General features: G+C 38.2%; 9 protein-coding genes across 11 annotated transcripts; 3 read left to right on the top strand and 6 right to left on the bottom strand.

Annotated features, from left to right (window-relative positions):
• Positions 1-4910: 4910 nt before the first annotated feature.
• On the top strand, positions 4911-6162 carry LOC149019270 (uncharacterized). The gene has a single exon (XM_089151010.1). The coding sequence runs from the start codon at positions 4957-4959 to the stop codon at positions 5935-5937; it is 981 nt and encodes a 326-aa protein (XP_089007136.1). The 5' UTR covers positions 4911-4956; the 3' UTR covers positions 5938-6162.
• A 3419-nt stretch (positions 6163-9581) lies between these two features.
• LOC149019269 (Zinc finger C-x8-C-x5-C-x3-H type family protein) lies at positions 9582-18835 on the bottom strand. 2 transcript variants are annotated; one of them, XM_089153302.1, is made up of 7 exons: positions 18405-18835; positions 18079-18227; positions 17651-17716; positions 17333-17452; positions 16937-17221; positions 16537-16854; positions 9582-9993 (listed from the first exon to the last, which is right to left on the bottom strand). In XM_089153302.1, exons 1-7 carry the CDS (start codon positions 18496-18498, stop codon positions 9595-9597), a joined length of 1431 nt encoding a protein of 476 aa, XP_089009428.1. In that variant the 5' UTR covers positions 18499-18835; the 3' UTR covers positions 9582-9594. The 2 variants fall into 2 exon arrangements, with proteins under 2 accessions (XP_089009428.1, XP_089009429.1); XM_089153303.1 differs by having other exon boundaries at positions 17651-17710.
• Positions 18836-24964: 6129 nt separating this feature from the next.
• LOC149019268 (coatomer subunit delta-1-like) lies at positions 24965-41534 on the bottom strand. Its single transcript, XM_089153299.1, has 12 exons — positions 41313-41534; positions 39457-39549; positions 38697-38736; positions 36144-36367; positions 34741-34983; positions 34439-34601; positions 33994-34298; positions 26641-26839; positions 26345-26498; positions 26125-26187; positions 25939-26035; positions 24965-25365 (listed from the first exon to the last, which is right to left on the bottom strand). The coding sequence occupies exons 2-12, from the start codon at positions 39457-39459 to the stop codon at positions 25276-25278; spliced, it is 1581 nt and encodes a 526-aa protein (XP_089009425.1). The 5' UTR covers positions 39460-39549; positions 41313-41534; the 3' UTR covers positions 24965-25275.
• A 2178-nt stretch (positions 41535-43712) lies between these two features.
• On the bottom strand, positions 43713-59867 carry LOC149019267 (coatomer subunit delta-1-like). Of its 2 annotated transcripts, none has more exons than XM_089153301.1 (12): positions 59712-59867; positions 56123-56229; positions 55601-55640; positions 54379-54602; positions 51184-51426; positions 50878-51037; positions 50393-50697; positions 46636-46834; positions 46408-46561; positions 44814-44876; positions 44624-44720; positions 43713-44148 (listed from the first exon to the last, which is right to left on the bottom strand). In XM_089153301.1, the coding sequence occupies exons 2-12, from the start codon at positions 56123-56125 to the stop codon at positions 44059-44061; spliced, it is 1578 nt and encodes a 525-aa protein (XP_089009427.1). In that variant the 5' UTR covers positions 56126-56229; positions 59712-59867; the 3' UTR covers positions 43713-44058. The 2 variants fall into 2 exon arrangements, with proteins under 2 accessions (XP_089009427.1, XP_089009426.1); XM_089153300.1 differs by having other exon boundaries at positions 43714-44148; positions 56123-56214.
• Positions 59868-62949: 3082 nt separating this feature from the next.
• Positions 62950-71885, top strand: APG3 (Peptide chain release factor 1). The gene is made up of 15 exons (XM_089153298.1): positions 62950-63169; positions 63299-63355; positions 64647-64727; positions 64868-64925; positions 65088-65191; positions 66163-66214; positions 67107-67156; positions 67934-67999; positions 68085-68249; positions 68428-68500; positions 68890-69022; positions 69717-69774; positions 69929-69976; positions 71031-71114; positions 71500-71885. The coding sequence occupies exons 1-15, from the start codon at positions 63020-63022 to the stop codon at positions 71566-71568; spliced, it is 1248 nt and encodes a 415-aa protein (XP_089009424.1). The 5' UTR covers positions 62950-63019; the 3' UTR covers positions 71569-71885.
• A 1988-nt stretch (positions 71886-73873) lies between these two features.
• Positions 73874-77962, bottom strand: LOC149019265 (E3 ubiquitin-protein ligase). Its single transcript, XM_089153297.1, has 6 exons — positions 77404-77962; positions 76671-76822; positions 74623-74681; positions 74450-74539; positions 74291-74383; positions 73874-74209 (listed from the first exon to the last, which is right to left on the bottom strand). The coding sequence occupies exons 1-6, from the start codon at positions 77508-77510 to the stop codon at positions 74186-74188; spliced, it is 525 nt and encodes a 174-aa protein (XP_089009423.1). The 5' UTR covers positions 77511-77962; the 3' UTR covers positions 73874-74185.
• A 2101-nt stretch (positions 77963-80063) lies between these two features.
• LOC149019264 (sucrose nonfermenting 4-like protein) lies at positions 80064-101938 on the bottom strand. The gene is made up of 13 exons (XM_089153295.1): positions 101174-101938; positions 100372-100459; positions 98113-98298; positions 94221-94355; positions 94067-94126; positions 90565-90654; positions 88800-88931; positions 84074-84206; positions 83764-83937; positions 82264-82327; positions 82076-82145; positions 80668-80782; positions 80064-80574 (listed from the first exon to the last, which is right to left on the bottom strand). The coding sequence occupies exons 1-13, from the start codon at positions 101302-101304 to the stop codon at positions 80483-80485; spliced, it is 1470 nt and encodes a 489-aa protein (XP_089009421.1). The 5' UTR covers positions 101305-101938; the 3' UTR covers positions 80064-80482.
• Positions 101939-110227: 8289 nt separating this feature from the next.
• LOC149019263 (small nuclear ribonucleoprotein SmD1a-like) lies at positions 110228-117361 on the bottom strand. The gene is made up of 4 exons (XM_089153294.1): positions 117161-117361; positions 116974-117050; positions 110847-111038; positions 110228-110744 (listed from the first exon to the last, which is right to left on the bottom strand). Exons 1-4 carry the CDS (start codon positions 117172-117174, stop codon positions 110683-110685), a joined length of 345 nt encoding a protein of 114 aa, XP_089009420.1. The 5' UTR covers positions 117175-117361; the 3' UTR covers positions 110228-110682.
• Positions 117362-118849: 1488 nt separating this feature from the next.
• LOC149019262 (uncharacterized) lies at positions 118850-119458 on the top strand. Its single transcript, XM_089154076.1, has one exon. It carries the CDS (start codon positions 118850-118852, stop codon positions 119456-119458), a length of 609 nt encoding a protein of 202 aa, XP_089010202.1.
• Positions 119459-129618: the final 10160 nt, after the last annotated feature.

Raw genomic sequence — 129618 nt, 5'->3', positions numbered from 1 at the left:
GAAAGGTGCAAACTGTTTTGGGGACACGGACAGACTTTCTCTGACAAGTTGGGCCCCATTAACGAGGACGAGGACGAAGGTCACTCAGTCACTCAGTCAGTCAGTCAGGGGTGGAGGGAGGGAGGACGTTCTCTCTGAGCCGTCCAATCCAGATATCTGACTGTCAGTATCTTTTGACCCAGTCAGTACAATTCAGATTCAGTTTCACTGTTTAAAACGAGGCTTCACACACAATCACCCGTAGACCGCAACCTACTCTATCTACAATTCTACACCCCCCCATAGGCCCAGCCCAGCCCAGCCCAACCCAACGAGAGTGGTAAGGACGTAAGGTAAAACCGTAAAAGTAAAACCCCTCGTGCACTGCACACACTCATTCTCCTTCTCCTAACTGGCTAACTGTATCTCGTGTTCGACGAAGAATGCACGTCTCGCTGTTCGACACGTAGACCGTACAAACCACTGTCAAAAGAGTGTCATGCAGCCAATATTGACTGTAAGGCAGGTAGAAACACTAGTTAGAGACTTAGACTTAGAGTTAGAGTTAGAGTTAGGGTTAGGGTAGACAATTTTTTATCTCCTTCAATAATCTGTCATCACCGTTGGTTTACTGAGACGAGCTTTGAAGAATCGACAAGTATGCAGAGTGGGTCCCTTAAGGTCTGAATTTGATGACGGCGTCAACAGCATCCACGTGTTAGCCGGATCGTGCGTTATGATCATCGTCGTCACTCGTCACTCGTCAGCGCAGGATCGATGATAGTAATGGCAAATAGTGTATTAGGTGGTATTATTATATTGTCTCTACCATTTTCAGATTCAGGTGTCTGTCCCTGATTGGTGGAATAACTTAAAAGCAAACCCACCAGCCCCACTTTTGATCAGACAAGATCGATCTCCATCGAATACAAATCTACGGAAGATCTTTTTCCGGAATTTGCTTCATTCTATTCTCTTCTCTTCCCCCTACCCTTTCATTCACTCACATTTATAACTAAAGATTATTTAACCCCCAAAAAAAAAAAAAATAAAAAAAAACATTTATAGGTAAAGACTCACTCACATTTTACCTAGAAAACCAAAACCATATTACCCTAAATAAGATTCATCATTTACCTACAAAAAAGTCAAGGTCAAGAGACCTATATAACTAAGAAGAATCTACTATGAATAAGGGTGGAATATTCAACCAAGATCTAGTAAAAGAGGTTGTGGGTTTTATCTTGTCTAATGGTATATTATGTAATACTCCCATTTCAAATCTATAAAAAAAATTGTATATTTCAAAAAAGAAAAAATTCATCACTCACGCAAAAAAAAATAGTAAAAAATTCATGTCTTTTGGACAATAAAATCATATTGATTCAAAGAGCCCACAATGTTGAACTCAACCTATGACTAGGTGAACATTGTTCTTCAGCCATCTAGCAATTATTTAGGCTACTAAATTGGCCCCAAAAAATTTGAATGGTGAATTTGTTTTTTTTTTGAGTAAATGTGAAATTTAAGTTCACCATAACAAACTTTATATTGATGTTGTTAAACCAAAAGTAGTTGATCATTGGTCCACCTATTGAATCGGCTGAGGATGGGATCAATGATCAAATGCTCAAGCTAGGTGTTTGACAAGTTGGATTACAAAGATAGACTGGAAGTCACTCAAATATGATTGAGTGAGGTGACGGAGGTTAGCCATTTGACCATGCACATTAGCCACAAGGCTTTGGCATCAAGTCCCATGTCCGAAGGTTGGTTACTTTTTTTTTTTGCACTAACAATATTTCCAGTAGCTAGAAGATTGAAAACAACCCGGGAGGACAATCATGGGAATTGGAGCACATAAATGCATTGTCCAAGGAATAGAAATAGAACACACATCTAGCGAGACCACGGGATCAGGTCCATTGTGCTCAGAGGACAATCATGGATGGTCCATTAAATGCATTGCCAATGGACCTAATAAATTTCACATCTAGTGCCTCAAATGTGATTCTATCAAATCAAGTTCAACCTTATCAAATCAAACATGATGTAGTTGATTATGCAAGAACTGAAGGTTGACTAGGATGCATTAAATACATCATTCCTTGATAGGTTGGATTATAAATACCTCTGTTTAAATGCAAAACAATAGTACATACTCTCTAGTATTGTTTCCTTAACGTCCGGCCGGTCTATTTCACTTAGCTTCGATACTAAAGCCCTTAATCCTGGGGGTGGTGTGTCTTCCTAAGCTGACTTGAGCTTTGGAGGTCATATGTTGATCCCAGTGGTTGCTTTGATAGTACATTATCTTGAATAGGTTCAACCTCAGTCTATTCAAGATTCCTATGTTCAACCACGGGGTTAGATTCGATAGCAACAAATTTCCATTTCAACTGCATTAAAACCCTCTTAGTTAGAAATTGTGTTATGCATTCTTTTTATTGTGCTTTGGTACCATGTTAACAAAATAAATACAAGGAATATTTGATGCAATGCATATATATATATATATAGATATATATGTGTGTGTGTCTCGTGGTCATATAGTGTAGAATTTTCTAATATGATTATTACATAGATGGGTATCCAACTATGGAAATAAGGTTTCCTAATCCTATATACACAAATAAAGATTGTATAATAGAAATTATAATATACACAATTAAATGAGGTGTCAAGATAAGATTGCATGTCATGATAAGAGTTTGTCTTGATTGACAATGGGTTGCTCCAATCACTAGGTACTTCGGAACATTATTATAGCTAAAGATGATTCCATATTTTCTAATTTTGCCTTAATTGGTAATCAACATGCCTAGGCTGAGAGAGAGGGAGAGAGGTGGGGGTGGGGGTTTGGGGGGGGGGTGGTTTGGGTTTGTTCTGAATGGAGGGTTTGGGATTGCTATTGGAGAGCGCATGCAAAGAGTGATCATCTAACTAGCATAGGTGATGTTGTGTGATGAATCTATCATTTGTTTCTTTTTCTCAGTGCAACCCGTGAGAATTTTAAAACAGAAATGAATATATCTTGGTTGTCTTTTTGTAGTATTTAATAATCCTAAACAGGAGAGAGGTTTAGCATTCACTAACCCAGATGTAAAGTTTCTCTTTCTTTCTCTTTCGTCAAAGTCTTATATAAGAAAGACATGATCTTTTTCCAGGAATTCCGGGCTAACCTTTAGCTCTGGAGAAAAGCATGTGTGTTTGGAGAATGTGCTCAACTCCAAGAAGACCCACTAGAGCAAATTCCTACTTTGGGATTCTGAGACTTCTTCTGATGGAAGAATTTGAACAATGAAGAAAGAGAAGGTACAGGCAGTGATCACAGACAAGGAAAAGAGAAGTCCCATTTCACAATCAACTTTTCTCATTCCATCAAACCTTTTAAAGGACTCCACATTCCACATCAATACTGGGTTTTTCTATAAATAAATTTGTCCTCTCCTCTCCATCACACTTGCTCTCTCATCTTTTGAGATGTGACATGACTGCATGTCCTAGGAGTGGCCCCAAGTGGCAATTAAACTGAAAATGAACTAATCACTGCAAGTTTCTTCCTCTTAGCAGCAAACCCTCTATACAAGGAAACCCTCTTCCATCACTAAACAGAAAAGAAACCATTTTGCAGCTCCTCTTCTGTAAATCATGATTAGTTCTTCTTACCAACCTTTATTGGAAAAACCTGCTATTTCTCTTCTAAGTATTGGGTTCAAATGCAGACTAGTCTCACGATATCCTTATAATACTGGAGGAGTAAAGGAGTCATACATGGATCCCATGACCATCTCTTATATATATTTTAAGTGAATTTTATGTAAAACTAATGATCACCTTTGGAAGCTGGTCTCTTTCAATTTTCTGATTTTATGCTCAGGTGACATAGAAGTGGTTAGTGAAGTGGATACAGTATTCTGACTAATTTAACTTTAGTTATTACTTTATGTTGTTCCCAAGGCCATTTATGTTGTGGAAGTTAAGGAAAAGAGAATCGTAATTTAGCTGTTGGATCTACTAATCAAATCAATAGATTAATCTCCCACACTATCATTTTATGTTTGCCATTTGAACTTTTGAATCTCAGCCTTTTCTGGTTTCCTTTTGGAGACCCTAGCTTATACCCCATTCTTTCTCTGGTTTGTATTTATATAGTTGTAATGGAGATAACATGAATATGATCATGATCATGATCAAGATCAAGAAACAATTACAAAAGGGTTAACTGTTGTCAACTGCTACAGTCCTAGACCTTAGCTAGCTAATCATATCTAGTTAAGACCATGTGCTATATGATTTAGAGAGCAAATCAAACTAATAATTAATCTTTAGTGGCTATGAAGCAGACAAACACTACATGGTTCCATTTTTGAAGGATCTTCCTGGGAAAAAGAGTTTGATATAGCTAGGGTCGCTTCCATTTTACAGTACAGAAACATTTATCCAATATCTAATTAAGTCTAATTTTAATTAGATCATGTTAACTGCTCCCTTTGAAAATATTGAAGCAGACAAGAACTTCAACCAACTTGTTATCCCAGAAACACATGCACCCATCTAATCTGATAGATAAGAGCCGCTTATATGAGCATTCAAATCATAAATTAACAGACCCTCAGGCTATATTACATATTCTTAGAATGTTATTGGAAATTGGAACAAAGCATCCCTCCAAAATCACAATAGAGATCTAGTAGAGTATCTTCAGATCAAGCCATCCCACGGGTTCCACCTATAAACATTTGAATTGAAAGAGAGGATATAATAAATATCAGAAATCAAGAATATATATAAAAAATTGCTTGACCCTTTCCAACAAGTGATCTAACATTTGCCCTTGACCCTACCCTTCTCTCCCCACGATCAAATGTCACAAGTCTTTATATAAGTCCTGTAACTCTCATGTACATTCACTCCCATCCTCTCTTTCTGTCACCAATTATTCTAACATCCCCTTTTTCTCTCTATCCTTCCACAATGTCTAGTTCCTACACCTTCAAAGCAGAAGAAGGCAGTGTTATTCAGGGTGGTTTCTCTAGAACCCAACCCAATACATTTTCATCCCAGTCTAGTGAGAGGAGAGGCAGAAGAAAGCAAGCAGAACCAGGTAGGTTCCTTGGTGTAAGGAGGCGCCCTTGGGGTCGTTATGCAGCTGAAATCAGAGACCCTACAACCAAGGAGAGGCACTGGCTTGGAACCTTTGATACTGCCCATGAAGCAGCTCTTGCTTATGATAGAGCTGCCATCTCCATGAAGGGAATCCAAGCAAGAACCAACTTCACCTACACTGAAAATACCACCTTTCACTCCCTCCTCACACCTTTTGATGCTCAAGCCTTACTCCTACAACCTTCACTACTCCCTGCCAATGCCAATGCTAATGCCAATACAAATCCTCAGATCACCACACAAACTATCACTGATCAGTGTATGCCTAAAGCTTCCAGTGAGTTACCCACCACTAAAGATAACCTCCTTTTCTCTTCTGATTCTGAATCAGGTTACCTAGAAAGTATCCTTCCTGATAATTACTTGAAAAATGCTTCAAAACCCACAAATTTAAGTCTCCAGGAATGTAGTTTCAACACTTCCTCTGATACACAGATCCCAATCATGGTTCCTTCTCCTCTGGAAGTTCAACCTCATAGCAACAATACAGCTTCAGTGGATAACTTGAATGGGTCAGCAAAGGATTTGAGTTTGCACTATGACAATTTCCCTTACTTGGAAGAGCTTAATAATGAGTTTTGGGGTTATGAGCAATCATGGGAGCTTCCTGCTGCAATGAAGGAGAATCCATTAATGGTGGAAGATGAGTTTGTTAATGGAGCTCTCTACCCTTACATTGACAGCCCCGGGTATGGGTTCATGCCTCAGACTACTTTTCCTTCAGGAATTTACTGTCCACCAGTTTCCTCTTGTACTGATGTAATTGATTTAGGTTACTCTTTATTTTGAGGACTGTTCATGGTCCTTCAGTTAGCATTTTGTTAGTTCCTTCTTATTTTTCTCTTCTCATCTGCTACTGTTTTTAACTGTAATTACGCTGTAGAAGCGTGAACTTCCCATGAGAGAGAAAGAGAGACAAAGAGAATGATTTGTTTCTCCTTGGAGATCTGATCAAGGTCTTCTGATGTAGTAGTTGTCCCAGTAGTAAGATCCAGAATCACAAAAGAATGCTTTTCCTTCTTTGGACTTGCTTTTCTTGGCTTCTTCTGCGTGTTTGTTGGGTGAGTTCGGTGAAATAGAGTAACTTTGCAGAAACCGGGTCTCGCAAATCATTAGGGAAATTTTTAAAGGGAAAAAAACACAAAAGAAGACCCTTCTCGTCTATTCTCTGCCCCACATAAAATGACATCTTTTACCTCCTCGCTGAGCTCCTCTAAGCCACTTGGGTTTGGACAGGAAACCCTCTACGTTGTATCATGTAAAAGCTTCTTAATAATAATCCTTCAAATCCAAAGCTAATAGTCCCCCCATTTTCTTTTTTCAAATCCAAAACTTCTTAATAATAATCCTTCAAATCCACTGTTGCAGGAGAGCATGCATAGTGTAGTATGGTTATACCATTGGCTCAAATGGTTTACCAAGCAAAGAGAAATCGGACTTGTAAGAAACCCCAATGGTCACCGGAGTCCAGTGAACTCTTCATTTTTGGCTCAAACATGGGTTACCAAGCAAAGAGATGGAATTTGTAAGAAACCCTACTTGTGCCTGATACTTCAGTAAATTCTTTTATTTTAACAGAAGAGAAGGAATTTTTCCCCAAAGAAAGTTGATCAGAACCCTAGAACAAGAAAAGTACTATTTATATCCAAGGTAAGAATCTAATGGATAAAGACTAAATGTAAGAGGAGATTAAAAAGAAAAGAAGAATATGACTGCTAAGTTTGGAAATCCAAGGAGATGGAATCGGCAAACTGGTCCTCCATGCAGCAACCATGGAATCCGCAAACCAGTCCTCCATGCAGCAACCATGGAATCTGCAAACCAATCTTTTTTGTATCCTATTTATTCAGTTTCAAATATATTCGAGGCATACCTCAAAGATTTTTTTTTATTTTTTTATTTTTTATACTTCAATGGCACTTTCTGTACACGTATATACTGTGAGAACAATCCCATGAAAGCAGGTAAAACTCAATAAAGCTCTCTAAGACGACCCAAGCTGTTTATTAACAGAAAGGGTTCAAGACCCACTTTATAAAGGATAAGTTTGGATAAGCTTCTTCTTTTACCCTAATTCTGGGCAGAATTCTGAAGAATCCCAGATTCTAGAAGCAGTAGAATCAGTATCCATCATCTAAGAGTTGATGGGTGAGCACACCTTGCACTTTTCAAAGCTTCTTGTGCATCAGATCATAGAATGTTAAAGAATGATTCTTGCATCAGACCACGCAGGATTATTCAGTGATGCTTCTTCAACCTTAGAATTAGAATTAGAATTAGAGTTAGATTTCCCCAACCCACTATTCAGTACCTGAGAGCACTAGCTAAGCCAAGCATGCTTCTCTTAGGAATAGGATTCTGCAAATTTGATCTCCTAGCAGGGAACTCTAGTAAATTCAGTAATTTGCATTAATTCCTCCTACGTTATTTATTCTAAATTTCTAATTGAAATATAACTTAACCCAAAGATCTTTCTTTCTTTCTTTTTCTTCTTCTTCTCCTTTTTTTAATTTTTTATTTATTATTAATGGTAGATTAACCCAAACAGTTTGCAGTCTGTAATTGAAATATAACTTAACCCTTGCCATTATTTAGGAAAGAAGAAAAAAATCCTTTTCAAAACATGTCTAAAATGCATTCACATTTTCTGACCTAGTTTCTCTCCACCGACGATCGAGAAGATAGAATCTCTTCAAACACTCAGGGTAGCTTTCTGATTGGACTAAAGAAAGATATTTTGGATCATGAATAATCATAATAGGGTGGAACTAGGCGGTTCAACTTTAGTTAACGTGCAACATTCAAGTCTCACTCGAAAGTAGGAGTCCGAATCACATCCCGTGAAGGGATTACGTGCTCCCTTGATGTCTTTACCACACATTGTGTGGTGCCCATATAAGATTCATTGAAGGGCTATCGTCAAGTCCAATTGGGCCAGATTCTATAGAACTCCAACCTTGAATCCCCTTGAGCCTTGGGATTGAAAAATCCTACCATGACCCACCCTTGGGGCAAAGCTAAGAACCTGGTTGACCTGATCCCTGATCATGGATAAGGGAAAAAGAAAGGAAGAAGCATGAGCCATGAGGTGAGACAGGATGACAAAAAGAAAAAGTGGACAACGTGGATGGGCCCGGCAGGACTTAGCCAAGACATCGTAGGATAAAAAGTTGCTAAACCTGACCACAATCTCAGACATTACCAATTTTTTTTTTTCTTTTTTAGGAAAAATATATGTTACCTATAGCTGAAAACCTTGAGATTGATTACGAGGGGTCTTGATATCTTTTTCTTTTGTGAGCTCTTGACATCCTGACCAACCACAAAATCACAAAATTTCAATTCTATTAGGAGGGGGGGTTGGGGGTTTAAATCCTCAAGGAGCTCAACGCTCAAAGGGTGTCACGTAGACATCTGACCATTAAGTTGTTGCACATGTCTAAATAGTCAATGAGAGAGATGTTTGTGACAGAGCCCAACAATAGAATGCACTTCAGAGTTGCTGGAGCTCTCAGAGAAAAAGATCAATCGCCATTCGAACTGCCAGCGCTACCACATTCCCGGTAAGCAAGCAAGGTCCATACTCGTGCAGATTTTCACAATAACCATGGTTAAGTGTTGGCTGTCTGTATGGCTAAAACACCTTCGTTCAGCACACAAATGGGTAGCAGCAGAGGACAATCAGAACATCCAAAAATGTAGTTTAAGTTGACTGATATCATCCTACCAGAAAAGCATAATTGAGAACAGCAAGGGTCGAGTGAGAAATAACAAAGAAGTTCTTTCTGTATTTTATATAATAGATACAAACCCTGTTCAGACGATTTCTGTCTCACAACAATGAGAAGCCATATCCCTTTTAATTAATACAGGGCACCAACTTAAATACAACTTATAGAATAACTAAAATTAATTTTCCCAGTAAACCCCTGGACAAAAAAGGGGGAGGAACAATGACACCTTCCAATCCCATCCTAGTTGGATAACAAAATTGGCAGCTTGTTCGCAATGGGAGTAAAAAGAAACAACAAATTGGAAACATGACCAATATTTTACTGAGGAAAACAGTGGAATTTGAATGATCATTTCGATTTGAAATGATCAGAGCATAAATAAGCACAACAGCTCCAATGCTGTAGGCATGTGGATTTTACCTGAACGGCCTCCCATTGTGGTTATTAAGGAATGGAAGGCAAAGACTATGAGGTTGCTATACCTTTTAAGTATTTCTATAGCTTATTTGAGGTGAAAGGGTGGGTAATACAAAGGCAATATGAACAGAAGGCTGACAAGACTAAGCTGGGCCAGAGTTGGATTGGTTGACAGACAACTAAAGGAAGCCCTTATCTAGATCAAAGTTCATTGGCGCAACGAAAGTGAACATTTAGAGATTCAATAAATATTGACCCAGAAGAGGAATAATGAGGATTGGCTTTTCAGTTCTACTCAGCTTGAAGTATGAGCCTCACCACTTTGACCTGTGCTATTACTACCACTATGGGAGCCATAATTCTGACCTGACTGTTGGATGCTAGAATGAGGAACAGACCTACTCCTAGAGAAAATTGAACCAACTGAACCACTTGAAGTGTTGTCAGAAGATGGAATTCTGGTAGAGAAAGAATCCCTATTGGATGAAAAAAATTCAGGCCGCAACTCAGAAGATGAAGATGATGGGGCCAGAGTTGCCAGTGAAGATCCCACAGGATAAGGAGCGACTGGCATATCAGCAAGAGAAGATGCAGATGGACTGTAGCTGAGAGTCCCCATTGGGTGATCATATTTACATGTAGGTCCAAACTTGCATACCCCATGTTGTGTATAGTACATGCAAGGTGCTGCCCCCTGCAATTATAGTCAATAAAATAAGAAGTAATACACAAATAATCGCATCTGAATTAAAAGGGGGGGGGGGGAGGCATGAGAAACTGTGGTATATCAAGGTTTAAAAAGTAAAAATGCAATTAAGTCAAGCCAACAAGAGAAGACAAGCAACACACACTGATGAGCAGGCTTTTAGATAGGAAAGCTTTGTCAGCATAATGGGAATAAAAATCTTTAATGCCAAGAAAAGAAAAGAAAAATATATGCACCAATAGGCAGAAGAGGTACCAATGACATTCCAAGAACCCATGCACATTTAATTTGGTTTATTTGCAGCTAACTACTAATATAGACTGCTCTTCCCAGTAGCAGCCTAGAAGGATCAATGCAATGAATGACAACTTGGCCAAGCAAGGGCTGGTACCTCCAAGACAACAGGAACACAGTATTCCATCCCAAGGACTGGGGTTATTGCAAAGACTGGTTGCTCTTTACTGTTTATTAGTTGTTGCATATTATTGATGCTTGTTGCCTCTTTGTTGTAACCCATTATTTTAATCAGTAAGAAAGATATTTATCCAAAATCTTTAATTTTTGAGACTCCAAAGACAGATTAATAAGGAAAATGGAAGAGATAAAATGCAATGACAAGAGAAGAAAGTTCTACAAGTATTGACATCACCTAAAATATCTCAGCTAAAATTGGGCATTTTCCCTCCCACCATTTCCTATGAACCCAATGACAAGGGCAGAAGAAAAGAAGGGTAATGGATGAACAGAATACATCACGATCATGTGAACAATTCAGCATATATAAGCTATTCTGGATAACCAAATGGCCAGTATGGAAGATTTTCCAGGCTGAGGGATCCTTGAAATTTCAATTCAATTAAAAAATAAATAAATAAAGACTTAAATCCACCCAAACATAAACATCTTATCATCCCAAACAAATCTGGCAATCAAGACCATGCATAAAACACCATGATTCCCAGCTTTAGGAGAAAGGAACATCCTCCAAACAAAACCTGTACTCAAGATCACACATAAAAACACTAAGAATCCAAGCTTTTTAGGAGGCAAGAACACGTTAGTTCTCTTCCCCCAATTAACTCATGAGTAACAAAGAAGAATTTAAAAGAGAAGAATGAGAAGGCCAGAGTATAAGTAAAGCCCTGACAAAGAGAACATTAAAGGCAACAGTGCAGAGGGAAGAAACACTACCCCCAAGGAATTACATTATAGTGCTTGCTCCTTCAATAATTTAGATATTAGATTCCAACGGAAATGTCTAATGTAAACCACACCTTTTCTCCTTAATTATCAAAGAGAGAAAAGCACCATATAAAACAAATCACGTCATACTCCTTTGGTCAGGTCAGCTGACAAAAGAGGGCCATATACACATTATATTGAATGGATATTCAATGGAAAACCTAGTAAAGGGTTATATGATGTAATCACAAACCTGCCAATGACCTCACTCCAAAACACCAAACCCCCAAAATGGAGTGTGCCAATTTAGACCATGGGGAAAGCCTCAGCTCATCTCCTGTACCTTCATCAAACAGCTATTTTAAAGTTGATGGGCACTCAAGTATATGAGCGAATCAAGAGAAAATCTAATGATCTTAAGCCAACCATGTATGAACTCCAAAGAAGGCGAGAGTCATTCAACCAGCCCACCACACTTACCGATAAGCTGCTCAATGACAATACAAAACACAACTTTCTACAAGCTGTATACCCCAAAATCCTATTATTCCTTTTGTCCCAATGTTCTGAGTTCTTGCCACACACACACACACACACACAAAAAAAAACTCACCAATAATTTTCCCTCTCTAACTGAAAGGACCGCGGGTCTGATATTGGATTTGACAAGGTGAATATCATCACAGCGAACCAACAAAGAACCTAAAGGGGTTTAGGCTGTAGAACTTAATTGGATAGATATTCAATACAATATGATTAGATGCACAGAAGCTTAAATTCTAATACAAATTACAACAACAAGCCTTGTCCCAATTAAATGGGGTTGCCTACATGGATTTTTGTCTACCAATCAGCTCTATTTGAGGCCATACTAAATACAAGGCCTAAACTATGCATATCCTTTCTCATCACTTCTCTAAAGGTTGCCTTAGGTCTGCCCCTAGTTCTTCTAATTCCTTCAATCACCACTTCTCCGTACAGTGGCATTTAAAGGCCTCCATTGAACATGGCTGTGCCATCTCAACAGACTTTCTTGCGGCTTATCATTTATCAAAGTTACTCCCAGACCAGTTCTTATACGATCATCCCATTACCCTTCCTAGCTTTGCACTTATCTTAGTATCTTCATTTCTACTACACTAAGTTTATCTATATGAGGTTTCTTAACAGGCCAACACTTTGCACCGCTGGTCCTATGACGATCCTATAGAATTTCCCTTTGAGTTTTAAAGGAATATGTCGATCACACAAGACCCTGGACGCACCTCCCCACCTTGTCAATCCTATTTGAATTCTCTAGGAAATATCATCTGTATCACATTTTTTTTATTTTAAAAAATTCACAATTGAGCCAAGGTATCTAAAATAATCACTTTGTCGAATCTCCTTTTCTATCAAATTTCACCACCCCATCATCCTTTCCTCCCCCACCCCCTCTTTCTCCTTATACATTCTTTTCCCCTTCTGGTGCTCTTGGTAATATCAGTTTATAATCCAGAAAGGAGGGGAAAACTACAAACTGATCTAGATGCTTCTCTATTGACTTTATAAAGAGAGTTCATTCTACTAAAATCAGGCCCATTTAAAAGCACAAGCTCCCACATCTGAATCAGATCCCAAAATACAGCACCAAATATTTCTCAGATCTGAAAACCTTAATCTTTGCCAGACTGGGACCCACAAAATGCTGGATTTTATGAAACCTGCCTTGGACATAAAATAGGACTAAAATGAAATGGGGGAGGTGAGTGAAACACTGTTGCCCCCAACCCCCCCCCCCCGGGTTTTCAAGTCACATGAGACATTTTTTTGAAGAATAAAGAAAGCAGCATCCCAGGAGTTAATAATAGGTAGATCAAACCTCAAAAACAGAGCCAAAAAATCTGTGCAAACAGGCCATCACAAGAGCAGAATTCAATCTGAAATAACCAGCCTGTTAGACTTGATTCCTGGGTTAATAATAGCATCAATCTAAGTCCTGAGTTGATGAAGAAGGGTCAAATATTACATACTTGCAGCAGCAAGTGGCTGCACAACAGAGGCAAGAATTTTCAGATTTTCCCCCCGGGGAACAACTTGTGCTAGTTATAGTTGCTCTGATGCCATGAAAGATTCCAGATCTCTGTAACTAACCAAGCTGTTGATAAGAAAGAAGAAACTGATAGAGAAAGCAATATTGCAAGAAAGAGAAGAGGCCTGCGATTAGAGGCTCAGTTTCCTCCTAATCGCAGGCCCTTATTTATTAAATTCTGAAATAATACAGATGACAGTTCTGTCCCTAACAATAACACAGCAGATCTGCAATATAGAAAACAACGAGTTAACCCTATTAAACACCTAAAACATAAGGAATAAAGCCCTTGCTATTACCACTAGAACTAGGAAACCTAGCTAATGCAGGGCCTTCAACAGTTAGATTGTGAAATCAAAAGTATAAGAAATAGAAAGTGACTCAAATAGAAATCTAGGAATTATAACAGCACAAGACAGTAACTTGATTGGAAAAGAGCAAGGGTAAACAAAATAAAAACTGGGGAGTGAAAAACTAAGAAACCAAAAAGACAAAAGCGAAGGAACTAAAACTATAAGAAAATGGGAAAAATAGAAAAGGAAGTGTGTGTAATGTATCTCACCTAATTTGGAGAAGGAAGCGACAAACTCCAACCTCGGCATCCCACCAAGGTTTCTCTATTGCATCCCACAGTAGGAGTTCTCAATCCAACAAAACTCAGAGAAGCTCATTTCTAATACTTTTCTTCCTCAAATCATTAGGACATCCCACCTCTCCATTTACCACTTCAATGAGATAAGAGAAATTACAAACCCCATATGTATGGTGGAGGGAGGCCCCTACAACTTACATCTTCTTCAAAATTGAAATTGTTCTAGGTTTAAAAAAAAATAGAACCTAACCACTTAATAATCTCCTACAGGACTCAAATGCCAAATATTTGGGCTAATAAAATTGGCCCGTTAAATTTGCAAACTCAATAGTATTAAGCCCAAAGTCCACATAATCCATTGGACGCTCAAATTAATTGTCCTTGGTGCAGTTTGATGGCTTCTTTTGCTGCTGGCCTTCTTGTTTTCTGAGCCATCACACAAACATATATACACGCATAACAAACACAGCCTAGTCAATGCCAGTAAATAACACTACAGAAGAAACTATCAAGTTATTCTAAATCTGATGGAAAAAAATGGAACAGTAAAGGGAGGAATGGAGGATAACTCTACAACAGAAAGGGGCTAAATCCTACAATGCCCTCATGAGAGAGAGAGAGAGGATCCATGTGATGAGGACATCAGTAGACAGTTCCAAGTCTATCAGCGTAAAGATCATCCCACGACAACATCTATGTGAATGGATGAAGAGTTTGGAGGCTATTGGATTGCTAGGGTCCTATGGTTCAATGAATAGCACTGTCCATAGGCAGTTTGTTTATTTTATTTTTTCGAGTCCTCGTGGGTTGGGTATTAGTTTGCTATTGATTCTTTTATTTTGTTATGTTTTGAGTCCTTGTGAGCAGGGCCAGGATTATTTTTTTGCCCAATTTTGAGTTAAATGTGGGTTTGGGTTAAAATTTTCTACTTTATTTGGGGTGTCCAATTTTGCTCTTAAATGTTAGAGTTGAGAAGAGAACTATTTAGGGTTTTTCTTGGGAATTCAGTTGTAGGGTTGGGAGGGACTAATTCTTTTTTAATTAAAGCCTTGTATGAGAATCAACAAGGGTATTGAATGAATGAATAAAAAATGATTTCTCTCTCTCGCGCAAAACTTTCTTGTGGCATGAACTCAATATCTCTCTCTCCTGGTAAATTTATCTCTCTTGCTGAACAAGTTCCTTCTCCTTTATTCTGTCCAGTTTGTCTACTACTTCTTTCTTCTTTCTATCTTCTCAGTTCTTTTGTTTTTTTTTCCTTTCCCTCTTCTTCTATTCAGTCCGGCTGATATTTCTGCTGTGTTCTTTCATTATTTCTTCTCTTTTTTTCTTCTTCTTCTCTCTTCACACTTCCCTGTACGGCAGCCTTGCTGTACTTCTCCTCTCTTAGTCCTGCTGTCCATTCTTGTGTTTCATCATTACCCAGAAATTCTTTCTTTCTTTTCTTAATTTATGTTCCTTGGTATTTTCTAACACCTGTTTTGCAGCAAGAGCCAGCAGGTAACTTAATTGAGTTCTCTCATTAAGTATTTCTCGTGTTATATTTCTTCCTTTTGCAGTAGTTTCTCTAAAACAAAAGTCCAAGGTTTCCTTTGCATGTTAATTGCTGAACTTATTGTTAGAAATCTGATATTGACTAGGACAGCACTATTTTCTCTAGGTTTCTTGATATTCTTGCATTCATTTTATGGTTATGGTGCCAAGATCCCCATCCCCTTGTTTCCCTATTTATTCTTGTTTAGTTGTGTTCATTAGTTAGGACATATTGTTCTTCCTTTGCTTTAATTGTCTTTATCTGCATGCTTAATCAGATTTCAGTTACTGCAAGTTCTTCTTTTTTTAACAGCCTGTCAATAATAGGTGTCTCCCTCTAAGAGTCTAGTAGCCAACTTTGTAGGTCTCCTAGTTTTTAGGGTTTCTGCTGCATCACCATGTCATCAAATCCAGGATTACCTATTTTTCTAATTGAACCTTCAGTCACAAACAAAAGAACTTGACCTGTCATGCATGAAAAATGTTTAGGTGTACTCAAGGATATTAAAGTATAAATATCAGGTACCGCATTGGATGGATGATGTTAAGAGATGTATTGTTCATTATAGATGTGCGTGGAAAATGGTCAAGATCCATGTGGAAATACAATTTTGTAGCAAAAAATAATATAAATGCGTTATAGCATGTACCATGCATAAACATAAAATGGAGTACAATGTATAACAATGCAAGAGAGTGAGAGACTTTAAAATTTGAGTACAAATCCTTGCAAATGATCAAGTTTCATGCACCAATCAACTTAGTTGTCCCTGAATCTATTGATTTATAGCAAAAATAAAAATAAAAAGAAGAATAGAAATCCATGATTTGAACACAAGGAAAAGATTTCTCAAAAACCTACTCCCCCCCCCCCCCCCCCCACCAAAAAAAAAACACATTAAATGAAATCTCCTTTTTCAGTGGAATCACCTTCAGCCTCTTATTTCAAATTCAGAATCATAGTATAATATTCAGACATGCCACTGATGGCTATAAGGTGTATCAACGTGTATTACTCAGTATTGAACACATGAATATCATATCATATACGCCAATGCCTGGAGGAATTCTCAATCACACAAAATAAAAAATAAAATCCAAACCCTTGCCTTAGATAAAGGAATAAACAAAAATTTATGAATGCAACTCATACCGGACGTAGAGGGAGACCAATAGGGCTGAGGACACAATTTGTTCTTGGTGAAATCCATTCCTGCGGATGATGATATTTACATGTGGAACCAAATTTACATTCTCCCGTCCTCAGGTAATACTGGCATTCAGGTTGGCCAGGCCTTTCAGGATATGTATGTTCCTTCTGACTGCTGCCAGAAGGTCCAGCAGAGGAAGGCAGCACCTGGTAAGGTCCAGGATACACAGGTGCTGAGGGAGATAGCTGCGGCATTCCATAAATCGCACCTGCTCCGACAGTGGGTTGAGCAGTAGGAGAAGCTACTGGACTAACAGGTCCCTGCTTTGCACAAACAAGCCTATAAGAAATGATGAATTCCTAATGAATATCCAAAGAAAAAAAAGGTTTTCTATTCACATACTGGGTAAGGACCCCAGGTCGGAACTGGTACCATCCCTGGAGGAAGCAGAACAGGACCATAAGCCCCTTGCACATAGGAACCATGCAAAAGTGGAGGCCTTGCAACTTGCCAGTTGGTTGCCGTTCCCCCAAACTGAGAAGGAATTGAAGAAGACTGCATCGGCGGATAAAATTGAGATGCAGACCCTGGGACTGATATACCTTCCGGTTGTGGATGATGGAATTTACAGGTGTCACCAAACTTGCACTGCCCCGTCTTCATGTAATAAGAACAATCTTTCTCCCCCTGCTCCAATTAAACTTAGTCTGAGCAATTTCAATCAGGCATCCTCTGGATGCCAACTTGGTATAAGAAAAAGAGAAAAAGAAAAGGAGTCAGAAATGAAGGAATTCAAACCGGCCGCAGTGGGAATCCATAACAATTTAGTGATACAGGGCTCATTGGTCCACCGCCATGTCTTGGATGATGGTACTTACAAGAAGCACCAAATTTGCAAGTTCCTGTCTTCAAATAATACTGCACATTACGAAAAATGTTACTGAAATACTAAACAGGAATAGCCTAACCATTATGTACAACAAACAAATAATCCAATAGAAGTGGTATAACAGCCACTGGGTGTCTCCATTCAGCATAAAACATGATTTAATTTCCTTAACTTTTATCGGAAGATGTTATGCAATAAGAACTAGTAAAACAAGACTAGTAGAGTACCTGACACGCAGGTTGGCCCAATCTCTCAGGAAACTCCCCTCCTAAAGGTCTTACAGAGCCCTGAAACTGACCAATGTTCATTAATTAAAATAAATAGAGGGATTCCCAAATGCCAGTTACATTCCAAGCATTACCAATCATGCTTACTGACAATAAGCCAAACGTCATCACAAAAATAATAACAGCAATCGCAGGAAGAAAGATTGCGTTTCCCTCACAACTTACCCCACCGATCTAAGAACATCAGAGGGGCTCAAGAGAAATGCGAACACACTGAATTAAATTGCACATGTTACAAGACCAAACCGAATTATACTAATTCAGTCATTCACATGAAGATAAGAGATCAAAAAACAGGCTTTTACAGACCGTAGCCCTAAACTGTACGGATTGGGAACGGAAAACAAACGTTGATCGCGGAAGATTACCGTGAAACGATCGCGAGGATGGTTGTAACGACACCTGGCACCAAAACCGCAAGATCCGGTACGCATATAGTAGACACAGTCGGGCTCGCCAGGACGCTCTGGGTAAAACTCTCTGCTGCTGCCGCCCAATCCCAATTGCAACATGGACTCTGCATTAGCAAAAATCAATCAAATTTTTAAAAAGGAACCACCAATTCGGATAATCAGATACCCAACATTTCATGAACCCTAATGGGAAAGCTCGTAAAAATCCGAAATTTAGAAAGAGAATGAAACGAAACTTGAGAGAAAACCAAGGAAAAGCGAGAATGAGGTTGAGAAATGACCTTCCAGCCCGGTTTCCGCTCCCGGAGAGCTCCATTCGGCGGTTGGATCAGGCTGGTTGCCTTCAACGGATGGGTTCCGGCCATACTGCTCCATTGCTGTCTCAGCTAGAAAAGAATTTACAGTTGAAAGTGAAGAGGAATGGCGAGTGGTCGGTGGTCGTAGATTGTTCGAGAATATTCCGTGATATCCGATCGAATGGGAGCTTTGTCACAGAGAGAATTCCGGCGACAGAGCTATTGAGAAGAGGAGACGAATGTCGCGGACCAGCGAAATGGTTTGAATCTATTGTTCTCGCTCAGTCGTGTAGGTGTAACTGTGCTCTGGTTCCACACAGATACACTCTCACCAGTCTCTCTCTTTCTCTCTCCTCCTCTGTTTTCAAAGCGTGCGCTCTTTCTCTCTCTTCACCTTTTCTTTTTTTATACCCGCCAAACCCAGAAAGAGAAAGAGAAACGGGGTTTCGTTCGCGGAAAAAAAATTGGCTTTCAAAACTAAAAAATTGATTTATACCTGTGAAATTACGGGAATGCCTAACCTTTTTTGTCTTTTTACTTAAGGTAGTAAGTTTGTAACTACTTGACCACCTAATTCTGTATATAATAATAATTCATTTAGAAAAAGGAATAGAAGATGGAATGTGAGCAAGCGAGAGGGGGATTTTTGTTAGCGGCTGCGCCGATATCCTCCGCGCAGCCACACTATTATGACACTTGACACAATAAAAAATAGGCAGTTGGAAAGTCCGGATCCTCACCCTGTCAAGGAGCACAGACTGCTCCCCCATGGCTTCCCAACCACACAAACACATGGGGCCCACAGGTGAAAATTTAAAGTTTTTTTATTTTTTTCAAAATGTGTTTTTCACCTGTGGGCCCCACGTGTTTGTATGGTTGGAAAGCCTTTGGGAGCAGTCTGTGCTCCCCAGACGGGGTGAGGATCCAGACTCGCGATTGGATGGGTGACTAGTTTAGTTGTTAGAGTTATCAAGTCTAAAAGTTTATGAGAATTAAAAAAAACTAATCTTTGAAAGAATCGAAATTCACAAAAATAGGGTTGCTGAACCCGAAACCCGGAATCCTAACCCCTATTACTTGGTTTTCTCATCTCCGGTGAACAAGTTCATCACCAGTTGTCTTCTTTGTTCAAAGATCCTTCATAAAAATCGAGGTTCCTTTCAGCTTCAAGAGGTGAAATCTCCTTAGAGGCACTCTCTCTCTCTCTGTTATTAAATTGGGATGAGCCTCCATTTACAAAAGTTACAACTCAAATCTGCCAAGAACATGACACGAAGAAAAAGTAATAACATAAAAAAATTAAAATAAAAAAAAAAAATAAAAAATAAAAAAAGCGCTCTCTCTATCTCTGTTGTTGATTTTTCACTGTCTTGTTTCATATGTTTTTTGGTAAGAGCTTTAATCAGTCTTCATCTCTCTGAATTGGTCTGCAAAACTGCTCAGGCAAGCAATGAAAGGTTCAATTTCTTTGTTTTCAAGAACTCATATAAGAACATCTGCGGTGAAGATCTGGATCCAATAACGATTTTTGGATAATCTACCTCCTTAATTGAAGAACAGCAGAATCCCAAATATTCTCTACAAATTACAAAAAAATAAAATAAAATAGGAGTAAGAAAATCTGCGGTGAAGATCTGGATCCAATAAAGATTATTGGATGATCTACCTCTTTAATCAAATAACAACAGGATCCTAAACATTTTTTGTATACGAGGATAAACTCTGGATATGCAATCAGTATTTGCGGCAACAAAAGGAACTGGACAAGATGAACTCGTCACCCAGATGGAGAGAATGAACTGAAGATCTAAGGAAAACGGGACGGAGAGGATCAACTCGGCACCGGAGATGACAAAACCATTGCATAAGGTTAGGGTTCTTACGACCCTCTTTTTGTAAATTTTGATTTAATGAGGGAAAGTTTTTGTAATTTTAAGAAATTAAGTCTTAAATTGTTGAAGCACCCACTCATCCAGTCGTTAATTTTCTTACGTGCAACGTGTCATAATACTGTGGTTGCGCGGGGGATATCCGTGCAACCGTGAACAAAAATCCGCGAGAGAGAGCACGTGTCTTTGAACGGAGAGAGAGGGTACGGTTCAACTTCAGTGCTACCAATGCTCGATCAAGATTTTGATCTCGATCATCTGTCTAGCTTTCAATCACCTACGAGATGGAAGGTCGAGATTTCGATCTTGATCATTGGCAGCAGATAATGCGCATTAAATATTTAACATTTAGGTCTTGCCAGTTAAAATGAACACTTATTTCGTGACACGATAATTTTCACCATGTTGTATGTCATCAAGCAATGTAAACGCATGGTGATCATCTACTCTATCCAATAAATATAAGAAGAAAAAAAATGCCAAGAAGGCCTCATGTCATTTATAAACTAGATTAGGGACACATTGGATGACCCAACCACCACAAAGCATTAGATTCTACTTTCACTCATCTATCACCATATTTGATAATACACACTTAGTCTTAACTCTTAAGTATTTACTGTTTATCATTTTCTTGATTTATGAGACACTGTTCTTGGGATAATGTTGTTATTGAATTTGACTTAAGCTTTGAAAATGAATAACCGATCTCAGAGTCAGTCACACTCATTTTTTTTTCTTTGAAAACAATTTATTGAGGCAGTTAGTGGATTCAACCATGGTTCACTTGAAAGGGTCAAATTTGAATGCGACAAAAAACAATAAATATCATTGTCAAGTTGACATGAATTTCGTTCCAATTTATGATAGCTTCAAAATGTTGGTTTTGGGCCCAAATCAGTAATGATGTTTATGGCTTTAACTTTTTTGAGGGAGGTTTTAGGAGATGGGCAATTAGGCATGTTGATCCTTTTTTGCTAAGATTTTGATTTTAGTTTTGTTAATAAATGCATGTTTCTGTTTAAGTGAAGGATAAAAGTTTTGCTTTTGAATGTACCACAAAAAATCTTGTATTTTATGTATGTGTTTCTCTATTTTGCTTCATTTATTTTGTACAAGTTTATGATGTAGTGACACAATAATATACCACAAAGTTTTGTGATGATAATAAAAGATTGGCCCACTTTCAATATGATATAAAAAATACAAGCAAATGGAAGAAATATTTCCACACACATAAAAAGAGAGATTTTATTGAATATCTGAGAGATTTTCAATATGGATGTTTAATCTTGTTACAATTCATTATTATTTTATTTTTTTAAATATCTAAAATTTCTTGATGATTTTTAAGTATTTTTTGTAAATAAATTTTTTTGACATTTCTATCAATTTTATTTAAGTTATAGAGTAAAAGTTGAAATATCCGCGTTCATCATTTACCAATTTCTCTTATTAATGCAATGAGTATCATAACCACAAAATATACTATTGCTCTTTAATTAATAGGGAAATAATAGTGGGGTCACGTTATAGATGTTTTTTGGAATGAGGTTCATCCGGGCCGATTTGCGCACACCACGACTACTCCTATGGACAAAGATTACATTCATTTGAAGACGAAAAAAAACTGCAATAGTTAAAAATCATGTTGCATGGGTTGGAGCAACTTCATTCACTATTCATGATGTGATATTAATTCAAAACTAAAATTTTACATGTAGGTGAATCTCAACATTTTTCATTTGCTTAAAAAAATTGCTATCCAATGCAGACTTGATATATGGTTAAAACAAAAAGAGTCAAAGTTTAACCAAAAAGTTTAGTCACAAAATTCATTCACTATTTATGATGTGATAATAATTCATGAAAAAAACTTTTACTTGTGGGTGGGTCTCACCATTTTTCATTTGCTAAAAAAATTGTTATTCAATGCAAAGGAAAGTCAAAGTTTAACTAAAAAGGTATGTGACCAGGTGTGACATTTTAGCAAATTTTGCAGGTTTGTCAGGCAAAATTCACCAATTTTTCTCATGATTTTTTGTCTCTTTGATAAACCACGACTATGGCAGGAGAGATAGAAGGAGGAGGAGGAGAAGATGTTTCCACTACCGCCGAAGAGATAGAAGATAGAGAAGGAGAAGAAGAGGATCACGCAGCAGCAGATTCGATGATTCTCGTGAAGATTTCGGTCACGGATCTCAAATTCTACAAGATCAAGCCTGTATTTTGCCAGTTGGCCGAAAAATCGACAAATTTCCGGCGATATATGAATATATCGGATTCCGGTTAAAAAATAGTTACGCCCCTACCGAGTCGGCCGAATGTTGACTGTGATTGTGACTAAACATATACGGTTTTTCTTTTTCTTTTTTTGGATTTGACATTCATATTGGCTTTGTTTACACATACTTCAATTAAATCCTTGTTTGATTAAAAAAAAGTACATCTTTTGTGAGTGTGATTCTAGGACATTGAGTGGCAAACTCTAGTTAGACGCATAAAGTCTAAAGAGGTTAGTGGAATCTTCCGTTCACTCTACACCTTTTTCTTCTCCTATTCTATCTCACTTGGACTTGTAGACCGACTGGCATAAAAAATGGCCTCCCGAAAAAAAAAATCACATCCTTACTAATAAATTTTTTGTATAATTTAGACATATGGTAAGATTTCATCTTAGGTCAGAGAATTTGGATTTTTAATTTTATATCACGAAACGTTGGTCTTTTATCAACTGAACCGAACCTTGAGATTCTGAGTTGGTGGATCCTGAGAATAAATACATGTTCAAATGATAGAGGGATAGTTGTGTAATTACGTTTGTTTAAAAATGAGACAAATTTGTCATTATGAGATAAAGGGAAGGCAGTTTCGTACTTTAAAGGACCTTTGAACAGAACAAATAAAAAAAAGGCAACTTGTGACTTTGTGAGACTCTAAGAGGCTTGTTTGGTTGACAGAAACAAAAAGATGATCTCAGAAAAAATTCAAACTTTCGTAACTCTTTGGGTCCCATCTATTAATGGGGAAGACTTTGGAAAATTATGAGCCCATTTCACATCTCATCAAAGAACAATTTTTTGTATTTGTTGATTTGAGAAAAAAAAATTATCCGAAAATTAATTTATATCTGAGAAGTTATTTGTGAAAATTGTTTCTCGAAGTAAAAGTTGGATACGTTAAGCTTAAGTGAAACAATTTTAAAGAGAGTATTCATAGAGTTTAGCATTCTAAACATAAAAACATTACTAAAATCTCCTCATATTATGATAGAATTCTTCTTCCATCTATTGCTTCTTCAATCTTAGGGGTAAGGTAGGGGTGGCTCAATTAATCATTTTCTATCTCCGACGATCAAAGTCGTTTTTCATTTGCTCTATCTCCAGTGAAACTCAAATCCTTGTTTTTGTTAAAGGAATCGCTATTTTTCATATTCTTCATCTCCGATTACTATGATAAAAAGTCTATTGACATTCATTCACAAAAAACATTAGAAATAGTTTTGAATGTTCTTAAAAAAAAAGGTACCATTTTATAATTGTTTTATTAATTTTTTTATGAAAATATTTGGTGAATTATCAAAAGGGTCCTAGAATTGTTATTCTTATCATTTTTTTTTTTTTTTTTTGTTGGCGGGTGGTGGTGTGGCGTTGAGTGTGGATCATCTTTCTGTTAGGGAAGCACTCTATGCTCTCCGATTGTGTTAAAACCACAAATTAAGTGGATTTATAGGTAAAAAATAATATAAATATATATATAAATATATAAATTCATCATCCAAACCCTATGACCTCTTGTAATTTGTGATTAATAACCGTCAGGTAGCTGACTGAGAGCTGATCTAGACTCGTGGGGGTGGGGGTGGGGGTGGTGGTGATGTTAATTTTAAGTTTTTTTTTTTTAGTAACCAAATTAAAGGGTTGTTAGTCATAAAAAGTGAAAGTACTTCTGACTGTACTCTGTACTGCTCCATGCCTTTGGTTTTGTACTAACTGAAGAATCTAGACTTGAATGTGAACTGAAATGGTAAGGTAAGTAGTCGGTGATCGTATATTTTTTGGGAATATCTCGTGATAATTCGGAGTATCATCTCTCCATCGGGGAGCACAAAGTGCTCATCCGACAGCTTTACAACTACACAATACAGTGGAACCTTTAGGTGAAGAAAAAAAATTATTGTTAAAACACAGTGAGTCCCACTATATTGTGTGGTTGTAAAGCCATCAGGCAGCTGAGAGTGCTCCCCTATTGGGAAGATGATCCGGATTCCATTTCTTTTACTTTGTTTCACTCTTTGTTGTATGCTTCCATATTTTAATGAGGGCTTCTCATCACAATCACCACAGTAATCAACCTACCTTTACATTTAATTTCTGATTTTAAATTTATAATTTCAGTCAACTATATCTTATGATTTGGTTTTCTAATTATGCAAATCAATTAGGGAAGGTGGTGGTTGAACGGCTATGTAAATTGCTTGGCTGAACGGTTCTAGAAATCCTACCATTAAATTTGGTGGAATTAAATATGAATCATCCATCATAAACGGTTCAGATTTAATTTGATATATTTAATGGTAGGATTCATTTACACAGCCGTTCAGCCACATTTATGCCAAAAGAGAGAAACAAATGCGCTAACACTGGGCTATTCATATTTAGTGGCCATACAATTTGCTAGATTGATGAAAACAAAATACAGGGAAAATCCCAACAATTTCAGAATTCAAATCCAGCATATACTCTTCATTGTCTATTATGCTGTTTCAATCTTCTCTTTCTAACACTATTAGGAAAAATACCTGACTAAAGAAACAATCCAAACTTTAAATAACATTACCAAGATACAGTTTAACAGCAAGAACATGAATGAACAAGCTAATATGTAGAAAAGACCGAACAAGTGAGAAAATCACCACTTTGACAGCAACAGAAGGCCCCAACCACTTGCCATCGTATGCATCAAAATCACACCACCTGATAGCTTTCTGTGACCAACTGTGTCCGCTGAGAGAACTTTGAAGAAGGACCACCTTTAAGTGGCAATATATTCATGACCTGCAAGATTTTATTTTTCAGTGTTAAGAAAGGCAAAGTTAAAGAATGTTTTACCTCTCACATCTTATGTAGAAGATGGTTATGATCAAACATTCATAACGAGTAGGGACAAAAACACAAAACTTCTATCAATCAGTACTAACACATACGAGCGAGAAATGATATCTTCCACACAAACAAATGGAAGTTAAGAAGCATAGGAAACACAAACTTAAATGTCTGTGCTTAGATAGGGAAGAACTTGAGAGGTTAAGGGCAACATCTACGAAACCCCGTTATCTCAAATGCTCAAAAGCCTAACAACGAAGTTAGACCAGCCCTCTACCTTTAGAAGGGCTCTTCATCAAAATAAAGCAAGGAGAACTGAAAATATCACTTGAAGAACACTCAAGCCTTTTCACATATGTTGCCAAGGGAAATGAACAAATGCTAAAACCAACACCTGGCCTAAAGTCTAAATAACTAGAATTCCTCTGGCAAAGAGTGATGACTGTTACGCCTTCAGATGTTCCCAGGGTGATGAGAGAAACATAACTACCAAAACTTGTCCATTCTAATTTTAAATTTACAGACCTTTAGATCACTGAATGTCTTTGCGGCAGTGAACCTGACCGAAATGGGGAAGAAAATTGACGTATCTGCTGGAGGAACAACAAACTCCATTGACCCACTGGCAAAAATGAACAAATTTCAGACATCAAAGGCCATTATTAATTACTAAAAGGATGGAGCAAAAAAATTGAGAAAAATCTTGTCAACCTGCGGTTGGAGCCATCAATAAGTAGTATGGACCACTCCAATGTGGAATTTCTTGAGTCATACCTGTAAATAGTGTGATATTCTCTCAGTTTAAAATAAAAACAATTCCAGGTAAAGGTGTGGTAAAAATTTCCCCTCCTTGAAACTTATTGTTGTACCTAAATGCTTCAATTCAAATACTTTGTAAGAAAATTTTAAGAGGTAGATTCAAAATGCCCACCTCCACTCCCCATCAATCTGTGTCACAGACGGTGCCTCCCTGAGAGCAGGAAGAGGTACTGATATGACAACATTTTGCAAGTCAAACATCGATGAAGATTCATATTCTATGCTGACATATGTTTCGCTTCCAGATACAGAGGGCCAGCAGTTGACTGTAAAAGAAATTATTCAGGTTAAGCAAATAAAAAGCAGAAAGAAGGTTTTATTATTTATTTATTTATTATTATTTTTTTTTGGGGAGTGGGTGGGTTTGCTATATCAAACAAAGCAATCGTGTAAAAAATCAAAGCTCACTTGTCAGTGGTACAACAGACTCATCCACACTCTGCATTCTCCACTTCAAAAGGCCAACTCCTGTTGCATCACCACCTTGAGCAGTTGGAAAAGGCCTATTAGGATCTTTCAAGCCAAGAATATTTTCACTGGAAAATAACTCTTTGTTGATGTTAGGGTGAGTCTTGAAAACAACGCTGGCGTTTTCCCCAGTTTCAATCTGAACATAAACTCAAGTGTTAATCACTCATAAGCCAAAAGTATGAAGTCATCATATGGTGCAAAACATTATAACAAGAAACAGTCGATCCTATCTGGACAAAGGTTTTAACCAGTGCTAGTCCTTACAAGTTTGTTTCAAACAAAATAATATCAAGAAACAGAAAAAATAACAAACATTAATTTCAAATTCTTAATTATATTCATCTTTTCAGGCTCTGGGTTTTAGTCTTTGATGTTGTTTGTTGTGCTATCTGCATTATACTCGCTCTTCTTTTCATGATCAATTCCTTTGTTTTCAAACCATAAAAAAGGAGAGGGGAAAAAAAAATCCAAGAACACCTTCATTGATAAAGAGCCAAGAACCCAGGAGAGAAGGAGATTCTGACTTTCCATATTGTCAGCCAGCATGCTGCGAAGAGCACTCTAATTGAAGGGTCTCTATCAACCCCACTTAACACTGTCACATGAAGAAAGTAACCTCACCATTAAAAGCACTGCATAATTTCTTATCGTGGTGGAAAAGACATTATGAACTGCATGAAGTATGAACTTCAGTAAGCACTTCTACATTGTCCTGAGGTTCCAAGACCAAGCTTAAAAGACCTCAGCAGTAATCCATAGTTGTCCTATAATACAATTGAGAGATTCTATAGAGGTGTATAAGCATACAAAAACATAGATGCTAAACAAAAAGACTACATCAGTACATTGTCCTCAAAAGAACAAAAAATTCCCAGCTAACTTGAGCTTTAACGACGTAAATGTAAGAAGAGGTTCAGCTCCACTGGGTTGCACTTAAAGGATATCATTCAACGAAAGAACCCATCAGAAAAATGCAACATGCAAAATAGATGCAGTTTATGTTGGGATGAGGAGAAAAAAAGGGGCCATTTTCTGATTTACAACCCTTCTATCAAAGCATCATTTTTTTTTTTTGGCATGATTAAACAATTAAATTAAACACCAAGAAAGTACAAAGGATTCAACGAAAAGGGGGGGGGGGTTGAAACTAGACTTCAAGGAGAAGACCGGAAAGAGAAGCTAAGACCCCAAGAGACAACAATGAGGTTCCTTGGGGTATTATCAACTGGGGGATGGGGGATGGGGGATAGAAAGGAGCCTAGTAGAAACATCAAAACAGATGGCACTCCAAATCATGTCAAAAGAGCGGGATTTGGAAGTCCATCTCCTAAGATTGTATTCCCACCATAAATGATGGATAATGGTACAAAAGACTAGCTTACCAATCTGGTTAAAAATGGAGGGACCTGAAAAGTTTCTCAAAACTGCAAAGCCAAAAGAGCGCCGTGAATAAGGCCGGAAGCTAGGGCTTTTCTCCAAAGGGAATAGAAGAAAAGGCAAGTGAAGAATAGGTGTTTATGTACTCTTAACCATTCCAACAAAGGATGTAGTTGCGGCTAACTAGGATATGCAGCTAATGAGGAAGGGTTGGGTGGGGAAAGCAAGGTTAAGGCATCTCCAAAGGGTGAAAGAGTGGCAGGGGATGTGACCTTTCAACTAAACTAGGGGGGACCAAAAGGGCTAGGGAAAGAGAACGAAGAAGGTTCCAAGCTAAGGATGTAGAGAAAGATTTAGTGGGAGAGAGAAGCCAAATAGTGAGGTCGTGAGAGGAGTCCAAGAGAGTAGGAAGCGAGTCCCAAAATTGTGTGAGACTAGGGTGGGAGAGAGGGGACCAGGTGCCATCAATGATGAAAGCGGAGTAGGGTGGATTTGGGGATGCAGGTCTCATAGACAACATGGGGGCCAAGAACAGTAAAGAGAATACCCATCAGCCATGGATCAAGCAGAAGGAGGTGGTAGAACTAGAGGAAATATGGGGGTAGAGAAGGCAGAGAGAGCATACGGTCTCAACAGGAGAAGCTTCCTCCAAACCCAGGAAGGATTGGAAGGGATAGAGGCAATCCAAAAAGACTCAAATCTAAGAAGATAGAAATAGACCCAATTAACCCAAATGGAATATTGCTTGGAAACAATTTTCCAGATGAGTTCAAGGAGATAGGCTGAATTGACATCTTGGATGCAACGAATACCAAGGTCACCTTTAGATTTTTTACGCCAAATGTTCAAGTAACTAACAAGACGGAGGAAATGTAAGGAGTCCCGACCCTTCCAAAAAGCACAGAAAAGGGATTCCATAGCAAAGGTGGTAAACTTGGGGATAGAAAAAATGCCACACCAGTAGAGGTAAGAAGATTGGAGAAAGAACGAATGGTAGCACTCCACCTGCGATTCTGCGAAAGAAAGGAGCTTCCCCTTCCAAAGTTGGAGCTTATTTCGGATGTGATCAAGCATTTGAGAGCAACGGTGGCGAATAAGTCTACCAAGAATAAGCGGGAGACCTAGGTAGACAATAGGGAAGGAGCCTAGCTTAAAGCCGGTGAGATACAGAAGGGTGGTGCGCACAGAATTAGAGACACAAGAGAGAAAGAGAGTAGATTTATCAAGATTAACCCTAAGGCAAGAGAGGGACTCAAAGAGGCAGAGGGCTAAAAGAATGGAGGAGATGGAGAGATGATCAACTTTGGACAAGATCATTAAGTCATTAGCAAAAACATGATGACTAAGTTTAAGGGATTTGCACTTGGAAATGGGAAAGATGAGGAGTAGGTCGGTTTTGGATTAGAGGATGTGGTAGAGGACCTCTAAGGCCAAAGTAAAAAGGTACGGAGAGAGAGGGCAACCTTGGCGGATGCCTACACGAGAGGGGAAATACCCAACAGGGGACCCATTAGTGAAGATTGAGAAATGGGGAGTGGAGATGCAAATCTCAATTGAATGGATGAAGGAGGGCAAGAATCCCATGGCTGAAAGGATATCATTCACAAAGTCCCAACGAATGGAATCGCAAACTTTATCAAGGTCCAGCTTCAAGAGGATAGCAGGGGAATGGGATGCCTTGTCAAACCCACAAACAATCTCCGCACAAAGGAGGATATTATCCGTAATACGATGACCGAAGATGAAAGCAGATTGATTAACGTTCACAAGGCAAGGCAAAACCTTCTTAAGACGATTCGCTAGGACCTTAGAAATGAATTTGCAGAGGAGGTGTTACACAGAGAGAGGGGGCAAAAATCCGAGAGAGAGGAAGCACCCGGTTTTTTGGGGATGAGGCAAAGGAACGTTTGATTAATGGAAGAAAGTTGAGAAGGATTGGGGAAAAAAGCTATGAATGGCTCGCACAAGGTCATCCTCGAATGAGTCCCAAGAAGTGAGGAAGAAATCCAAACTAAAGCCATCAAGCCCCAAAGCACAACTAGTGCTATGGGAGCGAATGGCAAGGAGGATCTCATCAGGAGAAGGGATGGCAAAGAGAGAAGCAAGGGAGGGAGATCAATAAATTTATTGAGGAGGCCAAGGGGGAGGGGGGAGAGAGAAGGTTGGAGAAGAAGGAAACAACTTCAGCCTTAATACTGGGAGGGTAAGAGATCCAATAACCATCATTGGTAAGAAGAACAGGGATGGTATTGAAGTTTTGGCGAGCTTTAAAAGCTTTCCTCTTAGGAGATGAGGGTGGAGAGCTCCAAGTAAAGGACTTTCTCATTTTCCGCAAAGGAAGAATTGAAGGGATCAACTTGGAGGAGAGACTGGACCCATAGGAGGTTAGAGCTACAAGAGGAGACCCTATAAGAGATATTTCTAAATGCGGAAGAATTCCAAGAACAGAGGCCTTCCTTAGTGTTTTGGACCAAAGCATCTTGTTCCACTTCACATCTTTGTGATGTAGCTTTATGGCCAATTAAACAGGATCTCAAATAAAAATAGCTCTAATATAGGGAAATAGGGCTAGGGTTACCCCAAAATTGATTGGGATGTTAGGGATCTGCATGAAATAGGTGTTGTTACGAGTTGTTATGGGTTTGATGTGTAACCATATGGGTTGGTGGAAGATGCCTAAGAATGTGAGGGGTTGATTGTATCAAGACCCAAGATTATTGTAGGGTTCAGATGATTAGGTTCATGAGATGGGGATATTTCAATTAGGGTTTGGAAGGTTTCTTGAATCAATTAGGATTTTAGGGTTCTGGTTCAGAGTACCAAGAATTAAGTTGTAGCAGTTGGATTTAGATGAAATTCGGATAGTACATGGTGTAGCATGCCATTAGAAGAGATTTTTCAAACTTTACACACCTTGTTCACTAATGATGTTTGCTGAAGGATCATAATGCAGTTTCAACTTACATAACAACATAAGGGCTTCAAAAACAACATTAGTTTTTCCAAAATTGCAGGGTTCGGGAACCAAGCACACTAGAGATTTTAGATATCTCAGCAATGACAATTCAGCCTCAGACCAAAAGCAAGTCAAATGGTCCACTAGACTACAGGAATAGTTCACACAAGATTCAACAAATTACCAAGGTTAGATTGGAAGATATTATTGACCATCAAACTTGAACAAGGAAACATAAATAGAACAAAATCCAACATTAGTGTGCTGGTATAATCAGGAAACAGGGTGTGATCTAGTTCCAACAATGATCACTGACTAAGCCAGAATTAATATAAGACTACAAATCCAAGGTAAGAGACCCAAATATGTTGTTCAAGCTCCAAATAACTCCAGTAGAAAAAACCCCAGGTTCAGGTCTAGACAGCCAAAATTTGAGAATAGCATACAGGATTAAATTAGGAAAGGCTAATGGTGAGGTAACAGAAAGATGGCATGGAGAGATGGATAGATGGATTGTATGAAGGAGGGAAGGAATAACAGCAGTCTTAATAGCACACCAGGGTTTATGAATGGATGAAGGGGTAAATGTTAAAAAAAATGCAGCTAACTAATGAACTTACAGACCAGTGGCAAGACTAATTCAATTGGGAGAATCAGCATTAAATGTCCAGGAGTCAATTGTCTGAAGAATCTGCAACAAGCTCTCAGTTTTCTTTTACAGTAGCAGCAGGAACATGAGTTGATTGGAAAAAAACAGCAGCAGATGCTTTCACATGAATCATACCTACAGTCACAGACATGGTGCTCAAGTGCAATTGGATTCGAGAGAAGAAGAGAAAAGAAGTGAACGGAAAGGCTATCTCAGCCCTGGGTCTCTCACCCACAACTATCTCAGCTGCTGAACATGGATTACTCAATAAACACCAGAAACATAGCCTGCGATTCAGCCTTTTTTAGAAGTCTAATCTTTTATTTAGAAGCCTTTTTTTGTATGTAGATTACAAACATCCGGTCATAAATTGTTCAACAAAGACACAGACATGCTGGATCAAGAAACAGAAGAAAGCAGAATAACAACAGTACCTAACGAGGTGCAGGCTACATGAGAGCATCCTATGCTGATTAAGCTCTATTAAAAGGACATCTAACAGCCCTGGTGATCCAGTTATGATTGTTTGATTGGGTCAACAAAGGCCTAAAGGGACCTCATTTTAGCCCATGGTTGGGTTTTATAGGACTTCAGTTTCTTATTTTTGTGTAATATTGAAAAGATGAGCCCCATAAGCCCATCAAATGTGGGTAAATATTAGTACATGGGAGAATGGAACAGTAATTAGGGATATTTTAACTTCTATTCAGTCCTTAGGTCTTATTTTGGATTTCAATCTTAAACATGATTTCAAAATGAATCCTGGTTGGAACCAAGATTTAGTTTGAGTTGTAGTTCTATTTTGATTCCTTAAGAGTAAGCAGGAGGCCTTTTAGGAGTTTAATTAGATTTTAAATCTTCCCCCATCAATTAGTGATGAACTGACTCTGCGTAAAGAATATGAATATATTTTTAAGAGTTCTAATGTGGTTGAGAAAGGCATATAAGTTTGATATCCAAACCTGATTTCCTCTCTTTTCTTTTCTTCCTCCCATGAACATCTTCAACGACTCAAGTTACTGCTCAAGAAGATCTTCAACAACGGGGAGGTTTTTTTGGGGTGAATATAAACAACAGAAGTCGAATCAACCCAAAACCTAATTCTTCTTCTTCTAATTCTCTAAACCATAACCCTAGATTCTTTACCCCAATCTCTGGAAGCCAACTACAAACCCTAGAACCTACAGAGCCACAGACCAATCCAACTTCAAACACAACCATAATTGGATCAAATTACCCTAACAACCCCAGGGCCACGAGGACTCGACCTAAGTTTCATACTATTCTGACCATTAGAAACACCCTAGACTCCCTCATCTTCTTCTTTTCTGCAACCCACAAAAGGCCGTACCCAGTATACAAAGCTCCAGCATTAAGCAGGTCTGGGGAGGCTCAGATGTACACAGCCTTATCCTTGCTTCCCAAGACCTGGAAACCAAAGCCTAATTTGCTGATATTCTAATTTTAGAAAAGTTCCTCCATCAAGGTATCACCAAACCTTCACAGACAAACTCCCCTACAATAACATAACCTAACCCTACCATCGAACTCTAGCATCTATACAGCCCTAGTTTTTTACCTAAAACCATTTTTTAGAACTGCCCAAGTTCACGAACTCATCCCAGACCCTGTCTATTGGCTCCTTGTTGGATCCTTTCCAATCTAGAACCACATCATTGCGAAACAGTGAAGCAAATAAATAACAAATTAAATTCCAAAATAGATTCCACAACTGGTTCTTCAGGGCCCAGAATGACTAGAAACCTGAGTTGCAAACCAGTGAAATCAGCTAAATATGGCCCAAAACAGAACCAAAAGCTAATGTTATGGTTTGAAATTCTCCCTGCAGGAGTGGTATTGGTAACTTGGGTCTGCATCAGATTGCAAAGCTGCACCAGTTTTGAACTAAACCAGGCAAGGAGCATGGTCGATGAGGATCTAGGATCTGACCGTTCTTCCATAGGGCGAGGTTGTCTTTTTTGATACTTCTGTATGGATTTCCTCATATATTTGTTGAGAGGATTGCCACTCCTCTTATTTAGCTTCATCATACGTAGACCCTGCTGTTCAAGTATACTGTTAAATACCCTACAGTCCAAGAAACCTAAAAATATAAACATACTATATAATTTGTGATGGACGCTTTGTCTGTGATTCTGTGATGAGGACTTCCCAAGGATGATGGTTCCAAAGTCTTCAAGAATATGAAATTCAGTTGAAGACAACAAGCTATCCTTGGATTCTACAACAACCCAACATTTCACTGTAAGCAGGTGGAATAGTAGAATAAAGTGGATAGAAAATTTACCTGGACTTGAATAAATGCATCCTCCTGCTTAAGAATCTGGAGAGAAAGAGTGCCTTGAACATCAAAGTTACTGACCCCACCATCTCGCTTCAGTGTCACATTAAGCTTCTCTTCAACAGTCAATGTGATGGGATCAGTTGGTGGTGGAGCAGCTGATCTGACTTGACTAGCAGTTGGTTGCACGTCCTCAACAATCACTTCACCTTCAGCTTTAAGAGATTCCAAGAATTGGTTTGTCCTCTGTGTTTTACCAAGCTTCATACCAAGCCCTTTAGGAGGAGCAGTGGCAGATGCAGAGGGACGACCTGATAACATAAGAGGAAGTTCTTAGAAAATTCCACCAGAGAAAGAAGGATCATCTTCTTTAGACATGGAGCCAAACAATTCATATTGATATTATATAGCTACAACAGTATGGACTTTATGCAGGCAAATAGGCACAAACCTCTGGACTTGCTAGAAAAGGTTTCCACTTCAGTACCCAAACCACCTCCAAAACCACTTCCACTACTAGATATGCTCATTTCAGCAAAGCTATTCTCAATTCTTCCTGAACCTGCCGATTGGAGAGACATATAACCCCCCTTTTCACTTCTAGTCCTATCAATCTGCAGAGCACACAAGCATAAATATGCAAGAAAATAGCTTGAAATTTGACACCCTAAAAAGGTAATGAACAAGAAAATAAGCAATGCAGAATAAACAATAAGTAACCTCAGAAACTAGACCTACAGAAATTTGTAATACCTTGCTTTTGTCAATCTCACTAGCTTTACGCTTCATGATGTCCTTGGTTTCATTGATCTTGTTCTGCATCACCAGTCTGTGCAATCTCTCTTCGTGACTGTCCATCTCACAGTACTGCTTTACCTGAGCAACAGTTACATTTTCTCTGTGTCCAAGGGAGATTACTTCATCAAAAGCAAAAATCAGCTCAAAAGCTGCCTTGCAAATACCCTCCTCTTCTAGAGATGGAGAATATTCAGGTACCTGAATATGGTTAAGGACCAACTATATAACTTTAAGGGTTGCATCTTTTGAAAACATACATCTAGGTATATATCACTGATCTGTAGAAAGTTAGCATGCTTCGGTAAAATTTTGAAAATGAAAGTCTAACTTGATGGCCATCTAAATCTTCAATGGATCAGCTTGATAAATGAAAGTTTAACGCCGAATCCAAAGCCACAACAGGTTTATTAGACTTTAAACACTCAGAATTCCCAACCACCTTGGACTTAATGTACCAATGATCCTTAGGGTTTGGACTTGAAGCACCAAAAACCCTAAGTCTGGTGGACTTGACACACCAGAACAGATCTCAAATTGCATAAACTAACTTACCTATACTCTTCCCTCAAAGGTGGTAGATAGAATGTCTAATCAGCGTTACAACTCATAAAAGAAATAGGAAATAAAATCCTAAAAAATAGATCTTGAATTACTACTTAAAATAGTACTCCTACTAAGCTTAGGACTTGGACATGTAAAGAAAAAATAAAACATAAGAAAAGTGCTTGCTGGCCTTGAAACATTAGATCAGGATCACATTAATTGACCACTTGAACCAATTAATAAACTATTTTCGTACTTAGCATAGACACTCAAATTTCAGTCTCATAAAATTGGACCATGACCACAGAAACCTACAAGACAAAGGCCCAAACACCCTATCTGTCAACCCTAGGTTGGTTTCAGAGGAAACTAGTCCAACTTGGTGCTGGATCTGCGTCACTTATAATTCAGGCAAATAAATTACATGCTATATTTCTACCACTGCATCTCAAGTCATTCACCTTTCACATTAACAATGCACCACTATATTTAACAGAAGACACTTCATAATTATATTTATGAGACAACAACAATATGAAATAGTTCATGAGAGTGAATATCCAGCTGTTAATGGGAGTCCAATCAATTGCAAAGCACTAGAAAGCCGTATTGACCTAGCAATTATTGCATTTATTTTCTTATCATTAATGTGGGAAATGAACAATTTAACTATGACCCGTGTAAGTATTTAAGACCAGAGGCCATAAGAAACAAAAATGAAAACGATTAATCATAGACCAACATAAAAAAGGTTCCAAGTTCAGAAAGCAGTTAATCATAGACCAAATAAATAAATAAAATAATAAAAAGGATACAAGTTTAGAAAGCAGCCTCAATGTCTCCAAATCTTCAAGAATGTTGCTCTGCTTGTTTGTGACAAGCAACAAATACAGAGCTTCAATTGGCTGGTACACGTAACGAACATTCTCCGTCTCAACATATGTATGCTGTCTTCCTGTGCCAACCAACTTGGGAAAAGCTGCAAGTAATCCCTCAATCCTTATACGAGACATGTCCACAAACTGCCTTGAAACCAGTGCTGCAAGGAAATGTTCACAGATCATCATGGATGCAACTCCTATGGCATGAAAATATCATTATTGTGGTGATAAAATTCAAGACATTACAAATACAGCAGCAGCCCAAAAGCATATTACTAGGATCAGCACAAGGAATCAGCATCAAATGGAATGAGTCAATCCAATTAAAAAGAGCACCCAGTGCATGAGGCTCCTCTGCCCTGCAATAGGCACAAATTAACCATTTGAGCTAACTAATTAGTCAATTCAATCTCAACTTAGATATAAAATCTTTTTTCCCCCCTCCTTGCACAATATGAATCATCAAAACTAAAGAGCATCCTAGTGCACAAGGCTCTTGCTACTGCACTATCGGGAAGGGACAAATGTTCAGAGCCTTATCCCTGGTTTGCAGGAGAGGCTGTTTCCAAGTTTTGAATCGACGGCTAACAGGTTTAAATATTACAACTCAACCATTAGGTAAAGGCTCACCCTCTAAAATAGTTTAACATAGGCCTAACACCACCTTTTCATCTCAACAAGTTCTCTCTTACTGGACACTAAAGTTAAACTTTACTAAAGAAAGCAAACAAAAGACCAGACATCTCCATAAAACCCCTAAGCTTGATCTCCATAACAGTTACCACGGGGAAAAAAACAAAGTTGTACTGGTGCACAAGCCTCCAGGCACTGCAGGGCATAGGGAAGGTCATGTTATGCAGTGCTACCACTCCTTTCACAGCCAGGCTGTTTCCAGTATCTCCAGGAGATGTATAACATGTGAAATTTTCAATAAGCAACACTCCTGCAGTAATTAAGAATAACAGTAACATCGGGCACCAAAATTTTCAAAACCTAACAAGCAAGAAGCCCTCAAATAGAGACGGTAACTTCAAGGATTTATTTAAAAAACAAAAACAAAAACAAAAATGATTCAAGAAATTTCTGAGGATTGTAATAACAATGATAAATGCCATGATCCTCATAGATGGCCATTACCAGGAAGGGGAAAAACATATAAACAATAAGAAGAAGAAAAAAATCCACAGCCCTTATTTGTTTGCATTGGTAATAGAAGATTCAAACAAGGACATCCAAGATGAGTTTCCTTCCGTTTTATTTTTGTTGATGACATTCTTCTGGTGGATGAAGCAAAAGCTGGGATTAACTCTAAGTTGGAGGTATGGAGATTAACCTCAAAATCAAGAGGTGTTAGAATAAATAGAACAAAGATTCTAGGTAGATATGTCATGGAATATATGGGCATAACTGCAATCACATTAAGATGGATAACGAGATAAAGTGCAGAGGCATAACCAGAATGGTTCGACCAGTGAACAACTTCAACACATAAAGCAAAATTGTAAAGCATAGTTGTATGAGCAGCTATGACATACGGAGACAGATGTTGAGAGGCTAAGAAGCCATATAAATAAAGTGTAGGGAGACAAGGATATTACAGTGGTATACTAGCTACCTACAAGGCAAATATTGGGTGGTGATAAACTAGAGCAGCAGAGATGAGGATGTTCAAATGGACATGTGGCAAAACCATTAAGGATATAAGGATGACAGGCCAACCTGATTTGGGAGTTGCTCCGAGAATGATGTGATTGACGGAGGTTGAGAGGTAACAAGAAGAACCTGACCAGCTTCATTCCAACCATCCCCTCCCTGCCCCCACCCCAACCCTAAAAAAAACCACCACCTTTCGAATCAAACCTGAATTTTTGAGAAATAATTTCGAGAATCTTGTGGGCCCATTCAGGCCTTAGCATGTTACAATCAAGATGGAGCTTAATTTATGGAAGGCTTGACAGGTTTTGTCAGTCCCAGCTTCCCAGCAAGCTGTTGCCTAGAGAGATTTCAGGGTAGTTACTTCCATGCTTTGAGAAAATTGGAAGACAGAGGACTGCTACACTATTCTGCTTAGTTCAATAATTCTATTAGTATTCCTCCCCCTTTCTTTCCTCTAGCTACAACAGTCCTCATCTATACCTATAGATATAACCAGCATGAAGAAGTGATTTCATTCAAATTGAAGGAAACCAAAGAGCTAGGGGAAGCCTTGTAATGATCCTAGATAAAGAAATGAGGAAAGACATGCATAGTTTACGCCTTGTGTCCGTATGATCAGAAATATAACCAACCAAAGAGCAAGGATCCATGTAGCCAACCTCCTTTTGTTGGGATAAAGCTCAGTTGTTGTATTCGTTGTAGAAAAAATCAACAGTAATCGTGCATATTAAAATGCCAAAATAAATTAAAAGCTTCTAGTGTAACATATTAAATCCAGGTATTGCAATACACCGCCTTTGCAATACACCGCCTTTCTGGCAACAAACTCACCTTTTCCGGACTTACTTATGACAGAAGCTGCAAGAACCACCTATTCACAAAACACAACAGAAAATGTTAAACATAACTACCCCAATAAAAACAAATTTAGAAAAAATTCTCATAAGCAAATGTAAAATGTAGGAAGAGAAATAGTCAAACAGAAATGCCAAGAGTAATTATCAAAATAAGAACAGCACCAAGAGCTCACCCCTTTACTAGAAAATTGGTTTTATTAAAAGTATTAATTGAAGATAATTGATTAACTTGCTCTGGCGGCAAAGTCAACTAACCTGGATGATTCAAGGGTATAAGAAGTAAATTCAAAGGACCACACATTCCAATGGAACAAGAAATTCATCACAATTAATATATTATCTCCACCAATTGTGTCCTATTCAAGGGTAAAGAGTTTGGCACTAACCAAGGTTTTGACAAGCCAGTAACTGAAATTTAATAAAAACTTGGAATTGTTTGGGTAAGGCTACACAAGTGATGTGCTGGTCAAAAGTACCAAAACTGGCTTGGTTGAAATTGGCCAAAACTTGGTATTAGATGATCAAAACTATTGAAAATTTTGAAATATTGTCGAAATTAGTTGAAACCAATCAATTTAACATTGTGTTTTTTGAAACTTCCTAAGGTTTCATGTTCGTATCCTGCAGAAATGAGACTTGTTTCCATGGCCCTAGTACAATGCATTTGTGCATCAAGAAGTTCATAAAGCATCAATTGGCAAAATAAATGAGGAAATAGATATAGTGAATATTACCATTTTGACCCTTATCAAATCAAACAGTTGGCAACAATAGGTGAGCAGCACTCAGGCTGGTTCAGAAACAAAAAAGTCAGCTTACTGGGACTCCTACAAAAACAAATGTTAAGTCATCAATCAGCCATGGAATAACAAAAAAATATTACTTTGTCACCTAGATAATAAGCCTACACATCTAGCATTATCTAGATTCACTATCACTACCGAATAATGTACGTAAGAAACAACCTATAGTAAAACAAGTAAAACATGCTACATCTTAAAGAGAAGAATTGGGCCATAGTAGATGCATACAATGCCAGGATACAAAATGTCTTCTGTTCAGACTGATAGAAACCATCCAAAAGCAGATAACAGGAGAAACAAATCAAAGATTTCATCAAATCTCATGACCTACACCATCATTTTTCCTCTATTGCCCAAGGCTTCCACCATTGTGGGGTCTGGGGAAGGTTATAATGTACATAGTGTTACCTTTGAATTATTGTCCATTAATTAAACAGACTAATCAATGTATTTCAGTAATTAAAGGCACCTGAGTTCCCTTACCCCACTTCACATAAACACTCCCTCCTAAGCACAACTCAACCCCCCCCCCCCCCAAAAAAAAATTAATAATAATAATATAATAATTATAATAATAATAATAATTGTACCAAAATTTGTGCAAGGGTCCTGATCAATCAGCCACTTAAAAGGCAGGTTTCTTATCCGCCACAGTCCTTAGAAGAGTTCTTCATTAATTCATAAATTTTTCACTAAAATGTTCTTTGCATACCTAAGAACCTGAGCTTAATGAAAAACCTGCCCTGGTCCTCATAAAGTAGACTGAAAATCCAAACCCCTTTAAGGGCACTAGAAAGAAAAGTCAACCAATAGAATATGCACACCTTTGATGCAGTAGCATGGTAATACAAATAGAGAAGAACTAATCCTTCCATTTCCCATACAAGCTATAGAGACAATTGATTTAATAATCCCCATCATGTCCATTGTAGGCTATGTCCCTTTCCTCCTTGTAGTGACTTGCATTTTTTACATTGAACCATAAATACTAGAATACTAAAACGACAAAGGCTTCCTTCGACAATTTGATACAAACCGTACATGTTGGCTTTCAAAGCATAAAGGATAAGAAATAACATGATACTCAAAGATTGCAGGAGGGTAGTATAAGATGAGATTCCCAGTAAAACACTGACAATGAAAACATTTCAGCACATATTGCAATTATTAGGGTGCATTATTATCACTTGCAATCGGGCAGCAATGGACTCACGTTCTGAGACATTACCTGAATCTCTGACTGTGGGTCTCAAGGCACTTATCCTAACTCCTAAAAGCCTAGTCACGAAAGTCTCTCAAACTCTCGGATGAAACACCTCGAATTGAATGGAAACTCAGGTTGGTCGATAGAAAGTAGGGGAAAGGACTACCATGGAGAAACACCCACATAATATCATTCTAGCTTAGCTTGCTGGAGGACTAAGGAAGTTCAGGTCTTATACTGTGCTGTAAGGCAGTCTCTTAATATTGATTGGAACCGATACTAAACGGAACCATACCTTAGATCTACGCACCTATGAATCTGATACTACAAATACTACAGTTCGTATGTAGAATCCAGATCCAATAAACCATGAACAGACAAATAAGCAAACGAGATTGATAGATCCATCACAACTACGATATTGAAACAACGGAGTTACAACTGATCAAATGAAAAAAAAAAAAAAAATTTGAGAAGAATGAAGAAGTAACTCAATTTGAAAATAATGTTAGGTAAATTGCAGAAGATCAACGATTACTCAGTACATTGATTGATTACTGAAAATGGAATTTAACTCTAGTACCTGACTAGATCGAGATTCAAGAGTCGAGTCCAACGTTTCAATTCCGTTCTTGAGCTTCAGTGATTGCCAGAGCCCGTGATCGAGGAAAAGCGTCAAGCCGAGAAGGTTGCTAGGCAGAGCTGTTCATGGCAATTCCACATCTGGAGTGCTGAAAACCTGTAAGAACGCGGGACGAATCGGTTAGTTGCTAGCAGGAAAAATAGACAAACAGCGATAAAGGTGAACCGCTGAGTCGCGGCGGGTTAACCGGGCTATCTTCCTTCGTTCCAACCGGACTGATATCCACTGAATTTTTTACAAGGAAATGGATGGATGTTTTAATTGAGGTCATTTTTCTACCCAAAAAAAAATATTTGAGGTCATTTTTATTTATTTTTTGGGTAGAATTGTGGTCAATTTACAAGTCATTTTAATCACAACTCATTAATGTGATTTGTAATTGGACTTCAACCCTTTAATGTGATGATAAAATTCTCGTTCCAACATCTCTTACTTAAGAAAAAAATCGTTTGCAGTACAGATCTTATGTAGTGAAGTTTCTTAAGATGCCACATGTAAAATATTGATCGTACATAGAATTTTCTAAGCCACATTCCACTAAATTAGAACTGTTTTTCCTTAGATTTTCCTTTTTCTGCCCGATGACTTAATGAAAAACCTAAAATTGTGTAAACTCCTTCATATCTATGATAGGTGTCTTTGGTATTCTAATCCGGCTTAGCTTTTGAGGTTACCATAGCACTAGAACAATTGTTGAAGAAGGCATTTATACCTTTAACCGGATTTAGAAGCTGAATATCGTCGTGTGGAACGAACTTCTTGATATTGACCTAGGCAAGAGGTAGTGGGTGGTAGCGTCCGACAATTGGAAGAAAGGACGCATTGGCAATGTAGAAGATAAACCCGAGAAAACAGGTCTGATTTAGTGGAATGTGACTCAGAAAATTCCAACCATATGATCAATGATTTACACGTGGCACCTTAAGAAGCTACACCGTTGTGCACCACAGAAGATCTGCATTGCAGGCGGTTTTTTTCCCTCGTACACAAAATCGAGATTTGGTCCGGTTTGGATCGGTAAGATAAATGACAAACCAAAAACAAAAGGGTTTTCTTACCCCCCACCCCCCCCCCCCCCCCCCCCCCCCCCCCCCCCCCCCCCCCCCCCCCCCCCCCCCCCCCCCCCCCCCCCCCCCCCCCCCCCCCCCCCCCCCCCCCCCCCCCCCCCCTCCCCCCCCCCCGGGTCAAGTATATAATTGATCAAACCAAAAACAATAACCTAAACTAACGTTTAATTTGCTCGTTTGATTCGGTTTTTCTATAAATATTTTAAATTGAAACCCATCAAAGTAAAAAAAATTATATACCCTTTTGAAGTAAATTTTTTTAAGTGTAGTAGATTAATGAACTTTTTTCGAAGTATAGCCATGTGGTTAAGGCAATATAATAAAGTCACAAACATTAGAGGTAAATTTAAAAATTACGACATTATCTAATCATGACTAGACTGAATTTGCTAACGGAGTTTATCATTGTATAAATTTAACAGACATTTTAGGAGTCACCAATAAAAAATAAAAAATAAATTATTAAAAAAATATATTTTAACTATTTATTAATGTTCCTTGTATAAATTTACAGACATTTTAGGAGTTACCAATAAAAAAAATAAAAATTTTTATTAAAAAGATATATTTTAACTATTTATTAATGTCCTTGAAATTTTTCTGCAGATACTGTTCTGCACATTGTCACTGGCCACCCAAGTTAATGTGTGATCCATGTGAACATAATCACACTGTTCTCTTGCACATTTAAAGGGATACAAACTGTCTAAATTACATGGAATCAGCTTACACGAATGCTTACCTTCTAATCGGCTCTATTTTACGTCATCTAAGAGGAACTCCCTATAATTTCTTTTGAGCTGCATTTGTTTGCAAAGGTGGGGTGGAAAAAAAAAACAGGGGAACCCCATATGTAATAGGGTGAGGCCCGCGAGGGAGAAGAAAACGAAAGAATGAATTTTGTGGAAGAAAAAAAATTAAATATGAGTCTTACTTTGTTATTTTCCAAACTTATTCACAAAATTTCACATATTTTATAAGATATTGAAAAAACATGGTGTGAAAAAATCAACATATCACTTCATTAGACAAGATTCTTGTCTACCAACTTTCCCACCCCATAAACCAAACAAACCACAGTTTTGAAATCTTATGAAATAATTTACTTTTTCAAACTTTTTTCCACCCTACCTTCATTCCAAAAAACAAAGGGTGCCTTGTAGTTTTTGTTCTTTTGGTTGAAGGATATCTGACGTTACTTCAGATCCTTTTTCTTCATTTCATTTGTAGGGATTAAGCGTTAGAAATGGAATCATAAAGAAAACAGAAGAAACTGCACAATGTGTGGATTGTGTTTAAATCATCAAGAAGGAAACTTCAGCGGTTGATGATAACGAAATGTGGAGAAATCCCAACAGTTCAGGAAATTTAGACGAAGCATAGGCTCAGTCAGTCTTCACTGTCTCATGTTACTGTTGTTCTAGTATTTTTCAACACTATAGCAAAAATAACTCAACTTTGAAACAACAATAATGAACTTAATTTTCATACCAAGAAAGCAGAAAATTGGGAATGGATGAATATATTTGTATGCGGAAAAGATCCAAGAAGCAAGTGAAGAAGTCCACAGCTTCGAAGGCCATGCAAGGGTCAACCGCTTTCCATCATATACATCAAAATTACACCACCTGATAGCTCTCAGTGACCAACTGTGTTCGCTGAGAGAACTTCGGAGGAACACCACTTCCAAGCGGCAATATGTTTGTGACCTGGAAGAAATTAATTTCAATGGTTAAGAGAATAAAAGGATGTTTTATCTCTGATCTTTGTGACAGTATTCACTATATAGTAACAGAAATGCACTCTGAGATGGAAGAACTTGAGAGATCGAGTTGCAACATTTTACCAAACCCCAAAAAAACTGTGCCCAAAAGCCCAATAATAAAGAACATACTCCCACCTTTAGAAGAGCTCTTCATTTACAGCAGTTCAGCCCTTCCAAATAAGGGAGAAACTGAACAGACCACTTAGTAGAACCCCTCGAGCATAGACACAGGTTGCTTAAGAAAAGGAGACTAAAACTAAAACATGAACTTGGCAAAGCATGCAGATGATAGGTAAAGCCAAAATTACTACAATGATTATGGTCAATAGTAATGACTACTATGCCTAAAGATGCATCTGGGGAGCTGATAGAAACAGAGCTACTGTCAAAACTGTCCATTCTAATTTGAATTTACAGACCTTTAGATCACTGAATGTCTTTGCAGCAGTGAACCTGACCGAAATAGGAAAGAAAATCGATGTATCTGCTGCAGGAACAACAAATTCCATTGACCCACTAGCAAAAAATAAACAGCACAAATTCAAATATCAGAGAAGTTATTAAATTGGGATGCAGATGGAACAAAGAGTTGAAAGAAATCTAGTCGACCTTCGGTTTGATCCATCGATAAGTAGTATGGACCATTCCAATGTGGAATTCCTTGAATCATACCTGTAAGTAAGAAATAAATAAACAATCAAAGAAACAAGTGAGTAATATCACCTCCATGCTCAACAAGACGTCCTTGAACCTCTTGTTGTAAGTGTGTTATAAGAACCTCAACAGAGATGCCATTGGAAGCAAAACAGACCAGACCACATGGAATTACAGATATTCCAAGTCACTATATACCATAGTTTGTTACAACATTTAAACAACCCTACGCATTGGAGGGGGCCTGGGAACAAGGAGACAGCAAGAAGGTGATGCAGCCTTCATCACAGAGGGCTGCAGCTTCAAGGATCTCCAGGGCTACACTTGAATCCAGGCCCCAAAACTAGGGTTTCAATTAGGATATAAAGGATGGTTCTTTCCCAATTGGAGCCTAACAACTGTGTCCCAATTTCCTGGTCAGAGTTTGGTTTGTTCGATGGGATACCAATGATTAAAGACAGAAGGATATTCAGGGTACAAAGAATACTTTAGCTCATCCCATGGGAGGTTGATATTGGGTACTTTTGAGTTGAAACTTATGGAATGGGATAGAACTTGAAAGGAATTTATATTTTGATTCTTAAGATAATCTCTTCAAATTTCAATGACTTTGGATGGGTGGTTTGGAAGATATTGGGTTTCTTGATTTTGGAGTGAAAATAGGGTGACAAACAAGGATGGGCAGATCTAGCGTTTGCTCTGTCCGATGGGACTATGGGAAATTGGGATTGAACATCACCAGGGGTGGGATATGAGGTTCCTAAAGTTACAAACAGATCTAACAGTTAGATTGGCGCAGATCTGACCTATACAATGACTGATTTAAAACTCCTAATAAAAGAAAATTTACATACCAAATATATGCCTTACATGGACAGAATTTACAACTCTGCCCCTGACCAAAGTAGACAGAGAAAGCAAATAAAATTGAAATAAGCAACTAAAACTGGGAAAAAGAAAGCAATTGGGAAGCAACCCTAAGTGCTTCCTTTGGCCATTCACTTGGTCTCAGACTTGTTCTTGGACTGGGAGGGCTTGGATACTGAATCAGAAGGTGCCTACAAGACCAAGGAAAACAATGTGCATCGAAGCCTAAGAATCAACATTTTTATGCTAATATAGATGGAAATAAAGCCTGTTTAAGAGAGTGCAATGTTTCAAGGAGATAAAAGAACAGTTTATCAAAGACTTGACTAATAAACATGAAGAAAGATAGCAATAAAAAACTTGAAAATCCTAAGAAGTGAACTCAATAAGAACCACCAAAAGAATCAAAGTGGAAGGCCTACACATGGAGACTCAAAGATTAAGATACATCACGAAACTTGACAGGTGGTCTACCAAGGGACCCTCAAAAATTTATCCAACATACCAACCCATCACTATCAGTTCATGTGGTCGAAAGGTGGAAGTAGGGATGGAAATGATTCCCAGTGATGGTGTGGTGGAATCCCCCACACCCCTTTCTCCTCTATTTTCCCCCCTTTTTGAACTTATGATTGTCCCTACAAGTTTCAGCATACAACTATTGTGTGAAATAAAAACCCACCTCCACTCCCCATCAATCTGCCTCACTGTTGGTGCCTCCCGGAGAGCAGGTAAAGGTACCAATATCACAACATTTTGCAGATCAAACATCGATGAAGATTCATATTCGATGCTAATATATGTTTCACTTCCAGATACAGAGGGCCAGCAGTTGACTGTAAAACAAATAGTTTAGGTCAATTAAACATATTTTGGACAATATAATTTATGTAAACAAATTAAAACCCACTTGTCAATGGCACAACTGACTCATCCACACTCTGCATTCTCCACTTCAGAAGACCAACTCCTGTTGCATCACCAGCTTGAGCAGTCGGAAAAGGCCTATTAGGATCCTTCAATCCAAGAACATTTTCTTTGGAGAATAACTCTTTGTTGATATTAGGGTGAGTCTTGAAAACGATGCCGGTGTTTTCACCAGTTTCAATCTGAACATTATATCAAGTAGTGAAATCACTCAACAACCAACAAAAACCAACAAAAAAAAAAGAAGAAAAAAATCACCATACGGAGTCAAATTGACAATCCTATCCGAACAAAGTGTTTGCCCCCTACTAAACACTATAAATTATTTTTTAATTTAAAAAATGGAAAAAAACAAAAAGGAACTCAAACTAACAATAACTACGAAATGCTTAATTATAATGTCCTTTCATTGGTTGTTGGACTTTGGCCTTGTTTCATCATTCTGCTATCTATATCATCGTTTGCTCTTCCTTTTCCTAACAAGCTCCTCTATCATCTAGCCAGCATTCTCTGAGGGTGCACTCATATTAAAGGACCTGTATCAACCCCCCCCCCCCGGGGGGAAATGCTTTACTATGATAAAAATATATTTACTGATGAAAGCAACTGCATAATTTCTTAGGCATTGTATAAAACATATTGTGAGATTCATGATTAGGAACCTCAGTAAGCACTTCGACACTGCACCTGTGGACCTTCTAGGGCCAGGCTGGGAAGATTGGAAGTTCTCACCAGAAATCCGGAGTAGTTCCATAAATCAACAGAGGGGTTCCAGAGAGTAGGTTCATACATGATCATTGACACCAAATGACTAGCGCAGTAGGTTCTCCTCAAAGAATGAATAATTCCCAAATACCTCAAGTGACAAAATCAACTGAGGGGTTCCAGAGAGTAGGTTCATACATGATCATTGATACCAAATGACTAGCGCAGTGGGTTGTCCTTTCCCAAATACCTCAAGTGACAAAATCTCAGGTACCTTGAGTTTTGACCATGAAAATGCAACAGGACCTCAGAGCTCTGACAGGGTTCAGCTCAATGGGTTGCTTTTAAAGAATATCACTCAACAAAATGACCCATCAGCAAAAATGAAATTTGCAAAAGAGATGCTGTTTGTGTGGTATAACAAGGAACCAATTGAAAATTTTCTGATTTACTGCTCCTTGGAGCATGTCATGCCATTTCACCTCTTTGAACAGCAATGGACTGCCCTTCTGATATTCGATCTGTGATACACAGAGCAAACAAATGAGACCCGTATTAAATGAAGTACTATAGGATCTTTGTCCCCTTATTTTCTGGTTGTGTCAAAGTTCGGAACTTATTAGATTTCTAACTCTGCAACATCCAACCAGATGTTTTCTTTTTTTCAAACTTTATAACCCTACTTCTCTAAGGATTCTCTTTTTAAAAGTTTTTAAAAGGATCATAATGTGATCCCAAGTTTCTGCAACAATAATACATATAAACCAACAGAAACTTCAAATTGCAGGATTAGGGAATTGACCGGAGTAGATATTCAATGTATAAGCAGTCAAACCAGAATTGGACCAAAGCTGGTCCATTCTTCTTTCAACATCTTTTGAAGGTTAAATTGGAATATTAAGTTTGAACAAAACTCAACATCAACAAGACCCTGGTCTTAATCAGGAATCGGAGAGTGATCTATCACCAATAAAGATTGGCAAATAAACCAGAATATGGGCTAATGAAAAGTATGAGATTTAGAAACAAGAAAATAAACCAATTTACAGACTAAAATTGGAAAAGAAACTAGAATAAACTAGTGACAGGTCAGTTTCTACTAGTAGAGATACTTCACAAGGCTTTGGATGTATTCCAGTCTTTAGAACAAGCTTTTCAATGAAAGATTTTGAATAAACATTGGCAAAACTACCACTATCAACAATTACTTGGATGTTTTTTGGATGTTGTGCCCATTGGATCTCATTCTGGTGTAGAAGATGCACTCTCTCCTCCAGTCTTCACCTTTTATCTCTGAATCTAGTATCTTGGTAACCACATCAAGCTCATGGTGATAATCCAATCTTCTTCGCCATATGAATCATCATCAGTTGACACTCATCCAGTGGCTCTATGATAAATTCTTCATCACCTTTCTCATCTTCCATGGTGGTTGGTTCTTCCATGCTCTGATATCACAATGACGCAGCCTTACTTGAATAATGAATAGGGCTGTCGTTTCCACAATCTCTAAAGGTAGATTGTATTCCAAGCCCAAGGTTAGGGTGTATGGGTTGCTCACGTAAGTGGTTCCCCAATTGGTTCCAAATATGTCTTCTAATTCCCTGTGTTGGTTTTGGTTTGTTTAATGGGATAGTGGTTAAGTTAGGGCCTTGCAGTTAAAGATCATACATTTTTAAATGATGTTTAGGATATCAAGTATACATAGACCATCCCATAAGAGGTATGTGATAAATTCCTTGAGATGGGAATTGGGATCTATAGGTGTCAAAATGGGCCAAAACGAGGAGGGAATCTAGGTAATAATATAGAGATATTAGTCCCCAAGTTTGGTTGGGTTTGGATGGTCAAATTAGAAGATATGGAGGTTCTTGTTTTGGGGGATTCACCTGAAGAAGGAGTTCAAAGACTGTCCTATACAGCCACTGTCAAGAGCCAAGCTGGACTTCACCTAGAACCTTCCTAGGGTTTGGATCTTCAAACTAATTGACAGAACCAACGACCCTAATGCTTGGATCTTCAAACTACTTGACAGAACTAGAATAGAAACACACAAAGTGCTCAAAGTGAAGCTTATTTTCTTTCACTCAAAACTGATCTCTCCATGTCGAGTGGAGGGGTCTTATACCTAATATGCTAGAGTCCTAATCCGATATGGAATCTGTTAGAAATATGAGATATGCCCCTATCACATTACATCATAATATCTCATATTCATATATCATATCTCTAGTAGACCCCAAGTTGGACGCTTATTTGAAATTAGAAACTAACTAGCCTAGACTAACTTAAGACTCTTAAAACTCAAATAAAACATTTAAAAAATAAATAAATAACTATTCTGCCCTTTAACATAAGTTAGGCAGAATTTACATCAATTGAAGCAATTAATTAAATTATTTTCATACTTAGCCTAGGCACTAAACCTTTGGGCCTACAAAATAGGCCCATGACCATATAAACCTATTAGATGAATGCCCAACACCTTTATCTATCAACCTTAGGTTGATTTCAAAGGAAAATAGCCCCATTCAGTGTTGGATCTGCATCACCAGAAACCTGAACTGCACCAGGAAATCTGGCCCAATCTGGTCCAAACCAGGGATGCAGGTGGTTTTCTTCCAGAAATATTAGTGTTTGTAACTTCGATGGGCATCAGATCTGCAACAGTTTCAGCAAAATCAGGCGAGCATTATTTATGGGTGAGAAAGCTCCAGAAATGTGACCCTCTTTTTTCCTAGAGCAGGGTTGTCTTACTTCATCTTTCTGTGTAGGTTTTCTCATACAAACATTTGCAGATTGTAACTCCTTTATTTAGTTTTGTTAAATATATATATACTCACTGTACTATATTCAATCGAAAAAAGCATATACAAAAATAATCCATCTTAAGTGAAATGAATATTTTCCCAGCGGTAATGGTTTTAAATTCTTCAGGAATATAAAATTCAGCAAGACAACAAGCCAAATTAGATAATGCCACAACAACCCAATGTTTCACTGTAGGAAGGTGTGGAAGTGGAGGGAAATTTTACCTGCACTTGAATAAACGCATCGTCCTGCTTAAGAATCTGGAGAGAAAGGGTACCTTGAACGTCAAAGTTACTGACCCCACCATCTCGCTTCAGTGTCACATTAAGCTTCTCTTCAACAGTCAATGTGATAGGATCAGTTGGTGGTGGACCAGCAGGTCTGACCTGACCAGCAGTTGGTTGCACGTCCTCAACAATCACTTCACCTTCAGCTTTAAGAGATTCCAAGAATTGGTTTGCCCTCTGTGTTTTACCGAGCTTCATGCCAAGGCCTTTAGGAGGAGCAGTGGCAGATGCAGAGGGACGGCCTGATAATGTAAGAGTAAGTTCTTACTTCTTAGAAAGTCCCAGCAGCTGAAAATTACTAAGGTTATCTACACGATTTTCAGGAAAGAAGGGTAATCTTCTTCATCCATGGAAGCAAGCAACTTATATTGATATTATAAGCAAAAACAACTTGGGCTTTATGCAGGCAGACAGGAACAAACCTTTGGAGCTGCTAGAAAAGGTTGACACTTCACCCAATCCACCCCCAAAACCACTGCCACTACTAGATATGCTCATTTCAGCAAAGCTACTCTCAATTCTTACTGAACCTGCTGATTGGAGGGACATATAGCCACCCTTTTCACTTCTACTCCTATCAATCTGCAGAAGATGCAAGTACAGAGATGCAAAACAACAGCTTAGAACTAGAAATCCTAGGAAAGTCATGAAAAAAAGAATAAGTAATGCAGTAGAAAGTAGAAACAATAAGCAACCTCATTGACTAGACCTTCAAAAACTTTTAATACCTTGCTTTTGTCAATTTCGCTAGCTTTACGCTTCATGTTTTCCTTTGTTTCATTAATCTTGCTCTGCATTACTAGTTTGTGCAATCTCTCTTCGTGACTGTCCATTTCACAGTACTGCTTTACTTGTGCAACAGTTACATTTTCTCTGTGTCCAAGGGAGATAACTTCATCAAAAGCAAAAATCAGCTCAAAAGCAGCCTGGCAAATTCCCTCTTCTTCTAGATATGGAGAATATTCAGGTACCTGAATATGCTTAAGGAACAACTTTGTTACTTTAAAGGCTATGTCTTAGAAAATGCACATTCTATTTATATGTTGCTGATCTTGTAGAACTTGGGTTGGACTGGACCACCTTCAAATGGATCGACCGGACCAGGTCAAATCGGCCCAGCTGGTCTTCTAGAGGGACCAGAAAAGGTCAATACGCTGTTCACGTGAACAGTAATGTTTGGCCTTGAAGGATATTGTATAAAGATTTTGTGGGGCCCAAGAGTAGATCAGGTGAAGAATTTTTATGAAGACTGGAGACTGAAGACTAAGACCTTAGAAGAAGTTGCTAAATATATTTTTTTCTCCCTTGGTTTCTAATCCTCTTAGTTACAAAAATCAGAATTAGGAAGTTAATTTATTTTTGCTGAGAATATTAACTAAATAACTCAGCACAGTAGTTTCCATTTACTAAATTAGCAGTTTCTTATTTTTGTTTTAAGATATTTCTTACTAAATTAGCAGTTTCTTATTTTTGTTTTAAGATTACATGCTTCCTATGCATATATGTAATTTCGCTATTCTCAGTCCACACAGATTTTAATGAATTGCTAAGGTGAAGCTTTGCATTGGGTTTATTTTCTTCTCTCTTGCTTGAGTGACAAGAAAGGTGAGGAGGACCTTGCTGTTGAGAGCTGAACAGATACAGCTGAAGAAGCCTTTTTGTCATTTTTTTTCCTTCTTCTCTAATTCTTGGGTTTATGGGTTCAGTAGGGGCTAGGTCATCTTTGATCTTAGGCTCTTAGCTTTACGGAAGATGTCATTATCTGTAAACAGGTAGCATGCTCTAGAAACATTTTAGAAATGACAGAATCATGACAGAGAACAGATCGTATATATTAAATTTAAATTGAAACACATATGAGCTGTGTCCCAGATCAATAGTTTGGATGGTTAAGTCTATGATTTAATGCATTTCCTTTCGGAGCCAGTAATCAATGAGCTTGAGACTATCTCAGCAAATGTTACTATAAATATAAATGTAATTGCTTAGCTGAGCCATGAATTGATGAATGGGTTTTGGGTATTGTTTATTGATGCCAATGAACTACGATAGCATAGCATGGTTGTGTGACCATATTCCTCCCTCTCCCCACCTTGTTTCTCTTGTATGATTTCTTCTCCATCCTAATGCTGGAAATTTACAAGATCAAGGTCTTCTTCAAGCATTACAATGCTGTTCTTCCAATAAGTAGTAACCTGAATCACTCCATCACAAGATTCTTCTAATCCTCTAAATTCCCCCAACCCTATTTCACTTTTCTCTTATTCTCGTTTTCCCTAAACCATTAGCAATTAAAACTCATCTCCAACCCAAACTATCCATTAGAATCCATTGGAATCTGTCCACAGCCTATACATATCATTCCCTTCTTTCAGTCAAGAGTACACAGCAACGAACCATCCAAGATCCTGGGTTTACCCCCCCCCCCTTGAATTTTTGTACTCCCCAAAAAAATCCAAATTTCAAACTTAGATCTATATCAATCTAACCCTAAGAACATCTAACCCTAAGAACAGTCCCACCCTTTAAGGCTCATCCCATGTATCACTACCTTAGTTCTCGAAGTTTCATCCACATCCAAACACTACAACCTATTTTCTTCTTAACCACAATAAACTACCCCAAAATCCTAAAACCCTAAACCCCAATTTTTTGAATTGAGAACCTGGAAGACTGGCTCCTAGTTGACTTTAATCAATCTAGGGACACATCACCTTCTATATAAGATGGGTATGCTTCCTTTTGAAATAGTTGAAATATCAAAGGATCTACACCAGAAATTTGGGACAAATGACGGTAAGGAATTTCATGACAAACACTGGAAAATATATTGCAGGGAACTCATTTATTTTACTATTACCAGACCTGACATATCCTTTGTTGTTGGAATCATTAATCAGCCTTGGCTGGAGAGTAATTTTCCAGTTTAGAAATTCCAGCCGCAAGTTCATCTTCTTCAAAGCATTCCAGCAGCATTAATCCAAGTAATCAAGCATCTTCAAGCTTACATCAGCAGAATTCCACCAAAGCACCCACTCAAAAGTAAGTCCAAGACATCCCCAACCCCTTCAAACATCTCCTGCCCCTTTCCCTAGAAGCCCTTCCCCTTCCCTTCTTCTTCCCCACGTCCTCAGTCCAAGCCCTAATAGGAAAGTCACATTCTCAGCCCCAGTTGAGAAGGGGTCGTCCTTAATCCTAGAATAGAGGTCTAACATTATTTTACCCAAATCTGCCCGGTTTTCTGGACATTGAAAAATCTGCAACTCATCTTCTTCGAGAAGAAGTTACAGAATCTTCTAAGATTTTCCAGAATTCTTGAGACTCAAACTCAGCCCCTAACCCTTGGAATAGTTTCTGAAACTCCAAACCAGAGGTGTCTCAAGTTCTGCCCTCGCTTACAGCCAACTCTAGCCCCTTCCCAGCCTTGACCGAAACCCTAATCCCAGTCCTACCTGGTCTAGGATTTGATTTTTCAAGTCTGAATTTTAACTCCTATATAAATTCAGATCTGGGACTTCAATTTCAGTATAACTAGGCAGCGTTAGAACCTATAAAAACCCTAACTGAAACACCTAGAAACTCTAAACAGTGCTGGTTCTTATTAAAGAGGGTCTTGGAAGCCAACCCTAGACCCGGGGTTTGCATCAACACCACATAATCAAGTTTAGCCTGAACATAACAATATCAAATAGTTCGCAAGAGTGAATATCCACCATTGAAGGGGATTTAGCCATCTACATAAGCACCAGAAAATGCATTCACGAAGATATTACTGCATTCTTAACCTCTGTAGGAAAAATTAACTAGTATATTCTGGGTGATTGATTGAAGAGCAGTTGCCATAACTCACAAGTATTAAAAGGGGGAGGAGAGAGAGAAGAAGAAGAAAGCTGCTAACCATTGACCAATATAAAAAAGGATACAAGTTTAGAGAGCAGTCTCAATGTCTCTAAATCTTCAAGAATGTTGCTCTGTTTGTTTGTTACAAGCAGCAAATATAGAGATTCTATTGGCTGGTACACATAGCGAACATTCTCGGTCTCAACATAAGTGTGCTGTCTTCCTGTGCCAACCAACTTTGGAAAAGCAGCAAGTAATCCCTCGATCCTTATACGAGACATGTCCACAAACTGCCTTGAAACCAGTGCTGCAAAGAAATGTACATTGACCATCATAGATGCAACTCCTATAGTATGAGATAATCACAAATTTAGCAATAAAATTCCAGACATCACAAACAATGTAGCAACACAGCCCACGAGGCTCCTGCTACTGCTGGGTTTGGGAGTGACAAACTTATGTAGCCTTACCCTGCTCTGAAGAGAGGTTGTTTTCAACTTTTCGACCAGCAACTGGCGGTTGCAATGATGCAACTCAACTGTTACACCAAGGCTCACCCACTAATTTCAACTCAATCTCAACTAAAGAATAAAATTCATATTTTCACCTCCTCGCATAATACAAACAGTAAAAACCTAAAGATTGTTCTGGTGCATGAAGCTCTTGCTACTGCAGGGTCTGAGAGGGGCAAATATTACAGCCTTAACCTCCCCTGCTTCAAAGGAGAGACAGTTTCCAACGTCTCCAGGACAGTTATAAAATATGAAATTTTCAACAAGCAATGCTCTTCCAAGGTTGGGGTAATTAAGAATAACAGTATTATCAGGCACCAAAATTTATTCAATAAAATTTCTGAGGACTGCAACCACAATGAACCATGAACCTCACAGACAGTATACCAGGGGAAAAAATATTCACAACAATAGAAAAAATCCATTCCTTATTTGTTTGCATCAATCATGGATGATTTAACCAAGGACATTCAAGATAAGGTTCCTCTGCATATGCTTTTTCTGATGATATTCATTTGGTGGATGGAACAAAAGTAGGGAATTGACACCATGTTGGAATCACGGAGACTAACCTCAGTTAAGACATGGATATGGTTATTGTAAGTTTGTAACTATATGATGATGTAACTTTAGTTACACTAAGGTGGATAATGAAATTGCAAACTGGATGACAGAGATACCACAAAATAATTGTTTCCAGATATCTAGGTAAGATCATAAATAAAATTTAATGCTTCTCGTGTAACATATTAAATCCAGAAAACAAACAACTAGCCTTTCGAGGGTCACTCACCTTTACCAGATTTACTTATAACAGAAGCTGCAAGGACCACCTATGCATAATCAAAACGAAAGAAAGAAAAAAGAAAAAAGTTAATGATAATTACCCCCGTAAAAAAGTTTAAAAATTTTATCATGTGCAAATATTAAATGCAGAAAAAGAAATTGTCGAGAAGTATATGCATGAGTATAAGAACAGCACCATGAGCTTGCCTGTTTTCTAGAAATATTCGAAATGTTGTGTACTAGAAATATTAAAAAAAGACAATTGAACTAAGTAATTTACATGGATCATTCAAGGTAACAAGAAATATTGTTTTCCAGTCGCTTTCTTGTTACTAAAAAAAGGACGGGGGTTAAAGTAAATCATAGGTTTATTAGATAAAAATGTACATTTTAGATGCAGCAAGAAATTATTGGAACTAATATACAATCTCCACCAATTGTGTCCTATTACAATGCATTCATGCAGCACCCAGTTCAGAAAGCACCATTGAGTCAAATAAATGAGGAAAATAGATAGAGTGAACTTTACCATTCTGACCCTTATTGAATCAAACTGTTGGAGATGGTACACAAGCAGGACTCAGGCTGGTGCAGAGACACAAAGATAGCTTTCTTGGACAGCTATGAAAAGAAATGCTGTAATAAATTAGCCATGGAATAAGATAATGATCACTTCAATTGCTAGAAAACAAACCGACACATCAAACATTATCTACGTTCAGTAAGTCTACTGAAGCACTATGAAGTCTAAGCACAACTCAAAGTTCATTCAACAGAGACTTATATTATAAAAAATAATTTAAAAAAAAAAAAAAACAAAAAAAGAAGGCAAACTACCTCAATTAAGTAAGACTTGGGCTAAGTTGAAGCATCAAAGACCAGGATACAAAATGCCTTGGGTTCAGACTGAGAGAAACAATCCAAAAGCAGACAACAGGGAGAAACAAATTATATATTTCAGAGCATCTCAAGTACTTCATCATCATTGTTCCATTGATTAAACAAAAAGGGGTTTACCCAGTGGACTGGGCTCTTGCAACTGCAGTGTCTGGGGAGGGTCATAATGTAAACAGCTTATCTTTGAATCACACTAATCAAAAGTTTTGGTCATACTAAAGGGACTTGGGTTGATCCCTTATTCCCAGTTCACACAAAAGAAGTAAAGAAACCTAACCCATCCAGCCACCCCCACCCAAAAAAAAAAAAAATAACGTTGGCTGGTCTTGATCAAATTTTGGTCACTGATCAGCTGCTCAAAAAATGTGCTTTTAATTTACCACGGCCCTTAGGAGAGTTTCTTTTCTTTTCTTTCTTCTTCTTCTTCCCCCCCCCCCTTCTTTCTCTCACTTGTGCATAAGCATTTCATTAAAATGTTCCTTGCATACCTCTGCTAACACCCCCCCCCCAAACAAAAAAAAGAGAAACTGAATTAAAAAATGAAATCAATCATTAGATTCTGCACACCTTTGACATGGTACTACAGATAGAAAAGAACCAATGGATCCGTTTACTATACAACCTACTTATGCTATTGATTTGACACTCTTTGGCATCCATCTAGACCATGTCACTTTCCTGGAGTGACTTGCATTTTTAGCTTTTACCCATTAATTGATGCAGGTGAAGCACCAAATTAGGACTCTTGAGCTTGCTGCCCAACACCTAGAAGCATCTTGAGGGTGCTGTCCAGCAGCCTTTCAAGTCATAGTCCATCTTTTAGTTAGTCTTTTTATTCAGTTTTTTAATTTCAATTAGCAGTGGCAGTGTTGCAATTTCTACCGGCTTTAAGTCAGCAGCAGAAATGTTTTATGAGTCCAATTCAAGTCTCGGCTAGGAGTACTATGTCTAGTAAGGGATTCAAGTCCGAAATCAGTCAGGCATTCAAGTCCTAAAATAATAAGGAATCCAAATACAAGGCTGTTTAGTTAGCTATAAATACCGATGGAAAGAATACACACTGATTATTGATTATATGCATTTAGCTTTTGCTATTTTTTTTAAGAGTTCTGTCTGATCTAAACCTCTATTAGATTCAATAGATTTTTTCTTGGGTAAGTAACATCCAAAGGCCTGGAATCCTCAGTGGGTAACATCCATGGTAATGTTTTATCAGGTTCCAGGTGGGTAATATCCAAAATCCAGAGAACTCAACCTATACTTGACATTTTGGTAGGTAACATACACAGGCTTGGTCCTTGGTGAGTAGCATCTGGGGGGGGGAGGTATTTGGTTCCTGGTGAGTAATATCCAAGATCAGGCTGTGGTTGAGGATTCAATCTGCACCTGACATTCCATCCTCCTCTACAGTTGAAGACAATGCCCCTCCATCAAGGTAAGCTTGAGGCCAGCACCTCATCCTCACCTTTCCTCTTTCACTTTTATTTTCTTGAATTTTGGAATCCCCACAAAACCAAAAATTCAAAGTTAGATCTACATCAATCAAGCCGATCTGTCCCTAACTCACACCATCATCCCTACATAGCACATACCATCCCTTACCTTCAAATGAAATTACAGCCAACTCCCACCATCCTAAACCCTAAACCAACAAGTTCTTGAAAAATTCTAGATCTTGAGTCCCTAACACCAAGAAACCTCATATCTTCTAAACCACCCATGGAATCCTAGCCAAACTTCAAGGACATCTCCTACCTCGTAACCCCTACACTGATCCAAGTTCCAACCTGTTTTGTGCCTCAAAACCGAAAAACTTTAGAGCTCTAAATGTATAACCCATATAAAAATTTTCCTTTTACTCGTTTTTAAACTTTCTACCCACACTAACACACCAAGAACTTCAACCGGTTACCTAGTCTCATAACCTAATCGAACATTCAATATAAGGAACCCATTTGTGTCATAAACATAAACCTATCCCATATATCATAAGGTAACCTACTTAAACTTAACCTATTTTGTCTCATAAGTTGGTTCTTATCAAGATCAAGGAAGAACTAACTCCTAGCTGATTGACTATGTACCCAGGACTACATATTTATATTAATGGTAACTCGTGGTATTGTACTCTCACTCCATGGTTGTCAAAGCATCCACCTAGGTGGCCGCCATTGCGCCTAGGCTCATTTTTGGGTCAAGGTAACCAAGTGTCGCCTAGTCGCTGAGGCAATGCCTTGTGCCTTGCTTGATGTTGCCTAGGTTTTCGTTGCCCTCTATCGCCAGGCCTTGTCACCTTGACGACATGCTCCACTCATAATGGAAAAACACTAAAATAAGGAATGCTTCAATGGACAATTATATGCCATAAGGAATGAGAAACAACATAATTTTTAAAGATTGCATAAAAGTAGTATAAGATGAGGTTCCCACCACAACATTGACATAGGCAGATAGGCATCTATATTTGAAATGCCTGACAAACATTTCAGCATATATTGAGATAAGTAGGCTGCGAAACATATCCCTTCTCTATGCCACTTAAACTTATAGATCAACGGACTTCCCTTCTGATTCTCTCGCACTACCTCATTTTGCTACGAGCTAGATGGGGATTCAAGCAACCCCATGCTGATGCTCCTGTATTTCATGACCCCAAAGACATTGCTGAATTTCCTACTGTGGGTCTCAAGGCCCTTATCCTAAGGACCCACGGATGAAACTCTCTCACCCCTATGGCCCTATGGAATGTAGTACCTCGAATTGAACGATGATTTGGGTTGATCACTAGAAGGATATCGTGACATACCAATCAACATCGAGATACAGCTACCTTATATAATTCTAGCTTAGCCTGCTGGAGGTATTAAGGAGTTCAACGGGATAGACATGCCTCAGATCTTATACTGTGTTGTAGAAGTGTATTAATAACGATTTGGATCAACACTAAGCGGAACCAGATCGTAGATCTATGCACCAATGGATCTGGTAAACACTACAGTTCGAATGCAGAAACCAGAGCAAATAAACTAGACTTATAGATCGATCACAGTTACGGTAGTGAAACATTTGAAATTAATTACGAGGGAATAAGATTCAATTAAATAAATTTTGGTAAAAAATGAATAAGAGAATCAATCTGAAAAGTAACGTTATATAAATTGCAGTAGATCAACATACTCCTGATTGATTGGTTTATGGAAAAAGGAATTCAACCGAAATACCTCGTAATCGAGAACCAATGATCGAGACCCCGCGTATCAATTGTCTTCTTGAACTTCAATGGTTGCCACTGGCGCACTGCCAATATGCTCGAGAGCGGGCGTCAAATCGAGAAGTGCTGGTTTGTTCAAGGCAATTTGAGAAATGAGTTTCGCGAATACTGGTTCGTGGTTACTCGAGAAATAGAGAGCAAGGAGAACCGGTTTGTATCGGATTAATCGGGCGACTTTCTTTTTCCATTCCGACCTGTCTGTCTGTCTCCCGCCCAATGTTTCAAAAGAAAGGGGATCGAATCGGCCGGTGCCAATCCGATACGACTCCAATTCTTGAAAGGAAGCCGATAGCTCCGCGGGTTGTGAACTTGGGATCTCCAATCGGATCGGCCGGTATCAGTTGAGAGCGAGGCTTATGTATGACCCGATACTAACGATACATATTCATATTTGATGTAACTGATATGCTATATGCTCAAACGTTTGTCTATTGGATTACACTTGTTATGGACGACTCGGCACAAACCGCTGAACCAGAGCAAGCCGGCCGAATCAGACCGGGGACTCAAGAACCATTGTGAGCAAGGCTTGCCAGCCAGGTCAAGACCATGGCACTTCTCAGGATGGAGGGCAGCAGGCAAAGCAGAGGTGGCAAGGCTCGATGACAAATGTTGTTGCCCTGTGACTTTTCAATTGAGCCAAAAGAAAATAGGGGATTTGGAGTATCCTCTCTCAAGCATCATCCATCAGCATTAAATTCAACAATAAATGTCTTGGACCTCATTTAATGATCATGACAGCTTAGAAGCTTGTCATTCGTCTTAAAGCTGTCTCGAGTCCTATGAAGCATCTCATTGTTCCCTCAACCAAAGAACAACATCACATCGAGGTGATGCTTGAGTTGACTCCCTAATTCCCCAAGAGGATCAACAGTTGTCCGAAGAATCACGTCAGTCAAAGTACAACGTCACTCATAACCAAAAGCCATCCTCACCGCTCATCTTTCCATCAAGAAGCCAACTCGCACTTGAGGTCACCCAAAGGCTAAAAGTTCGTTATAAATAGCGACTTCTCACGCACGTAAAGGGGAGGCTCTCCAGCCATTATTCTCCTTCTTAACTCCACCAAGAACATTCTCTCCATTAATCTCCTACATCCTCCTTTAGCAGCTATTCTCCTAGGATTGATTAGCATTTCCTTCTTCAATGACTGACTTACTCATTGGAGGTGGCTTCCCGTCATCAGAGGCGGCCCACTCTCACTTTTCTTTGATTCCAGGAGATCCGGGCTTGATGAGAACCTGAACTAGACGAGGAGATTTGTCCTCCCACAACAACACTAGATTGAGTAGAGTCCATCTCCCAATACACTACAAAATTCGATATAAGATGATATATTTCTTAAAATCACTTAATGGATACGATTCTTGATACCGACGTAGCATGCATTGCCTCCTTAGTTGAATGCACACATTGAACCATAGGAGCCAATCTTGCTTCTGTGGATCCTACCACATAGTCCTCCCATATGGTACACGACCCCTCCTACACCATTTCCCTATATTCTCTCCATAGGTGCACGCCTATGCCATTGCCGTCGACAATTGGCATTTGACCAACGCTAGTGCGCAAGCACATCGCTAGTTGCAACATTAGACTCTATCATATTTTAAAGTATCCCATGATACAATATCAATCGATACATATCCATATTGAATACTATCGATACAATACAAATAAATACTTCTATGTATTGGATTGTACTAAAATATAATGGCCAATATGATACAATACTTTATATGATATGATTTTTTTCTTCCATCCAACTACTTGATACTAGATGATACGTTTCTTAAAATCACCTAATACAATAATCGATATCGATACTTTAAATCCTGGACCCTATAGCAACTGATGTCAAGGCCAAGAATGGACTACCCCTATTAACATGCTCAAACCCTTACGTAACAAGTAGGTGAAACCCAATCATAGACAACAATATGCTACTTCTGAACATATAATTATAAAATAAATTAAATACAATAAATATAAGAATAAGAGAAGAAGAATACAACATGCTACAAAGGACATCCGTCTATTGAGTGATAAGTGTCAAATTTTTTCATTTTTGAGGATGGAATATCTTAATTTTCAAGTATACTACTTATCGCATCCAAAAATTGTCTACCGTTTAAGGAAAAATGTTAAATAGTTTGCTATTCGGAAAAGAAGGTTAGATGTTATCCGATCCGATAAGCAAGAAGCCACTTCCAAAGGTTAAATCATGCTATCTCCTATGACTGTTCAATTCCCTTATTCTTCACATTACTCGAGCGGATTTCGATCCATCGAGCCATTTAAACCAAGGTCAACAAGTAGGTGAAACCCAATCGTAGACAACTATGGTTCGAACATATAATTATCCTAATCAAATAAAATAAACATGGGGGATAAGAATGCAACATGCTACAAAGGACATGTCTAAACTTTTTTTCACTTTCTTATTTGTTAATCACACATAGTGGAGTTTTTGTCATATTTGCCAGCCTTCTCAAAGCATGGGGCTCCCCCAAGCACAAAGGGAGACTTTAAAACCATACCCATAGTTGCCTCCCCCTAACAAAGAAAAAGAAAAAAAAAAAATCACCACAGTGGAAGCTCCACTCTTCTTTCAACTCCATTGCCATTTGCGACACCCATTAAGCGATACTCCTATGTAATGTTTGGATGCCCAAAGAATATCAAGTATTATTTTCGAGTAATTATTCGTAGCCCTTGAGTTGCAAACTGTTACCCCTGCCATCCCAACAACTATTTGATATGTGAAGTTAGTTTGCATTTTTTAGCTTAATTGAAAAATGTAATTTGAAATAAAGAATTACAAAGCTAGGCATGTAAAGACTAAAGACACACTTCGTAAAATGTTTATTTTTGTTGGGTAGAAACTTTTGTATAAAATTTGAAATATTAGGGAATATTTTGTAATAAAAAGTTCAACCAATAATATACGTTATACACTTATACTACATTTTGGGTAAAGATATACGTAATATTTTATTTATATTTGTTTTTGAGGCTGAAAGGATAGAGAATCAGGAATGTATTCATAATTTCTAGAATATAATGAATATTCATAATTTTTTTATATTATAATTATAAATAAATAAATAAATAAATAAATAATGAAAAGATGGATAAATCATAAATGCAACCGGAAACTCCACAGGTCCGCGCGCACAATCATCTATCCTTTCACTCTTTCCCAACCCCGAAGCCGAAGGGGTCACCTGCGGCTTCTCCCCTGTTTTCCATTACACAATGGAGAGCTTAACTACGAGCTTCATGGCTCGAGCTCCGATAGATGTGAAGAAACTGTCTATTTCACATGTAGTCAGTTATGGAACCAGAAAATCGCTCGTCTCTCGGCCATCGCCAAGTTCCAGAGCTCTGCGATTAGTTTGCATGGCGGTACATACTAAATACACTAGAACTTATTTTGCAATTATAGTTGATCGATCTGAATCAGAACTCTTTTGTGATTTTCCCAGTTTTTTTTTTTCCCCCTTCTGTTTGACGCTACGTGTGTTCGAAATGCAGGAGCCGTATCTGCTAACGAAGCTCGACTCTGCCGAGAAAACATGGAAGGAGTTATCGGTAAGATTTCGTATACAAGAATCATTTGTTTCTGTTCCTCATTTGATTTTGACCATCAAATTTATGCGCACATTTGAGTTTTATCTGGTCCGTATGACTTCAACAATGTTGTTTGCTTTGCCGGAGGGGGCAATTTACCAGTTAAGTGTTTACACTTTTCAACCTTAATTAATATGAAAGTAATCAAGTGTAAAAAAGGATCTAGTGAAAGAGATTCTAGTATGAAGATATTGGCTTAACTAATTAGTATCATTTCAGCCCCAGAAAGAAATAATTTCAAACTTTTGGAACAGCACGAGTTCTTTAGTCGAGGGAGGAATTTGGTATATTCAGCCCCTGAAAGAGGAATTGGGCATATTCAACCCCAGAAAGATTTTTTTTTTTTGAAGTACTGAAACAGCATAAATTCTTTAATCGAAAGAGGAATTTGATGTATTCAGCTATGCTTTAATCATACAGTTAAGCAGAATATAGTACTGTTTAGTTTACCTTTAAGCATAGTTCTATTTTGATTTTTCTTTTTCAAGGGAACGACCTCCAATGCTTTCTGCATTTACATTTATAGGCATCCGTTTCATTATTTCAGATTCTAACTCATGGACTAATTTTATGTATAAATAACCTTAAAAGATAACCCTTTATAAACACTAATCCAACCGAACAGAACTTTTCGCCCAACTCCTTAAAACCTAGGAGTTTATGACTATTGATTACTTCTTCTGTTCCTGACTCCCTAATGATTATGTCTATAAACGTTGCAAAGTGTCCTACACCCATAAGGCCTCTTGCGTGTCTGCACTAAAGATTAGAAAAATTTACTGTGACACTTTCTCACTTTGTGTTTCAAACACAGGAAAATCTACTGTGACACTTTCTCACTTTTGCACAGTGAGTTGTTTAAAAATTAAAGTGATCTATTCTTTTGGGTCAAATATCATTTGGTCTTGTTGTTAAACTCAAATCTGAATCCATTCTTTCTAAGTTCACTGTTCAGAAATCGATTGTTTTCAGCCACTTAGAAATTCAATGCACTGAAGTGTTTTGGAAATGCCTGAATAGAAGGAATAATTAGATCTCTATAACCAAAATGTACAAACTTCTCTAATGTCGCTTCTTCAAGGCCATTAAGTTTCATCCTGAAAAGTCTTGTCAGGAATAAACAGCTTAAGCCTTTATTTGGTAATACATCATGCATCATTATATGATTTACCTTTCATGTCCAATGCATTGTTGTTTCTTCAACTTGCAGCTCTTTTATGGGAGGAATGAAGCCAATCTTTGTCAATTGTAGGTAAAACTGGCAGATCCTGATATCATCTCAAACAACAGTGAATACCAAAAGCTTGCACAATCTATGTCTGAGCTTGATGAGGTACTAAAGATAAAAAAAACAATTCGTCTCCTCATTAAGATGTTGTTTTAGATTTTCCTGTTTCTCAAATCGGGTTTTTTTTACTTGTTTGCATTGCCATCTTTTTCTTCTAACAATATACTTATTCTTTGAAATAATAGGTTGTGTCAATTTATAGGAAATTCAAAGATTGCGAGAAGCAATTAGAAGATGCAAAAGGTTTTGGAACCACACTATTCTCTTTTTAATCAGCGCTAGATAGAAAGATGACTATTTTAGGTTAACTGCATACCCCCCCCCCTCCCACCCCCCCCCCCACAAAAAAAAAAATAAAATAAAAAATAAAAAATAAAAAAAAATAAAAAAACCTTTTTTGATCAGGTTTATCAAAAGAGGGTAGCAGTGATGAAGACATGGCAGAGATGATTGCTTATGAAATCGAAACTTTATCCAATCAACTCAAAGAGCTGGAGGAGAAGCTGAAGGTATTCATTTTAGCATTTATTATGGGACTGTAAAATTTGTTTTTTAAGTTCTTGCTTATTTTAGTGCATGATTTTTTTTTTGGGGGGGGGTGGGGGGAATCAATGCATGATTTGATTTATTGCATACAACTTCAGTTGTCCATCTTCCTAATGCCTTTGTTATGCTGGGGGCCTTGACTATATTTATGATGTTAGTTGGAATTAACAACTCACTTACTGGACTTCCAAAGTTAAGGACAAGTGCTATCTACTTTTGAAAGCCTTACCTTTTGGCACTGGGGAGGGCCTTGCTAGAAGCTGCCGGTCAAGTCATGGGACAGTTATTCTGATCTCTGCTGCAATTTTCTGTGGCTTTGCTTATATGGTCTTCTGATTTCTGGGATATCTCCTGTTTGTATCTTAAGGAAAGAGAAAGATTTGTCTGAACAAAGCCTGCAAGAGCAGCTAAAGAGAGACTAGTTAAATAATGAAATGGCAATGATGTCCTGATGTTACACGAAGACAATTCATATTTTGCTTGGTGTCCTTGCTGTGAGGGGCATTAATAGACGTAGGCTATCAGGGAATAAGATGTTCATGAAGGAAGCAAAAGCTTTGATATGCTTGATTCATAAATGTTTACAGTCCTGCACATGTGAGACAATTATGAAAACAAAATTCTAATATAGGCGGAAAACCTAGCAAAAACATAACCAGAGATGTTGTTCCTCCAGTAAGCTTACCCATTTCAGCTGAGGATTCATCTATGCCTCAACAGTTGCTCATGCTCTGGAAAGCTCTCTGACCATCCAAGTTTGTTGTTGGCAAAGTAGTAAGATACCTCCCAAAGACAGGAGTTTTTGCATAACTCTGATTTGTAATTATAGTAATAATTTTTGTTCCTAGAAGAGGCTTTGATTTATTTATTAATTGTTAATTTGGGAGAATGTACATATATCCTTCAGCTAATTTATTTTTCATCTTTCTTCTAGATGTTGTTACTTCCCAGTGATCCTCTTGATTCTCGAAATATCTTGCTTGAAGGTAAGTTTGTTCTTTCTCCATTTAACCTGTATGTGAAGTTTGACTGATTATCCTTTGGTGTTGGATTTCTATTTTGTTATGAACTTACCTTGTGAGTCTCGCAGAAGATGACTTTGTTCAAAGAAATAAAAGAGTATGAGATGAGAAGACAAGAGAGGAGAGGAGAGTAATTAGAGTCTGTAGCATGCTTGGAGAGACAATGGATTTATCTCCTCAATATATGCTAAATTATCAATGATATGTAGAATTACATCAATACCACACACTTAACACCGGAACACCTGGGGAGGTAAAAGATGAAAAAAATACAGGCTGTAACAAAGTTTAGCTAAGTACCCATAACAGACTTTTGGTTTACCTTTCAGGTTTTGGAGAATTTTTGGGCTGCTTTTCATCTTGCTTATAGTGTTGCAACTTTCAAGGAAATTAACCAGATGACTGTTTCTAACTCTGAATTACTCTGCTAATCCTTTATTTTTCTTAATAATTTGAGCTTTTTGAAGTTCGAAAGATACTACTGTGGCCAGAAAATATAATATCTTCTGATGGAGGTTACGTGTATATTATTCTAGAGAATGGTCATTATGCATTTTGGATCCATGTAGTGAACTCCATTAAATTGGGATGAGGCTTGGGTGTTGTTGCTTATTATGCATTTGGAAGCCATAAAGGATCACTTTAGGATAATAGGAGAGAACAGTTAAGTTAACCATGGATGAAGGTGTGAGGCTGAGATGAACTGTGTAACGCACTTATTGACACCCCAGTCAATTAGATAAAACTTTGATATAGAATCCTGTATAATGCCTTATTTTAATACAAGATCCCTCAACCTCTTCCCTTTCTATGGTACAATTAAAGACAAATTGATTAAAGTGCCTTCCATTTGCAGTGAGGGCTGGCACTGGTGGTGATGAAGCTGGACTATGGGCTGGTGATCTTGTAGGTATATGTTTCCTTTATTCTTGTTAATGATTGTCTAGAGTTGTACTACAGATCATTTCAATTACATGAGTTTGTTTTTAACATTGTATCTTCCTTAAATTTCGTATTCACGTGCTCTGAGGTGACATCCACTATTAGGCATCTCTCTAGGAAACTCGAAGCCTGAAAATTGTACCTAACTGTGAATTCTGATATTAAGGATTTGAGATATCCTGACATCCCTAGGGACTACAATTAGGACCCATTTAAAATTGTGACCGTTTTCTGATCTATTGAAGATCATCCATTCCATGTTCTATAGTTGGTTAGTTGATGCTGGTGGGCCATTTGTTCTAAGTCTCACATGTTGCTTTATTTTTCATTTAAGAGGTATTCTAAATTCAAAGATGTTATTTAAGGTGACAGATAGTTTGGTTATGTTGTGACCTGTTCAAGTAGGGGTTAGGGGTGTCAGGGTGTGATTTGGAAAATTATAGGTTTCTGCCCCATCCCACCCTGAAATTACCCATCTCGGTTACATGATAAAATTAGGGTCTCATTCATGCTTGTAGGCTTTGGTTGGTATAGGTTTGCAACATTTTAAGAGTTTGTTACGTGTTACAGACCCACCCCTTTCTATCGCTAACTGCATGGAGAAATTTATTTGCTGCATGTGTTGGTCCACTGATTAGATGCTTACTACATTTGTGTGCGGAAGGCTTGGAACATGATATTGGGATGGAATGCATCTTGTGATTTCCACTTCTGTATTAATATCATCCTTAATTTCGCTAGGTCCGTATGTATCAGAGATATAGTGAGCGTAATTCTTGGAAGTACGCCCCATTATCAAGTTCAGAGGTAACCATGTCAACAATATGTTGAAAAAAAAAAAAAGAAGAAGATTATTGACTTTCTACTAGCTTGGCAAACCTTTCCTTTTCAGGCTGAGAGAGGTGGTTTCAAGACATATGTGATGGAAGTTAAAGGGAATTGTGTCTATAGCAAATTAAAATTTGAGTCTGGTGTTCACCGTGTTCAGCGTGTTCCTCAGACAGAAGCACAGGGCCGTGTGCACACATCTACTGCAACGGTGGCTATTATGCCAGAGGTCTGATTTGGCTTGCCATATAAATCAATTTGGATCATTCTTTTTATTAAATTTGGTATTTGTTGAACTGTTTGTCTGTGCAAATATGTGGCAATAATTTTTTTCTTCCTCATCAACCTCCCTCTTTTGAATTTATTTCTTCAGTTTCAAGTTATTGATTATCGAAATCTGCTTTTAGGCTGATGAAGTTGAGGTGGAAATTGACCCGAAGGATATTGAGCTTACAACAGCAAGGTCGGGTGGTGCTGGAGGTATTTATCAGTACAAGTTGTAGTAATATTCTTGAAGCACTATAATTTTAATCTGTCAATGAAGTGGATCTCATGCTTTAATTTGTCTTGATAACTACCAACATGCTGAAGGGTTGGGTCCAAGTCCAACTCCATTGAACCCCTTCCAGGACCCTGTGTAAAATGAAAACTGCACTGTTTGTCCCCCTATCCACAAAGAGCATTTGGAATACGTTGGTTCAAAATTTTGCTGTTTTTATATTGCTTGAAGATTTTGTCTTGACCCTGGAAAGTAATGTTGTCAGATGCCATGCTTGTAGTGCATTTCTTTTCGTAAGAGTGTGGTTTGTGTGTGTGTTTTTTTGGGTGAGTGTGTTGTGTGATATGACATGCTTGAGCTGACAATGCAGGGCAGAATGTCAACAAGGTGGAGACAGCTGTCGATCTTTTCCATAAACCAACAGGGATCCGCATCTTTTGTACCGAAGAGAGGACACAACTTAAAAATAAGAACCGTGCTCTTCAGCTGCTGCGAGCAAAACTGTGAGTTTACAAATGGATTTGTAGAGATGGAAATAGCATTGTATGGGCACTAAATTTTGGTTGCGAATTTTTTAAAAAGTTTTAGCTTTTCCAGAGACGTCCCTCGTGAGGCATAAATCTTCCTCCAATCTTTCAGATTGCAATGCTGAGATGTACATAGAAGGGAAAATTACATATAGACCCCCTATGTTTGTAATCAATTACATCTACTACCCATGAAAAAAAATCAATTACAGATGCCCCCTTACTGCTTCAGCAGAGCTGCCCATTTATAGATTTCGATTCTTAGCAGTAGGGGGGCATCTGTAATTGATTTTTTTGCAGGAGTAGTAAATGTAATTGATTACAAACCCAGGGGATCTATATATAATTTGCCCTACATAGAAAAGGATAATTGTACTATAAACTAGGTTGCCTGAAAAAGGTTCCATTTTGTAAAACCAGGTATACATTTGAGTAATTAAAAAGGTATTTTGTTCTTTAAAGGTGGGTATGGGTTCAGTACTTGTTGAAAATTCAAATGATGGACACGGCTCTTCTTGATAAGTAAGAAGATTTTGAGAAATCTTAAATAACCTCTTCTGACAAACTATTGCCTAAAAATATCAATCATGTAGGATGGGATGGCCATCTTGTGTACATCAATTGTGAGATTGAACATTTGGATAGTCTCTAATCTATATTCTTGTTTCAGGTATGAAATCAAGTTAAGGGAGCAGCAAGAGAAAATAAGAGATGAGAGAAAATCACAGGTTTAATATCTTGGTATTAGCGAATAGTAACATGAAGCAGTATTTGTAACATAATGTGTGGACTTGTTATAGGTGTATATTCTGGTTTCAGTTCAGGCTCACAGAGAGTTTTTGGATGACAGATGAGACTGTCTAATGGATTTCTGAATGACAGGTTGGAACTGGTTCTCGTTCAGAAAAGATCCGGACGTACAATTATAAGGTGCTCAAGAATGCTTTATGCCAAATATTTTGTATTCTATACTTTTTCTACAGGTTAATTGTCTCTATCAATCATCTTTCTCCTGCAGTTGAGCTGCAGGTATATCTCTGTCAAAATCTTTGTCATGAACCCCCCCCCTTTCCCACTATTATAAGATGAAAGGGAAAAAGGGCATTCCAGTGCAAGTCTTCGTCCATTGAGGTCTGGGAAGGATAAGACTCATAACATTAGTAGCCTTACCCATGCTTTTACAGAGAGCCTCTTTCCTCAATATGACCTTTAATCTTTATCTTTGATCTGCATCAATGTCGTAGACTTTCAACTAGTCACACTGTTTTGAAATACACAAGAATCTCATCAGTATGTCAGTGAGTTCCCCACTAACTAAAATTGTTGCCATTTGATAAGAAGTTTCTAATTGTTGCATATGATTTCCATTTTGCAACCATGTAAAAGAGCATGGGACATGAAACTCTCTCTAGCATAGCTGTAGCTGTCCTTTTATTTTGTTGAAGTATATGGAAATTTGGTATTTTTACTGTTCATGTACTGTTCACGTGAACAGTAAAAAACAGCACGTTCACGACGTTCACGGAACAGTATTATGCATGCTTTATTATATTTTCTATTTTTAATGTGGGAGTCTTGCTACATAAGTTTTGGGAGTTTTTTAGAAAGTATAGTTTCTATTTTGGTGGTGGTTTCTATTTTCAGAACTTTCTATTTTAGGAGTTAAGAAGTTACTAAAGCTGTAATATTTTGTTTCCTTTTTCTAGAGGACAATTACTTGTCTCTCAAGTTGTATTAGATTCATTAGAAACTATAAATAAAAGTGCTCTGTGATTCTAGATTCTCAAGTAAGAATCACAAGCCTCTTCTACTAGTTATTCATCTCTCTTCTCTTCTTCTTCTTCTCTCTTTTCTTTGTTCAAGTTCAGCTGTTGTTTTGATTATTTAATGCTTGTTTTCTAACATATTTATTTATACTTTTTGATGATGGAAACATTTTCAAATATATTTGGCACTTTGTAATTTGGTTTCGACATTTTGTTAGGACAACAGAGTTACTGATCACCGATTGAAGATGAATTTTGAACTCACATCTTTCCTTGATGGTGACATTGAGACAGCTGTTCAGGTATTTGTTATCCTACATTTATCATCTGTTACTTTCAGTTACTTTGGGAGTGAGCCAGGTCACTAATATCTATTCAGGAAAGGAAAGGAAATCGTAATAAATTTCAAAATTTCAATGGAACAGCTCCATGAAATATTGTCACAAGGTGTGATTTTGTAGTGTTGGTTGTTTTAGACCACCAAATGGATAATGTTAAGAGGCTGGAACCATTTGTCTTGTGCCATAGAACTTTGATCCGTCCCTCAAAGAGCTTTTTGCTTTTCCTGGCACATGGAGATACTGATGAAGAAAAAGTTAATTAATACATTCTTTGTTGGAAAGTAGAAGGTGGGGGGGGGGGATGTTGGCTATTGCTGCCTCCTAATGTATTTTCTCTCTCTTGTAGTCCTGTGCTGCCACGGAACAGAAGGAACTATTGGAAGATCTAGCTGAGTCTGTAGGAAAATCTGCTTAGCACTGTATAGCCTGACCTTGTCGTCGAAGCTGTTGTTAACTTTTGGATTATGAGACAGAACAGCAACTAATTGGGTTCGTTATTCAACTGATCAGGGAAACAATGGGGTACCATGTCCTATTCATCTTCTTGTGTATTTTATGGTAGATGGTAATGGCTTCTGTAACATGGTCATTTGCTTAAATCCTGTGCTCTTTTCCATAAGTCAACAGAAAGATGAGCTAAGCTAATTATTCTGGCTTTCTCAACTGCTTTGGTCAATGACAGATTAAGTATTGCACTTAATGCGAATTATGCCTGTGTAACCAGGGGGGGGGATCCATGATCAAATCATCAAAGTGACAATCTTTCTCGGAACCTCTCCTGCTGCTTGTTCAACTTTCAACCCTTCCAATCGACTTTTGTGCATGCACTAGTGCTAACATAGAATCGTTTGGATTTCATGTAACACATTGTTTCAATGACAAGGGTTCTGTGATCAAAGGAACGCCCAGCTACCACTCTTGATCAGCTTGAGCCGCGTCCTAGTGCCCCATTTCTACCCTAACGGCATCCTCTGGGCTGCGGATTGCAACTTCAGGGTAATGTAGGTGAGCTCCACCGTCTTCTGACGTGTTTCCCTCAAGATAGCAGACTTGCCTAGGATGGAGCACCATCCCTGCTTGGGACATTGTAGTTGTCATATGCATGTTCACCCACCTGGGCCACCGGAGTGTCCTCTAGCCGAAAGAGTTTGGACTTATCTTTTTGAGAGAACATGCTCTCAATGAGTGCCCAATGAATTATAAAATTTAATTACGGATAATATTCTAATCAAAGTACTAGAATATTCAAAGAGTGTCAAGTGGGTTATAGGATTTCCTCTTAGAAGAAGATTCAAATACAGCTAAAAGAGTTGCCTTTCTTAGGTAGGTAGCTCTCCGCCACGTCAAATTGTTCTTAGAGTGTCCAATGAATTATAAGATTTAATCACCTATAATATTCTAATCCAAGAATTAAAGTATTCAATGAGTGCAAAGTGGGTTATAAAATTTCCTTGAAGAGGATCCGAATACAGCTGAGAGAATCTCCTCCGTATCAACAACCGTACTAGGTAGTGCTTTTTTGATGAAGGTGAACCACATTCTTTATGTGATTCATTTTTGTTTTCTTACCGTTGTCATGATCAATAACTAAAATTAGGAAGTAGAAGCTAATACTGCAGCATATTTTTTAATTGTTTATGCTTTATTTTGTTTAGGGAGCAGAAGCTAACACTGCCTCTTTAAACGCTCAAGGGAAATGAGAATTTATTAGCCGAGACATTCCATGGATGGTTAATTAATGGTGACACAACTCCTAAACTTTTTCACTTGTCCACAAAATTTTGGAGGCCGAAAAATTTGATGCAAAGTCTGAAGAAAGAGGAGCAAACGCAAGCCCCAGATTTTTTTTGGATAAGCCAAGAAAATGCATGATAATGCTGGATGGTGCTGGTGAGCCATCTCCAAGCAGGTTCCTACAAGGCGAGGAATGGTCTCTACTTGAATAGATGCATCCATAACTTACAAGACTCTAAAAAGTTGGGATATAAATTCATGAGGCCAATGCTTAATCGGTACTGGTAAGAATTTTGCAAGCATAAGACAACTTGTGCGGAAGGACACAGCAACAAAAGGATCAAAAGCTCCGTCATTAAGCCCCAGAATTTTAACCTCACATGACAAGTTTTTTGATTCCCATACCACATGAATGTGTCTTGAATAATCCAGCTCCAAAGCAGCCTTTCATGACCTCCAGGAGGAATACTGAAAAATCACTTCTTCCAGAATAACCTCATGGCTTCTATGAAGGGTAATATACTAATAATATTTTTTGAATGCATGAGGTGTGTTATCCAGAACTCAGACACAAGGACATAAGAAATGAAAAATAATTGAAACATCAACATATTCCCTTCTACAACCATGCACATACCCATCTAATTCCCCACTATTCCTCCTCTCCTGAAACCTAAACCCCTGGACCTACCCTTGCCCAACCACACCTGCCCCCAATCTCTGTTCTTCCTCTCTGCCCTTGAAACCTAGACCTCCACTCCATCCCCTTCAGTCCTGATTCGTACTACACCCTCTTCACAACCTCCCCCTATCTCATTTATGCCTCTCTCTGCAACATGTCCCCCACTCTGTTCCATTCATCCATCAATAATTCATCTCCTTCCTAGCTTCCTACCCCCATAGCAGCCCCTCCCCCCTATAATGTCAGTTTCATTTCAAACATGCAATGTCATCACTAACTCAACACCAGGCGCAGTTTAGAAATCAAAGGAACAAACAAAGCTCCCTGGTTATAGAAGAATGTCACAAGTCTCGTTAATCAATCTAAACTATCCTTTGACAACATTTAATTGGGTAAGATGAGTTCAGTACAATGTTCAAAAACACAATTCAACAGCAGCTTCAATTTCCTTCCAAAACCCACAAACCAAAAACATGTACTTTGCTTTCTCATGATTCTTCATCTTTCATCTATTCATGTTGTCTGGGACAATCAGCAGTATCAAATTTCCCCACCAACCGTTTGGGGGAAATTTTCTAGCCGGACTTGTGGATTCAACCTTTTTTTAGTTTAGTACTTAATTTCCAAAGCTTTCCACCATCTAGAGTCCAAAACAAAAGAAATAAGACTATAACTAAAAGTAGTTAAAATGCACAAAGGACAACTGCTCAACTGCACATACCTTCTGCCGTTTCTTTTTGTTTTTCATTTTCTTACGCTTCTTCTGCTGATTGCCTTCCCCTTTATCCTGATTTTCTCCATCTTCACTAGGATCCTGAAATTCTTGCAGCCATTCAGAATAACAAAACAAAAAGTTCGAAACTTTTCAATTCTTAATTACCTTTTGTTTTCTTCTCTTCTTTTTCTTCTTATGTTTCATCACCTTACTTTCTGTAAATTTACCTTGTTTTACTCCATCTTCATCAGAATCCTGCAGCTCTCCGTAACTCTTTAAAATGAAAAGAGGAAAAGGAAACATCTCAATAACTTCTCACAGATTTAAAATTAAAGCACCTTAGGATCATCAAAAGAAATCACATGCCGAATTCTTCTTCCAGAATTTGGATCTGCACCTGAAATAAAAGATAATCAGAGAAACCCTCCTGTACTCTGGTCAAGTGAGGAGTCATAACCATATTTTGTTCTGCACTTAATTGTAACAAAAAAAATAAAAATAGAGCCCTGCCAAAACCTAATTGAAACTCACAATAACAAATAAATAAGTGTATACCAAGATGGTGTGCTGCTAAATTGAGTGAGAAATATTCCTTAACTTGTAAAACCCAACCCCAACCCCCCCCCCCCCCCAGTTGGAATCACCTCCCCTTGAGAGTGCCACACAATCAGGTGGGGTCCCACCTCTTAAAACTGACAAGGTGGGATCTGCTGGGGGACTTTTGAAAGGGGATGGGGGGGGGGGGGATGAAGTGTCACACCTCATTGAATTTACCCTTCAGCTATATGCAACTGAATCAAAACCTGAATTCTCTTTTTTGGTAGGGGAAAAAAGAATTATCTTCTGCTGTCCAAGCAAAAAATAAACTTTGGAATTCTGCTATCTGAGCGAAAAATATAGTTTTATCCACTCAAGCAAAGGAATTAATATGATCGGTTGATGGTAACATCTTAATATAAGGTTCACCATAAACTGTTGGATTAAATTTGCACCCTTCATATGTAATTCCAGCATCTAACTAGAGTTCCAACTCCGCCATTAGATGCTAATCAGAGAGACTTTTGGCTAGAGTAGTAGTGGTCAGACGCCAACCAAATGATGCGTAATTAACATCAAGACGCAGCATATACAAGATAATCCATAGCAGTTTGCCTTGTCAAGGATCATAACTTTACCAAGCCAATTGCGACAGACTAAATTGCATGTGGACAGTGCATGCGTGCCACTCTTGTATTGGTGTGATAATGATCCACTCTCTCTCTCTCTCTCTTTCTTATCTATATTACTTAAGAATCTATAGGGATCCAGCTTTAGTGGTGCCTCCTACATGGTGGTGCCTGTGGTGCCCATTATTGGATAGGCACCTGTTAGCGTAATTTAATCCTCACACACTTACACGTGCTTAAGTGACTCTATTAGGCACATGTGTAAATATGCGGTTAGGATTAAACTGCGATGACGTGGTGCCCATCCAACGATGGACACCACAAGCACCACACGTAGGAGGCATCACTGAAGCAAGATCCCAGCTATAGAATGCAATAGTAGTTATATTCAGAATTAAGCAGATCGCATAATAGTAATTATATGAAAAATGATTGTAACTAGAAGTAATTGCTTTAGTTGGGAGTCTCTCATCATGAGAGATATAAATAAATAGTAAACATCTGGGCAGTTATCTAAACTGAATTGTACTCTTAAAAGAGCTTTAGTTATGAAATGAGGGCAGACTTCAAAACTCCTAATTTTTTCTCTAGATCCTATCTTGAGAAGATGTGGAATGCCTCATAATAAACCAAGATGCCACGTTTTCATGTTGTAAGGCCAATCTATCAGCCTTTCCTCTCCATCTCAGTTTTCCTACCTCCTTCCCTTAACTCTGTCTTCTCCCGATATCCAACTCTTCTCTGCATTATTTGTATTAAGATGATGAATAGGTAGGAAGAGGAGTGACAATAGGGAATGAGATAAAATAGGAAAAGAGAAAAACAAGATTGAAGATAGAAGTAAAATAAGCATAAAGAGGTTGGCCTTGTACAAATACATATGACATCTTGGCTAATTAGGAGGTAAGCGATCTCCTCTCTAGATAATTTTCAAGAGAACTAATTTAGGATTCCAATGCTTATTGATTCAGATTATCACAATATCACTATTTAATTAGTCAACAACAATAACTTCCTATAACTCCTTACATGTAAACAAACTCTGCATCAATAACCACAGTCATAAGCCCTACTACCACCATATAACCCACTTACACTACATGCCATACATTCACAGAATTGCATGCAGGGCATGTAACAGTTTGGCCTTCTATAACTTGACAGAGGAGAAGACAATAAATACAAAAAGTAAAGTTTGACAAAAACTCAATGCCACTGACCTTTTACAGAGTCTTTTGCATTTTTGACAGCCAACTCAAGAAGATCAGGATTTATAGAATCTATTCCACCAGGTTCGTTGAGTTTTCTTTCAAGGAACTTCCCCAAAGCAGCGGCTTTGTTGGTAGCTAGTGGTCCACCTGGGTGAGAAAGCCTAAACCAAAATACAGTAAGGTGGCCAATGATAAGAGAGGAGAAGGTACAGTATATTATTATTTACATCAGTATTCAGCAAGTTCCCTAAAATTCATTTCCTTTTTTTTTTTTTGAATTGGTGTTTCCCCCCATCATTTCTCAGGGTCAACCAGCAGATCAAATAAGCAAGAGTCGAAGTGAAATTGCTGCAGTCTTTTTCTAGTTCTGGGGCCTGTGGAATCAGTGGAACGATAAATTTAGGTCTTTGCAGGAAGCAGTATTGAGTATGCTAATGTCCATGAAATGAACACAATCACCGTTCTTATTGACTTTCGATTACTCCCTGCGTTCCAAGGTGTTCTAACAACTACTAGTCTCATAACCTGCGGCTTGGGAACAGTAGGATTCACATCCCCTTCAAATGGGGTATTTGAGTAACTAAGATGAGAATCCATGCATCCCTCAATCTCAATGGAAATATATAAAGGGAGAAATCTGATTTTCCGAGCAAAACAAGGCTGGCTATAAAAGAAAGATTAGAAGAAAAGAAAAAAAGAAACAAGGGGAAGAAATGCAAAGATTGGTCTGTATGAAACGGACCTGGGGCGAGACCGAGAAGGAGGAGGTGCTGATGGCAGAGGCGCAAACTTGCTTCCCCGTAAAGCTCGTCTTTCATCCTCCGTTAGGTCTTCCAGACCTCCTGCCATTCGTTTTTCCCTTTCTTCTGCTTTCTTCTGCTTCTCCAACCTCCAACCTCCAGCCTGCAACCCTAATTGCAAATTGAAATCGCAATGCCCCCTGTGTCTGTCACACTCCAACTCGCTACTTAAAAACCTGCAATGACTGAACCCTATACCAGATCAACCTTCTGCTTGTCTCCACATCGGATGGATTTTTTTCGGTCAAACTCCGAATGGATTTTGGTTTGATATTGTTTTTTATACTCGGATATCATTTGAGTAGATCCTGTCTTTCTTTTCTTCTGGTAAAATTCTTTGCAGATCCTGTAAAACAAACAAGGTGTCATGTGAATTAAGTACAAATTTTATTTTTAAAAAAAAAAACTTTAAATTCGATCCAACAAATGTCTTGCATTGAAAATTTGGAATATGAAAAGAAACGAGGAGGAGGTGAAGGTGCGAAAGGAATTTGGATCATTGGCATTTGACAAAAATCATGTGAAAGTTCGTGAAAAAAAGATCTTGTTGGTTTTATAGTTTTTTTTTGGTAAGATGTTGGTGTTATAGTTTATAAAATAAAGCAACAATAACAATAACTAAAAATTTTAATTGATGTTTAATTTTGGATCAAATCCACAAGAGTTAGCATAGAAGGGTCACTGATCCGAACTCAAAGTTCGTGAAAAGAGATCTTGTTGGTCTTATATCTAGATATATATGAGCTGACCTAGTATTTTTCCAATCTTAAAAGTAAAAACTTCCACATCCTGATTTCTTCCAGGTCCATTCGGACCTACTCACATGTGGGTGCGCTTCTAGCGCATAGGGAGGTAGCCTTTTGTTAAGAGGTCTAAAGTCCTAAGAGGTCTTTGGTTCAATTCTCTGTTCCCTCCACATCTCCCCCCCCCCCTTCCCAAACCCATCCCCAAAGGACCTATGGGCTTCCAGTCATGATGACCCGTGTCCACTTGTAAAAAAACAAAACCTAGCTACATCCTGATTTAACCAGTGCCATTGCTCAAGTCTCTTGCATTTTCTTTGACCTTTTCTTATTTTTGGTTGACCTACAAGTCTGCATCTTCATCTACTGCCGTGCAATTTTTCTGAGTTTGGATGATGAAAAAGCACGTCACAATTTGGATGTAAATTGATGCATATGGGGTGGCACATGGTTCCGGACTTGGAATTGGATAAAATTTGTCATAGTTATTCGAAATGAGCTCTTGAGGACTCATCGCTCTGCAATGTTGGACGTTGTTTTTTCGCGTTTCGAGATCCTTTTGAAGGCATTTAAGGCATTTTACTATTTTTAGTGACATTTTTATAATTTTGTGTTTTTCCATTTTAGGGTTTCTTGGCACTATAAACTCATGTTTTTTTGCATCTTTTTTAAGGCAACTGAATATTGTTATTTTTAAAGAAACGTTTGAAAGACAGAGTTCTCCATTATCAATCTATCTTCAATTTGGCCTTGATTCTTTATTGTTCCGGCATCATAAATGCATGCTAGAACAACTATGAGATACTCTTTCTTCAGAAAGTCATCCCAATAATGATTTGAGGAAACAATGAACCCAAATTTTGGTCCATACTGCATTCATTGTTTCCTTCTCCGACTCTCATCCAACCAATCATATCCAAAAAAAAAAGCACTCTTATCCAACCTCCGATTAATATGTCTGAATTCAATAATCATCAATACCCATAGACTCCAATAATCAAGGTTTAAAGTATTGGTATCGAATATCATATCGGTTAGATGATTTTAAGAGACGCATTGTCATATATCAAGTATTATATCGCTCTGGCAAAATGTATTTTAGTGTAATTTAATGGAGAGATGTATCAAGATGTATCATATCGATTGGGTTAAATATGGATATATATTGACTAGTATCGTATGGTGTTGGGGATACGTTAAACCTTGCCAATAATCACTCGGGAATCAGTTAAATCAGGAAATACAAAGAGTCGACTCCTAGGTACCAAACATGGTACACAAAGAATAAGGCTATTAGCAGCTTTCTTCTTCTTCTTCTTCTTCCTCCTTTTTTATTATTTTTTTAATTCTTCCTGATAAAGAGTAAGACTGTAAAAGCTATATTTATTGTGCATTCTTTGAGAAATAAAAAATAAAAAAAAGATCAGTTTAATCATCAGAAAACACAAAATTGACTTGGCATGCTTAATGCTGCGAAGAAGTCAATTGCCACAGTTTTTTACCTTTGCTTACTTAGAACAGGTACTCAACTCTTAGGCTGCGTTTGTTGGCAAAGGTTGGGATCCCATATATAGTGGGGTGAGGGAGAAGGAAAGGAAAGGGTTTGGAAAAAGGAAGGGAGATCCCACTTACCCCAACTCCCACAAAGCCACCAAAAGTGGGATTAAAATAGCGGGGGGGGCCACTCCACGACAAGTTCCGATTCAAGGCAACTGCTCTCCTCCACCCCGCAACCAAACAATCTACCATTCGGGGGAAAGTAAAACTCACACTTTTTCAAGAATTTTCCCACCCCACCTTTATTCCAGCAAACAAACGCAGCCTTAAGCAACTCTTGGGCATCCCAATAATGGAAATCCAGAACCTCCATGTGCGAGGATGGACAGTTTGGGAGGAGAGGATTTGAACTTCGATAATGGAGGCAATTCGTGAAAATACAGGAGTCATGTCGGGCACAATTTAATTCATAATAACAAGGCAACGCCAATGATAAATAATGGACTAAGAAAAATCAAACTATCCCTATACAAATCTCTCTCTCTCTCTCTCTCTTTCTCTAGCCTTCTAGCCTAACCAAAACATGCTAAAAAGTACAAGGCTCATCTCATCCTAAGAGGAAGACCCATAGATAATAAGCTCATTCATCCTCGAGAAGAAGAGTGGGGCAACGGCAGCAGAGCCAAAGCAGATGGGAAGGTTAACAACAAGAATTGGGGAGCAGTTTCTCCAAAGTACCCATGCAACAGCTTGTCGCAAGAAATCTGAGATTGGCTTCCCATTAACCAAGCAAGAGCCTGAACACATCACTTAACGAAATAATACCTTCCACACGTTTGCTGCCCGCCTCCACAATGACGAGACGCCGCACTCCTGAACCCACATTAATGATCTTAACAACTTAGCAGATGCATCCACAAAAATGTGTAGTTCCCTGTGGAGCACAAAAGCAAGCGTAGAATATACCTGGATTTGTCAACCGCTCCATCACTTTATGTAAAGAATCGGATCGCAGGCACATCTGGCATCTCTGTCCGTTAAATGTATGAGGAGAGCTTGCATCTTGTCCCAGTTGCAATGCCTGTAATATTAACAACCAGAAAGATTGGCTTCACAATGTCGGGTGAAAACACTGTCCAACAGATAATCATGCATCATTTATCTCATTTGGTCATCATCTGAGCCATACTTCAGCTTCCTCATATATGATATATATCAAATGAACAATTACCTTCTTTGACAAAAAAATGCACACCAGCTGATGTTAAGATCCACAATGCTAAACTATTGATGTAAACCTCCACTTAATGCTCTGTCATTATGACAGGTAACATTCTAGAAAAGCCAATACTTAAACTCCATCTGAACTTGTTAGAAGTATGGACTCACTATTGGGGACCACCTTAAAAGAGCCAAAACTCTAAGAAACACACAAGCATATCCCACTAAAAGAATGACTACCAAAGACAAACAAACATTAATCCACCAAAAAGATTTAATCTCTAATGGATGCATATTGCTTTCTCACAACATCAACAATATAGGCTTCAACTAGTAGTGACTCTGCCAAATATAAAGTTGAGTGTGATGAGCATTATTGGAATGTGTTCTAGGTCAATAAACTAGTTTGGATCATACAAACAGCCCAGTAAATTATCAACTTAGAATGCATAACAGACAACAAAAAGTCCCAACAAGATAAAGTAGAGAATGGTTACAGGTTGGCATTACTAAGGGCTATTGCAGACATAAAATCAGCTTCAACAGGCTGCAGCAGGCATATAACTGAAGTGACCAAGCTCAACCTACCAATTACCACCTGTAGCTCGGAGTTCAAAAATATCGGTAGTTTTTTGTAGTAAATACAAAAAAAAAATAGTTTGGGTGTGTCCAACCTTTCAGCTTTCCATTCAATGGTTGGCTCAAATATTCATCAAAAGTCAACAGACTAGGGAAAATCATCAGTAAGTTGACCTAACCTTTTTCGGGACAACAGATCAACCAGTTTTATTGGCTGGACCAGTAGGGTCTCAGAAGGGTTGGTCCGGAAACAATAACCTTACAACAGCAGTGATGGCTAAAACAGAAAATATAAAGTCCTGTGAACTTGCATTACCAAATGAGGCATTTCATTAAAGCAAAGACTTAACACTGGTACAACAGGAACACCTTCACGAGTAACAGAGCTGCTAAGGTTTACACACCTATAACTCCTACTCAGCTGAGTGATAGGCTACTACAACTACTAAAGAAAAATAACAATTTCCTTTTCTTCAGTAATTTTAAAAATTTATACCAACATTCAGTTGATATATTGATAACTTAAAAGAGAATAAGACATCTGGTTGACTGAGAAGGAAAGTACTGCAGTTACCTGATGGATACTCATTTCATCAAGATGAATCTGTGCATAAGCTCTATCTTTTGCCAAAGCAGTGATGTCACTAACAATAAACAAAGTGATCACTACTCTCAGTATAGAAGTGCTGAAAATTGGTTTTTGAGCTAAGCAAACAAAATAGCCTCCTATATGTTTCACGCTGGCATACAATAAATGATTACCTTCGAGAATACACATCGAGTAAGGAATCATTCTCATCAACGATTGGTATTGAACTAACTTGAGCTGCAAACACCAAAACATTAGAAGCATGAGAAAACAAAAGCAGTTGAAAAATATTTACCCAAACAGTCTTGCAGTTGCAGGTTGACAAAAGAATCACTTTCTCATTTCTAATTATCTAAATTCTACCAATATGACTATTTTGTTTTTTAAACAATCTGATTACAAGTGAAATAAAAACTAGGGAACATTTTACAGCACTCAGGAAAAAATCATTCTCGGATTCAGTGGAACTCTGAGTATGTCATAATGACTCGAGCTTCTTCATTGGTCACCATGGTCAAATCGACTTTGTTGTTCTGGATTTAGTTAAGTGTATCCATGTGCATTTTGTCTATGAAATGACAAATTTCATATACAAGTTGGGTGCATATAATGCATGGATGCTTTAGGAATGTACTATGATCAACAAATTTCACAAACACCAATGGCCAGAAAGGTGCCGATTTGGACTGGTTATAGCAACTAGACTATTTGGCAGCCTGTTCAGAGAAGTCCTTTCACTACTAAATCTGATCTTGCACTGCATCAGCATAGATATGTGCAACAATGATCTCTGTTAAGTATCAGTAAGAAGTAGTGATATGAATCAGATTGGAGCAGCTATGTGAGGGAAGAGAGGCCTAAAATGAGTTTTCCAATAGAGACAAAAAGACATGGAATAAGCTTAGGAAATAAGGTTCTTAACCCAAGTATCTCATCCTATTTAGTTAAGATAAAACTTGATTGTCCCCCAAAAAAAACAGAAAAAAAGAAAAAAAAGATAAGACTTGGTATGGTCTCAGAACATATAAATTAGTTTGCATGCCCTTTTAGCCGCTTCCAAACATCTGCAACAACTGTGTAGTAAGTCATAACAATTTTAACTTTGGTTTTCAAATATTAATGGTGCCTTTCATAATCTCAACATCTGCTGACTCCCGCATAATGTTTCCCTAGCATAGCATACATTCAGGAAAATAAATGTTTGACACAACTATCGTGACTTGTGAACCCAGTTAACACTGACCTACAATTCCCAATATCTTAGAAAAACTTGCATGGAATATGTTAGAAAGTTTAAAACTTCCAAGCCTAGAGGACAATAAACTTATTCTGGCAGTGAGATTTTTAACCTAGTTGACATGACATAGACCTCTACCAACTCTGAACAACATGACTAACTTTTTACAAAGGAAGATGAAATATTTATTTAATCGGTGCCTTTTTTCTCTCAGGAGGTGGGGCGGTGGGATGAAACATGAGACACAGCAGTTTTAACGGACCATACAAGAGAGCTAAAATTCAATCTCCCTTCTCAATAGGATCTACCCTGACTGAATCATGTGGCAAGATAATCACCTAATATTCACAGTACATGTACCTTTGACAAACAATCAAATCCAAACTAACATTCATGTATAAGAATCAAGCCTAACGCTAAGAAACAATAAAGCTACCTTGAATTAGCAGTGACAGTGCAGAACTCAGAGAAGCATTTGGTCGCAGCATTGCTAATGGGCGTCCATTTGATTCGCCGATTCTTGGAACCCATGTACCCAAAGGAATTGAACAAATTGGTTGCTGCAGGATAGGCAAGGAGCCAGAAGAGTGTCTAAAATGCCTGCAAATGCCTGGAATATCAATGGTCAATCAGTTTTTTTTTTGGGTGGGGGAGAGGGGGGGGGGGGGGGTTGGGGGGACGAATAAATGGTCAATCAGTTAGTCTAACGTTATTTGCTTCAGTTAGAAAATAATGAAAATACTTACGTTTTAGTATTCCAGGCAAAGAAGCAAGATGCAGTAGCTCTGGATATGAACCCTGGTGAGTTATGGGAACCGTAGACAGATTGTTTTGCAAAATTTTTAAGGCAACGTCTTTCAGTGAATCAAAGGGTCCAGCCTGCACATAGCAAGCTGAGGTAGTGAACAACCAAAAATTTTTAGGAACCATACTTATCCATTATATATGCAGTGAAGATAAATATCTTGGGAGAAACAAGAAGCGCACACACACACAAAAAAGAAGGGGGTAGAAACCAAGCTTCATAGCAGAACACTGAGAAAGTCAAAGAATTGACAACTAAAATAACTTGGTCCAACATGGAAGTGTTTATTTATCACTAAGGCTTAGACTGCAAAAATGAGCTGAAGCTAAACTGCTGAAGACAAAATTTTGAGACTTCCATAGGGCAAAATGTTGCAGTGCAATCACATGTTGATTTCTTCCCTGGAGTTGCATAAATTAATTTCCAAAAAAGGAAAAAGTGTGAAACCATTTACAATAATTGGTCGGGCTACAAGTAAACAGCAAAGGTACGGTGAGGACTACCGCTTTCCACAAGGACAGGAGCTGTTAAAGTATTTCTTAACAACAAACCAAAATGATGTCTACAAGGCTACAGCAGATCGTCATCGACGATATGTGGGGTTTCAAGCGGGAGACATGGTGATGATTCGTGTCAACCCAGAAAGGTTCCAACATGGAGTCAACAACAAACTCCATCCAAAGAAGATGAGTGCTGAAACATTGGACCAAATGCTTATGTACTCGAGCTACCAAAAGAAATGAACATAAGCAATCTCTTCAACGTGGTTGACTTACATCTTTATGTAGGACACCACTCTGATGATAGAGACACTGAACAAATGTTGAGGCTGCCCCAACTCAAGCCACCAATCAATGACATCATTGAGGAGGTTTTGGATGACTCTTACAAAACCACTCGTTGTAACATTGGATACCATGCTTTCCTCGTCAAATGGAAGAATCATCCACGACATGATAGTGCGTGGATTCATGCTAATGACTTCAAGAAACTCGATCCCGATTTGTATGAATGTTACATGTCTTTTATTCATTCGTCGGAGACGAATGTTTTTAAGCCGGGGAGAGTTGATGCAGAATTAAAAACATACTTAAGAAAGAAAAAGCCCATTAGATTAGGCCCATCAAAGGCCTAAAGCTATCACTTGAATCAGCCCATGGCTTTCATGGGCTAGGGCTGTTTTAGTGGGTTAAAGTCAGCCCACATATGTTGAACTTCATAGTTTATACCTAAGCCCAAGTCTAGGTTTTGAAAAGTCAATAAAAGGGGCTATGGTTTGAAAATAAAAGAACTCATTGTCAAAGGAGTTTTCCTTTGTCAAGAGTTACGTAGCAATTGAGTTATTAATAGGTAGGTAGTGTTAGCTAGTGGTTGGATGTTACCATTAATGTTTAAGTCTCATTAGAATGCTATATAAAGAGACTTATGTAAGTGGTGAAGACACAACTCATCTAGTGAAATCAATTTGCTTTGTTAGCATTCCTTCTCTATGGAGACTCCTTGTGTTTGATCAAGTTAGGTTGGTGTTTGATCCAATCGATCCACCTTGCAGTGTGAAGCCTGGGTGTTACTTTGTTGTCCTTACCGTTCTCTTAATTCTCTTATATTGTTCCATCCATTTCTTCTTTATAGTCTATTGCTGTTTTGAAGACCTATTTAGTCCTTGTTCTTAAACCAATATCCTTGTTCTACCACTCCGGCTTTCAGCCAACCTTAATATTTGAATTTTATTTATCTAAGTCTATCAAATCTGAAGTTGATTCCCTGTGAAAGGTCCTATTTGGCTACTATTTTGATCATTCAAATACAGTACTACATTAGGGGGAGGGGGGAAGAGTTCCAGGAACCATTGGAGATGAAGGCTAACAAGGGGAATGTTTTTTGGGATATGAGAGACATAGACGTTTCGGGGCCCAAAGTGGTTATAGAGAATGCCCAACAGATGCCACGAATCGAGCCAGAATGAGGTGGAGGAGCTGGAGGAGATGGAGGTAGGAATGGCAAAAAGAGCTACGGGACACTAGAGAGAGGAGTTTCCTCTAGATCCATGAGGTATTAGAGGGTAAGAGAACCGTCCAAAAGGAATTTGCACGGAGTAGATAGGAATGGACCCAATTAACCCAAATGGAGTCATGCTTTGAGGCAATTTTCCAAATGAGTTTGAGGAGGCAAGCAATGTTAACATCAGAACTCCTAAGAATACCTAGGCCTCCTTCAGAAGTTGGGCCACAAATAGTTGACCAACAAATAGGGTGGAGAAAGCAAGAGGCATCCTGCCCTTTCCAAAGGAAGGCGCAAAAAAAGGATTCCATAGCAATGATGGTGGATTTGGAGATGGAGAAGTTACCGCACCAGTAGAGATATGATGATTGGAGGACAGAGCGAATAAGGACTACTCTACCGGCGAAGGAAAGAAGCTTGCCCTTCCAGAGCTGAAGCTTCTTGCAGATATGATCAAGCATGGGGAGATAGTGGTGGCGGGTTAGTCTACCAGGAATGAGGGGGAGGCCAAGGTAGAGTCGTAGACAACGGGTAAAGAGCCAGGTTTAAAGCCTGAGATCTGGAGGAGAGAAGATCGAAGCTGAGAGGGGACACTAGAAAGAAAAAGGGTGGACTTATCAAGGTTGACACGGAGGCCAGAAAGGGATTCAAATAGCAAAAAGGCTGAAAGAATGGAGCAAATAGATTGGTGATCCGCTTTGGAGAAAATCATAAGATCATCGGCAAAAGCGAGATGGGTGAGGTTTATGGATTTGCATTTGGGAATGAGAGAGAGGAGAAGTTGGTCAGTTTTGGGTTGGGGAATACGGGAGAGGACCTCTAGAGCTAGGGAAAAAAGGTGGGGGAGAGGGGGCAGCCTTGGCGGATGCCAACACGAGAAGAGAAAAAGCCCGCAGGAGATGATGGAGAATCAGGGAGAGGAGATACAAATCTCGATCCAATGAATAAAAGGGGGACAGAAGCCCATGGAGGAGTCAAAAGCTTTGTGAAGATCCACCTTAGGAAGAGCTGCCGGGGAATGAGTGGAATTATCAAAACCACGAACAATTTCCGCGCAAAGAAAGATGTTATCTGCAATAATACGCCCCGAGATAAAGGCAGATTGATTCGAGCTCAAAACATTACTAAAATCAAAGAACATTGCAAACTATCCATTTGTTTTAATGTCTAGAAAAATATTTTCATTCATAGCGATTTAGGTTCATGCTAAAGGATTTATGTTATGGTCAAACTTAATGCCTAAATCGCATTGAAAGAAAATATTTCTTTGATACATCAAAACAAATGAGTATTTGGCTTACCATATTAAGATTTACAAAATTTTTAGTTTTGATTAAAAACCTAGCATTAGGGTTGAATTATTTTCCTTTGGGGTACCTACTTGCTTTCTGTCCAGTTTTCACAGGTTTTAATGGAGGTTACTAAACCTTATATAAGTTTGAACAAAGGAATGCAACTCCGCCCATCTTCCTCCTCCAATTCGAGCTCACAGCCTGATCCTTCGCCATAGGATTATTCTTACTATGTATGAATCGGTTCTGTCGCTTGGCAGCCCCTTCCCTCCACGGCACACTAAAGCTGCCTTCTGAGCCCATTTATTATTTATATAGGATAAGATGTAAAGTGCGCCTTAGGTCGAAACATGGTCAAAACCATCGAAATTGGATCAAGATACGGTATTTTTAAGAGCACATGTATATGTTGTCCTGGAATCCTAAGAACCAAGATATCCTGGTTGAAAGTCAAAACTACAGGTTTGAACCTAAATTTGCTTCCATGACCGGGATTCTGTTACCAATACTCAATTTTGGCATTAGATAATAGTGAATAATAAGGTTACTGGCACAATTGGCAATGGGTTAAACTTGATTTGGAGTCACAAGTGATAAGCAGTCCACAAGAGGATTGCAAACTTCATGTCCATGTGGGCCAACTGTGAACACTTCACGGTTCTCAGATTTACAGGAAAATTTCATAACAATATATATATATATATATATATATATATATATATATATATATATATATATATATATATATATATAATTGAAGAAGATAGGGGTACACTGTCTCAGACTTAAGTCTCTCGCCCTTTGACCCAAAAAAAAAACTCTCACCCACAGCCTCTAATGCATTCTTCTGGTGTCTCACCATATTCTCAATGAACAAAGCACAAAGCTGTGTTTTGTTTCTCAGTCTACCTAATCAAATTCATTATTACGATCATGATTTAAGACTTGGAAGACTAAAAAGAGAAATACCTAACTTGATCCTTAAGAAACTGATGAGGAAACTAAAATATAAATAGACATTGAGTCAAAACAGGAAGTTTACTATAATTTAATTGAATCCCATTTTCTACTTCTATAAAAATACTATAGGCACATTCAAGTAGCTCAATACAGCGCCGCAAACCACAAGAATACCTCTGTTAGTAAAAACTAGTTCCAAAATGTCATTTCACAGACTGTCTTTATGACATTCTGAGAAAAACATGTGACATAAACAAGTACAACCATGTCAAAGGTTCAGTTTAGCTATGCTCACCAGTGATTAATGGGTCATATAACCCCCTGGCAATTATGAATAGGGCAACTAAGAAAGGAACATGAGTTCTCCAAGAACATGCAAGCAATGGGTGGAGAAATGAAAAAGGAAATACTCACATGGACTAGATTCCTTGATCCTCTGCCAGGCCCATAAACATGTGGATTAAGACGATGTTTGACCTCCTTCCAAGCAGCAATAGTGTGTGTTTCAAGTTCTTCCTCCGTAAGATTTGACCCATTCTTCCCGAGCTGCAATTTTAGCAAGTTAAATTTTTTGTTCTTTTTTAAGTAAAGAACTTCTCTAATAGAAAGAAATAGGTAAGGCACATAATAGAGAGCACATAAAAAAATGATAAATAATCTTGACATATCAAGACAGGAAGCAGTGATACTGTTCACAAATGCCATAAAGAGATGACTGTAATATTTCAAGCAAATAACCAAGATTTATATCCTATTTCCAAATTTAGACATTCATTTTGCACCCATACATCTACTGTTTTATAGCATTAAAATGTATCATACCTCCAAACTAGAGCAAGGCAGTCCAACAGTTGGAACAGACTAGTAAAGGGAAGAAGGAAAAAAAGATGACTAGAGCACTCAAAGCCTGAAAAGCAATTACCTTTCCCTAGAATTGAATCAACAAATGTAAAAAGAATCTTGGCAAGGCTTCTAGTTCATTTCTATTTGAACGACTATAATGTGGTATTAAGAGAGAGAAGAAATGTACCTAGAGATACTTCCATCCAAAGTCAAACAAAGAGGAGAATTTCAAACTGTTAACCTAAAAGTGATTTTCCAAGCAAACAAATTGTGGCGCATTGGCTATTAGATCAAAAGGCAATACATTCACTCTCATAGGAAAGCATATGTGCATAAATTCAGGAAGAACTCTTGCCTTATCGGATGGGGGCAGTAGAGTGAATCAGCTGATGGCTCTAGAATATGGCAATTTGGAAGCCTAGCTAGCTCAAGTGTTGACCAAAACCTAACTCTTTCAAGACAAGACAACGTAAGAAATCTTGGATCTGTTGGAAAAGCTGGTTTTGTGCTTTACTTGATAAAAAGTCGTGTGCAGACAAATCACTTGGCCAGTCAAACTATAGAACAAAAATATATGTTTGAATTGAGAGCAGTTTAATTACCCACAGATAATATGGTATATTATAAACCAATATAAATCAAATGTGAGTCTAAGTATACCATGACAGTGAAATGAAAAAACAGTATAAACCAACCGTATGTTTGACCATTTCAAACTTCCAATACCTAGCTCCTTCAGTTCTACTGTCAACTGGCAGATGTTGATTTTTATGACCTTATATAACTTGGTATTGGCTTTTAATAACTTGATGTTACCTGATATTGATTTTTGATGACTTGATATTGCTTAATGCAGTTTTTTTGACGTCTTTATGTGGCTTAATATTGATTCTTGATGATATATGGTGTGTATTGCAACATACTAAATAATGTCAGAAAAGAGAGGGGATAAAAGAAATAACACTTGGGTGCCTTGTCTCCTAAGTGCTTAAGCACCCCTCCACTGCCTTGGGTTGCCTCCAATGACAATATGGAATTAGAGCCTTCCTTGTGCAGGAAGTTCCACCAACATCCTGGAATCAATGTTTCTGGTAAGAACTTGGGATGCATGGTTGTACTACAAGATCCCCAACCCCACCCTTATCCAGATGTCTGGGAGTGTCCTTACAAAAAATGATGTTTAACCTTTAAAGTAATATTCATTAATATCCAAAAGTAAGTGGATTGAAGAACACAACAAGAAAGAAAACAACACCTACCTTAAAAAGATGATAACATTACTAATATGAAATAAGCATTTGCAACAGGGAATCTACTTCAATACATAGTAATATACCTCTCTCAAAATTAAGATGAAGTCCAGTGGAGTAAGTAATCCAGCAATTTGTCCCTTGCAGAAATCCCACAAAGGAGCAACAGGGATCCCCTGCACATAGCTTGACTCAGGATAGAAGCATATTTGAGAGACTTATAAAATTGATGCCCCAAAAAATTAAGGTGTAAAAAACCCTTGTGGCAAAGCAAGAAATTGCAACTTGGAATAATAGTACAGGTTCCAGGAAATGTGTTTTTTTTTTTTTTTTTTTTTTTGGGGGGGGGGGGGGAATACTTTGAAGGTTAGATAATTGTTATATGGTTCTCTTGGTGTGTATTGTGACTAGATATTTATCCTGCCTAGGTTCATTTCACACATGTTTATTCTGTTAATTCTGCTTGATGAAGCTTATGTGAATCTTTCTGTATCTATAATGACTCATATTATAAATAAAGTTGAGGCCTCTATCATGTTGACAAGACAAATTCATTCTCTGCAATTCAGTATTCCCACCTATATAATATTAAACAATAATTTGCCATAACCTTAACAGTTACATGCATGTGAAAGAGTACCAAAATAAATGCAAATAAAATGAAGTGCACTCAGATTACATGCTCACAGAGAATGCGGAATGCTTGCTTAACAGGCATATCAACATCCAATGTGGACAGCGCTGCCTTTGTCATCAACTGGAACCCCTCTGTCGCTTTGGACTTCAAAACGGCAGCCAGCCAACTCCCTGACCTAAGTCTTGTTTCCCAACTCCCTCAGGATCGTTGGGTGTGCCTAATTTTCTTACAATTCCTCTCCTACTAGGTGCAAGATGGATCCTCAGGCATTCAGGTGTATTTTCCCTGACAACTTTACATCGTAGAAGGGTAGCATTTTTAATACCCCTCTCCTTCTCCCAAAAGCCCTTTTTTTTACCACGGATGTAACCCTTCATTAGAATGAACCATTATATCTGGCATCTTCAAGGGAAAAGTGATCTTGAGGAGGAGATGCCTCCAAACGAAGGTTCCCTAAGTTTCTCGTTTTATTATTAATACTATTCCTCTCCAGGGGAAGAGTGCTCAGGAAACTGGTAGAGAGAAACTCATCTTTCCAGTTACTAACAGAAAGCTGCTCCTGCAGTCCTGTTCCTACCTTACCATGACCCCTGCTCCTCCTTATCCATTGCTTGAGCTTATTTTCAGTAGAACCATGGTACAATACTTGGTTCAATTGGGTTATTTCTAGTTCAGTTTGAGTTGGCAGGTGATACTTAAAAGTCAAACAACTTCATTAATTTGTAGTCTAGTCACACCTCCATGAAATAGGGAGGTTGTGCTCATAGAAGAAATTTCGGTCGAAAATTTGCCTACATTTTTTAAAACTAAAACAAAATTCCAATTATTTCGGAAAAGTTATAGGTTTCAACCGAAATTTCAACCATCTCAACTAAAATTTTGACCATTTCAACATTCAAACTTGTTTTTCCTCATTTTTTGTTGATTTTTATCCCATTTTCACATAATTTCCATGACTCCTTTGCCTTCAAGCACCTCTTTTGCTCATCTTTTGCCTCCAAACACCTCGTAAGCTACAATAGCTACAAAGGAAATTCCGGCTACAATAGAATGTGAAGCATGAGCTATACCCAATAGTTCCAAGCTTCCCTTCTTTTCTTTGCTTTTGTCCATGCCTTAAATGATCTTGTATTGCCTTGAAATTAATATATGTTTAGCCTAGGACTATGATCTATGATTGTGTTTTGTTAAACTTTTTTTTATTTTTTATTTTAATAATTATTTTTTAAATTATGTAATAAATATATATGATATATGGGCTTCAACTTCATATATGTGGGACACCATCACTTCATCTAGTTGGTTATTTTATTTTGTTGACTTGTTGTATATGTAACCATTCTATCAAACAATTCATGTATGTTGATGATTCTATGCTTGTATGCAATACAATTTGTACTTGTCGGAACTAGTCATTTGTTAGTAACTTAGTATACTTGAATGATAAAATTTCAGTGGTTTTTTTTGGCAAAATACTAGTTCCATTGTGTTTATTATGCTTTAAATAGGTAGGAGGTAAGCAGATGAAATGGACGTCATATAAGGCCCAAAACCTAGGGTCGGAATTTTAAAAAAATCACATGTTTCAACCGAAACCTAAAAATTTCGGCCTTCTCTTGGGTCGAAATCCTGGTTTCGACCGAAATTTGTTCCTTGGTTTTGCTATGTTTTAAAATTTTCATTAGGTTTTCCCATTCCTTGTCAAACTAAGACTATGGTAATTCGGCTAATTAAAACGACGCTGATCCGTCACCAAGGAGGACCTTGATGCTTAGAAAACAACCTAAGATTTGCAGGTGCATGGGTTGGACCTTCATCAGTTGGGTTCCCTTAGTTATCAGCCAACTTTACAGACATAAAACATGGTTACATGAGCTGAGTAAGAAAATCCGAATATTTAAGTTTTTATCAATTATTCCTAATTAGAGTCTACAAATGTTGTTTATTTTTCTCTACTTCCCTAAAAAGGGGTAGGCTGGTAGTTACATGTAGGCAGGACTAGTTTCTTTTTGGTAGGATTCTAGGTAACCCTTGCAGGTTTTCCTTCTCTGTTTATCCTTCAATTGGGACTGCAATTATAGGCAGTTTGGCCCTTTTAATCCCCCATTGTGTGAAGAATGAGACAGTTTTTTGAGATTAAATTTTGCATAAAATTGGATTGCATTGAAGGCTTTTGAAGCTGCTGCCACTATGCTCTCTAGGACAGCTCAAATAGGAAGGAGTTGGACTCCATTACTCCTAAAGTCTGGGACCTCAACATGGGCAGTTTTCCTTGATTGGCCAAGTAAGTATTCTATGGAAGACTTAACTCTGGCAAGCAACAAGTCAAGTCTGAGAACTTTCATCCTTGTCTATTCTTTTGTTTTTCCTCAATTTCCTACAGTAAACTTGAAAGTCATCTTCCTCCTTGCTGTGTTTTTTTCCCCTTTCTTTTTTGCAAACGGAATAAAAGAGGCTATATTAATCATTAAAACCCATCCCTGTTGAGACTTTGACTTTGGTTGGGATATAAAGCTATTACAGCCCATAAAACTGCCATTAAAAGACCTTGAAAGTTAAAGCCTCAGACCACAACTGCAGATCTCGTGGCTTTTCCAACTCAGAACTGCATCATTTTGGTGGAAGCCTCCTGTATACTAGAGCTACATTCCCTCTCGGCCAGATCTCAGTTTTTGGCTAGGCAAAACAAGCTTCAAAAACCAAGATCTTGAACCTTGATAAGGATCGGTCAATTTTTCCATATTTGTAGTAAATCTCATTTTACAAATAAAGTTGAAACTTCTCTTATCTTAACAAGCCAGTCTGTTCTCTCAATTCCTCTTCTCAAACCATAATAATATTAGATCATCATCAACTAAACAGCTGTATGCTTGTGAAACACAAAGACCAATACAAATAAAACGAAGTGCACTCAGATAGTTCTAAACTTATCAGTATTCAATGAAAATTACCTGCTCAAATAGAATGTGGAATGCTTGCTTAACAGGCACATCAACATCCAAGGTGATTATCTGCAATGTCAACAGCATAAAAACCAGAATGTTTCATTCCACAAGTTTCAAATGGCCAAATCCAGGGTCATAAAGAAGGGTGAAGGGGTCAAACCTTGCCTGAGTCAGGCAGCAACTCAAACGCTTCACGTGTGGACAAGAATGCAGAAATACGATGGCGAGAGATCTCTAGATTGGTTTGTAAAAACTTTGGCCCTCCATTTTGCAGAGTACCATCTGACAATGTGGCCTGTTATTACATTTTAGGGATGATTAAACATTTAGCTGGTGAAGAAAGAGATATTAAAATGTACCCACCATGTGTAATGCTAAAAGTGAGGGGCAGAGAGAAGATTTATTCTCTATTTGCTCAAGACTTTTATCCTAAGATGGTATTGTACAATAACAACATCTACCTAAACGGTATGGTTGTGACCCATACTGCCTTTTACTTGCCTACTTGGTCCATGGTAACTGATAAGACCCTGGTAATATCTTAGAAAATCAATACTAAAATGCAAGAAATAACATTGATAAACTGGTTTTAATGGTGCCAGCCACCCCCACACCCAAAGGTGCCCCTCAGCCTACGGCTGCCCAAAATCACTCCCATAACATTCCATACCCTCTCCACTCACTTGTCCCTCTATTTATAACCCTCAACTAACCCTAATTCTCTCTCTCTCCTCCACATGGCCTCATCCTAGGGCCCTAACCGTAACCTAGGCTACTTTTTTAGCCCTAATCGGTCAATAGTAACCCATAATGCCTATTACCTGCCCATTTGGTCCGTTGCCTATATTGCCTTTTACCTACCTATTTAGTCCATAGTAATCCATACTGCCTTTCACATACCTATTTGGTTCACAGTAAACTATATTTGACTTGTAGAGACCTTTATTTGAGGCTTTATTTATGCATTTGGTTGATCAGACTTACTACCTACTGCATATTACTTGCTTTCTTGCAAAAAAACTTATGCATGGATACTGGAGCTACACTTTTTATCTACTTGTGACGACATTGGAGCTGCACTTTTATTTCTCTTATGGAGATTCCTATCTATTGCAAGCTTTCAATGATGTAGCCATTGGAGATGCTACCCTCTTTGAAAATAATTGCTACAACAACAAAAACAAGACTTGTCCCAACTAAATGGGGTTGGCTACATGGGGTCTTGCCTTCCAATCAGCTCTATTTGAGGGCATATTAGATACAAGGTCTAAGCTATACATATTCTTCTCACCACTTCTTTTAAGGTTATCTTAGGTCTACCCCTAGCTCGTCTAATTCCCTCAATTTGGATTAAATCACTTCTCCTTACAGGGGCATTTACAGACCTTCATTGAATGTGGCCATGCCACTTATCCAGCTTATCAATTATCGGAGTTACTCCTAAACCAATTCTAATATGATCATTATTTATCTTATCTTTCCTAGTTTTTCCACTCATCCATCCTAGCATCCTCATTCCAGCTACATTGAGTTTATCTATATAATGCTTCTTAACAGCCCAACACTTTGCACCATAAATCATAGTTGGTTGTTTGATGGTCCTACAGAATTTTCCTTTGAGGTTTAAAAGAATATGTTGATCACACAAGACCTTGGACGCACCTCTCCATTTCATCCACCATATTTAAATTCTTTGAAAAACATCACCCGTTATATCACCTTTTATATTTATGACTGAGCCAAGATAGCTAAAAAATCACTTTGAGGAATTTGCTAATCATTTCACCACCTCATCATGCACTTGATTATGGCCAAAGTTACAAACTAGATATTCCATTTTCGTTCTACTTAGTTTGAAGCCTTTTGATTCCAAAGTTGCTCTCCATGATTCTAACTCGGTACCAATTCCTACTTGTATCTCATCCATCAACACAATATTATCAACAAAAAGCATACACCAAGGAACCTCATCTTGAATGTCTTTGTTTAATTCATCCATTATAAGTGCAAATAAGTATAGGCTTAAAGCTGATCCATGATGTAGACCAACTGTGATTGGGAATTCACCACCTTGTCCCCATGTACCCTATGGCCCTCTAATACAACCAGGGGTATTTTGGTAATTTTACAGTATTCTAGTAGAGTCACTCAAGAGTATCATTGTATGTTAGTAGAATACTAGATCTACATTTATTTTTTAAATTGAGTTCTTCATTGTCAAGTTACTGAAGAGTCCTAGTTAGGTTAGGATTCCCAAATAGTAATAGAGTCCCTTAGTTACAATCCACTTACTACAAGGATTCCATATCTACTTTTAGTTCTCAATTTGGATCATCCTAAATTAAGTTATGATAAAGTCTTTTTATGAGTGTGAGTCTTGAGTCCAAGTAGGAGTCCTAGTCTGATTTGCTTTCAAAAGTCAAGTCTTATGAGAGTTCCTTCTAAAAAGAACTAACTAAGCCTTTTTAGATTGTAAAAGGCAGATTATGTTTATAAATAAAATTTGAGATTTTTGAAGAAGCAAGAGCTACTTGCAGCTGTGTGTGGCTATGTGCATGAATTCTGCAGCTTCTAAAGTTCTTCAAGGCACTTCTTCTTCCCCAAGTAAGTATAAGAAACCCTACCCCAGCCCTAATCTCATTCTTCCTCTTCTCCCATCAGCAAGCTCCCTTTCCCATCCCCAAACCCTAAACCAGTGACTAAAGCCTCAACACACACCCCCCCCCCCCAATATTATATATATAAAAAACGAATATCATCCTCCCCTTCCACTACCCTGCAGCAGCACACATTCCCCTCCTCCCTCATCCCTTCCTTAATCCTCTCCCTTCCCCAACCCCTCTTATTTTTTTCTTCTTCGTTCTTCTTACTTGCAGCAGCACAGGAAACCCAGGAAATTAAAAACCTGAATTATTCCCAACACGTAAACCCTAGTTCACCTATATCCCATGCCCAAATCCCTAAACCTTTTAGGATTACCGTCTCCCTCCCCTTACACTCGATCCGTACCCCCATCCCTTTCCCTCATCTAAACCTCTCTCTTTTTTCTGCAATTCTTGTTCTTCATTAGAAAACCTAAAAACTTCAAAAAACCTAATTCTCCTCAACCTCTCATCCAAACCCTAACCTCTTTTAGGTCTCCCTAAACCACTCAACCCTGACCCTACCTAGCTCATCTTCTATAAACCCTAGCATTTAAGAAACTTGGAATTCAATTCTGAATATTAAATTACAGCAAGGGTTCAGTTACATTTCATAATCCTCACTCCTAAACCCTAGCTGAGTCCACCCCCCCCCCCCCCCCCAAAAAAAAAATTCCAATGAAACAGCCCTATTCCCTCAATTGTAGGATATTACAAACCGTAGTTTATTGCTGACTCATTTGAAGAGGATCCTGAGGGTGAAACCTAGATTTAGGGCTTGCATCAATCAATTAAACCTTAGATCCCTAGTTCACATCATGGGACTTGTAGGACGCTGGGGTGCTAAGGGCTTGCAAAGGCAGAGAAGCTAACACCAGTAGAGGCTATATCCGAAGGTGCAGGGTGAGGCAGTAGATAAGGATGAAGAACAGCTGCCAGTGGTGGGGCATGAGTTGCAGAGGGAGGTAGGATAGATTAGTAATTTAAACTTTACAAGTTTCAATTGAAAAACTCATAAGGGTAAAGTATATTTCCGTTCACCCACTAACAGCATCCTAATGCCAACAGGTCCACGAGGTGTTTAAGAAATTTTTGTTTTTGTCAAGAGAACAACATTCAAGGTGAAGTACAAGGGTTGAACAATTACTTTTCCCAAAAAGAATATATTCTTACCAAACCCCAACCCTCCATCACCCGCCCCCTTCTTAAAAGAAACAACTAAGATGCCAATGGAGGAGTAGTAGGATGGTTAGGAATCTGACTTCTCAGTAGAGAGGTCATGGGTTCAACTCCTACAGGCGGCATATGTAATATCCCCATCCCTATATATAAAAAGCGCCTTTGTACCAAAAAAAAAAAAAAAAAAAAAAAAAAAGAAACAACTAAGATAAAAGATACCAAAAGTCTTACCACAGGATAACTGGTATCATTATCCACGTCCATGTTGGACCCAGGGCCTAGCGGCCCTGGGAACAAGATTGCCGTATTTGGATCAGGTCCATTGGTTAACAGAACAGTGTTAACTGTCCCATAGTTCCCTGTAACAAAAGGTTGGTTCTCATCATGTCGCCATTCACCATCAACAAAAAATTTGTACTGCATGTCACAGAAAACAACACATCAAGAAATTAGTCTTCGAGTCCACAATAACATCAATGTTTACAGGTAAGGGTATGCCTTAAATGTTATAACATCTTACTAAACAAAAACAATAATAACAAGAAGAAGAAGAAGAAGAACAACAACAACAACAACAACAAACTCACAGAGCTTCAAATGTTCAAAAAAATCCAAAACTTACCTCCAGTTCCAAATGCTATTTCAATGGTAACAAATATTTATATGGCCCAAATTGCTTACTAAAAGAATGCAAAGAAAAACTCTAATTTTGATAAGTAGGTTGCTTACCTTGAAAGGTAAGTCTTATGTATTTATAAATAAACATGGTTGTTGTACAAGATTTGTTTACAATATTCAAATTTGAATTCAAAATTAAAAACTTGAATCCAAAAATTGAATTCAAAAATCAAATTCAAACCATAACAAATCCGTTATGGTCTTTCACTTACTTATTATGTCATGTAATATGATAAGATGGGGAAAGAGAATACTGAATCAGCATAAATTGTGTAATCCTCATGATAAGATTGGAAAGAGGATAATCTCCAAATCAGCATTTGAGAAAGCAGCCAAATAAACAATTGATCCGGAAATAGGAGAAAATGTTGTTTTTCAATAACCAAGTGTTGCCATGATTGAGGGTAATAAATAACAGTCAATAGAGCTCCATAAGGGTAAGCAAAACAAGCTTCTGCAATAGATAGAAGGCTAAAGGAGAAAATTGATATTTTCACATTCAATCAAGCATGAGAAAGCAACAAGAATCAGGGACTTCAGTTTTTCTGTCCCGCCCACCCAGGGGGGCGTGTGCGGGGTTGGGAGAGGGTTATAAGTTCTTTTCGCTTCCCTTATGCACACAGCCTTTGTTTGAGGCCTTTATGATTTAGAGGACCTTAATTTGAAAGTTATCTTTGCAACACTTTCAAAAAAAAAAAAAAAATTTTGGGTAACAAATATCTCCAAAAATTTTTTTATAATAAAGAGAAAAATTGTTCTTATAGACCTCAAGTATTACGAGGAATCAACTTTTGATCAACCAAATCACCAAATTAACGGCATAGTAACACAAACATGACATTGTTCTGATCATCATATCTAATTCAATTCACATAGTATTTGCAATACAAATTTAGTTTATTATTTGAAGAACCTATTAATCATTGCACAAATCAAAAGTTTCACAGAAACACACTGCCAGGGTTTCATATGCAAATTATTTTCTAAACTATATTTCATTATTTTATAAGTTAAAATGTATTTTATATCTGTTACTGTATGTGCATAACAGGCCAGCTCAGGCCTGTTGTCTTGTTAAAAATTTCCAACTTATTGAATACTTTGAAAAATCAAATTCAGATCAACAACTGAGGATAAACTTTCACCACAAGAAAAATTGAAAGGACACAACAACTGAGGATAAACTTTCACCACATGAAAAATTGAAAGGACACAACAAACTAATGGAGAATTAATGACAAACATAGTATTGTGAAACTCCAACTGTCTCCCACCTCAGGGGGGAAAATGTATAAAAAAAAATGGCAGGAATCATTTAACTATGACAGAATTGTAATGCTTTCTCATCAAAGATGAGGTCTAGAGCCTTGAAATTGAAGTGAAAGAAATTTAATGGTCCGGTTAATCAATTTGGCAGCACAAGATATACCTTCTGTCAATCATCTGGAGATCAGAAGGCAGAAAACACAATTTGATTGGACAGTTGTTCAAATAGAACAGGTTCGATTCTGGTTCACAGTTATATTGCAGATGAAGACAAAAAATTGCTAGAATGAAATGGAAAGCGTTCATGCTAGATGTCAGAAGCCATCCATTTGGTAATAGTATCTGCTTTCTACCTTTTGTTTTGACCACTATATATGACCTCAAAAGATGGTACCACCAATAATGTATACCCTCCTGTGCCCAGCCTTGGGGGAAGGGGGAGGGGAGTATATTGTCAGAAGTGAACTGCAGTTATGATCATTAGATAGCAGGCATCATGCATTAAATGAACAATAATAGCTAAGATACTAAGACATATATATTAACCTGGTGATATCCTGGTGTCAAGCTGCAGATAGCCTGAAATACAGTAGGACAACCCTCAATTTGAGACATTGGCACATATTCTGACCACCTAAAGAAATCAAACTAATTAGAAGAATAAAACAACTCAAAACTACCTACCAATCCCAACAAAATATTTTTAAAAAAATAATTTAGAAGAAGAAGAAAAAAAAAAACCTTCGAAGTTAAAACAACTAGAAGTTTAGCATAAGAATACAGTTACCATCACCTCTTCAATTTAAACCATATATGTCATCAATTTCATAAGCACTCAACAATTATCTATTCAAATTCCCTTCCTGCTATGGAAGGTTCTACTCAAATTCATTTTTCCCTCCTCTAGGAACCAACTGTAACAATTTAAAAGTACAGATACCCTCTTTGCCTTTTCCCTGAATATACATAACGGGAGCATAATTTAGTATTGCTTAGTTAGGACATAATCATGACACACAATGGGTAGTTTTCTCCAAGTTTACGAGCGGTATCATTGTTCAAGATACAAGTCCTTCTTTCCCGCTCTCTTCTCCGAGTTTAGGGTTGTCTCTGAGATTTTTGCATTTCACTTTTTTAAAATCAAGCTAATTCCCATTGATTCTTATGACAATTCTTGTAACACATACCAACCAGAGCCTTTGATAAGCTCAATGAGTAATTAAAGATACAAGATAAAATCTCCCATCATGAGAAGTTAAAAACTGCAAACATAACACTGAAACTAACAAAAAGGGATTAAATACTAAAGTAACTCAGCATGGAGTTTTAACGACTATTAAAGATTCACCTTGTGAAAGAACCGCTGAGGAGCACCCTCGTTCCTCCATGAGGCCACACAAAACGTGTAGGGATTGCCACTGTAACTGCAACTGCAACGTCATTAGTTTCTGGTAGTGAATCAGTACCCGAAGCGTACATTGACTTCAAATGTTTGCGCGAAGATCGAGAGACAGAGAGGAAGAGAAAGCAAATTCCAAAGTCTCAAGCTTCTGTTTCCTCAATGCAGAAAACCTTCTCTAAAACTGAAATTGACGCAACCTTCCATGTTTCACTTAACTGAACTACAGAAACAAGAACCACCTTCCATGTACACTAATCCCATCGTAGAGGTAAAGAAATGGAGAAAGAAACTTTTCTTAACTTGTCCAAACAGGGATCCTCTGCAACAACGCAGAGGATCGCTCAGTGATTACACATTCTTTTATAACAGATCCAAAACACACACTCATGAAGATCCCAGAAACAGCAGAAGACAGACACTTTTCCACAATTCCTTATGGAAGAAATCACAAGCAGCAAACCAATATTCAGACAACCCTAATTCCTTCGATTCCTAGCAACAGGAATTCAACCAAACGCACAACATCCAATTTAGATTTCATACTACAAAATCCCCATTCCATCAACAACGATGCATAAGTCTTTTGATCCAAGCCGGAGATAAAATTAAGGATTGTTCACCATTTCAGAAATCAGATAAACATTTTTTTTTTTAAGATTTTGTATTTACCATACCATGTATATTTTAAAATATGTAAATAAAACCAAAAGGAAGACTAAGGGCGTTGGAATTGGAGAAGAAGACTGAAAATAATACATACATAATACAAAATTTTCTACCAGAAAACGTCGTACATAGCAGAAAAGTCAATACTCATCAGATCACAACCCTTGTCCGTAGCGTGCATTGGTGAACCTTTTAGAAGGATTTTGCTTGGGAACAGTGCCTACATGGTACTAATCCAAACAGCGAACGTTCTGGATTAAATCTTTAATGTTTGATTAAATTCTCACCGTGGATTATCAGAATGTGCAACAAAACTCCTTTTAAGTGGTATTGACTCGGTTTAATGGCTTTAACTCTGGACCGTGGATCAACTCGTTTCAAACCAAACTTAAAAATCTTCTTTTCATTTTCCTCTTCTCAATCGTAAATGGGAAGATGAAAAAGCACCTCTAAAAGGTAAAAATCATCTAAAAAACCCTAGATAATCCTCTAACCTACCCTTATCTCTTCTCCTCCGCCTTCTCCCTCTTCGTCTTTGACAGTGAAAAAAACTTGGAATGGAAGCAAAAATCAGAGAAGTTTGCAACAGAGAATAGGATTCTAAAGATGTTGGTTCATCCATCTTACCGACTCTATATGCTAAATTCGATGCTTTAATTACTCTCGCGTGGTTATGGAGTATAAAAACCTAACTGGCCACCACCGTTATTTTTTAAGAAACAAAACCAAGGCGATTCTTGGAATGGATCTTGATTTTTAGTGGAACAGATTATCCATTGATTTTTTTGGGATTTTCTCTCTCTTCTCTAAACCTCCCCAAACCTTCTGTCTTTTACTTATTGGCATTCTTGCCATATTTTTGTTCAATCTTCGACATAAAACTGTAGATCTCGTTTATTCTTGATGGGTATAACATTGTTTGCAACCATCATAATGGAATGCAAACTACTCCTCTTAAGCCATTGATCATCAACCACCAGCGTCCGACTTAGTTGATCTCCTTGCTTGAGTTGCTTCGGGTTTCTGTGCGAACGAACTCCATGATCCAATTCTCAAAACCTCTATTTCCCAGTCAGAAAAAAAAAACCCTCGTCACACTTGTCCTCTTCAAACAAGTGAATCAAACTATACTACAACCATATAGCATACTTCAGAAAAACTCTGCTCTGATACCACTGTCGGGTAATTAATACCCACCGGATAGGGCAATTAGCAAATAAAGAGAACACAAAGATTTACATGAAAAATCCTAAGTGGAAAAAACCACAGGCAAGAGAACTCCACTTTTTAAATAATTAAATACAAAGAGGGAGAATACTCTTTGAGAATAGGAATATTCTTCTTTTGATGTATTTTACAAGAGTATGGGAGACTTTTTTTCCACTCTTTAAATAATTAAATACAAAGAGCGAAAATACTCTTTGAGAATAGGAATATTCTTCTTTTGATGTATTTTACAAGAGGATGGGAGGCTTTCTTTATAGCCTCCCCCTCTCGGGCCTCTCCCTTCTAGTCCCACATTAGGCGATGTGGGACTATATTTCAACAACATGAGCCTTGACTCGGACATGCGCCGATTTCAGGTAGCATTCTTGTGTTGTGGTGATTTTACTAATGAATCAGGGCTGGATCTTGTTCTTTCAAGCGGCTCAATGTTGATTCAGGCATGCCGACTGTGTGAAATCACGATCGATCTGAGAAATCTCTAAATTTAGAAATAAAAAATTATTTCTCTAATTGTAAGAATAAGATAGTTAAACGCTAGAAACCTTTGCCTAATCGATGAAACCCTCAAGAACCGAGGCAAATCACGAGAATACTTTCGATTCTTGAATCCTAAAACCCCAGAAAAAGAACCATGGAAACCCTACCAAAATGAAGAACTCCAAATCAGCAGACTATTCAGAATGGAATGGAATGCAGGCTACTCCCTCTTAAGCCCTTGATCCTCAACCACCAGCGTCCGACTTAGTTGATCTCCTTGCTTGAGTTGCTCCGGGTTTCTGTGTGAGCAAACTCCATGATCCAACTCTCGAAACCTCTCTCTCTCCCAGTCGAGAAAAACCCTCTTCACACTTGTCCTCTTCAAACAAATGAATCAAACTATGCTGCAACCACATAGCATACTTCGGAAAAGCTCTACTCTGATACCACTGTTAGATAATCGGAAAAGCTCTGCTCTGATACCACTATCAGATAATTAATACCTCTCTCTCTCTCCCCAGTCAGAGAAAAACCCTCGTCACACTTGTCCTATTCAAACAAATGAATCAAACTATGCTGCAACCACATAGCATACTTCGGAACCCTCGTCACACTTGTCCTCTTCAAACAAATGAACACTCGCCGCACCACATAGCTACTTCGACCCTCGTCACACTTGTCCTCTTCAAACAAATGAATCAAACTAAGCTGCAACCACATAGCATACTCGGAAAAGCTCTGCTCTGATACCACTGTCAGATAATTAATACCCACCGGATAGAGCAATCAGCAAATAAAGAGAACACAAAAATTTATATGAAAAATCCTAAGCGGGAAAAACCACGGGCAAGAGAACTCCACTATTTAAATAATTAAATACAAGGAGGGAGAATACTCTTTGAGAATAGGAATATTCATTTTTTGGTGTATTTTACAAGAGGAGATGAGGCTTTCTTTATAGCCTCCCCTCTCGGGTCTCTCCCTTCTAGTCCCACATTAGGCGATGTGGGACTACATTTCAACAACTTGAACCTTGAATCGGACATGCGCCAGATTTCAGTAGCATCCTTGTGTTGTGGTGAGTTTACTAATGAATCAAGGTTGGATCTCGTTCTTTCAAGCGGCTCAGTGTTGATTCAGGCATGTCGATTTGAGAAATCTCTGAATTTAGAAATTTAAAAAAAAAAAATCTTATTTTTCTAACTGTAAGAATAAGATAGTTAAACACTAGAAACCTCTGTTTAATCAATGAAACCCTCAAGAACCAAGGCAAATCACGAGAATGAAGAACTCCAAATCAGTAGACTATTCAGAATGGAATGCAGACAATACCCTCTTAAGCCATTGATCCTCAACCACCAGCGTCCGATTTAGTTGATCTCCTTGCTTGAGTTGCTCCGGGTTTCTGTGCGAGCAAACTCCATAATCCAACTCTCGAAACCTCTCTCTCTCTCTCTCTCTCTCTCTCTCTCGAGCAAAACCCTCGTCACACCTGTCCTCTTCAAACAAGTGATGGCAACCCTCTTCGGCTATTCACCTTTTAATTCAAAACCTTCGATCACAACTGTCTCTCTTATGGATTTTGCTTGAGAGCAGTGCCTACGTGGCACTGCTCCAAGCAGCGGACATTCAGATATGGACTATGTAGATTTAAGGGTTTTAACGCACGGTTGAGTAATTTGGATTTGGTTTCTAGGATTACATTTAGAGTTCTGAATTTAGAGTTTGGGGTTGATTTACGGATGAACATGTAAAATATAACTCAATGATTACAGAACTAGATTTTCCCATAGGCCTTTGGATTTGTATTTTGATTTAGTATTTTGAAGTTTATGCCTTTCAGTTTGAGGGTTTGAATTTAGGCTTATTGGATGACAGTGATTGAGTTTATGATTTACACAATTAGATTTTTCCGGTTTGGGCTTATGGAATTGATGTGCCGAAATTCATGTTCAAAGTTTATGGGATAAGTTTGGATTCATTGTCTACTAAAAAAGAAAAAGAAAAAGAAAATAAGAGTTTAATCAATGTCTCAAAATATGAAGTTATGTGGGATTAAAGGCCAAATCTGTATGTATAAACATGCCTTTGCCACCCATACCCCTTCTAAAGCTACCAGCTTCAACCCAAAAAGAAAAAAGAAAAAAATAAATACCACCTCGATCGGACTCTTTTTCGCCTCATAAATATTTTTGAATTCTCTACAAGTCTATAGTCTCCATTCCTTAATTTCTATCTTAGTTGTCTTGTTTTCTTTGTGTTTTTCGAAAATGGAAGCCTCTTGGGGAGAAGAGATATGCATTACTGAGGGCTGCCAGGGACTCAGACTATGTCAAGAAAGTGTATGGTGGGTACTTCAATGTGTTTCAGAATGCATTTGCAGATGAAGAGAGTTAGAATTTCGTTTGAGAAAGAATTCTTCCACACTCAGATTAGTGAGTGGGAGATGTATATTAATATTATATAAATTACAATTCAAATATTTGAATTTGTACTACAACTTGTTTACAATCAAACTCTACAACTTGTAACTATAACTCAAACTCTTTTTTATTTGTTGGAGATAGGATCAATCAAGGATAGAGCTAGTTACGATAAATTTGAATTTGAATTTGAATTCAGAGACTTATCCTTTACAAAGATGAAACATGAGAAATGTTTAGGGTTGTCGATGGAGTGTTATTCCCTGACTTGGATGATCTTGATAAGTATCATGATTTTGTAATCAGTGGTAGTCCTTATGATGCTTATGAAAATGACTCATGGGTCTTGAAACTTTGCTTACTGCTGCGTAATCTCAGCTCCATGGGGAAGAAGGTGCTGGGGGCTTTGGCCATCAAATACCCTTTTATATGGGTTGAGCTTAGAGGCGGAGCTATTAGGGGCCCTAAATTTTTTCATTAAAGTTTTCTAATCCCTTGATATTTTTTTTCCCCTTTAATTTTCTTTTTTAAGTGTGAAATATAGTATTTGGCCCCTTTTTCAAGAATTCCTAAAAGTTTTTCCTAAAATTTCGTTTCTTCAATATCAATTTCGATCTTAGGTTTTATTTGTTGGACATTAAGAATTTTAGTATTCCCATATTTAGTTAATAGACTTCAAACCTATATTTTCTCTTACAATTTCTCTCTTATATTCTTTCTTTCATGATATGTTGAAGTTTTAGCCGTATCCTTTATTTGAATATATTTTTAATAATTTATCTATAATTGTGTTATCCATATTTTAATCCTCCTACTTACTTATATTTTAATTGTGAACCCCACGTCCAAATATGATAAAATAATTTAGAGATAGGACCCATATGGGTCTATACAATATACGTGATGAAAAGATATTAATGCTCGCCCGTCGGGTAGGTGAACTGGACTCATTATTCCCCTCCCCCCCCACCCCACCCCAATGTTTAATCCTAACTCTGCCCTGTTTGAGCTACTTCTTGTACTTTCTCAAAAAGTTCGTCTCTTCCTTGTTTTGGCATTTACATCTTGTGTTTTGTTTGTTTCATTGACTAGGTGTTGTGCCAAGCACTAGGTTGTAAGGTTGATAGAGCTTGTGGTGGATGGGACCTTGGGTTAAGGGAAGTCAACATGGTAGGGGAGCTGCCCCCTTATAGCATCTTTGATGGCCTACAAGAGATTCCATCAACTCTCACCATTATTGAGTGTCACCAAGATGAGGTACATAGGGGTGCAAGTTTGGCCCTAGCGGCCCTGACCCGCCCTAAGCCCGCCCTGAGCCCGAATAGGGCTTGGGCTAAAATTTTGGCCCTAAGGGCTGGTTAGGGCCAAAATATTCTGGCCCTGAACTAGGGCCAAGGGTGGGCCTGGGATTACTCAGCCGGCCCTTGATCCATCCCAAATCCGTCTCTGATTTTGGCTCTGATCTTGGCCCTGATTCTAGCCCTGATATTGGCCCTAATCTTGGTCTTGATCTAGCCCACGATTTTGGCCCTGATTTGAGTCTAGACCCTCCACCCATATGGAGAGGAATTAATTATAATCCACATGGGTGAATATTTGACATGTGTCAAATTTTAAAAACATTATCATGTTTTGTAAAAAATAAATTATATCTTTATTGCCAATGCAGTGTTGGTTGAGCGGTAAAGATCCATACTTTTCAGTGGAGAGGTATTGGATTCGACCTTTGCGGATGGCATTTCAATTCCAAAATTAAAAAAGAGCCGTACCAAAAAAAACATAATTTATATCTTTATTACCAATGTAGTAAGCATCCATCTGATTATGGTCCGATCCCAAACCTAATTTTGGCTTTAGTCTTAATGTTAATTTGATCCTGATCATGTATTAGATTTTTACCCTAATCTTCATTTTAACATGCTATAAGTCTCGACTTTGACATTCAATCATTTTGATCATATTAGACTATGAATTCACTTTTTATATTATTTTTAAGATGATTTTTATTTTTTGAATTAAGTCATTTTTAGTTCAAAAAAATCATTGACTTTTTTTTCCGACTAAGGCGAGATAAGATATTAGTGAAGAGGTTCTAATTCTTGTTTCTCCTTTAAATATTCTTCCTGAGATTCTTTCTGATGATCCTCCCTTAGAACATAGAGTGATCGGACAAGAACAGGTGGTGGATCAGAATAATGATATACAGGGGGAGCAACGGCCTCTAAAGACTAATCAAAGGCGATCGATAAGAGAAGGCCTCCTCTACACCGAACCAATCAGAAGCTCAAACTCCTAGTCCTAAGGCAACAGTTTCTGGTGAGTCTACTGCTGAACCATCTCTTGATCCCACTTTGGACATACCAATTACATTGGAAAAAAAGAAAGGGCAATGGTTGCAAGTTCCAGAAGCCGAATTTAAGGCAATTGCTCAAGGTATTTGTGAGGTACTATGGCTAACGGGCTGCTTAAAGAACTTGGATCAGATTTGGAGATACCTATATGATAGCAAATCAGCAATTAGCATAATGTCTGAACCTCCTGCTGAGTCAATACCCTGGGTTCACGGGGCAGCCAAAGTTAAGAAACTTGTTGTTCCTGTAGGCTTCCTTGTTGGCGTTACTGCAATTTCAGGAGCTTTTGTTGCTGAAAATGATGCGGTAGGTATGAAAGCTTCCTCATTCATGTCTTGCTTATTTGTCTGCTGTTAGCATCTGGAATTTTACTGTTTCTGTTGCAATGGGTGATCTCATGCTTAACTGCAGGGACGTGCTTATAATACATTTCCAATGATGGGTGATACTTGGGTTCCGGATGATATTTTCAGCATGGAGCCATTCCTCCGCAACTTCTTTGAGAATACATCACTGGTCCAGGTATAATTTCCATACCAACATTGCTTAGTTGAGTACTCTGGTTTTGTATTTCTTTTTTTCTCTTATTTTTTGTTTTTCTTGTCATGATAGGAGAATTGGCTTTTTGGAAGGAGGAATTCTAGGTTCTTGAGTTGATTATCCACCATCCCCCCCCCCCCCCCCTCTGAATTCCTTCAAAAGTCCCCCAATATATAAAAAGGAGAACTTTTGCTTATAGTTTCTATGAAAAGTTGAGTTGAGCTTGCTTCCATGCTGTCGGTTTAGAGAGTTTCCCTTGGTGATTCGTTCCCATAAAACAGTTAGTAGTTGAGTGGAGGCCATCTATTTTTTCTTTGAGTGAGTCTGCTTGGTGGTATTATGACTGGTAAGGACTATGAAGAGGACTTCATTCATAAACTTGAAGGAAACTACAAACACAGCAAAGAAAAGGAAAAAATACAAAAGATAACTGCATGAAACACAAGGTTCGATCTGAACCAAAGGGTGGAAATTGACCAAATGTCATACATGCAATAGACATTGTCATCCTGGCTAAGGAATGGGTCAAGCCCAAACCCTTAGAAAGGTGGTTGTAACAACCACAATAACATTTAAGCTCAAGGAATAGCCATCCATGACATTTATCAAATCCTTGACTTCTGCTGCAAAGATGGCCTAACATTATTCGACCAAAATTTTGTATTTTAAAGGTGAATAATGTGTGCAAAAGTGTATGAAACAACATTCTTGGAGTTCCAATTGGCCAGGATTAACGGTGAATAATGTGTGCATAAGTGTATGAAACAACATTCTTGGAGTTCCAATTGGTCAAGACTAAATTGTTTTGCTATTAATGTATTAAGATTCAGATAAATCCGGGTTGCACTTCAGTGTTACGCATTAATGAGCTGCCGACTCAACCAAGATTTTGATCTTGACCGTCCGTTTCAATTTTTAACACCTTCAAAGTGGACGGTCGAGCGTCAGTGGCATTCAAATTCAACGAATCCTGGGGAGTTAGGATTTTGGGAATTGCCGTTTGGCTTAGCAAAAAATCAGTGCTACATTGGTTATTTGTACTTGTAAGATTTCTATCCCCCAACTACACACAAACACAATGAAACATCTTTTTTTTTTTACCTCAAGCTACGTTCCATGAGAACTGCTGCTTTCTTTCATTTCTATCGGGGATGTGTTTGCAAGGACGAAGTCAATTAAGTGGTAAAGCTTCAGTGTCTTTCGATTGTTCATGCAACTGCTAAGCCTTTCTTTCATTTTGCCAAATGGAAGTGCTTAAATTTCATAAACTAATACTCGATTTGATTCATATGATGGGATTACTTCATTGTCCTAAACGTAACCGGCCTGGGGCTCCTACATAGCAGATTACTTACCACACGACCAGGGAATCCACCCTCTGAAACTTTTAGTCATCACCCAATGCAATGATAGGTACCAACAATAAATCCACAATGATATTGGCTTCGTCTACACAGATGAAGAGTCACAACAAACAAACATCACGATGAATCAAACCAGGCACGGTTGGGACTAGCTAACCACATTACCACTAGTTGTCTGGTTACAGTATCAGTTGATATACAGAACACTATGTATAACCATGCAATTTTTCCAAAATAAAATCATTCAAGGCAATTCAAACCAGAATCCGATACATCTATCTATATATTGAATACAGTGAAACCTCAGTGAAACCTCTTGGACCGACGAACAAATCCCATTCCAAAACAGACAAGTAACAATCATGGCTAGATTACCAACTCCTAGCAAAATTGTCAGTGCAAGACCATTAGCGGCCCCTGCCACGCCCACGCCCACGTCCACGGCCCCGACCACGTCCCATTGGTCTCCCTGTGGAAGAATTTAAAAGGTGAAAAGCAAGAACAAGAAGCAACAGGCTATGAAACAAGTAATTATAGTGAAAAAAAAAAAACCCAGTGAATTTTACAATACCAGCAGTTGCCTTTTTGGGTTTGACCCTGGGTGTCTCTTCCACCAGTAAGGTTTCAAGATTTAAACTGTCCGGAAGTATATAATATCGGATGTTGTTGCCTCGCACACTAAGGTGATCAAGAGTTACTGGATTCTTTCCCTTCAGTGTCAGTTTTACAGTCTTCAAATGGGTATTCATGCTAATATCCACTCCTGGAATGACATGCAGCAAAGCCATCAGTTAAATTTTAAAAGACCAAAAACCATTCCATAAAACTGCACTTTCCAGCCACTACTTTTAAAAAGTCAGTAACCCAGAAAATACAAAACCAGGGAAATTTTCAACTTTGGTCCAAACATAAACTCTGCAAACACTCAATTGTCTTCAAGGGTGTTAGATTACCTGATCATAACACTAAACAGCAGGAATTAAATCACCATATTCCCTAGTCAATAAATTGTCTTGTACTCTTCTTCTCATCATAAAGAAGAAAAAACAAAAGTTCTGCTCAATAAAATTAGCAAAGTGGAAAGATTGACTCATCATACCCAAAGATAACTCCAGAACTTAATCAAAAGCAATAAAGATAGTCATCCAAAAATTAAGGCAATGCAGACATGAACGAATCCATTGAACCCCGAACACAACTCTGCCCAATTTTGAATTAGCTCCAATTGCAATGATCCATGATGTGCATGGCAATAATGCCTTTGGATAATGGCATAGAAGTCATTCTCATATTATTTGAGAAAACCTGTTCACTACCCTATCTTTAACAACTTTAGGGAATAAAACAGAAGGACAAGCGAAACATATCAAGCATAATACAAGAACTCCCAAGACCTCACCAGCGGATATCTCGCTTTCTCCTGTTGGCAAGATGAGACGATATGCTTAGCACACAGGATATTGAGTCTCGGCTCTCAAACTTTGAACTTTAAGCATTAATACATTAATATATGGTACATACATAAGCCATTTTAAGGTTTCGCTTAAATGTAGCAGTTTCCAACTTAGGGTCCGAAGTGGAACTCAAATTCATACACTTTTTCTAAATAAATCTGCAATTACCAGTGGGTTTAGAATGGGTAAAATAGGTTGCACAGCAAGTTTTAGCCCCAGATGACCCCTAATGTTCTGCAAGTTGGAAACCCAAGTTAAAGAAAAAAAATTCCACCAACTCAGCGAGATCTCGAGCCAACTCACTCTTTTAGAGTAGGCAAGAAAGGCCACGAGATCAGGATCTTCAAGCATGGTGTCAAATTCTAAATATACTTACAGAAGTGCCATTAAGACTTCAGAGTTTGAATAGAAGACCGTGCCCAGCAACTGTAAGGGGGCGTTTGGTTCCGCGTTTCCCTGGAATTAGATTCCAGGGAATCATGATATTAGAAAAAAAAGAGTGTTTGGTTCACATGTTGAGTCGGAATCTAGGTTCATTTGGAATCAACATTTTACACTAAAAATTGGAATCACTTGGAAACCCCCTCAAGAGGTGGTTTCCAAATAGTCACCCTTTGGAACCCACATATAAATACGGGTGTTGAATCACCCATTATCGTGAAATCCAGAAAAGGGTTCTCGTTCTCGCGAAGTCTCTTCCGTCGCCCAGGTTCTAGGGTTCTCGCGAGTCTCTTCCGTCGCCGAGCTCCAATGTTGGGCTTCTTGAGCTTCAACGCAAGTTCAGTTGCAGGTTGCCTCTTCTGTCGCCGAGCCCCATTTGTACAAAATGACACCTATGTTTTGGGGAAGTTTTGGTTCAGCTCGATAGTTCAGCTCCTGCTACCGCATCACAAGGTTGAGCTTCTTCTTCTTCAAAATCAACATCTGTCACGCGAACCTCATCCTTGAGCTCCATCGCGAGAGTTGATCTACGATTTGGCTTCCATTCTTCAATGTTATCGTTGATCTTGCATCAACCTGGTCCTGCATCTTCTTCTTCCGTCAAATCAGTGAAAAAGAATCGGTTTTTTCTTCTATGTTCAAAGTATTTTTATTATGTTTTCATGGTAGATAACGACTCCTTGTCTTCTCGAACTAAAAAAATCGACTCAGTTTCGCTCTCCTTTCCCCCTCTTCTTCTCTGCTTCCTTTTCTTCTCCAGTATTTTGTTCCTCTTCTGAATCTATTGAAATTAACTGCTAATAGTAATTGTTAGATTCTCGGGGAAATGAGGTCCCACGGTTCAGAAGTTATCAACTTGCAATATTTTTGTGTTTCATGTTTTCTGGTTTTTATCAGGAATAGGTAGTTGATTATGTTATCTTCAGATTTTTTTTTTTGTCCATATTTAGTAGAAGGTTTTATTTCTAGTTCACCTTTTTAGTGGGTGTGGTCGATTTCTTCCTAAATTCATAGGTATCTCAATAGTGGAATCAATGGATGGGTGGGCTGCCGGTGATGTTTTCCAACTTAGGTTAGGTTCGTATGGGTTGTTTAGGAGACACAAGTTCTCCAATTAGGGTTTTGAGATTCTCAAATTTCAAGAACCAGCTGGTTTTTAGGGTTAGGCTGTTAAAAAAGCATGGTGTTAGGATTGAAAGTCAAAGGAGTATCTTGAGTATATATGAAGTTGGTGATTTCTGATAGCTGGTTTATGAGATCTAGGGTTGTTGATGGTGAGCATCTCGGTGCTCAAACAGATGGGTTAAGACTTCAGGGAAAGGCAAACAGGTGAAAGATGGGACAGGGAAGAGCTCAGTCTTCAAAAAACCTGCTTTAGAACCTGTTCTTCACTGGTGGATGTCGATTTGATGAAGATGTGGGCTGAATCCACAGCCACAGCAAGGATGTTGGACTTGAACCACCAACAACTTTCAATGCCCCCTCGGATTTTAAAGATCAAGGATCCCAGGCCTCTTGGACTTTAAACATCAAGCTACCGATCCAATCTTAGACTCAGAGCAGACAATCTCAGAGGGAAAACAGCAGAGCTGAATAGCAAACGTCAAGTTATATCTTCACCTTATTGATTTTTTATTTTTTATTTTTTTCTTGGGGGTGGAAAAGAAAAATTCGGGGTGGGTGGGGGGGGGTTTACAAGTGGAGGCCATAGACCTTTCATACTACAAAATATGATGTGGAAACCTGAAGGAATGAGGACTCCCGAGCCCAGCCTGAAATGTACTAAAAGACTGTTGTGCCCTTCAACTTAAGTTGAACCAATCACTGCCTAAAATCTTAATGCCATGATGGACAAGTTTTTTTATTGATGCAATTAGATATTCCTAAGAGTTACTGAAGCTTCTAACCAAGTGAACCCTAGAGTTGATTGTTAAAGATCATTAGCTTCTAAATATGCATTATCCTCTAGCTTACTTCCTTGAATTTGTATTCTCTCCACACAAAAACACACTTTTATTTAATTTCCATTGAAAATTCTAATTTAGAGTTTATGAGGCTGGAAATGATGTTTGTTTCCCATTTGTAATAGAATCTAAGTTGGCAGCCGAACTTTTTAGTGTGCTAAATTTGGACCCCAGAGTATGTCTTTTAATGAAGACCCATAAATCTAAGAATTTAATGTCCATTGTAATCTTTTAATTTGTTTTTGAGCTCTGACATATAGATTTCCTGATAGATAACTTCCAGTTTCTTGTTCCTTATGCATATGTTAAGAATAGTTGAGTGATGATTCAGAATGTACTACATATTCAAAATTTCTAATATTATCTTGTTACTTCGTCTGTGAGCTTGAATACGATGCAAATGAGATTGGCAACTCGAGTGTTCAGCCTGAGACTAATACAGCTGACATGTCGTCTACCCATCCATCTCCATCTGAAAGTAGTCGATCTCGAAGTAGGCAAAGAGGTGATGACCGGTCTGAAAATTCCAACAAGAAGAAGAAAGGAGTTGAGAAAGTAGTGGGTCCCTTGGAGAATATCTCTGTTGCTTTGATAGACCTGGTGAAGATTGCTCATGAGAGGGTTGCTGTTGAGAAGGCAGCTGTGGAGAAGGCTGCAGCTGACAAGGCTGAAGGCAACATTGGGGAACTTCTATGTGATGCCATTAATGTAGTCACGGAGATTGACATAGGGACTTGGATGCGTGCAAAAGACTTCTTTTTAAATCACATCCACCTTGCGGGTGCACTACTTTCGGAGAAAAAGGAGGATAGGGCAACCGTCATCAAGTTCTTAGAAAAATATGCCTGATTACCTAAAAGCTGAGATGGGTTTGTCTTCTATTATTTACTTGATCTTTACTACAGTGATGGATGCAACATAATATCATAACTTCTCCTATCTTGATCTTTGGTATGTAAAATGGAAATGTTAGATGTGCATAATTTTGTAAACATTCAACCTAACACAGAATTGAAGATATATAGGTATAGAGGTTAAAGAACCTGATCGAAAGAGGGTTTGATTTACTTGGGCAGCCTGCTCTTGTGTTCTATTGTTGTTGTTTCCCATTCTTGAAGTGGAAAGAAACTAAGAGAAAAGGCAAATTAAGATATGAAAAATGCACATGAATCTAGCTTTGAGAGGGTTGAAAGCTTGAACAACAGAGAAGTGGCTTAGAGGAAGAATATATGGTTAAGCATGCCAGGGAAACATTCACTTATCACAATATATGGTAGCAAATGTTGTTCTCTATGTAATCTTTTCTCTATTGACGTGCATTGCCATTGAGAAGTGGGAGGGGTGGGGAGTCGGACACAGCCTCCTGTAGCATGTCATGTTGTACACCCTTGGTCAACGATTTGGTTATTTTCAGCTCTGATTGCAATCTCTGTGTGTGTGTGTGTGTGTGTGACATACAACCCCCCACCCCTGCCAAAAAAACAAAAGATTGTATAAGTGAAAAGAGAAATGAAATTTTTTCGTTGCTACATTGGCCAGCTTCCTGATTAATTTGCTGACTGTTTATATACTTTTTTTGCAGGGTCACATTGATAGTCATCCTGTTGGTTGTCATTTATATTGTGGTTGCAGTTGTTTGCCATGGACCTACATTGCCTTCATGCCTGAAATGAGAAAGTGTTGATTGGGTTTGAGATAGCAGTTTCATCATTGCACAGATTTTGAAGGCTGAAGATGACATGGAAGATAGCATTTCTCAATGTCCTGTGTTACTTCATATTCTGTTGCTGTTGTTTGTTAAATTTGTGTGGTCTTTTTTCTTATGGAGATTTCAGCTATTCTGCTTGCTGGTGGCTGGAATGGTTTATGGGAGTTGGACAACATCGATGTTTTGATGTAGGTTTTTGGCGGTTGACATGTAGGGTTACAATTGGAATTCCTGCAGTTTTGACACCTTGGTTTGTCATCCCACAATTGGTGGGAAGGTATGGATTTGATGTTTGATATGAACATTGTATTCTCCTTGTTAACCAACTAGACTCATTGAATGTGTACAAATACTTTTGTATAACATACAAAAAAAAGATGGCCGGGTTACTAAATCCTGTGCTAATGAGGAAACCCACCTTTCCTATTGCCATGTACATTGTGCAGGCTAATGTTTTTCCCTTGGAAGATTAATCTGGGATATCCATACATTACAACTAACGAGTTTATAAATTATGTGTAGCAAATCTTGTTTATGGTTCAAAAATTTCCATTCTTGAAGGCTGTGATAGTAGGTGGGATCCAGATAATCCAAGATCATAATAACCAACATAAACATTTTTTGATTCAAAGTTACTGCTTTAAATATAGGTGTTATGGTTTAAATGTCTAGGTATGACCTAAATTTAGAAATGCATGCTTTCTAACTATCATGATTTATGCATTCCTTTTTTAATCCAAGTTTTCTCTGTTTGGGTATTACCAGAAGCAGCCATCAAATTTCTTTCAAATGAAAACTGAGCGCCCTTAGGTGGTTGCAAGGAAAATTAAAGGAGAGCTAAATGAAAGTTATCCAAAGAAATATAATTAGGTCATTGAGTTCAGTGTTTATGTTATTGTGTTTTGCATACAAATATTTTGGATTTTGAAAGTGTAAAATAAAAATTACAGTTAGAAATATCATACTAGATATAAATATGGTAAGAAATTTGAAGATTTTCAAACAGAAAGAGAACCAAACAGAACCCTAAGTTTTGGGGAGCCCTGACAGTAGGGTAGAACCGATGAAATCGACAAATAGATTTTAAGACATAAATCGCAAGCTTTAACAAGGAAAGGGCTAGAGATGAACCTGTGATAGTGCCATGAACAACAGTTCCGTTCTTGAGTTCGATCGAAACAGTCTCGTTGTTCAACTTCATCAAAAACCTTTCGTTCAAATGATTTTCAGATCAAAATATAAGAGAAAATCAAAAGAATGTTAGATTACTGCATACATGAACAATAAACTCAAAAAGAAAATGGAAGTAGAAGCTCACCTGACAAGCTTCATCTTGGCGAGGAAGAGTGTTACTAGGGCTTGAAAAAAAAGCTAGAGAAGACGCCGCGAGAGTTCAGAGTAGAACCTCAAAAATAATCTTCCAGTACTCCTTTTTCTTCACTCACCATTTACGCTTACACGGGGTTTAGGGGGTAGGGCTTTGACGCAAAAGAGAGAAGTGTATATGCATTCCATGGACCCCGAATCTGAACTGTGCGGTTTGTTGACCTAAACATTTTTTATGGAGGACCAATCCTATACCGATCTAACGGTCAAGAGCCAACCTCGCCCCACACCATTCCCTTTCCATTAACTCATGGTCGGGCTGGTTCACTACCAAGTCAGGTTGGACATGGTTCGTGTGAATAAATAACATTGGCTAGCTATGGTCAAGCTGAAAGAGTCTCTACATAGAGATTAAGTCAAAGAAGCGTTGAAGGAAACAACCACCCAATCCGTTAATGGCTTGATCTAGGGCAATGATTTTCGCAGCAATGGCTCAATTAGAGTCAATCAAAGGTTGTAAGTGGGAACGTACTCTCGAAGGAAACTAAAGTTACATTCGATGGTCTAGATTGATCAGCAAATGAAATACGCAGGATAAGCAGCTCAAGGTAACTTGTATATAAACCTACCTTTTGAATTTGCGAGGTAGGAGCAATCTTCTATTACTATTATTTGCACTCTGAGAAGCTTGCTCGTAGCATTCACTGTTGTGTCTAGACTAATTTGATCGTTGGAGGCGGTTCTTCGACCGACTCAAGGTCGGGCCGTTTAAACTCTTCTATGAGCATAGGTTCTCCAGCTGATTAGGTAGCACATACTACTTTCGAACACAACAAAACTACTTAAGTTCTGCTTTCCTTGAGGGTAGTATATACCACTACCCCACCCATCATTCCACCACCGCTATCCCTTTCCTCACTTTGGTCCCACTCTTTTCTCTTCTTCCCTTTGCAAACCTGTCTCAGCTGAACTAAACCCCCCCTAGGGGGTGCTAGTCGGTGCATTGTCGCCATGTAACTGGAACAGTCAAGGTTGGGGTTGAGGATGAGTTATTGATCAGCTAACGTGTCTCTCTTTGGACGATCGGTTTTGAACATCAACTACAGTGATGGATTTCCACCATGTTTATGCTTACCAACCGAAGTTATTTTTCTTTTGATTCTGCTTAAGATTTCAAAATAATCTCATATTTTCTTACTGTTTCTCTGTATGCTCTACGGACTGAACCACTCTTTGTGACAAGACTACCAGTTACTGCTAAAATAACTCTCACCTACTGAATCATGCCCTTTTTTTTCTCAATTTACCCTGTTTCGTTGCTGCACTTTTGTTGTATGTAATATTCTCTTGCAGGTCACTGAAGTGCAGTTTTCAGGGGTTCTTTCATTTTTTTTCTCTCCTCTTTTCTTGACGGAGCTTGTTAGTCGGTGGGTTGATTGTGTACACGAGTGCAATGAAAAGACACCCGAGTTCGGCTGGTTCTCGCTTCCCATACTCTAGACAACATCTTGCTCCATCCTACACCAACATATCGTTCGCTCAAGACCATGAAAGGTACTCATCAAGGGACCCTCATAAGGGCTTTTCAACCTCAAGCACTGTGGGGTGGAAGGAAATCGGTTCAACAACCAAACATTCCAATGTCTCTACAAGATGTATGGACTCTAAAACTTTGTTCGGTATGGTGATTGAAGAACATGAGGAACAAATCTTTGAGGTCTATAGAAGGTTGGTTGATCTATGGGTACCACTGGGGGCTATAGACATCTCGTTCATCGGTAAAGCTGGTTTTCGTGCAACCTATGTGTTGGAAGTCAACATGAATGAAGTTTTATCCATGGCACCGTGGTGGGTGGAGAAGAAGTTTATGCATTTGGCATTGAATCCTATCCCGAAGATCAACAGCAACCAAGTTAAGCCTCCAATCCCAATTTGGATCCAGCTGCAAGACATCCGGTTTGATTGTTTCGAGTACGGGATGATATTGAAGGCTGCTAATGAAGTTGGAAAAGTGGTAGAACTCCAGCTTGAAATTGCAAGAATGGGGTTACCTGAAGGCTCACCAAGGGCCAAGATTATGCTGAATATTAATATTCCTGTGAAGTTGTATGCTCTGATAGTCAACAAAGGTGATGAATGGGTCCATGTGAAGTTGCAATACGAACTTCTCTTCATTTGTGAGGAGTGTGGAAGAATTACTCACCCAACAGGTCAATGTCCTATGGCTGAAGATAATGCTATGTCTCTGTCTCAAAATGGTGTGAAAATCTATCAGAAACTAACCACATAACCTATCAAATTTGTCGAATCCTGTCATCCTTTTCGTTGGAAAATCTCTACAAACTCAATGCTTCGGTTAAGGAGTTCCCATCTGAATGCAAAAGAAACTCGCGGAGGGAAGCACTCGGGTGGAGAAGACAAGAAGTTTGAAGACACAGGGTTTGAAAGAATCTGAAAAAAAGTTGCAAAAGTAGTTATAAAATCAAGATTAAGAACCAGAAGATTGATCCAAAGGCTAAACAGAAGGTGTCGAAAGGTTATGGGGAGGGCATGGTGATGATAGGAGAGTCGGTGATTGCTGACAAGTTGAAAGGGAAAGAACAAGATCAATAACATGATCAAGATGAAAACATGGCTCCCAAGGACACCAAGGCACTAGAATGCCGGTTCATTCTATTAACATGACTCAAGATGAGGAATCTGTTACGAAGATTCAGAATATTAGCTTGATTCCAGAGCTAGTGTTTGATATGGGAAATTCGGACGTGGGACTAGATGTCCTTAATGGGGAAAAAGAAGACTATTCTGGTAACAATGAGAAGATGGTTTTCTTGGAAGGAAAACGTTTGGGAGTCGATGAACCTATTGAAGTAATTGAAACAAAAGGGTGCTGGATCGGCTGGAACGGGTAGAAAAGGTTACAATTTAGTCTTTGCACACAAACTCGGTCATCTTTAATTCAAACCAAAAAGATGCGAAAGGGGACTATGATGGCTCAGGGAAAAGGGATTCAAAAGCTCCAGCTACTGTGGATGCATGTACACAAACTGATGATGTTGTCTGGCCTACTAGGGAGGATTTGGACCAAGCTGAACTCGATGTCTCGATCATTCGTAAATGGTGCAAGAATTCCCCCGACTACATGCAACTCCCACCCATTGATCGTTTCGATCTTTATTTGGACTCACTTCTGAGAGAGTCTCCTAATCCGACCTCTTTACTTTGGAGTGTGTGGGAATCAATCGAAGCACGTTATCTGATCAATCCTAATCCAATGACACCCACTCAGCAGATGGTACAGCCACAACAACCCCTACAAACTGGTTTTCAGGACATGGTGATGAACACTGACACTTGGCATCCCCAGGTCTTTCCTTATCACAAATACTCTTATTTTTTTGACTTCTGTATTGTGCTTTTCATTTCAATCCTTGCAATCATGAATAGCTGGCTTAAAAAACTCAAACCTAAATCTAAAAATAGATTTTATGCTTAACTGTTGACCCCTGTTTGTTTCAGTTTGTTTGTTTCAATTTTCTTTCTTAGATCTCCATGTGGTGTAAGGGGAAAACTTATTGTTACCTTTTCTTTAAATTTCCTTTCCGTTTCCTTATCTTGGTTTATATTAGACATATTTATGTCCGTAAGTGGTGTGTGGAGTGGATTGCTTGGTGGTGGAGTTTTGTTGCGGCTTTTTATATTGTTCCTCCTAACAATATGAAATTCTTGTCCTGGAATGTGCGAGGGACTAATGGCACCTTTACACAACTTTGCATTAAAAAAATGCTACGAAAATATAAACCGGATCTGGTGTTCCTTTGTGAAATAAAATGTAGGGATCATTGTGAACTTTTCTCTAAAAAGCGGAAATATTTTTTCAAGGTATAGTCTTGTGGGGCATATGGCAAGTAGTGGATCAAAATGGCTGAAGGGTGGAATTGTAGTGTTAAAAGCTAACGATTTCAAATCTGAATTAATTTTCTCACATCCTTCGGCTCTCTTGATCCGATGTTGCATGAATGATTTATCGTTTATCGTATGCTTTATCTATGCCCCTCCTAATTATTCGGATCGAAAGATCTTCTGGGAGGAAGTGGCATCCTTAGTTCAAAACCTAACCGAACATTTCTTAATCATAGGGGATTTCAATGAAATGCTTGAGGCCAAAGATAAGGTTGGTGGGATGTTTAGGCCTTCAAGGGCTTTGTCGGCTTTGAAAGCTCTCATAAATGATGAAAGTCTATGTGAAATTTCCGCTCTTGGTTGCCCGTTCACTTGGACAAATAGACAAAGACCCCCTAATTTGGTCAAGGAAAAATTAGATTGGGTTTTCTCATCACCTAAATGGATATGTTCTTTCCCTAACCAACGGATGGAAAGACTCCCAGCTGTTGGCTCTTACCACAATCCCTTAATCTTGCTCCCTCTTAATGACGGGGATTTTCAACAGGAAATTGTTCCATTTTCAAAATGCTTGGATCTCCCATCCTAGAATTTTGGCAAATCTCCAATCAGCCTGGATTAAAAATTCGTCCTCTCCCTTTCATGTCAAATTAGCCAATATGACTCGTTTCTTACAACACTGGAACAACTCGGTTTTTGACCGTCTGGACAATATTTTTCTTCGTAATTTGAATGGAAATTGAGTTTCTTGAACAAGGGCCTAATCCTGACTAGGAGGGAATTAAGAAGGAAAAAAACAACTGCTTGAATGGGCTATGGAGGCGGAAGAGATGTTTTGGTTCCAAAAGTCCCGGGGCATTTATATCTCTAATGGGGATAGGAATACTATATTTTATCACCTATCTAATAAAGTTAACTTCAACAAGAGGAAAATCTATGAGGTTGAGGCAAATGGGAGAATCTTCACAAAACCAAGTGAGATTGCCGGGGTATTTGCAGATTTTATGAAACTGGGACAATCAAATCAAAAATTGAACCCTAGCTTTGTAGAATGTCTCTTTCCTCCCATTGATTTTGGTGGCGGTAACTTGTCCATCTTACTAGACAATCAAGAGATTAAGAATGCAGTTTTTTCGTTAGGTCCTCATAAAGCACCAAGAATGGATGGTTTTAACGCTTTTTTCTTTCAAAAGTTTTGGAACGTCATATGTGAGGATGTCTTCAGGTTTGTCAAGTCTTTTTTCTTGGATGAGGTTAATCACACTCTACTATGCTTCATCCAAAAAAAGAAAATGCCAAATTAGTCTCTGATTTTCGTCCCATCAGTTTGTGCAATGTTTCCTATAGAATTATTGCTAAAATCCTAGCAAAAAGATTGAAATCCTTTCTCCCATAAATCATTTCACCAAACCAAGGTGCGTTTGTGGCACAAAGACAAATCAAGGATAATATCATTGTGGCCCATGAGATATTCCATTCATGCAAAAACCATGCAAAAAATGGTTCATTGCTTTGAAATTAGATATGTCAAAAGCCTATGATAAGGCTGATCGGGGCATCTTAATCAAGCTGTTTCATTTCCTTGGGTTTGATGACAAGTGGTGTAGATTAATTGACATTTTAATCTCATCTCCCACTTTCTCGATTAAGATGAATGGATCCCCTTACTCATGGTTTTTGGGATCCAGAGATCTCAAACAAGGGTGTCCCCTTAGTCCATATCTCTTTCTTTTAATCATGGAAGTCATGTCTCGGCTCCTTGATGAATATAAATCCCTAAACCTAATCAATGGTATTAAAATAGGGAGAGGGGCACCACATATTACTCATTTGTTTTTTTTGCAGATGATACGTTATTATTCTGTAAAGCAGACACTGAAGAAGTGATGGCTTTGAAGGCAGTACTGAAACTTTTCTCGGATTTGACAGGACAGGAGATTAACCTTGAGAAAAGTGGAGTACATTTCAGTCGGAATGTGCCTAGAGAGGACAGAAATGCAATACTATCTATTTTACGGGGATTAGAATTAAGAGGCGAAACAACATATCTGGGAACAAAATTGATGGCTGGGAAAGGAAAAGCAAAAACTTTGCAATTTGTGCTCGAACGTATGACCAAGAAGATGGCTTGCTGGAAGGCAACAAATCTCTCATTCGTAGGAAGAGGAATGTTGATGCAGGCATCACTTCAATCTATGGCGCTATACCAAATGCAATGCTTGAAATTCCCAAAGACAATATGTACAAAGATAGATGCAATCTGTCAAAGATTTTGGAATGGTCAACCAAACAAGAAGAAACAATTGAACTTAATTGCTTGGGGCAAATACTGCCAGCCAAAAGCCTTGGAAGGTATGGGGTTTAAGAGGATGGAGGACTACAATTCAGCATTGTTACTGAAACAAGGATGGAGGATACTAGCTCAACCTGATGCTTTGTGGGTTCGTATCCTAAAAGCAAAACATTTCAGGAATCAATCTCTTTTTGACCCTAAAGTCAGTGCAAAGAAAGGATCATGGATCTGGAATAGTCTTGCGACTATAATTCCTCAATTAAAAACGATGGTGAAACTAAAGATCAAAACAGGAACACAAACCTATTTCTGGTTTGATCCTTGGTTACCAACACAAGTGCCAGATCCAAAATCCACACAAGATTTCTCAATATGGCCACGTCAAGCAACGGTCGCAGAAGTCCTCAACAATACCCAAAGCATCAATAGGGAGGTACTTCTAACTCATCCTAACATTATCTCTATCATTTCAACACCAATAACCCTGTCGGACCGTGACGATTCATGGTCCTCTTTGCTTTCTCCAAATGGAGAATTCACAGTGAAAAAAGCCTTTTCCGAGATAATCAAAAGGCGCTTCTCTTATTATGGGAACCTTTCTTTTGGGTGGTGGAAATTCTATTGGGAACTACCCATACACCCAAAATTTAAGGGTTTTTTATGGCCGTTATTGCATGACGGTCTACCAATCATATCAAAACTAGCCCAGTGGTCTAACTGTTCATCCGAGTGTACTCTTTGTGAAGCTGAGAGTGAAACCAACTGGCATGTTTTTATATCATGTGACTGGGCCAAAAGAATACATGTTGTTGGACCATTGGGCTTACGATCTAAAAATTGGAGAGACTTGTCAATTTTGAGTTGGTGTCAAAATCTATAATCCCTTTTGGATAAATCCAAATCCAAATGGTTTCTTTCCGTTTTTATTATCTCTTGTTATTTTATTTGGCAGGAAAGAAATCTGAAAGCTTTTCAACAAAAAACACCTAACCCTCTTAAGGTGTTAAAAAGCCTTAATCACTGAATTGCAAATTTTAAACTAAATGAAAATGAAATTACAACTCATAACTCTCCAACACCAAATGCAGATAATAATCTAATCTTTCAGGAATTAAATTGGTGCAATGCCATCCCGAGAACTAATAATATTGTCTTAATATGTGTAGGAGTATTTAACCAGCACCTAGGGAAGGCAGGATGGAGCATTGGGATACATAGGAATGGACATATATAGTCCATTGATTTTGGAACCGTGCAGATACCGAACACTCTAGAAGCAATCTTTTTTGGAATACAATATGGGATGGAGAAGGTAGCAACACAAGGGTTTGGGATACAGGAGATATGGTGCAACTATAAAGAGTTGCTAAATCTGTTACCAAAACCAAATTTCGGAACTTGGCCTTTAAACCATATAGCTATGTTAATGAAGGTTGCTAAGACAACCAAACGTGTAATCTTTGACAATTTCCCATTTCCCATCCCCAATGCTCCAATTTTTGTTTGAAAAGTTAGCTTATTTGATTCTAAACTAATGGGAACAGTCAATGCAACTCAAACTTATGGCGGTAAGTGTTTTTAGTTTTAATGAAGCTCTTTTTCTTATAAAAAAAAAAAAAAAAAAAAAAAAAACTTATATTTAGGGGGATCCCACTTTGTTCACTTTTAGAGATGGAAGCTCAAAAGACAAAACCTCCTTGTGTGATAGAGAGGATAGACAGTAATGTTATACAATACCTTGAAGGAAAGTGGACTCAAATATAGAAAAAAGAAGTGACTATTATGATAATTTTCCCTTCACAACAAAAGATGTACCCTGTGGGTGGAGGGAAAATGAGATGGGAGTTCCACTTCATGATTGGTGACCCTATATTATGAGTTGAGATCTTCTCCACCCAGCATGTCCCTACACCAACTCATCCACCTCCCGTTGTTATAACAGAAAATTGTGTTTGCTGTGACAAGTGTCAAAGATGGCGTCTTCTACCTTCTGGCATGGAGCCCTTTTCAGTCATACCTGAGAAGTGGGTGTGCAGCATGCTTGATTGGCTGTAAGTTTCTTTCCAGAAGTATTTTGGATTCTGAAACTTCAGTAGTTTGTTAAATTATAGCAGAGAACCCAATGAAATGAATTTTCTGGTTTCAGTTCTTGTAGAGTCATCTTTGTGTTGGGGAAGGATCCTTATATTTCATCCATCACTAATTTTTAGTCCCTAACGCGTATACAAAATTTTATTGAACTCTTGGAGATATTATTCATTAGATGTTTGAATTGTGTTCTTATCATTATGACATACAACTTTGAAGACCTTATTGGTTTATCCCTCTTTCCTTTATCATGCTCGAAGCCATTTTCTTAGTTTGATTAAAGACTATAAGTGTTGGTTGCCAGGCCTGGAATGAACCGTTGTGATATTAGCGAAGAGGAGACAACAAGAGCTGTGTATGAGGCATACCAAGTCCAATCCATGGAAGGTCAGAATAATATTCAAAGTCAGCTTGGTGCGCTTCATTTATGAAGTCCTTGTTGATATTGGCTTTGCAAGTAGCAGCAGAGGCTTGTAAACTTACAATAATTGGTGGATCAAATATGTATGTTAGATAGTATTTCTTGTGATGGAATATGGCGTTTGCATGAACACGTGAGTTAGAACTTAGAAGGCAGACAATGGCATAAGATGGATGGGTGAGTATACATGCATGTATAATTCCATAGTTTATATATATTAGCTCCCCTTGAAGATGTAGTCAAGGTGCACGTAAGTTGGTCTGGACAAACTTCAATTTCAAGAAAAAAATTGTACATTTTATTGGCACGAATGATCATTCTGCAATAACATTTATGTTTGGGAGCATGCCATTGTCAGATGTATTGACATTTATCATTTTTTTTTAATCCAAAAAGTTTATATATAGGGTGGAGAAATATTATTAATATAATTTTATTTTTCGAGAGAGAGAAACTTAAGTGGATAATTTTGTTTTTCGAGTAATCATGTTTTATTTCAATATTTAATAGGATTCTGTAATAAATTGCTCTACGTATGACTTTCAAAACCACACTCCAATGAAAAGAGTATGACTTCATTTCATCTTTTCTTGGTGTTGCGTCTAGAACTTCTTCGAGGGCCGGATATTGAGATGACCACCTTAAGAGCTCTAAGTTGGAATAACTGGGATGCCTGCACACACAAAGAAAGCAAGAACGGTCCGGCCCAGTTTTGGCCGGGGAACCGCCTCCGACGCTCAAGTCAGCCTAAGCAACAATAAGAGTTTTTGAGAGAGTTCTCAAGAACGTATTGAGTAATTACTCAGATGAAAATTCTCGTACCTTTCTCCATGTAGGAGGTGGGTTTATATAGGGGTTACCTGGAGGCGGCGTTTCCTTGAATTCCGGATAGATAGTTGAAGAGTGAGTAAGTGAAGTAGTGGGATAACGGCTCTTCCTTTATCGCACCAGATAGAGACGTTATCTTGTTGACTCGTCTCCCCTATTCTCGGAACAGAAATGCCGAGTGTTTATGCATAACTAACTCTCTCTTGACTTGGTCAAGAGAGTCTTCTGAGAACCGTGTAAGTTGGATATGGATATATATTTTTCCCAAGTGTGGCACTCGGGACCCTTCTCCAATGAAGAAATGAGCCTGCCCAAGAGGGAGGTATCTCTCCCGAATGAGGCCCTCGGGACCTTCTTCAAGGATGAGGTGAGCAATCCCATATGGGAGGTATCTCTCCCGAATGAGGCCATCGGGACCTTCTAAGAGGGAAAAGATGCACCCGCCCACGGGGGTGCCTCTCTCTCCCAAGATGGGGACTCGGGACTTTAGCTCCCCACAACACTTGGTAAAACCAAAGTCATCCACCTAAGCATTTCACTTATGACTCAATGGTCATCTAATTGAGCTTTTACAGAATGATAATCTCACCCAATTAAGCTCGGTAAACAATCGAGTCTTATTTGTTTCGGACAATCAATTGATATAGCTGCGTTTGTTTGCAAAGGTGAGGTGGGATAAAAAGGGGTGAGAAAAAAAAACATGTGGGTAAAAACATGTGGGTCCCATGTGTAGTGGAGTGAAGGAAAAGGAAAGAAAAGTAAGGCTGCGTTTGTTTGCAAAGGTGGGGTGGGGTCAAAAAAACATGTGGGCCCTATGTGTAGTGGAACGAGGGAGAAGAAAATGAAAAGAAAGGGTTTTGTGGAAAAGTGATAGTGGTAGGTCCCACTTTTTATTTTTCCCAACTTTCCCACAAAGTCCCAGTTTTAAAATGGTTTGGGGTGGAAAAGTTGAGCTGCCACATAAGCAGACAAGTTTCCTTGAATTTCCCACTCCAAACAATCTACCATTTTGGGATTTAAGGGAAAAGTAAGAAATCTACACTTTTTTCAAGAATTTTCCCACCCCACCTTATTCTAACAAACAAATGTAGCCTAAAGGATTTTGTGGAAAAGTGATAGTAGTAGGTCCCATTTTTTATTTTTCCCCCAACTTTCCTACAAAGTCCCACCAAATATGTTGGGTTTTAAAATTGAGTGGGTTGGAAAAGTTAGGTTGCCACATCACCAGACAAATTAATGAAACTTGTCTCTCACTTTCCCACCCCCAAGCAACTAAACAATCTACCATTTTGAGATTTAAGGAAAAAGTGAGAAATCTACATTTTTTTCAATAATTTTCCCACCCCATCTTTATTCCAACAAACAAACGCAGCCTATAAGTCATGACATTATTCACTTTAGTCATTAAGTGTGTGTGCCTGGATAACTCTTGATTAGTGTTTTAAATTCTGACTCGACTCAAGTAATTTTAATAAAGTTAAAACCTAGTTTTCTATTTATGATTAAAATTGGAGAAATGAACTTTCTTTTGCCAAATCAAATTAAATAAGAACCCAAACATCTCGGGGTTTGGCTCTTTTATAGGGAAGATATCTCCAGAGGGTGCCCAGTGAGTCCTCATACAATTCCACGTGTCTGATTCCTATTTAAAGACTATGATAAAACATCTTTTTTGTCCAACTTGAAACCAACATTACCATAAATACCCAACTAATATCTCCTACAACAACAATAAGCCTTGCCCCAACTAAATGGGGTCAGCTACATGGATTTTTTTCCCTCCATTCAGTTCTGGTCGAGGTCATGCTAAATACAAAGCCTAAGCTATACATATCCTTTCTCACTACTTCTCATAAGGTTATCTAAGGTCTACCCCCAGCTCTTCTAGTTCCTTCAATAAGGATTAAATCACTTCTCTGTATAGAGGCATTTATATGTCTCCGTTGAACTTAGCCGTACCACCTCAAACGACTTTCTAGAAGCTTATCACTTATGGGAGCAACTCCCTGACCAACTCTAATATGATCATTTCTTATCTTATCCATCTTAGTTTTGCCACTCATCCATCTTAGCATCATCATTTTTGCTACACTAAATTTATCTATATGATTCTTTTTAATAGCCCAACACTTTGCACCGTACATCATAGCTGGTCAAACAACAGTCATATAAAATTTTTCTTTAAGCTTTAATGGAATACGTCAATTACATAAAACCCCGGACGCACCTCTCCACTTCATCCATCCTATTTTAATTCTTTGGGAAACCTCATCCTATAAATCACCTCTTTTACTTATGATTGAACCTATGTACCTAAAACAATCACTCTAATGAATCTCTTCATCGTCAAGTATCACCACCTCATCATCTGTCCGATCATGACTAAAGTTACAAACTAGATATTCTGTTTTCGATTTACTAAGTTTAAAGCCTTTTGATCCAAAGCTATTATCTATGATTATAATTTGGTATTAATCCCCACTTGGGTCTCATCAATCAACACAATATCATCAGCAAAAAGCATACACCTGGGGATCTCATCTTGAATGTCTTTGGTTAATTTATCTATTACCAATGCAAATAGATATGGGCATAAAGTTGACCCTTGATGTAGCCCAACTGTTATCGGGAATTCATTACTTTGTCTCCCCACTATTCTAACATTAGTCACCGAACCATCATACATATCCCCTAACCCGATTTAATTTCCAAGTTTTCCTCCACTTTCCAAATCATTTGTAGAATTATCGCTCCGATTTCTTCAGCTTTCGTCTTCTTCATGCTACTTCTCATCTTCGCAGGTTTCGTCTTCATATTCTCCATCATGATTCGAATATTCTCTAAAATATAAATCTATTTGAATTTCAAACATCTTCATTCTTCCTTTTCTTTTAACTGAAAAAAATTTGTGGAAGAG

This window comes from Hakea prostrata, chromosome 4, assembly GCF_041222555.1.
Source record: "Hakea prostrata isolate BN-2017 chromosome 4, UWA_Hpros_2, whole genome shotgun sequence".
In the NCBI taxonomy this organism is placed as follows: Eukaryota; Viridiplantae; Streptophyta; class Magnoliopsida; order Proteales; family Proteaceae; genus Hakea; species Hakea prostrata.
Note: the sequence above shows the minus strand (reverse complement) of the source record. Positions and strands in the feature narration are given on the sequence as shown.

Bases quoted from the DNA above. Each gene is read 5' to 3' on its own strand.
- LOC149019270 (XM_089151010.1), top strand. From the start codon at position 4,957: ATGTCTAGTTCCTACACCTTCAAAGCAGAAGAAGGCAGTGTTATTCAG.
- LOC149019269 (XM_089153302.1), bottom strand. From the start codon at position 18,498: ATGGAGCAGTATGGCCGGAACCCATCCGTTGAAGGCAACCAGCCTGAT. The intron at 17,222-17,332 runs GTTTGAATTCCT...TAATTGGAGCAG, and splicing joins ATGGATTCCCACTGCGGCCG to GGGGAGAAAGATTGTTCTTA. The intron at 9,994-16,536 runs GTATGAGTTGCA...CTATAATTGCAG, and splicing joins TTGGTCTCCCTCTACGTCCG to GGGGCAGCACCTTGCATGTA.
- LOC149019268 (XM_089153299.1), bottom strand. The intron at 36,368-38,696 runs GTGAGTTTGTTG...ATTTCCTTGCAG, and splicing joins CATAAGTAAGTCCGGAAAAG to CACTGGTTTCAAGGCAGTTT. The intron at 26,499-26,640 runs GTGAGCTTTGAT...TTTCTTTTACAG, and splicing joins GTCTGTTGTACCACTGACAA to TCAACTGCTGGCCCTCTGTA.
- LOC149019267 (XM_089153301.1), bottom strand. The intron at 51,038-51,183 runs GTATTAAAAGTT...CATCTTCTGCAG, and splicing joins GCGAAATTGACAAAAGCAAG to ATTGATAGGAGTAGAAGTGA. The intron at 46,562-46,635 runs GTGGGTTTTAAT...TTTGTTTTACAG, and splicing joins GTCAGTTGTGCCATTGACAA to TCAACTGCTGGCCCTCTGTA.
- APG3 (XM_089153298.1), top strand. From the start codon at position 63,020: ATGGAGAGCTTAACTACGAGCTTCATGGCTCGAGCTCCGATAGATGTG. The intron at 63,170-63,298 runs GTACATACTAAA...TTCGAAATGCAG, and splicing joins TGCGATTAGTTTGCATGGCG to GAGCCGTATCTGCTAACGAA. The intron at 66,215-67,106 runs GTAAGTTTGTTC...TTCCATTTGCAG, and splicing joins TCGAAATATCTTGCTTGAAG to TGAGGGCTGGCACTGGTGGT.
- LOC149019265 (XM_089153297.1), bottom strand. From the start codon at position 77,510: ATGGCAGGAGGTCTGGAAGACCTAACGGAGGATGAAAGACGAGCTTTA. The intron at 74,384-74,449 runs GTAATTAAGAAT...CAAGAATTTCAG, and splicing joins AGAAGAGAAGAAAACAAAAG to GATCCTAGTGAAGATGGAGA. The intron at 74,210-74,290 runs GTATGTGCAGTT...TTTGGACTCTAG, and splicing joins ACAAAAAGAAACGGCAGAAG to ATGGTGGAAAGCTTTGGAAA.
- LOC149019264 (XM_089153295.1), bottom strand. From the start codon at position 101,304: ATGTACGCTTCGGGTACTGATTCACTACCAGAAACTAATGACGTTGCA. The intron at 82,328-83,763 runs GTAGCTTTATTG...TGGTGTTTGCAG, and splicing joins ACTGTCACTGCTAATTCAAG to CTCAAGTTAGTTCAATACCA. The intron at 80,575-80,667 runs GTATATTCTACG...ATGTGGGTTCAG, and splicing joins GGAGCGGTTGACAAATCCAG to GAGTGCGGCGTCTCGTCATT.
- LOC149019263 (XM_089153294.1), bottom strand. The intron at 111,039-116,973 runs GTTCATCTCTAG...ATGTCATTCCAG, and splicing joins TGTTCATGGCACTATCACAG to GAGTGGATATTAGCATGAAT. The intron at 110,745-110,846 runs GTATTGTAAAAT...ATTCTTCCACAG, and splicing joins ACCCAAAAAGGCAACTGCTG to GGAGACCAATGGGACGTGGT.
- LOC149019262 (XM_089154076.1), top strand. From the start codon at position 118,850: ATGGTGATTGAAGAACATGAGGAACAAATCTTTGAGGTCTATAGAAGG.